Genomic DNA, 144,179 nt, shown 5'->3' with positions numbered 1-144,179 from the left:
ATAGCGTGTTCATTCTTAAGGCGATTTAAGGTAAAAAGTTTGAATATCTCAACAGCTGCAATCGCCTAAGGATGAAAATATTGGAGCTGTTAATGAAAAGAAAAATATTCATCTATATTTCTTAGGTAAACGGTTATAATGCAAGTGATATCTAGTTAGATTGCTTCTTGGTTTACAATGCGAGGAAATTTTACCCTTTTAGTGTCGCCTTTCTTTAGTGTTGACAGTGCGCTCGAATTATTTACATTTTTTCAATATGTTATTCTTTTTTCTCCCTAGCTAGTCTTGTAGGCGAATAAAGTAAATACTAAACCTAATTTTAATTAAGCTATGTTCAGCGTAAAATTTACTTTGGTTCTAAGAAGTCGGCCTATTAATTACAGTAACAGGAAAAACACACCTCTACTGCTTTAAACGGTAAATAAAAAGCCATATTTATTAACTCTAATATATTATGAATGCGTAGTATATGAATTGTATTCGCAGTTTGATCGCTAGTTTAGTGTTAATGATTAATGCTTAAATAGAATGTTTTCGTGTGTGTTTTAAAAAAATTACTTTTTCCAAATAATTTTAATTAGCTAGATTTGCAACAAAGTTTTAAGAAAAAAAAATCATTTTTATTTGATTAGTGTGTTCTATGACAATTTTTAATATAAAAATTAAATCATATTAGTTAAATTAATAATTCTGGCGTGATTTAACGCTCTCTGCGAAGTTCTTTCTTTCGCTAGTTAATTGGCAAGTTCGTAACTAATTGTATATATGCTTATAAAGGAAGGAAAAAAGGTAATTCAGTGATCTGCTATTATTAGTCAAATACTGTAAATTCTTTTTTTCTTTGTAATGAAATTCATTATTTTTTCTAAAACTGATTAATGGTTATTAACAAGATAACAATTTTAGTTGAGATGTCATCCTATTTATTAAAATTTTTAACAGTATATGATAACGTACTGTGTAACGCTAGAAAATGCATTTACTAATGATTATAAATTGTAAGATCGTAAATTGAACAGATTTTATATTATATTCCTTTTTATAAACAATAAAATAGAAAGGTAAAGAGATTATTAAAGTACAATAAATTTAAATTTTATTTTCTAAATTTTTATTAGTTCAATAACAAATTAGAATACAATGGCGTTATTCAAGTTTTAAGTCAAATGACGAGATAAATATATATATATATAAAAATATATAAATAGATAAATATATATGAAAAAAATAAAGAACATATTTTTTTTTTTTTTGTCTTCAGTCATTTGACTGGTTTGATGCAGCTCTCCAAGATTCCCTATCTAGTGCTAGTCGTTTCATTTCAGTATACCCTCTACATCCTACATCCCCAACAATTTGTTTTACATACTCCAAATGTGGCCTGCCTACACAATTTTTCCCTTCTACCTGTCCTTCCAATATTAAAGCGACTATTCCAGGATGCCTTAGTATGTGGCCTATAAGTCTGTCTCTTCTTTTAACTATATTTTTCCAAATGCTACTTTCTTCATCTATTTGCCGCAATACCTCTTCATTTGTCACTTTATCCACCCATCTGATTTTTAACATTCTCCTATAGCACCACATTTCAAAAGCTTCTAATCTTTTCTTCTCAGATACTCCGATTGTCCAAGTTTCACTTCCATATAAAGCGACACTCCAAACATACACTTTCAAAAATCTTTTCCTGACATTTAAATTAATTTTTGATGTAAACAAATTATATTTCTTACTGAAGGCTCGTTTAGCTTGTGCTATTCGGCATTTTATATCGCTCCTGCTTCGTCCATCTTTAGTAATTTTACTTCCCAAATAACAAAATTCTTCTACCTCCATAATCTTTTCTCCTCCTATTTTCACATTCAGCGGTCCATCTTTGTTATTTCTACTACATTTCTACTACAAAGAACATATATATATGTTCTTTATTTTTTTCATTGTAAAATGGGAAGGTCAAGAACCTTATTAAAAGAAATCACTCACGAAATTTAAACTTAAAACAAGTTGGTTCTTTTGTATTTCCCGTGACACTATTGAGTGATTAAATAGAATTTGTTCTTTAAATAACCAGTTTTTTAAACTTGTAGACCCAGGTTTTTACTTGAACTACACTCACTCAAATAATTAAAAAATCATAGAAAAACACTCAATCCAGATCGACTGGTTTTTAAATTAAATGTAAGATACATCTGTACTAATATACACATGAGCAGTTGTGCATTTTAACTTCGGCAGATAGGGAATTCATTAATTGGATGTACTTTTTTTTTTTTTTAATAATTTCAGGCTGGAAATTAATTACAATCGGTCAAAATTTTCACTTAAAGGAGTTTCTATAAAAACCTTTTTTCCTGTAATATTATTTTACGAAGGTTGATTTGTCAGAGATTTTTAATTTTAAATCCCGATCTTTGGTACCCCTACAGAGCTATAAAAACATTAACAATAATATTCATGCCAGAAAATATTTAAAAGTTATTTTTTATACTAATACTCTAAAGCTTTTTCTTGGAGGTACAGTTCACTTTCGGATAGTTGAACTACACCAAAAATATTGCGGTCGCAATATTTTCGCTCGAAGGAAATGAAAGTACTACGAATACTGGGATTGCATTGCTTTTTTATTCTAAACAATAACAAACTGTAGTTGAGTCTACTATTTAAGATATGATTTTAAATTGGTCTTTAATTAACAGTGCGTAGCACGGCGTAAATATTTGTAATAACATATCCTTTGTAATGTACTGTAAAATTATATAGTTCGTGTTTTTGGCTTGCTAAATCAGTAGGAAATATCTTGAAAGAGGATTTCAGGTGTAAGTTCTTTGTAAAACGTATTGCACTATCATATATTAAAAAAAATACGTAAATTCTGTTCTGTTTTCACCTTTGAAAGATTGGATGCAAATTCTGAAAATAAGAACCTAGCGTATTACTTTCGGGAGAAGCTTACTGATTTTTAATTTAGGAGCTTAGAATTGTTTCATATGAAGGAAAGATATCAAACCATCACTAAGTAAGGCAGAAAATTCGCTTACTCTAGATATTTGTTAAGAGAAGTTTTATTTTCTTTGCCGAGAGGATATTTTCAAACAATTTGTTATACAGATTTTAATTGATTTATTTATTTTCAAAATAAGTTAATTCAATTAGAGAAAATTATAGAGCTAGCGAGTTTAAATCTAGTGCGTTGCTGTAAAATAATGTTAATATTATTTTTATGTTATTGTTTAATCTTTTTTTTTTTCGGTTGCGTAGCTTTTCAGCGAAAATTTGTAACTAGTCGCCAACATTAGCTGAATAAATTATTAAAGGCTGTAAGACAAAAGATCGACTTTAGTGAGGCTCTATTTGATAATATTGATTTTATTGTTTTGGCTGAGAGCACACCTTCGTTCCTATTTACTGTAGATTCGTAAATTACTTATTTCCTGGTACGTGATTTTCATTTCTGCAGGGCTCACTTACAACCTCATAAAGTTGTTTTTGTCTTTGTAAGCCACTGCCTAGAATATTTTTGTGTAATTCATGGATATTTCGTTTTCTGCTTTATTCAAAATTTTATATTTTCTTTGGTAGATCGGTATTGCCGGTTTGTTTAGAATTTTGTTTTTCTACAATGATCTTTCTGGTCGTTTGACCACAAAAATAATATTATATCTTCGATAAAAGTAAAGGATTCATACTTTAGTACTTTACTACATACTTAGTACATCCAGTACTAAGTATCCAGTAATTGATCTTATCTTATGAAATTGAAAATCGTACATTACATTCCAATATTGGGTTTTTACGTTTTACATATATATATATATATATATATATATATTGATCGTACGGTTATTATTTGTCAATATTATTTGGAATTTTAAATCCAAAGCAAAATTTGAAGTTTTTAGAAACAAAAGTTTATGGCATATACACTCACTAAAATTTAAAAAAATCGATATCATATTTTGTTTTACATATTCTAATTATAAAAATTAGTGAATTTAAATTTACTGCCTGAAGAGACTCGTTTATTTATTTCAATTTAACATGATCTTTAAAAAGATATAGGTGGTGTACTTTAATTTAATGCAGATATAATTAGAATATGATTCTTTTTATTTTGAATTATATATATTTTTTTTTATTTGATAATTTATTCGCCACATAAGCTTTGAAACTAGTACGTGAGAGAATGGAAAATGAAATTTGGTATCCTCTGAAAGACGTCATGTCTGACCGGGATTCGAATTCGGAACTCCCGAATGATATTCGTTTTTAAATTTCATTTTATATTTCAGTTGAGTCGGTTGTCTTTGTTTTTTAAAAAAGATATGCAATCAGTTTAGTCTTCCTTGATGTTTCATAATCTTCCAGTAGAGTTTTCCATGACGATTCATCTTTCCCTGGCCTTCTACTTTCATTGTTCAAGTTTCGACACTATGGTTCTCAGCAACCACAGTTTAGTGTTCCATCCTATAGCACGATCATAGACAGTTTTAAATAACTCCAATCTTTTGACTGGATCGGATGGATGATGGATACCATTGGAAGAGATGTAATGTTTGAATCAGAGGAACTATTGCGGATTATGCTGTATGGTGAAGAATATTGGTCTGCCGTTTCCGGATTTTCAAGTGAGGTAATGACGAAATTACGCACTATCGAGGAAAATCGTAGGCCAAGAAGGGGTCGTCGGAGGATGCGGAGGCGGACAGGCGGGCGGCTGAAAGCCTATGGAGTTCCCCGTACGTGTGGGGGTCACCTGGGTGCAATGAGGCCGTGGGCACTTCGCTCCCGCATCCGATAGTGACCCGTGAAGTAAGTATGCTATAGAGTTCAATTGCCTGTGAGGTGTTTGTTTATGTGATTGGATGTGAATGATTGATGTGATGTGATGTGTGGAGTGTGCGGCATGAGGTATGTATTCTGGAATGATGATTGGATGTCGTGGAGTGTGTGATGTGATTTTAGTTTGATGTGAGGAACCTCGTGGATCTGTGAGGTCGGTGTCTGTGGACTGTGGTGTCTGAATGTGTGTGAGGGCGTATTTCCCCCTTCCTGAAGTAATGCACACCAGCTGTGCCAGGATGGATGGGTAGCCAGGAGTGGAAGTTTAGTCGGTAGTGCGCAGGAACACATACGCATTTAATAACATCTTGCGGAACCTGTTAGCGAGCCCGATACTGCCTAGGCGCCCGTAAATGGGGTTCCTCCACCTCTTAAAAAAAAAATAACCTTTTACTGTGCTTTTATTTCCTTCTTCACAATGTTGGAATTTTTGTTTGATTCGATCACCGAAATATTCGATTTTTGCTGTTCTTTTCAGTCTTCTTGTTTGAATGAACCGCTTTTTGCATCTGGTAGTTTCATTCTGAGATCAAGAAATAGAAGTTGATGATTACTGCTATAATCAGCTCCAGGAAATTGTCCTGGTATTTTTCTCTGACAACTTCCATTTTCAATCAATTACACAATCATTTATCTGATTACTTTGAGTGTCTAAGGTAATATTAGGGGTATAAACTCTTCGTGGATGGTGTTTAAAACAGATTTCGTAACAACAAACTTACTTTCCTAACAGGATTGAATAAGTCTGTCTACACGTTCATTTCTTATGCCAAAACCAAAAGACGCATTATTTCTGTTGGTGAATTGTTCTTCTCAACCTTGGCATTAACGTATTCTTGGACTACGGATATTTTCTATTTGGCGAGAAGTCTCTACCTCGTCATAATTTGCTGCAGATGTTGGTCCATAGACTTGAAGTACGTTGAAGCTGCATGGTCTGCCACTATAAATTAACTCCATTTAAGATACTAAAAGTGTCCTGTCCTGTAATAGTATTAATTTCCTATTTTCAAATACTGTATCATTCTAGTCCTTGTGCACTAATATTGCACTACTCTCAGAAGCATCTGATTCTCCAGAAAAATACATTGTGAACCATTAGCTGATGTAAAATGCCCGTATCTCTCTACAGAGTGTCAGACAAACCTAATATTACAATGTTGAACCTACTCTGATATTTTATTTTTAAGACCTGCAATTGAGCCAAGAAGAATCCTTGAAGCAATCCTTTTGGCTGTCTTCAATATATTCATAGTCTCAGGCGAATCTGCCCCCTCCCCGGAGTTCCGACTAGCGGAGCAACCATTTGTCTTCGCTTGCGGACGCACCTTCTAGAGGTTAAAGGGTTTCTCGAGGAGCATGATCAGTAACTCATAAGAAAAGAAACCTATCTAAACTTATTTCTTTCTTAAATACGTTTACCTGAAACATGCAGCCTAGACCTAACATGCAATAATGCAATACATAATACTTAATGATTTTAATCTTCTTATTTTTTAAATATCTCCCTAAAGAGGCATTTTTCTTTGTCACCTGTTAAGAATTAGAATAAGAATTTAATCTTCTTAAGGTGAAGACAGTTAAAAAATTTAGTTTTCTTACCGACTACTAGGGCGTTCTGTCTATGCGGTGGCTTTGCTCAGTTGGCTTTCTCCAATCGTTATGGCAACATGTCACTTCAATTTATTCGTACTTAGCAATTCTTTAACATGTTCACTTATTACAATCGTGTTGTGTTTTATATTTAAATCAAATTCTATCTCGTCTATAAGTGTACATTTGTAATTTATCTAAACGCTTTCAACGGCTATCATCAGAAAATATAATGTATTCGTCAAGTTAATAAACACGGTTACAGTTTCCTTACAATTCAACACTTATTAACTACACCCAACACCATTAACAACTGCAATCATAGAATGATTCAAGGAAGGTTGTTAATCATCACCTAAGATTATTCCAACTCGGATTATTTTCCTGTATTAGCTGGAGTTTCTCAGAGTTCATTTTATATCCTATTCCCAACAGCATTTAAATAAAGATGACTTCAAACTTCTCCTAGTATATATGTTAACAAGAAATAAAATTTTGGTCTTTTAAAAATTACAGTTCAATCAAATTCCTTCAATAAAGGAAATGTACCGTCCTTCGGAAGATTTACCAACACATTTAAAGGATCTCAGCAATGGCTTCCTGCATGAAATGTAAAGATTATTTTAAATAATCCACAATAAACTACTTTACACTGCGACGTGTAGACTGTCTAGCTACAAAAACTGATTATATGAAATCAATATTAATCGATTTCTTAAATGAATGCATAACTTAATTCATACACAGACCATGGAAGATTTAAATTTATACATATTATACAGTTTGTTAGGACGAAAGTCGTCATTCATATATCTAAAAGTCAAGGTATATAAGTAGAAAATCAAACTAGCTCGGATTCTTCAAAGTTCGAAAATAAATTTGTATCATTCAAAACAAAACATCAATCAATATCTTCAAGGGGCATGACTAACACATCGGATTAAGGAAAAAATCAAGCATTATACATTGATTTAATACGTAACAACTTATTATTCTAACGGATTAGATTTATTTGCAATACTTTCACTTTCAAAACATACATAATTTGAGCTTTAAAGTATTATATTTTCTTAGCAAATATTGCTATAATCTTTAACGAAGACAGAAGAAGGAATTATTAGGCACATTAGTAATCTGTCATGTGGAAAATTACACAGTTTAGCTGTAGCATCATATATTATGTAATTTTTTAATCATCTAGTTTGTAAATATTCAATTTTGCAGTCGTCAGTTAGGCCATTTCATTTCATGCCAGAGCTTCTACGTTTCACCTCTTCGCTAGTTTTACTTTATATTTATTACAACGATTGTGGAGAATACAAATAATGAAATAAATTTACTAATAAACGGTCTCCGTTATTGAAGAATGTCTATTTGAACGGTGACTACAAATTTTATAGTTTAATTGCTCGAATACTTTGAAGGTAGAGTTTTCTTTTAGAAATGTCCTTTTTAATTAAAACAAGCATTCCATCTTCGGATATCAAGTTATGGGTTATGGGCTTAAATATGGCCTTTAATATATGACTATAAATATAAATATATATATTTATGAATTACTTCATTACTTTATGGGAATTTATATTGAATTTAGCCTTTCGTAAAACGTTTACATATTACTACTTTTATTTTAATTTCAGATCATTCCAAATTTTGCATCTGAACTGAAAACGTTTTTATTTTTATGGCAGAAAATATAAAATGTAAACAGTTCAATACATTTATTAAAAATCACAAATGTTCTCTTTATGTCCTTGGTAAAATTGAATAAAATTATAATATTCTTATTTTGATTGAAATTTTAAATAAATTAAATACTCACAATCAAGTTAATATCCAGCCTCATTGAATAACGGCATACCTGAAAAAATACGGGTAATGTAAGATTTCTGGCATATTAATCCGCATAAATCTATAATATACAGTTGCTTTTACAGAATTATTATTTAACTAATGGATTTATTTTAACGATAATGATTATTATTTATTATTTTTTAATTACAACCAGTTGGTTAACGATGTTTCAGTTATCTTTGTCAATAGATTTCTAATTGTCTCAGCCAAAATGTAAGTCTAAACACTATAAAAAATACAATTAAATTAAAAACGTAACAAAGATTTGATTAAACTCTTTTTTAGATTATGAGATCACCCGAAATTTTTCAGATGTTTTTGATTACTGCCTCTCTACCTGAGCAGGAGTCTGTCTGTGAAATATTGGTTTAATTTTTTTTATAGGGAAAGAAGAGAAAAGTCAAAAAAGAATTGCATTATTTAATAATAATTTAGTATATTCGTGAAGATTTGCAAGTGGTATTCCTTAACACTTAACAGAATTTAATTAAGTGTAAACAATTTTAAATAGGCCTAAACGTAACATGAAAAATTAACAATAAAAAAAAATTATAAATTATTAACAAAACAGGTCATACTATGTAACCGATTCATCTTAACAGATAAAAAAACCCTAAAAATAGTCCTTTATTGTAAACGGAAATTTCTTGTTTATTATACAAAACCTCATTGTCTCATGAATATTACATGTCTCAAGTTCTTCGGAATACGAAGTTTTCATCAAAATGCCGACCTCCAAGGTTGACTGGAAGCGTCTTTGGTTTTCAATGGGAACGTCTATGGGATCGAATTCCGGTCAGGTTAGGGATTTTTCACAAGATACAAAATTCATTACTTATAAAAAAATGGAAAAGGGTGGTAACTAACATGGCATTGGGCTGTAGCTACCAAAGATAATATTTCAACAATAACGACTTGCTAGTAGTGAACTCAAAAAAAATTGAAATTTTCTCCCTCCAATTTTAAAAGATAACTAAACATTTAAGCTCTGAAATTAACCTTTAAAAGTTTAAGTAAAGATCGACTGACCAGTACGTCATTTTTTGTATTAGACAACATCAGCGTCATTAGGTGGATAAAGGTCTCACTTCAATTTTTCGAGAATTAGTTCATAACAACTAATTCTAACTTTTTTTGATTAATTACACATCTACGTAATTAACGGAAAAAATATTAAGTGAAATAAATAAAAATATTTCTTATCATCCGACCAATATTTTGTATTTGTGTTAGGATTAAGCAAAACTCGCTTTTTTCATTACGATTATTAGTCAATTTCTCTCTTTCACTTTTGCTTTCTCCATCCAAAAGAAAAATATTTAAAGCTTATTTTATTCTCAAGAATTGCACTTAACTTTATTAAGTACGTAGAAAACAAGAAAAGTGTCCTTTACATACTTGTAAACCCCCAAGAAGCAAGATTTATTCCTTCTTTTATATATAAGGGTTCAAAGCTCTGGAAATTCGATTAAAAAATAAAAAAAGTTTGTTAAAATAGTTAGAAAATAAAGTTGGTACTTTATTTTTCTTCTGATTGAAGTTTTGTTCTTACAGACTGGCCTATGAAATTTCATGGCAAAACGGTAAAAGAATGTCTCTTCCAATACCGGCCTTAAAATCAATCATTGTTTATTATTTTATCTAGTTTATCACATCGACATTATGTCTTGTAAAATTAATGCAATATCTATTTAATCAGTATTTTATTCATAGTATTATAATTAAAATTTTTTTTTTTTTATAAATCCATTTAGTCCTTAAATAAATAGCAAACACATATTTTTATGAGATCTTCCTGTAAGTTCATTATAAAAATAATATCTCTAAACTAGTTAATGTTTGTTCTGCGTTTAATCAAACAACCGATAAAACAGGTTGATTTTTTAAAATGTCTCTTAACTATCCAAAGTTCCAGTAACAGTAATCATTAACGAAGTAATAACACAGATTGTGTTTTTGGGGATGACATCCAGTAAATCGTCTCAGTTTATATAATGCCACCTTTCTATTCTCTACTTTTTACAAGTGTTATAAGTATTCATTATTGCTGCATGATATTTCTTATTAATGCCTCTTTTTTTGTGTCAGATCAAATGGGCATTTTTAAATGCGAATTTTCTGGTTTTTTTTCTAGATGTTATCTATGTTCAAAAATGATTCCTTAATTAACTTATCTGCATAAGTACAGATAAGTGATTAACTAGGCTGAAGGGTTGTGATCATATTCCTTTTTACAGGTTTGTTTTTCCAGGTCTTTTAACTTTTAAATAATTTTACCCTTATAATTCATAATTCAGTTCTTATTAAACTCATAATTTATTCTTTTATATATTGTTAAAAACTTTTTTAATAAATTCAAATCGTTTATGGGCCTAAGTCAAATAAAAAATTTAGGTTTGATACTCGCCATGATAAGCTTTTTAAATTACACACACACAGACACGTACGCTCGCACGCACCACACAAAGATTATATATTTAATAATGTCGAATTGAAATATGAATTAATAAAAAAAAATAACAACTGACTATTTTCTTATAGTACTTAGGAAAGTTACGACATTCATAAAACTTGTGAATTTACTCAACCATTGACTTTGATTTTGTTTTACACTTTAATAATAAATACGAAGGAAATAATAATAAGACCTTTGTTTTCCAATTATTTGAAGTTAGGTAAACCTCTAAATGCTCCCAGAATCTTTTTCAAAAACTGCAAATCGGAAGAAACTAAAGATTATAAAATTAAAAAAGGTAATAAATAAACTGACTTACTAAAAATAATTATAAAAACTGGAAGGTTTCCAAGCAATTTAAAAATCCCATGAATTAAGATCCAGAAGTCGAAGGAAGAAAGAAAGAAAGGACTCATGAAATGATGAAGGAGTATTGGAAAAAGATAAAACACCAGAGTAAGGTGAAATTAAAGTTATAATGCGGTCCATGGTGAAAAAAATGTTAAGATTAAGAAAACCAGTTTCAAATCATAATTATTCATAGTTTAAATTTTCAATTAGTTTGTTAATTATATTGATATTATTTATAGTTTATAGTGAGTTATTTGTTATATTAGTTAGGTATTACTTAACTAACAATAAATATATACTGAATATATATATATACAAATATATACTGCGTATATTTACAATAAAATTACTTGTTAAATAGGATTAAAATTTATTTTTATGATTAAAATTATAGTGCAAAAAAGTTACTGACTTACGTTACGATCAATATGCGCAAAGCGAAAAAAACTATTCGACTGGTTGAAAGGAATTTATGAAGAGGGTCGTAACAAACAAGTGAGACAGAATGTGTGATTCAGAAATGGAAGAGGGCGGTAAGCTCTACTCCACCTGTGTTTATCTATACCCGAGCTGGCATGCAGGTATTAAAAATGGCTCATTTGAACATTGTTGTCGTATCTCAATCGGTGCTACAAAAAAAAAGAAGAGTTGAATCAATTACCGGTTTATTTAATTTTAGGATATTTGATAATTTTTTTTTTTTTTTTTTAAAGCAATCAATCACAAAAGTTACACTATCCCCTGAGAAACACAAGCATGATATCACACTTTCAATATATGAAAACAGCTATGAAAACCTGTAATAACATCATAACGAAAAGCTATAAAGAAGAGGACATAAAAATGAAAAAAATCTTCCAAAATGCCGTGTAATGCACGGACTAGACTGCTAATAGATAATGTTGTAGTTGTAAAGGGGAGCTATTAACGAGAAACTTTTGTAATCTTAAGTGACGTAAAGATTAACTTGTCAGAAAAATAAAATATTATGTCGTTAGTATGAAGTCATAAATAGAAAACAAAGTTTAAAAAATAAGTAAGTTACACGTAAGAATATTGTCAATTAAGAAGGAGGAAGTGATTAAGGCTTCCTGAAAAAAATTAAACGTAATAGAGAAAAAATAAAAACTATGATAAAAGTGTAACTTATTTCAAAAATTTGAAATCTTTCCAATTTCGGCCATGTTGTCATTTAAAACACGCAAATTTACATAGAATTGGTTTATCAGTTTAAATTAAACACAACACATACAAAGTTGACAATCAAACAAAATGAGATGCACTATTACGTGACAATAATCCAAGAGACTATTGTGACATCACTGGTAAATATGATATGTCGGTGGGTTAACGTAACGACAAAGGAAAATTTCTTCACGGAGATAGTCTTGCTCAGACAATTTCCATAGCAACACATTAGATTTAATCTGACGAAGATTGTCAGATTAAACTGACAATCTTAGATTCTCATTCATCCTGTCAAACTGACTTTCTCTGACGTTTGATAAAGCACGTGTAGTCAGAATTATTAACACTAGTGTTGAAAATGGGTGAGCACAAGCTTTCTTAGCGACTATTCGGAGAATAATTCCTAATTGTCTAGGAACCCACAAAAACTGACACGTTTGTTTGGTAATTAAGAAGAACAATGAATGACTCCAATTATAGAAAGCGAAGTATATTTGTTATAAAGTGCTTGAAGAGCATGAATCACAGTAGAAATGATGAAATTCATGTGTGATATAACATATGTAAGGACCATACATATAACATAAAATTCAACACTAACTATTCTGCACTGCCGAAACAGATTATCGACGTAAATTCTGTAATCTATAAAGTGAACTATAAAGTGTTCACTTTATTTGTCTACAAGTGTATTTTGTGTGAACTATAAGGAAACATAAAACAGAATCTTTCTGTTCAGATCCTTCAGGGTAAATCACATCTGGATTCACTCAGCAAAAAAATATTGTAAACCTCTGTTATAGCAGCAGGTGCTTAGCTTCTGGTTTATTACATACTTTGGTTAGTCAGCCAGAGATAATAGTCAATTGGATTTGTGAACATCCATTATGTGACTGACAAATGAGGATGATTCAAGATAAAACAGCAACTTTGGTAAATAATAATGTCATAAGAGGATTGTGCCTTAATACAGCACATATGCGCCACTGATCCCATCTTTGCCAGAGATAAGTCTCACTGCTCTTCACTAAAATATTTGGTCAAGAACAGACTTCACCGGTAGCAAATCGAAGAATATTGGTTTGAATGGGATCAAACGGAGGAAGTATCATTCGTCTGGCAGAGGAGTAAACACCAGAAATATAACAAAATCTAGAACTGGCAAAAGTTTTGTAGAATGAAAGCAAACTTCTCCGATCTGCTTTCCCAAAGCTGTTAACCATACGTAACATACAAATAAATGTTAAACATCGAACTTTCAATTAGCCCAGGTCATGCATTAATCAAATAACACCAAAAAAACTTCTCGTGTTCGATTCTCGATTTCTTGTGGATTTAAAAATAATTTTGATGTATTACATGATATAAATTAGAAAATCACACACTTATTTTTAATTTTAAACCGGAAATTTATCACCAGTATTCTTCGTTCTACTTTCCACTGAAACAACGGGATTTTGAAGAAAACGCTCGGTAGTCGCTAATGAATGTGACAAGATACAAAACGCAATATTATAATGTATTTCAAAACGATTCTTGTAACTATTGCAAACAAGATTACACCAACGATACTGCCATTTGGTACACCATTTTCCGGCATAAATAGTCTGGAAAATGCCGTCCCTATTTGAACATGAAATTTCTATTGTGAAGGAATTCCGAAATAAATTCCAGCAAGTTACTCTCTACATTCTGTGGTTTTAAGCAATCAATACAACTCTTTGCTAAGTCATTTCATACGTCATTTCTAAATGGATAAAATCAGCAACCACGCTTTCACACTATCAGCCATCATCATCATCGTTGATGTTCACCATCAACCATGAAACACTTGAAAGAGATATAGAGCATAGAGTCTGGAGTACAACTTCTTATTCGGCTTTAATACAAGAATTACAATGGAACAGTGGATTTTCATTCTATAATTTAGGAAACACGGTTTTAAAAAATGTCGCTGTAGAAATTTTATAAATAATTTAACGGAGAATATTGGGAAAGTTATGACATGAGTAATCAACTGTTACCATTTCCAGGAAGAATTTTTAGAGGCAGCTTCTCCTACTGATATGTAGTTCATTATGTAATTTTTATTTCTAAAATTCTTTACTACAGTGTAGCCCATTAAGTACACCGTTTCGTATGCTGCTAGTACCAAAACCTCAGTCAAATAAATTTTCAATATCTCCTGGAGAAGTCTACCTGACACTGTTTCTTAGCAGTTTTAAGATAAAAGGAACTACGGATGGATCATAGATAGATCTCATCTTCTTCTACACAACAAAAATAGACTAGTTCTGCAAAGAAGTTCGATTAATTTTTATAAGACAAACGTTTTAATTCCGACGGCTCACTGCTTACATAATATATTAATTATAAATAAATATATATATAATCTTCAGTACCTAAAGATGTTAATAATTATTTTTTTTTCTTAACAGCTAGTTGAGGCTGCAGGTAAATTCTCTCTACGTCAAAGAAATGTAAGCGTCCCTTCCTTCTTTGTGGAACGATGATTGAAAGAAAGAGCTTAGAAGTCGTCTTTAGCCTCTTCGAAACTTCAACCGGAAACCAGTTATAGATTTGTATATATGTAATCTCTAATAATTATATATAATATATAACTGCTTATACAATAAATAATAATTGATTTCTGGTCGAAGTTTTGAAGGTCAAAGCTTTAGACGGCCTATAAGCTCTTTCTTATAATCATCGTTCCACAAAGAATGAAGAGACGCTTATATTTCTCTGATGACATAGAGAAGATTTACCTGCAGTCTCAACCACTTGTTTAGTAAAAATATTAATTATTAACTTATTTTTTGTTTGATGTTTTCTTATTTGATTAGTAAAATTAGTATAAACAAGAAAACTAATTACGTATTTTTAATAATAAAAACCTGCTACAGTAATTTTTAAATACTTAGTATGTTTATTAAAAATCCTATTCAAAGAATTTTAATAAAAAATATGCATATTTTATAACATAAAAAAGATAGGACAAAAAAGTAGTTGAATTATACTCGCACATGCATGCGCACAGTATATTAGCTGTATATTAATTTTCATCTATTTTCTACTTTAAAATTATTCACTTTAATTATGTATCTTGTCTGTGCTAATTATCGTTATAAGTCAGCATAGGGAGAGGGGATTTTTAGTCATAGGTAGAAGGGTTGAAAAGTTTTGAAACAGAGACTGTATAACTTTTGTAGAACTAGTAATAAGGATAAATTTTAACTGTAAATGTTTCTTGCTTTCTACGCTTTTCATAATAGAAAGTTATAAAGTACAGAGTTAATTGTGTTCTTCTAAAAGCCTTAAAACGTTAATATCGAATTGTTTTGTTCTCGTTAAACTACCAAGAAATTCTACTTTGATTCGACAATTTGATCGGAAGACATTCCTGCAACTATAAGCGTATTTACTCAATTACATCATAAAAAAGTGTAACTCAAACAATGAGAAATGAATTTTTTAGAATGCGAATGTAGAAAAGTCCTGCCAGATTTTAAACCTAAACTAAAGGCAAGACGCTACTCTATTCCATCATGCAGTTTGACAGAAATTTTAACAGGCACAAGCTGATTTTGGTAATATATCTTCATTGTGAAAGCACGTTTTAAGGGTTTTTCTACGGATATATAAATACATATATTAATATTAAACATGCGCGTGCACACACACACACACACACACACACCAAACTTTTCCATAAAAGATTGTTCACGAAAAAAGTATTCTTAAAAACATGATTAGTGTTTGTAATTGTTTTGCTATCACACCTTAGTAAAGTTGTAAATGAATTCACGTTCTGTTTTGGAAGTAGTGGCAATCAAATGCAATGGCGGTAAGTTGAAGTGCGAGTACACCTACTATACCGATTGTTGCATCTGATGGCTGTGTTTTATACCACATTGTAACAACTAAGCTCTATTTTTTCCTTGTGAGCATGTACGTTAAAATACACTGTTAATATTGCAGTTCAAAAGGAAATGGAAAGACACAATTTTCTGGAAAAAATTTACAAAAAATGAAACCTAACTCATGATACAATTTGTAGAAAAACGACTTGCATTTTTCTTCTGTTTCATTGCCTTCTTTTGTGGTAATACAACATTTCCACGTTCCAAAGTTTTAATTTCCATGCTAAGATCATTGCTGAATTATAAATAATAATTATTTTTTTTTTAATTTACAATAATGTTTAGTTATTTAGTTTATATAAAATAAATAAAAATCCCGAGTTCTAAAATTGTTTTTGTTATATTGAATTACTTTTAAGTGTGATTTTTACCTATTATTATTAATTTTAAATTCCAAACTGATTTACTAGCCTACTAATATTATATGACCTTTATCGTGTAACATAGCTGTGTACAAACAGAAGTCATATTTTGCCTATATGCAATAAATTTTAACTTAAAAACATATTTGAATAATATATAATTAAACTTTCCTATTATTTCTATAAGCTTAAGTTTTAACTCGTTCTCTTCAATTGAAAACTATTTTTACTCCTGTGAATTTATTTCCTTATCCATAGAAAAAATATTATAAAAACATTATTGAGTGATTTGTTAAACAACAGTAAATATTTAAGAAAGTTTTAACAAAGTGAATCAAGATACTTGGCATTATATCCTAACATAATAAGTGTGGTAAAAACAAGTAACTTTTGTCTCTAATGGCAGTTATTATCATTAATAACTGCCATTAGAGCCAAAAGTTACTTGAAAAACTATTTTTAAGTTCTTTCTCAACATTTGTAATAAAAGTAAAAACGGTTCCCTTCATAAGGGAAGCGTTTCTTTTTTTATTTAGGATTGTTACCATTTTGTAGAAACTTTATAACCTTAAAAAAAATCTTCTCAAAACCGAAATTATTACTGTGATAAAATATCTGTGCAGTAAACAGATTGTATGCATTTCTAGTCGTTCATTTGACGCAAAATATATTTATGGTTTTGATAATTTATTTACGCAGGTTTTATATCACTGTTAATGATTAAATAATATTCTTTTTTCCAATTTCTACCTTGTTTTAAATTAATCATTATATCCAAAAAATGGTTAGGTTAGATTAAAGTCACCGTTAAGTGCGAATCATACTGCGGCTAATGAATGTTTTTTGGATTTTTTTCTAAAACAATACGAAATATTATACGCTTACGTTGGAGAAAATGTAATTTGAGTTATACAGTTTTGTATAACTTTGTCTGTTTTTCAATGGAAACTGATTTTTGAATTATTAAAAACTGAAAATTTAATCTCTTTATTCAGTAAACCGAATGATCTTAATTTAGTTCGAAGTATTCTTCTTGTAAATGATCATGTATAGCCATTTAATAAATAAAAAGATTGTACTTTCAAGCGAGTTAACCCATAAAGAAAAAAAAATAGAACTGATTTAAGAAGGGTAGAGATTAAAGAGAGTATACGTAAGAAAAAAGGATGTAGAAAAGAATGATTTCATGATTTTTGTAAGTAACTAGTGGATTAAAGTTTTAGTTACAGTAGAAACTGATTTTAAGGGTTTCAATCGCGTTATACTAGCTCAGCCACCTGTCATCCGCACACTGTACAACTCAACCGGCCAACAGCTCTCTGTTACCAGACATACACATACTAACACGTGGCCCGCATACTTGTACACACACAAAAACCCAAACGGGCACGCACGCACGCACACACACCTATTTTCACTTACACACCTATATTGATGATTCTACAGTTATGATAGAATAATCAATACGAGTTGAGCTTCATTGATAGTAGAAAACCTGTTCCACCCTATTTTAGGTTGAACCTGAGGTGTTTTAAAGAAGTATAAAATTTTTCAATATTTAACTTATCAAATACTAACGGAATAATAAAATGAAAAATGGAGACTGAGAATAATTCTGACGTATTGTTTGCTTTCTGTTTCTGATGGGATAAATTCCATATTATCAATAAGACAAAGCAACGAAAATATTTACCTAACGACTATACGATTACAAAATGAAAGGAAAAGGTCGCTTAAAAAATTCATCAAAGAAATGGTTTACGCTTCATTGATCAATGAATTTACAGGTAAATCACTCTTGATAACTGATAAATAAGCCAAATTTTTGAAGATAAAAAGTAAATATAAATTGTCGATTTCCAAGCTTTTTGTTCAAATTGTTATTTAAAATGGCTGCTAAGTACTTTTGTTGTACAATATTGAATGATTTTACATTTAATTCTAAAATTTGAATTTTAAAAATATAAACTACAAGAAATTGTTCTTTACCCGGTCAGAAAAGCAAGTTTCTTGAGTAATTTCTGAACAGGTGCTCCTATACATAATTTTATAGTTTTCAACATTCTTATTACGAAAGTTCACGAACTAGTATTTCATAGGATCAGAAAAGATTAAGAAGTGCGACTTTGATCAATAAATACGTGAGCATCAGGGTGGGTTTATTTTTTTTACAGCTATACGAAATCGACAGATCTATAGTCAGTCAGTTAGTATTCCCATCAAACAGCATTAATTCTAAGAGCTTGGTAACCTTTAAGAGTTTCCATAGTCTTATCTTATTCCATTCATCTCATCTTATTAAAGTACATATGTAGTTTACCTAAGTTTATTATAATAATATAAAAGTTGTAAATAGTATTTATGCTATAATTTTTAATTGTGATACTATTATAACTTTATTTTATAGCTTCAATAAGAAATACAATCACTCACACAATGTTAACTTTAACTCATATTCAATGAGCGAATAGGAAAATCTACAGAAAACGGCTGGGTAGGAAAGGACCAGGGATAAGGAAACTGATGGTTGATGGTAAAGGGATGAAATCTCTCCTTAAGGACCGCGAGACGAGACATTTATAACGAAGTTATTCGAGTAAACTATATATGTTGTTAGCTAGATCTTCACTGATGGATGAGTTCAAACACTTAGCTAGACTGTGAAGGCAAATTCGCATCGACTGTTATGATAATGCGGACTGTAATGCACATTGATTGGACCGTCAGAGGTTTTCACCCTTGGAAAACACTAGTAGGACTTTTCAGTTAAAATGCAGTGACGTAATGTTTGTATCGGTAAGTGTAGTCTGCGTTGCGAATATATACCGAAACACTAATAGAGAATTGTTCACGGCAGAGTCCGTCGTCTACAGTTTGAAATACTTTAAATGTATTATTATTATTAATATTATTATTATTATTATTATTATTATTATTATTATTATTATTATTATTATTATTATTATTATTATTATTATTATTATTATTATTATTATTATTATTATTATTATTATTATTATTATTATTATTATTATTATTATTATTATTATTATTATTATTATTATTATTATTATTATTATTATTATTATTATTATTATTATTATTATTATTATTATTATTATTATTATTATTATTATTATTATTATTATTATTATTATTATTATTATTATTATTATTATTATTATTATTATTATTATTATTATTATTATTATTATTATTATTATTATTATTATTATTATTATTATTATTATTATTATTATTATTATTATTATTATTATTATTATTATTATTATTATTATTATTATTATTATTATTATTATTATTATTATTATTATTATTATTATTATTATTATTATTATTATTATTATTATTATTATTATTATTATTATTATTATTATTATTATTATTATTATTATTATTATTATTATTATTATTATTATTATTATTATTATTATTATTATTATTATTATTATTATTATTATTATTATTATTATTATTATTATTATTATTATTATTATTATTATTATTATTATTATTATTATTATTATTATTATTATTATTATTATTATTATTATTATTATTATTATTATTATTATTATTATTATTATTATTATTATTATTATTATTATTATTATTATTATTATTATTATTATTTTTTTTTTTTTTTTTTTTTTTTTTTGAGGTTTTTAGGGGCATCGACTACTTTGGTCATTAGCCCCATCCCACTTAAAAAAAAAATAAAAAAAAAGGGTTCAATATTTCACATTTTCATGTGTCAAGAAAATGATCAAAATTTTACATTTCCTTATAATTTCTGATCCAGTTATATTATTTTCTAGGCTTTCCTTTCGGCCAACCTTTTTTACACCGCTTTTCCATTCTGCGAACGGCCTCAACTTCCGACGACAGAGTGTCTGAGGCTTCGGACATGGCATCGTCTTCTCTTTCTGACGCCAATGACGTTCGCCGGCTTACATCTGGTGATGAAAGCTTCAATGGTGCTGTGAGCATCGTTGCAATTGAGTCTAAACTTGCAACCGATGCACTTTCGGCGGCTGATGAACTGGATTCAATATCTAAGGCTGTGCTTGGGCCGGCTGATACAGATGCTCTCGCCACAGTTGTTCTCTGAGCTTTTGGGGCCTCTGTAGGTACGGTTTTAATATCGTCTGTGTCTGGTGCTTTTTCGATAGTTACTTGCACCTCCATTTTGGTTGACGCAGATTTTTCCTGTACTCTTGTCACAGTATCCTTAGCTATATGACTCGTCGTCGGGGTGATCTTTAGATCTTTGTCGAATAAATCAAGATTTTTCTTCATTACGTCTATTGCTGGAGTTATAATCGAGGATTTTGCCGGTTTTTTAAAGTGCGCTGGTACGGGTCTTCTGTCGGCGACGTCAGTCCGGGATTGAGCCTTCTCATGTTTACTTTGTTGTATCTGATGAGTCGACTCGATCTTGGAATCAATGATTCTTTCTATTATTGTCGCGAGACTTGGCGCCATCGTATTAAGCAACTGCTCCACGTTGATTTTAGGTGTGGGGGGAGCAGCAGCTGCTTCTGCGTATGAAGTCGATGGTCTAGGTGTACGTAGGTTTACAATCTTCTTCGCTTCAGGGTAGCTGACTTTTTGAAGCGTTTTAACCTCCTGAATGGCTGTTTCTGATTTGTATACTGGGCAGTTCCTGGATCGACAGTTATGGTGCCCTTTACAATTAATGCAGACTGGAGGGTCTTTACATGGATCACCCTCATGTGTCTTCATTCCGCATATACAAATTTCCTGCGCTTCACACCTAGCGGCAGTGTGTCCGAAACGTTGACATCTAAAACATCTCATCGGCTGCGGAATAAATGCCCGTACATCAAGCCGATGGATGCCAGCTCGTACCTTTTCAGGAAGACTTGGCCTATTGAATGTCAAAACATGAGAGGCCGAAGGAAGAATCTCACCATTTCGTCTCATAGAAAGTCTGCGACAATGTGTCACTCCCTGACTAGACATTTCCTGCACTATTTCTTCTTCAGTACAGTTAAGAAGATCACGGCAAACAACAACTCCTCTAGATGAATTAAGTGTACTATGCGGTTGGACCGAAACCGCAAATTCACCGATCTTCTTCAACGCCAAAACTTTCTGGCTTTGCATGTCGTTGATGGTTTCGACATGCAATCCATTAAAAGTTTTACGAATATCCTTGACAGGACCACCAGCACAATTTGTAATCTCTCTAGCAATTAAGAATGGACTTACCTTTTGGAAGTTACCATTCTCTTTTGTAATGATCAAAAATCTTGGTTTGGGAAAATTATTTCCAAACAAAGCTTTTCTTAAATCTTTACTGATTTTATCAGCATCTTTTCTTAACTTATCACTCTCCTTGCTTTTTTTCCTCTTCGCTTGTGGCGAATCGGCGGTTTCTAAACGAGGGTGTTTACGTGCACCCTCTGCCACGTTAGTTTGTTCAGAAAAATTCATGAACAGTGGATCCCTTCTGTAGCAAGGCTAGCCGCCGGGGTACACCCCCACTCCAGGGCTACTAACCTTGGAGGTCCTATCCGGTACTCCGGTGGAACCGGCATATGTCCTGGCAGAGAGCGGATGCGCAGTCTCTGCACTGACTCCAGGCCCCTACACACCGAAGCTTTCAGGGCTCCCATGCTCCGAACATGGGCACCTTAACTACATGCTTGCCATCGCAGGGGGCATGTGGACAACGGAAGGGTCTCCGTTACACCTGCAATAACATCGACCCTGGCCGCCACATCGCCAGCTCTAAGAATGGTATGAATCCATTTCCAAAATCATATGTTACTCCATTTCCTGCAGGTAGCCAAAAATCCATTCCGTTTAGTGACCTGAAGTTGGAACCAGGTCAAACTTAACAATGCATAACCGAGGAATTTACTCGGAACCCCGTTAGCCAGCTATATGTGATGTACAAAGGTACAGCTGTTGCCGCCCTGGACGTGGAACATAGATGTTGTGTTCCGGACGTGGGGATTATCTACCTCAGGGCATTATTATTATTATTATTATTATTATTATTATTATTATTATTATTATTATTATTATTATTATTATTATTATTATTATTATTATTATTATTATTATTATTATTATTATTATTATTATTATTATTATTATTATTATTATTATTATTATTATTATTATTATTATTATTATTATTATTATTATTATTATTATTATTATTATTATTATTATTATTATTATTATTATTATTATTATTATTATTATTATTATTATTATTATTATTATTATTATTATTATTATTATTATTATTATTATTATTATTATTATTATTATTATTATTATTATTATTATTATTATTATTATTATTATTATTATTATTATTATTATTATTATTATTATTATTATTATTATTATTATTATTATTATTATTATTATTATTATTATTATTATTATTATTATTATTATTATTATTATTATTATTATTATTATTATTATTATTATTATTATTATTATTATTATTATTATTATTATTATTATTATTATTATTATTATTATTATTATTATTATTATTATTATTATTATTATTATTATTATTATTATTATTATTATTATTATTATTATTATTATTATTATTATTATTATTATTATTATTATTATTATTATTATTATTATTATTATTATTATTATTATTATTATTATTATTATTATTATTATTATTATTATTATTATTATTATTATTATTATTATTATTATTATTATTATTATTATTATTATTATTATTATTATTATTATTATTATTATTATTATTATTATTATTATTATTATTATTATTATTATTATTATTATTATTATTATTATTATTATTATTATTATTATTATTATTATTATTATTATTATTATTATTATTATTATTATTATTATTATTATTATTATTATTATTATTATTATTATTATTATTATTATTATTATTATTATTATTATTATTATTATTATTATTATTATTATTATTATTATTATTATTATTATTATTATTATTATTATTATTATTATTATTATTATTATTATTATTATTATTATTATTATTATTATTATTATTATTATTATTATTATTATTATTATTATTATTATTATTATTATTATTATTATTATTATTATTATTATTATTATTATTATTATTATTATTATTATTATTATTATTATTATTATTATTATTATTATTATTATTATTATTATTATTATTATTATTATTATTATTATTATTATTATTATTATTATTATTATTATTTTTTTTTTTTTTTTTTTTTTTTTTTTTTTGAGGTTTTTAGGGGCATCGACTACTTTGGTCATTAGCCCCGTCCCACTTCAAAAAAAAAAAATAAAAAAAAAGGTTCAAAATTTCACAAAATGATCAAAATTTTGCTTTTCCTTATAATTTCTGATCCAAATATACTACTTTCTAGGCTTTCCTTTCGGCCAACCTTTTTTACACCGCTTTTCCATTCTGCGAACGGCCTCAACTTCCGACGACAGAGTGTCTGAGGCTTCGGACATGGCATCGTCTTCTCTTTCTGACGCCAATGACGTTCGCCGGCTTACATCTGGTGATGAAAGCTTCAATGGTGCTGTGAGCATCGTTGCAATTGAGTCTAAACTTGCAATCGATGCACTTTCGGCGGCTGATGAACTCGATTCGATATCTAAGGCTGTGCTTGGGCCGGCTGATACAGATGCTCTCGCCACAGTTGTTCTCTGAGCTTTTGGGGCCTCTGTAGGTACGGTTTTAATATCGTCTGTGTCTGGTGCTTTTTCGATAGTTACTTGCACCTCCATTTTGGTTGACCCAGATTTTTCCTGTACTCTTGTCACAGTATCCTTAGCTATATGACTCGTCGTCGGGGTGATCTTTAGATCTTTGCTGGATAAATCAAGATTTTTCTTCATTACGTCTATTGCTGGAGTTATAATCGAGGATTTTGCCGGTTTTTTAAACTGCGCTGGTACGGGTCTTCTGTCGGCGACGTCAGTCCGGGATTGAGCCTTCTCATGTTTACTTTGTTGTATCTGTTGAGTAGACTCGATCTTGGAATCAATGATTCTTTCTATTATTGTCGCGAGACTTGGCGCCATCGTATTAAGCAACTGCTCCACGTTGATTTTAGGTGTGGGGGGAGCAGCAGCTGCTTCTGCGTATGAAGTCGATGGTCTAGGTGTACGTAGGTTAACAATCTTCTTCGCTTCAGGGTAGCTGACTTTTTGAAGCGTTTTAACCTCCTGAATGGCCGTTTCTGATTTGTATACTGGGCAGTTCCTGGATCGACAGTTATGGTGCCCTTTACAATTAATGCAGACTGGAGGGTCTTTACATGGATCACCCTCATGTATCTTCGATCCGCATATACAAATTTCCTGCGCTTCACATCTAGCGGCAGTGTGTCCGAAACGTTGACATCTAAAACATCTCATCGGCTGCGGAATAAATGCCCGTACATCAAGCCGATGGATGCCAGCTCGTACCTTTTCAGGAAGACTTGGCCTATTGAATGTCAATACATGAGAGGCCGAAGGAAGAATCTCACCATTTCGTCTCATAGAAAGTCTGCGACAATGTGTCACTCCCTGACTAGACATTTCCTGCACTATTTCTTCTTCAGTACAGTTAAGAAGATCACGGCAAACAACAACTCCTCTAGATGAATTAAGGGTACTATGCGGTTGGACAGTAACCGCAAATTCGCCGATCCTCTTCAGCGCCTGGACTTTCTGACTTTGCATGTCGTTTATAGTTTCGACATGTAATCCGTTAAACGTCTTACGGATATCCTTGACAGGACCACCAGCACAATTTGTAATCTCTCTAGCAATTAAGAATGGACTTACCTTTTGGAAGTTACCATTCTCTTTTGTAATGACCAAAAATCTTGGTTTGGGAACATTATTACCAAACAAAGCTTTTCTCAAATCTTTACTGATTTTATCAGCATCTTTTCTTAACTTATCACTCTCCTTGCTTTTTTTCCGCTTCGCTTGTGGCGAATCGGCGGTTTCTAAACGAGGGTGTTTACGTGCACCCTCTGCCACGTTAGATTGTTCAGGAAAATTCATGAACATTGATCCCTTCTGTAGCAAGGCTAGCCGCCGGGGTACACCCCCACTCCAGGGCTACTAACCTTGGAGGTCCGATCCGGTACTCCGGTGGAACCGGCATATGTCCTGGCAGAGAGCGGATGCGCAGTCTCTGCACTGACTCCAGGCTCCTACTCACCGAAGCTTTCAGAGCTCCCATGCACCGACATACATGGGCACCATTGCTACATGCTTGCCATCGCAGGGGGCATGTGGACAACGGAAGGGTCTCCGTTACACCTGCAATAACATTGACCCTGGCCGCCACATCGCCAGCTCTAAGAATGGTATGAATCCATTTCCAAAATCATATATTACTCCATTTCCTGCAGGTAGCCAAAAATCCAGTCCGTTTAGTGACCTGAAGTTGGAACCAGGTCAAACTCAACAATGCATAACCGAGGAATTTACTCGGAACCCCGTTAGCCAGCTATATGTGATGTACAAAGGTACAGCTGTTGCCGCCCTGGACGTGGAACATAGATGTTGTGTTCCGGACGTGGGGATTATCTACCTCAGGGCATTATTATTATTATTATTATTATTATTATTATTATTATTATTATTATTATTATTATTATTATTATTATTATTATTATTATTATTATTATTATTATTATTATTATTATTATTATTATTATTATTATTATTATTATTATTATTATTATTATTATTATTATTATTATTATTATTATTATTATTATTATTATTATTATTGTCATTGTCCTCGGAGAAGGAGCCGTAGTCCACAGTCTGGAACCGAGGGAGACCCTCGAAATCCGAGACCTAGACTGTGTCACAGAGAAGGAGGACGTGGAAGCAGCACTGAGAAGAGAGCTCGGAGATATAGGAGACTGCCGAGTTAGTGTTACCAGTGCTAATTACAGGGGGCAGAAAGCAGCATTAATACAAATTGGAGAGAAGGCTGCTTCCAGACTACTCAGCCAATCAAAGATAAGGATTGGCTGGTTGTACTGCCAAATCAGATCCAGGGCACAGGTCCCACGGTGTTTCAGGTGCCATGGGTATGGGCATCTGGCTCATGTATGCAAGGGGCCTGACAGAAGCCGGCTCTGCCATAAGTGCGGGTTAGGGGAGCACAAGGCTAAGGAGTGTTCGGCCCCCCTTCGGTGCATGCTCTGCCAAGAAAAGGGGGTGAACGCTTCGCAGCTGGCTCACGTACCTGGAACAAGGGAGTGTCAGGTCTTCCGGGCAGCCCTGGAGCAGGCGAAGAGAAGGCTCCGTTAAAATGCTGAACATAATACAGGCCAACCTTAACAGGAGCCGGCTAGCTGATGACTTGCTGCTGCAGCTAGCCAGAGACAGGGAGGCCGATTTGGTGCTGATCAGCGAGCAGTACCGGGACCGTGACGACTCCCAATGGTTCCGAGACTCGCTCGGGACTGCCGCGATATGGATTCCGTATCGCAGCAGAGCCCAAGTTCGGAGGCACGGCGCAGGCGAGGGTTTCGTTTGGATCTGCTGCGGTGAGGTGACGATTTTTAGCTGTTACCTCACCCCAAATGATTCGATAGCGGACTTTCGCCGGAAAGTTGACGCGCTGGAGGATGTCATCCTCGCTGCCGCTGGTGAGATGGTGGTAGCTGGGGACTTCAACTCCAGGGCGGTAGACTGGGGTATGGCGCATACCAACTCCAGAGGGAAATACATTCTGGACATGGCGGCACGTACTGGACTCGTGATTCTCAATATAGGGAACACGACGACGTTCCGCCGCCCAGGATATTTGGAAACCATTCCTGATATTTCCCTCGCCTCCGAAGAGTTGGTCACGCTCGTCCAGGACTGGAGAGTCCTCGAGGATTATACCGGTAGCGACCACCAATACATCTCATTTAGAGTCCTAGATGGTACACGAGAGCGCCCGGGGCCCCCACGGCAGGCGAAAAGATACAACATCAACAAAATTGACGAGAATAAATTCTCCTCAAAGATCTCGTCAGGGGTGGTAGCCCCTGAAAACTTCGCCAACGGGGGGGACGCTGGCGCTGAAGCCGTAGTTGCTGCGACTATGCGGCTGATCGCTTCTGCATGCGACGCCTCCATGCCCCACGGGGGGCCGAGGCACCAGAAGCGACCCGTGTACTGGTGGACACCGGAGATTGCGGGGTTGCGCCGGGAGTGTCTTCGACTAAGACGAGTGGCGCAACGTGCGAGGAATCGCATAGACGCGAACGCCAGGTCAGCCGAGTACAAGACGGCAAAGAAGCGGCTCCGTCGAGCCATCAACGTGAGCAAGGCACGCTGCTGGAGAGAACTGACGGAGACCGTGGATGCAGACCCTTGGGGGCTAGGTTACAAGATAGTAACTCGGCGATTGGGGGTCTCGCGGTCACCAGCTCCACTAGACGAAGCTAAAGCGGAACACGTCGTTAAGACGTTGTTCCCGGCGCACTCGGTCCGTGCCGAACGGGACTTCAGCGACGTGGGCGACTTTTCGCTCTTCTCGATGGAGGAATTAGAAGGAGTCCTACGGTCGCTGAAATGTAAAAAAGCCCCTGGTCCCGACGGTATACCGGCCGAGGTGCTCAAACTAGTGGGGCGCTGCAGGCCCCGTCTTCTACTAGACATGTATAATGCAGGTCTGAAGGCTGGGTCTTTTAGCGCCAGGTGGAAGACCGCGCGTCTTGTGCTAATTCCCAAAGGAAAAGAAAACCCAGAGTCGCCGTCCTCCTACCGCCCATTGTGTATGCTTGACACAGCTGGGAAGGTATTGGAGAAGCTGTTAAAGAAAAGACTGGTTACGGCGATGAATCAGGCAGGTGGCCTGTCACCTAACCAGTACGGTTTCCGGCAGGGTCGATCGACCCTAGACGCAATTCAGGAGGTTGTTGAGGCAGTGCGGCGAGCAGAGGACCACAATCATTTTTCGCGACGTGTGGTCCTTCTCGTTACGTTGGACGTAAAAAACGCGTTCAACTCCGCACGATGGAGCGATATGATTCGGGCCCTGGAGCATTCGTTCCATGTGCCTCAATACCTTCTGAGAATGGTAGACGCATACCTGAGGAACCGCGGTCTCATTTACGAGACCGCAGCAGGCTGGCGTAGGACTACGATCACGTCAGGGGCGGCGCAGGGGTCGATTCTCGGCCCCGACCTTTGGAACGCCGTCTACGATGGCTTGCTGAGGCTGGAGATGCCTGAAGAATCTGCCTTGGTTGGGTACGCTGACGACGTTGCGCTACTTGTCGCGGACCGCGACGTGGAGCGCGCCCAACTGAGGCTCAGTCGGGCCATGCACAGAGTCGGTGCCTGGCTGGACGATCATGGATTGTCTCTAGCTCTCAGCAAGACGGAGATCGTAGTTCTCACGAAGAAACGTATCGACACCCTTCTTTCCCTGCGGGTCGGGGTAGAGGTTGTCGAGACCAAGCCGGCCGCAAAGTACCTCGGTATGATGATTGACCGGAAACTCAGCTTTGCTGAGCAGCTTCGTACAGCCGCCGACAAAGCTGCGAGAGCCGTAACTGCTCTCAGCCGGCTTATGGCGAATGTCGGCGGACCGAAGGCCAGCAGACGGCGATTGCTGATGTCCACGGTACATTCCATCCTGCTATACGGGTCGGAAGTGTGGGCCCAGGCATTAAGAGTGGCGAGAAACCGGAAGCGGCTCGCGCAGGTGCAACGCACCGCTGCCTTGCGAGTCGCTTCCGCGTATCGGACGGTCTCCGAGCCTGCAATACTTGTGGTCGCCGGCGTCATACCGATTGCTACTTTAGCAAGGGAGCGCCAGGCGATCTACGGGAGGCGGCGGGCAGGCGGAGACCGGGTGACCATTGCCAACGAGGAACGCACTCGCACATTCCTCGCATGGCAAGAGACCTGGGACCACGAGACCAGAGGACGATGGACCGCAAGGCTTATTCCTCTGGTCAGACCGTGGACGGAGCGACGGCATGGAGAAGTGGAGTACTACGTGACCCAATTTTTAACGGGGCACGGGTACTTCCGTGCTTACCTCCATGTCATAGGGAAAGCGCCGTCCCCCGACTGCCTGTATTGTCCCGGTGTACGGGACGACGCCGAGCACACCTTTTTCAAATGTGCTCGGTGGGCGGCAGATCGAGGGACATTAGAGGCGGATCACGGAGCACTGAGTCCCCACAACGTGGTTGCGATGATGCTCCGTGACCTGGACAGCTGGGAAAGCGTAGCCCGATTCGTCGGCAACATACTCAGGGCCAAAAAGGTTGACCTGGACAGTCCTGAAAATTAGGTAGCACCAAACAGGCTAGTATAGGAGGACTCGACCGGAAGTAATGTGATAAACGGTTCCGGGTCGAGCCCTGGTAGAAAGGGGGGTGGTTTTAGTCGGTAGTCCGCTGATGGTGATTGGATAATACCATCAGCGGGAGCCCGACACTCCGTGCGTAAATGCATTTCCACCTCCCTCCTCAAAAAAAAAAAAAAAAAAAAAAAAAAAAAAATTATTATTATTATTATTATTATTATTATTATTATTATTATTATTATTATTATTATTATTATTATTATTATTATTATTATTATTATTATTATTATTATCATTCTCTTGGGCAAGCCCAGTAAAAAGCATCCTGGCCGGCCCATAGGCAAGGCGCAGGAGCTATAACTATTGTTCTGACGTGCATTGTATATGGTAGCATGAACTATTGAAAAAAAAACTATGGGTAAAATGTAATAATGAAAGATAAAATACCAGACATAACAACTTATGAACTGCCAGATGTTAACGGCCATTGTCCCCCGTCTGCAGTTCCATCTGATGACGATCAGGTGGCCCCTCAAGAACAGGCGTTATCTTATTGCTCGAGCTTGTGATGTACCGACGGACCAAGCGGCATGTATCCAGCAACACAGCCTTCTGCATTGGTCGGAACAGATTTGCTGGTGCTCCAACGGATCTTAATGAACCATGCAGAGAACGTGGAATCTCTCCCATCGCGCCCAAAACCACCGGGACCACTGTTACGCTCTCCTGGTCCCAAATCTCCCTGACTTGTTCTGCAAGATCCCTATACTTCACTAGTTTTTCCGTGTACTTCTTCACTATGTTGGTGGACAATGGGATTGTGACATCAATCAGGAAGGTGATTTTTTCCTGCTTCTTGGTCAGAACGATGTCTGGCCTATTATGCTCCACTGTCCTGTCCGTCAGAACAGTACGATCGTAGTACAGTTTATACTGATCGTCCTCTAATACAGACTGAGGAGCATACTTAAAATACGGGACTGAAACGGAGAGAAGACCCAGGTCCAAAGCCAGTCTCTGATGAAGTATCTTCGCCACGTTGTTATGTCGGACTGTATATTCCCTTGGAGCTAAAAACTGACACCCGCTAACGACATGTTCGATGGACTCGTTAGTCGATCCACAGAGACGGCACAGGTCAATGGTTACAGCAGGATCCTTGACGACATGCTTTCTGTAGCTGAGTGTGCTGATGACCCTGTCCTGTATAGCAAATACAAGGCCCTCCGTCTCAGCAAACAACTCGGCATACTTCAGCCAGGCCACAGACGCATCTCGATCAACCGCTTCATCCATAAGCGCCGCATAGTACCTCCCATGCAACTCCCTCGAACGCCACCTATCCATCACACTGATCTCGGAGAAGGTATCCTCAAGGGGCTGAAATTTCTCATCACCGAGGCGCAATGGGGTTAGATTACTGTCACTTTTTACTATAACCCCGTGGAGCAAGCTGGATTGGCTCCTCTCTAGGAAGTATTTCCGGAGATTCAGCAGTTGTTTTGCATGAACCTCCCGCAAATCCACAACGCCTCTTCCTCCTCTATTCCTGGACAGGTGAAACCGCTCGACAGAGCTGAGCGGGTGATGGGAGCGGTGTCGCGTGAACGATACACGAATCATTCTATTAAGCCCTTCAAGGTCTGTCCGCGTCCAATTTATCACGCCAAAGCTATAGGAAATCAACGGAACGGCAAATATGTTAATGGCCTTTACCTTATTAGAACCACTCAACTGGGAACTCATGACGGCTCTTACTCTACTCTTGAAGCCAGATGTAAGGTCCTCTTTCGCTCGACTATGACTAATTCCAATATCCTGCAGGAAACCAAGGTACTTATATGTCTCACCACGCCGCATTGCATTCATGAGTGCAGGAGCATCCATCTGCGGCACTTCACACGCCTCAATCTGCGACCATTTCCCTCTCTTCATAGCATTGACCCTACACTTGTCAAGACCAAAACTCATGCATATGTCGACACTGAACCTCTCGACTAATTTGACAAGTTGCCGGATCCCTTTTTCAGTGTCAGAAATAAGCTTAATATCATCCATATACATGAGGTGGCTAAAACTGTACTGCCCAAGAGCAAAACCCTTCTTGGACTTCTGTAAGATGGCAGACAGAGGGTTCAACGCTAAGCAAAACCATAGAGCGCTCAAGGAATCGCCCTGAAAAATGCCTCGGTTGATCTGTGTTACTCCGACCTTAACGGGGTTCTTATCTGGAATAGTCAACAAAAGATTTGTGCACCACTTACCCATAACGACACTTAGGCACTCAACGACAACGGGATCGACTTTGTAGAGACGTAAGACCTCTATCAACCAGGAGTGCGGAACTGAGTCAAAGGCCTTTCTGTAGTCTATATAACCAGTATACAGGCTGCCCCGACTCTTCTTTGCCGTTAAAGAGATAACGCTATCAATCACTAGCTGCTCTTTGCAGCCCCTACTACCCTGACGACACCCTTTTTGCTCCTCAGCTAAGATCTGATGCCTCTCAAGATGCTTATTGATTTTGGCAGTGAGAACAGAAGTAAAAAGCTTATATATTGTGGGGAGACAGGTAATAGGTCTGTACTTGGACGGATCTTCCTTCGCAGTAGAAGATTTCGGGATCAGATAGGTCATCCCCTGGGTGAAAAAGGTCGGCATTAGACTTGCATCTCGCAAGATGGCAGAGTAAAATTCTGCAAGACGCCTGTGAACAGAAGAAAAGCGCTTGTACCAAAAGTTATGCACTCCATCAATCCCAGGCGCCCTCCAATTATGGGTTTTCCTAATTGCCTCCTGTACATCTTCTAGAGTGATTAAATTATCTACCATTGTCTGAACTCTATCAACTCGTTTTCGCTCCTCACGAATCCACCTTTCCCCACTGTTATGCTGTGAGGAACACGACCAAAGAGGGCCCCAATAACCCAAGACCTCCTCACTAGTAGGGGACGCGTTCGCCTGAGGTTGTTGCTGAGGTGAAACCCGCAACCGCTTATACAGCTCCTTTTGATTGGTACGGAACAAGTGAGCTTGTTCCCGGCGCATGTTACTCTGCCGATACCGCCTCAACCGACATGACAGTACCATCAATCGTTGCTTTAACAAATCCAGGACTTCATGGCCGGTGGTGTTTTCCGGGTTCTCATATGTTCGGATTATCGACTCCGCCGCCGATCGGATCCTTCCACTGGGGTCAGCAGATGTTAAGAAACTGGACAAACGACCAATCTCTTTTCTCAGCTTATCGACTTTCCTACACAGTCTCTCCTCCCAAGGTGGACGCTGGGGACTCTTACGCATTGCAGAAGCGACGATTCGCTGGCCATTCGCTTTGACTGCCGTAATCGCACCGATGTACACTAACTCATGGAGCTCAGTTATGGAGGGTACTAATTTTACTTTTTCTTCAAGAATCTCATTAATAAGGCTCACTATGTCCCTCGTTCCGCCATTAACCCTCAGCCTTGGTATACGCTGTCTGGCCGACGGATCCATACCACCATACAGCATCTCGTTCTCAGCAAATTGATCGGAGAGGGGATTGTCGGCTCTTATCGTTTCTTCTACAGTACTTTCATCTGAAGATGGGCTAGACAACAACCCTAACTCCCTAGAAACATCAGCTCGGATTAACGCCACCACATCCGCAGGAACCCTATTAGACTTAAAAAGGGATCTGCGCTGATCAAGGATGTTTTGGACAGACTTACATCGTAGCTCAGGGAACTTCTCAACCATCGCTTGGTGCAGCGGAACACTATACGGTTTCATGTCCGATTCCATTTTTGTTATAGTTAGGTAGGTACGGTAAAGGAAGGCATTATGTTCATCTGTCCATTTAAACCGCTTCCTACCCCGGGGTTCTACAGCACTGGGTGACTTAACTTCAGCCACAACAGAAGCCACAGAAGACGTTCCAGGCCTTGTGGTACCATTAGGTGAGGCGCCGCCACTCGCTCCAGCACTCCTCACCTCAGACTGAACATCACGACGGCTCCGAAGGGTGTCAGCCCGCAACACCCTACCGCCCCGGCATTTATTCACATCGTTGTACTCCATTAATTTTCAAAACAAATGGGTAACAGGATAAGCTCCTGCGGGCAAGGCTCCGACACCTCTAGAAACGGCCGTCCCTAACATGGGAAACAAACGCCGACCAAACGCCGCCCAATCTGGAACAGACGCGTTGGATTTAAAGTACCTGTTATGGTCCGCGGGTGGGCCTTTGAAGAACACCACCTACCCTGTATATCTACAAGGCCTTCCTCTATCCGCCACCTTGAGGACGCGCCCAGTAGGGGGACAGGATCCCCCCCTGGGTTATTATTATTATTATTATTATTATTATTAATAATAATTATTATTATTATTATTATTATTATTATTATTATTATTATTATTATTATTATTATTATTATTATTATTATTATTATTATTTTTTTTTTTTTTTTTTTTTTTTTTTTTTTTTTTTTTCTGAATTTTTACGGGCATCGACTGCTAAGGTCATTAGCCCTCGTCACATTCTTTAAAAGAAATTATTATCTCCATCAGGATCGTCATATGTAAGGGTGTAAAGGGCCCTTACATTTTATTTAAAAACACAAACTTCACAATAAACATTAAAACATGAAGGACAAGGACAATCACAAACACTTACGGGGTGTAAAGGGCCCCAATATTAAAATTTGAGATAGGTTCTCAAAAGACCATGAACTTAAAATTATAATTAATCTTCTCAATACCATATCTTTCCTCTTTCTTCTATATGTATATATATATATAACTACCACTTAGAGTATCTTTTTCCACAGCTTTAAACTTCCATTTTACAGACTTTTAAGAAGTCCACTGGCGTGTAAAAATGCAACTATATTTTCTTCATTTCCATTATCCAGATCAGCACTAATATTATTTGTAAAACAGAACCTCTTTCTGAGGTCCTCATATATGGTACACTCTTCTATTAGATGCTTGACTGTCAGTGTTTTATTGCAAACACCGCACATTGGTCTCACTTCGCCGGTTAACAAATATAAATTTGTTAATCGCGTGTGACCGATTCTAAGTCTGGTCACCGCTACTTGTTCACGGCGAGTCAATTTAAAGTCGCTTTTCCATTTATAAGGAGAAGTTTTAACTGAGTTTAATTTTGTATTTAAACTCCTCCATTCAGCGTTCCACTTGTTTCTTACTATATTTGTTAGACGGTTTTTAATATCTGCCACTCTTACAGGAAATGCATCCAAATCATCGCAGACTGTTGCCTTTCTGGCAGCTTCGTCTGCGATTTCATTACCTGTAATACCAGCATGCCCCGGAGTCCATACAAATACGCATCGCTGTCCTCGTTGTTTTAGAACGTATAAAATGGACAGGATGTTTGCAATTAGGACATCCTTAATGTTCTTGTTCCGAATTGCGACAAGTGCACTTAATGAGTCGGAACATATTAGCACTCTCTCTTCGCAATAGTGTTCAGTGTAGCGAAGAGCTTGCTGTATTGCAGTGAGCTCTGCCGTGTAGACACTGGCCACATCTGGCAGTCTCCAAAAGTGGGCTTCTTCATTTACATATATCGAGCATCCAACACCATGTTCAGTTTTAGAACCATCAGTATAAATTCTAATATGTTTTTCGTAACTACTGACGGTTGCTAAAAAATCTTGCTGGATGATCACTGCTGGTTTCTTTTTTATTTCTCCTTGAGAGAGATCCAAACTTGTATTTACCGCTGGCAAGAGCCATGGCGGTATTTCTCTAGTAGAAATTGCTAGTGTCTCTGGTATAGCAATTTCATATTTCCTTCTTAATTCGTGGTACCTAATTCCGGCTGGTCTGGAATAGGTAGCACGACGTTCGTATAATGCAGCCATGGGATGATTCATAAACAATTTATTATTTATATGGGCAGGGAAAGCCCATATATTTGCTGCATATCTTAACAAGAGGATCTCTCTTCTATAATGTAGTGGCATTATTCCGGCTTCAGACATCAGACTAGCCGCCGGACTCGTGCGGAAAGCACCTGTTGCGTATCTTATTCCGCTATTATGAACTACGTCTAACTTTCTTAAGTGCGACTTTCTAGCGGATGAATATACGATACATCCGTAGTCTAGTTTAGATTGAACCAATGCTTTATACAGTCTCAATAATGTCTCTTTTCCTGAGCCCCAATTTAGGTTCGATAAACATTTTATAATGTTTAGGGCTCTTTTGCATCTATCACTCAAGTCCTGTATATGTAATCCCCATGTGAGGGATTTATCCAATACTAGTCCTAAATACCTTACGCTGTCTTTATATTGTATTGGATTATCATCAATTGTCAGAGCAGGACTTTGATGAGGAATTCTCTTCCTACAAAAGTGTACACAGCACGTTTTTTCTGGTGAGAATTGGAATCCTGTATTCCTTGCAACTTCATTTAGAGCATTGATCGCTCGTTGCAATTTGTACCTCACTATAGCAGTCTTGTTGCTGGCATACGATTGCCAGATCATCAACATAGACGCTTTTGCTGATTTCTACTGGAATGGCTAATATCAATTTATTAATGGCAATGGTAAACAAGGTACCGCTCAACGGCGAACCTTGCGGTATGCCATTTTCCAAGATTCTTTCACATGAATATTCGTTGTTGACGCGTACTTGGAAGGTACGATCATTCATGTAGTTGCTGAGTAGTATAGGCAAATTGCCACGAATGCCCCATTCATGTAACTGGAGCATTATACCATGACGCCAGGTCATATCGAAAGCCTTCTGAAGATCAAAGAAGACTCCGACACAATGTTTCCTTGTAATAAAGCTGTTATATATAATGTCCTCTAAGCTGATCATTTGATCAGTGGTAGAATGGTATTGTCGAAAACCTGCTTGATACGGTGATATCAGGTTTTCTTTTTCCAAAACCCAGACGAGTCGATTATTAATCATTTTTTCCAAAATTTTCCCCATAGCACACGTCAAAGAAATAGGACGGTAGCTATTGGGGTCTCTTAAATTTTTATTTTTCTTCGGTACTGGAACAACATGAGCTTTTTTCCACTGCTGCGGGTACGTTCCATCCCGCCATATTTTATTATAAAGTTCTAATAATCTACACTTTGCAGTGGTATTCAGCTGCCTGATCATATTATAGTGGATTTCATCCGGACCAGCAGCTGTGTTACCTGATTTTTCCAACGCCTTCGCGAATTCTTCCATTTTAAATGGTACATTATATGAGTAATTATACTCAGTTCCAAAATTTAGTAGACCTTCGTGTTCTTCTTTTTTGGTTCGAAAACCTTCCTCGTAATTGGCCGTTTTGCTGGCCTTTTCGAAATGATTGGATAACAGCTCTGCAATTTCATATGGAGTGTCTTTTATTTCATCTTCATCTTCATCTTGAAGGCTAGTTATGGGAGTAAAATCATTACGCCCACAAATCGCCTTCACTTTCCTCCAAACATCTGATGCAGTAGTAGTTTTGTCAATGGATGACACGTATTGCTGCCAGGATCGTTTTTTCGAATCTATCATAACACGTTTTGCATACGCCCTGTATTTCTTAAAGGCAACAAGATTTTCTATACTAGGACGCTTCTTAAAGGCATTATACGCCCTTTTCTTTCTTTTTATAGCTTCACTTATTTCATCGTTCCACCATGGAACGGGTTTCTTTGTAAGTTTCCCAGATGTTTTGGGAATATATCTCGATGCCGACTCGATTATTGCATTTGTTATGGCGTCGACATCGTCTCCGATAACTCCGGTTGTTTCTGGGAGCATCGTTCTAGCTGTGAAGCTCGTCCAGTCTGCCTTTTCAAATAACCATCTTTTAGGGATGGGATATATTGTTCTAGTAACATCAGTTACAATTTGCACCGGGAAATGATCGCTTCCATGCAGATCGTCTATAACATGGAAGCTGTACCTCGGTGCTATCGATCCGCTTATAAGTGCAAGATCTATACAGGACGTCGATCCATCTCTGGCATTGAAAAAGGTTCCTGATCCGTCATTTAAAATAATAAGTTCAGAATTCATCAGGAACCCTTCCAGTTCTCTTCCACGGGGATCTACTCGATCCGATCCCCAGAGAGAATTATGAGCGTTAAAATCACCCACCAGTAAAACAGGTGGGGGAAGCTCGGAAATTAATCTTTCTATGTCATCCTTATTCCAATCGTAATTCGGTAAGTATATGCTGCACACAGTGATCTTAAGCGGTCGCTTCATTCTAACGGCGACCGCTTGTAGGTTGGTGTTTAGAACAACCGCTTCGGTGGTAGCTCTAGTCGATGTTAATATAGCTACTCCACCTCTAACTCTTACATTTGGCGGTTGATCTCGCCGAAATATATCAAATCCTTTTAATTTAAAATTTTCATTTCGGCGGAAATGCGTTTCTTGCAGACATATACAAATCGGGTCTACGTCATGTACCAAGCGTTGGAGCTCATGGATGTTTGAAAAACATCCATTGATGTTCCATTGTACAATCGACTCGCTAATTTTTAATTTTTAATTAAATTATTGCCTGGGTTTTCCTTTCGGCCATCCTTTTTTCCTTTTCTTCTCCATCCTGCGAACAGCATCGTGTTCGCGGAGAAGGTCGTCGCCTGTAAGGCTTCCGGTCTCCGTATCGGAGACCACCGAAGCCGCCGACGACGACGGGCATGGATCGGCGCCGGTTTCAGGCGCCGATTGAGAGGCGACAACCTGCCCGCTCCCCAACACGGGGGTCGCACCGGTCACCGCCTGTGGGAGGGGGGACACTCGCCCCCCCTGTGTGATTTTTTGTGGCCTCTGAGGCTTAGAGGCCACTTCAGTTACAGGAGGCTTGGGAGCCTCCATAACAGACTCTGTAGGTATCGCCTTTTTCTTTTCATCGAGGATCTCGCTGAGACGGACTACACATTCAGGTTTGTTGTCCGTTTTCTTTTCTGGAGGAGCAACTTTCACTTTTATCGACTTATCTTCAGCAGGCTGTATCACTATCTTTGGCTTAACAAGTTCTTTATTGCCAAGAGGTTTCATCTTGTTTTCGATGATCCTCTCAATCATGTTAGCCAAAGTGGGAGCAAGTTTATTTATAATTTGTACCTCATCTACAGCAATCGGAGCAGGAGCAGGAACAGTAGCCGCAGCCTGAGCATAAGATGTTGCTGCTCTGGGCTTACGGGCGTTAACTATTTTCTTTGCATCGAAGTAGCTGACTTTTTGCAGGGTTTTTACTTCCTGCACAGCTACCTCATCTTTGTAGACAGGACAATTCCTTGATCTACAAGAATGCGCTCCTTTGCAGTTTATACATGTAGGAGGCTCTTTACATGGCTCTCCCTCATGCACCTCTTCACCGCACACGCATATTTGCGGTCTTTTGCATCTAACAGCGGTGTGGCCAAAGCGTTGGCACTTGAAGCACCTCATCGGCTGTGGGACAAATGCCCGCACATCCAAACGGTGAATCCCCGCTCTTATCTTTTCTGGCAAAGTAGGCCGGTTGAAAGTAAGGACATGAGAAGCCGAGGGTAAGACCTCACCGTTCCTTCTCATGTTCAACCGACGGCACTCTATTACTCCTTGTGCTGCCAGCTCCTCTACAATCTCTTGCTCCGAACAGTTTAAAAGATCCCGACAGACCACAACACCCCTTGAGGTGTTGAGCGTGCCGTGGGGATCAACGCGTACCGCTAGCTCTCCAATTTTCTTCAGCCCTAAAATCTTCTGAGACTGTATATCATTAACAGTCTCTACATGAAGTCCCGTAAAAGTTTTCCGTATTTCCTTTACAGGGCCTCCAGCACATTTGTTTATTTCTCGAGCGATGAGAAAAGGACTCACCCTCGAGAAATTTCCATCCTCCTTTGTAATGACCAAATATTTAGGTTTCGGTACATTACTACTTTTAAAAAAAGCCTTTTGTAAGCTTTTTCTAGCCTCAATTTCTATCTTCTTACTCTCCGTACTCTTTCGGCGTTTCGCTTCAGGCGAAACAGCCGGCTCTAAACGAGGGTGTTTACGTGCACCCTCTGCCACGTTGGTTTGTTCAGGAAAATTCATGAACAAGTAATCCCTTCTGTAGTAAGGCTAGCCGCCGGGGTACACCTCCACTCCAGGGCTACCAACCCTGGAGGTCCGTTCCGGTACTCCGGTGGAACCGGCATATGTCCTGGCAGAGAGCGGATGCGCAGTCTCTGCACTGACTCCAGGCCCCTACACACCGAAGCTTTCAGGGCTCCCATGCTCCGAACATGGGCACCTTAACTACATGCTTGCCATCGCAGGGGGCATGTGGACGACGAAAGGTCTCCGTTACACCTGCAAATAACTTTGACCGTGGCCGCCACATCGCCAGCTCTAACGGCGGTATTAATCCATTTCCGTAATCGTTAATAATGTCATATCTGCAGGTGGCCGTAAAGTCCAGTCCTGTAATTCGGCCTATAGATGTAAATCGACCGAAAAAAGTATATCCGAGAAACAACACTCGGAACCCCGTTAGCCAGCTATATGTAATGTACTTGAGTACAGCTGTTACCGCCCTGGACGTGGAACGTAGATGTTGTGTTCCGGACGTGGGGAATATCTACCTCAGGGCATTATTATTATTATTATTATTATTATTATTATTATTATTATTATTATTATTATTATTATTATTATTATTATTATTATTATTATTATTATTATTATTATTATTATTATTATTATTATTATTATTATTATTATTATTATTATTATTATTATTATTATTATTATTATTATTATTATTATTATTATTATTATTATTATTATTATTATTATTATTATTATTATTATTATTATTATTATTATTATTATTATTATTATTATTATTATTATTATTATTATTATTATTATTATTATTATTATTATTATTATTATTATTATTATTATTATTATTATTATTATTATTATTATTATTATTATTATTATTATTATTATTATTATTATTATTATTATTATTATTATTATTATTATTATTATTATTATTATTATTATTATTATTATTATTATTATTATTATTATTATTATTATTATTATTATTATTATTATTATTATTATTATTATTATTATTATTATTATTATTATTATTATTATTATTATTATTATTATTATTATTATTATTATTATTATTATTATTATTATTATTATTATTATTATTATTATTATTATTATTATTATTATTATTATTATTATTATTATTATTATTATTATTATTATTATTATTATTATTATTATTATTATTATTATTATTATTATTATTATTATTATTATTATTATTATTATTATTATTATTATTATTATTATTATTATTATTATTATTATTATTATTATTATTATTATTATTATTATTATTATTATTATTATTATTATTATTATTATTATTATTATTATTATTATTATTATTATTATTATTATTATTATTATTATTATTATTATTATTATTATTATTATTATTATTATTATTATTATTATTATTATTATTATTATTATTATTATTATTATTATTATTATTATTATTATTATTATTATTATTATTATTATTATTATTATTATTATTATTATTATTATTATTATTATTATTATTATTATTATTATTATTATTATTATTATTATTATTATTATTATTATTATTATTATTATTATTATTATTATTATTATTATTATTATTATTATTATTATTATTATTATTATTATTATTATTATTATTATTATTATTATTATTATTATTATTATTATTATTATTATTATTATTATTATTATTATTATTATTATTATTATTATTATTATTATTATTATTATTATTATTATTATTATTATTATTATTATTATTATTATTATTATTATTATTATTATATATTCTATTTACTTTATTACGCAAAATTGCTTGTATTGTTACTCGATCACTATAACGTGATCACATGTTTTCTTCGATTACTATTACAAAAAAAAAAAAAAATTCTGCTCAACCTTTTAACACATTCTGTTTTACACGTTACATTATAGCAACAAATTAGTTATTCATATTGGCCCACAATAATTCTATTTGCTTTTGATCAGAGTGGTAGGCTGGAAGAAAACTATGTCCAGCTTCAGCTAATAATATATTATTTGAATTTCTTTAGTACTTAATTTTAAGGATCTTACCTGATTGTATTAATCCGAATGATTCGATTTTAATATAGACTCATTAAAAGGAATAATTTTGCATGCAACCAGTTTTAATAACAAATTTTTATGTTCTATTTTAACTTTACCAGTGCAATTAACTGACACTCTTGCTGCGGTTGTTCCTTTTAATATTTTTTTGCAAGTTTTCAAAAAACTCCTCGCTTGAGCTTCTCTGGTCATGTAATCTAATAAATTAGATAGCACTTGAAGTGTTTGGTTGTGAATTACTTTTCTAGATAATTCCTTACTCATTTGGGATTAGTAAAATTTACTAATAAGTCGAAATTTCTACACTTATAATACTGAAACCAAAGCCGATATGACACATTTACACAGAAAAAATAAAGGTTTGAATACAGACGAAAATTTAAACTCAGATTAAAATTATGTAAAATTTTCATTCTAATACTTTAGATGTTCTTTGAGTTTCTTGAAATTAATATTATTAGTTATTAAACTCCTCCTCTATGAATCATGAGACCTTGTCGTTGGTGAGGGGGCTTCAGTGCTCAGGGATACAGAGTAGCTGGACTGAAGGTGCAACCATATCGGAGAGGTATCTGTTGAGAGCCAGAATAAGGAATGATTCCTGAAAGAGGGCAGCAGCTCTTTCAGTAGTTGTTAGGGGCTTGAGTCACAATGACTTAAACGGCCATATCAACATCACTCAGTCCTCTGAGTATTGCGCAGCTGAAAGCAATGGAAAACTACAGCTGTTTTTTTTTCCAAGAAAATGTGGCTCTCTGCATTTTCACATAGTAATAATGGAGGCGCCTTCCTTGGTAAAATATTCCGGAGGTAAAATAGTCCCCCGTTCGGATCTCCGGGTGGGGACTACTAAGGAAGGGGTCACCAGAAAAGTAAAAAATAACATTCTACGAGTTGGAGCGTGGAATGTTAGAAGCTTAAAAAGGTTGGTAGGGTAGAAAATTTAAAAAGGGAAATGGATAGGGTAAAGGTGGATATAGTAGGAATTAGTGAGGTTCGGTGGGAAGAGGAAGGCGACTTTTAGACAGGGGAATTTAGAGTAATTAACTCAGCGTCAAATAATGGGCAGGCAGGAGTAGGTTTCGTGATTAACAAGAAGATAGGGAGGAGAGTGGAGTATTTCAAGACGCATAGCGATAGAGTCATTGTAATAAGGATAAAATCAAAACCTAAACCGACAACGATTGTTAACGTCTATATGCCTACAAGCGCCCATGATGATGATGAGGTAGAGTGTGTATACGAAGTGATTGATGAAGCAATTAAACACGTAAAAGGAGATGAAAATTTAATAATAGTTGGAGATTGGAATGCAAGCATTGGAAAAGGCAAGGAAGGAAATATAGTGGGTGAATACGGGCTGGGCAAAAGGAATGAAAGAGAAGACCGACTTATAGAGTTTTGCATGAAGTATAATTTAGTAATTGCCAACACCCAATTTAAAAATCATAATAGAAGAATATACACTTGGAAAAACCCAGGCGATACTGCAAGGTATCAGATAGATTATATAATGGTTAAGCAAAGATTTAGAAATCAACTCGTTGACTGCAAAACTTACCCTGGAGTAGACATTGATAGCGACCATAATTTGGTGATAATGAAATGTAGATTGGGGTTTAAAAACCTGAAGAAAAGATGTCAGATGAATCGGTAGAATTTAGAGAAGCTTGAGGAAGCGGAGGTAAAGAAGATTTTTGAGGAGGACATTGCAAGAGGTCTGAGTAAAAAAGATAAGGTAGAAAATGTAGAAGAAGAATGGAAGAATGTTAAAAAGGAAATTCTTAAATCAGCAGAAGCAAACTTAGGCGGAATAAAGAGAACTGGTAGAAAACCTTGGGTTCCAGACGATTTATTGCAGCTGATGGATGAACGTAGAAAATATAAGAATGCTAGTGATGAAGAAAGTAAAAGGAACTATCGGCAATTAAGAAATGCTATAAACAGGAAGTGCAAACTGGCGAAAGAAGAGTGGATTAAAGAAAAGTGTTCAGAAGTGGAAAGAGAAATGAACATTGGTAAAATAAACGGAGCATACAGGAAAATTTTGGGGTACATAAATTAAAATCTAATAATGTGTTAAACAAAGATGGTACACCATATATAATACGAAAGGTAAAGTCAATAGATGGGTGGAATATATTGAAGAGTTATACGGAGGAAATGAATTAGAAAATGGTGTTATAGAGGAAGAAGAGGAAGTTGAGGAGGATGAAATAGGAGAAACAATACTGAGATCTGAATTTAAGAGAGCATTAAAAGATTTAAATGGCAGAAAGGCTCCTGGAATAGATGGAATACCTGTAGAATTACTGCGCAGTGCAGGTGAGGAAGCGATTGATAGATTATATAAACTGGTGTGTAATATTTATGAAAAAGGGGAATTTCCGTCAGACTTCAAAAAAAGTGTTATAGTAATGATACCAAAGAAAGCAGGGGCAGATAAATGTGAAGAATACAGAACAATTAGTTTAACTAGTCATGCATCAAAAATCTTAACTAGAATTCTATACAGAAGAATTGAGAGGAGAGTGGAGGAAGTGTTAGGAGAAGACCAATTTGGTTTCAGGAAAAGTATAGGGACAAGGGAAGCAATTTTAGGCCTCAGCTTAATAGTAGAAGGAAGATTAAAGAAAAACAAACCAACAAACTTGGCTTTTATAGACCTAGAAAAGGCATTCGATAACATAGACTGGAATAAAATGTTCAGCATTTTACAAAAATTAGGGTTCAAATACAGAGATAGAAGAACAATTGCTAACATGTACAGGAACCAAACAGCAACAGTAAAAATTGAAGAACATAAGAAAGAAGCCGTAATAAGAAAGGGAGTCCGACAAGGGTGTTTCCTGTCTCCGTTACTTTTTAATCTTTACATGGAACTAGCAGTTAATGATGTTAAAGATCAATTTAGATTTGGAGTAACAGTACAAGGTGAAAAGATAAAGATGCTACGTTTTGCTGATGATATAATAATTCTAGCCGAGAGTAAAAAGGATTTAGAAGAAACAATGAACGGCATAGATGAAATCCTACGCAAGAACTATCGCATGAAAATAAACAAGAACAAAACAAAAGTACTGAAATGTAGTAGAAATAACAAAGATGGACCACTGAATGTGAAAATAGGAGGAGAAAAGATTATGGAGGTAGAAGAATTTTGTTATTTGGGAAGTAGAATTACTAAAGATGGATGAAGCAGGAGCAATATAAAATGCCGAATAGCACAAGCTAAACGAGCCTTCAGTAAGAAATATAATTTGTTTACATCAAAAATGAATTTAAATGTCAGGAAAAGATTTTTGAAAGTGTATGTTTGGAGTGTCACTTTATATGGAAGTGAAACTTGGACAATCGGAGTATCTGAGAAGAAAAGGTTAGAAGCTTTTGAAATGTGGTGCTATAGGAGAATGTTAAAAATCAGATGGGTGGATAAAGTGACAAATGAAGAGGTATTGCGGCAAATAGATGAAGAAAGAAGCATTTAGAAAAATGTAGTTAAAAGAAGAGACAGACTTATAGGCCACATACTAAGGCATCCTGGAATAGTCGCTTTAATATTGGAAGGACAGGTAGAAGGGAAAAATTGTGTAGGCAGGCCACGTTTGGAATATGTAAAACAAATTGTTAGGGATGTAGGATGTAAAGGTTATACTGAAATGAAATGACTAGCACTAGATAGGGAATCTTGGAGAGCTGCATCAAACCAGTCAAATGACTGAAGACAAAAAAAAAAAAGAAAAGTTATTAAACTATCTGATTAAGAACTCTACTCTAATTAAGAAATAAGAAAGAGCTCTAATTAAGAAAAGATCACTCTTTTTAATTTATGTCGAATCCAAAGAATACTAGTAAGTAATAGGCAATAATGTGGTATTAAATTTTAATCACGAGTTTACTAGTACTTCTCTGTATTAAACTACAGATTATTTTAAGTTCCCCCAAAAAATAATTTTTTAGTAATAAATAAACAGGGCATTGTAATAAATGCCCTGACTGTATGGAACAGTATAGTAAAAATATATTAAATGATTGATAAACATGAAATTGTAATAACTGTACTTGTTTCATCCTATAAGAAATTTAAAGTCTTTATTGATTTCATGTTGTTTGTGTTGTCTTATACAGAGATTTTCTGATGTATCTTATGCAATGATGTGAGTGCACACTGAAGTTTACTGAACTAATCTGGCTACATTTTCCAATCCTTGTCCCTGTAGGGGAAGACAAGCGCCTTGTGACGATCCCGGTCGTCACACCACTCCCTCCATTACTAGCCCTGACGGGCTTTACCAGAGGTCATCTTTTAGACCCTTTAAACTTGATAACATGCACAACCTACTACCGCTAGCGTACAGCCTCTTCCAACCACAACCACCTACCATAACTTACAACCCTCAACTATCAAATTAACCGATTCGCTGAAGCGCGATCCACGTGCCTTTCTCTAAAACCAAAGGTTTCACACAAAACCTCTTCCTACATCTATTTTCAATTAGATTATGCACTCAGATCATTACTTGATTGAGTCTTTAAATACCAGACATAATATCTCATATCAACAAAACAAGTGTTGAACGCAACAACGACAATTTTGTTCTACAATTCAATTTACTCAAAGTCCTCTTAAGTTACTTAAGAATAAAGAAACAGATTCACAAATTTAATAAGCCTTTAATGAAAAAATACCCTGTCTCTTTCTGCTCTGGTCCATTTTCGGGAGCGAGGTCACTGCCTTCACCCTCTCAAATCACAGTGTTCTTCACATCTATCTCATTCTAACAGCGAATATCACAGCTACCTGGGGCTCGATGCTAAAATTCCTATCGTGGCGAAGTAAGCACCCAGGCGGGCCCCTAGCCACTCAGGTTGCTATTCTATCTATACATCTATAACAGCATCAGACCCCCTTCAGCCATCCTCTGCATGGCTAAGAATCTAAGGAAGCTAACAACTATGTTCCATTCCCTTTTGGTTTTAACTTGCACATCAGAAAACCAGAATTGATTCTTAAAAGCTTTCTAGCTACTTTGATACGTTCAACTTCGAACCTAGGGCAGAGTTATAAAACGTGACGCGCATAATCAATAGCCCTACAATCCAGATACAAGCCTGACTTAATCACACCAAATCTGGCCAACCTATCTTGAAAAACACCATGTCCAGAAAGAAACTCTAATATGTCGATTAGGGGATACTTCTGCGTGGAAAAGTACCACGCATGCAACTGTCATCTAGTGATTCAGTCCACCTGACCTGCCATAAATCGAAACCTTGGTCGTCTATTTCTTTTATGTGCCCAGAGGTAAGTTGGTCTATCTTCTTAGCATCATAACGTATTTGGCGCTCAGTCGCAAGAAATTTCATACCAAGTTCTCTCATTTTTTCCAGAGCTTGTTTGTTTCACGCAATGAACTTTAAGATCTCAAAAGGTAGACTAGCATGTTGGCAGTCTCTTCTTCTAAAGCTTATACCTCTGTCACTCTGAGAATATGAGGCATTTATGAAATTAAAAGCGAAAAAGTGTTCCTTTAGAGCATACCCTGTTTGACGTGAATCAGTCTTGCTTCTAGCTCATTTAGTTCAGTATTCAGTCAGTTTGATCCTTAATCTCCACATGCTTTGCTCACATACTTTTAAGATCATCGGACTGAATTTTTGAATAATCGTAGGCATAAAACTATCCAAAAAATGGAAGAAGCTATCAGTGCTTCTTCTAATTCTCCCAAATAATTGACCTGTTTTCTTTCTCTTTTCTTCATTCATTCTGACGATTTTGTTTGTAAATTCAAGATTTATACCAAAACAACTATCACTTTAGCTCAATTGGTACCTCTATCAACACTAATGTATGCTAAGAGGAATTCCTTCAACACTTGTGTGGACAGATCAAGGGGAAACCATGGTAACAATTTGAATAGAGGAGTTTCACAATATATTAAATTATTTGTAAAATAAAAACAATAGCTGGTAAAAGTCTATATTAATATTTCAAAATAATAAATACATTAAATAATAATAATGTAACTACATGAAGAAAGTTAAAAAAAGAATTAGAAGACATTAATGAACATTCTTTGAGTATGCAGTATTTATATTATTTGTACAAATTAAACGAAGATGAAAAAAATTTTTTAATTATATTTCACCAAATTATTTAAAATCTTATTGACTGCGTAATACTGTTTCTGTAGCTGAAAATATTTTAATTTTATTTTAAATAAATACAACGGAACAGTACCGTGAAAAAATTTTCTCTCTTACACAAAATTATTAAAGTAATCCATACAAAATTTATTTTATCAGATTTGATGGAGGTGGGTATTGTTATTTTTTTAGAATTGGGTGTTCAGTAAAGATTTTTTTATGTTGATATGTTATGTGACTAGACAATGTACATCTAGTCTCCCGAATTGATATTAAATACAGCCATTGAATTTAATTTATTCTATATTTAATTGTTGAATATATTATTGTATGTTAGCTCTTTGTTTTCGCTGGCCTACGTGGCGCGAATGATAGCGTTTCGGCCTTTAATCCGGAGGTCCCGAGTTTTAATCCCGATCAGGCTTGGCATTTTCACATGTGAAAAAAATTGTCATTTCGTTATATTCTCTGAAGCAATACCAAACAGTCGTCTCGGAGGCTTAAAAAAAATAAGCTTTTTGTTGTACCTAAAAAGGATTGCAAATTTTGTCCGATGAATTGATTATGTTAATATTACACATATCATAAATGTAATATGTTAAAATTACTAATATTAATATTAGGCCTACATACTAGTGTCTGTCAAAAGGTGTGTTTTTGATTTTTCCCCCTTGTTTTATGTTACTTTTTGTCAGAAAATGTAGATAAGTAGCTATTATGAGAGTTAGATTTAAATAATTTTTTTAACAATCTATCCGACACCCTTGTTTTTCTTACACTTTTAAGTGGTAATATTAATAAACAAATTCATGCGCATTTCTGCGCAAGAAAGCTGACTTTTCGTTATTTTATTTTATTTAATAATTTTTGTATAATTTTTTTTTGGCAAGAAATATACAAAGCATAAATTAAATGAGAAAACTAAAAAAGATATACTTTTTTTAAGCAATATTAAATAAAATGTTTTTTTCTGTTTATAAGAAAATTAAATCATAACCGTAATTTGATGAAATAATTAAAAATAACGAGTAGACCCTACAATCAAGCAGATTTAAACTCAATCGCCGCTGTGACTCACTACGAAAAGCGCGTATGAAAAGTAAACAAAACAAAGTCAATGTAATCTCACATTGAGGTTACTTTGTTGAATCTTAAATTGAGCGTAAGTGAAGAACGACTCAACCAACCTCCATCATATGTTTACATGCACAACTTCAGATACACTGCTGCAGCATATCTAAATTTCAATGAAATTGATCTATTAGTTGTGGAGATTTTCAAGCCACAAATTTCATACGTAGGCTTATATGTATACGGAGATTACATTTTAAGTGAATGGCACGTATTTTCATACTTTTTATCCCTCAAAACATAAAGAAGATTCAATTTCGAAGTCGGTAAAAACAGTATTCATTTATAATGTTTTTCTAATGTAATGTGCAGATATTTGTGATAGTTCAATTAAATCATGTAACTAGAAATCGTAAAATCTTGATTATTATTCAATAATCTTAAGAATGTTATTAAAGAAAAAAATAACTGGATTTAATAAAAAAATCAAAATAAATTTAATAAATAGAAACATAATTATTTTATTTAATTTATTACTTTACACAGTAAAAAAATTCCTACAATCGTTTATAAAAAAAAAAAAGAAAAAAGAAATTAGTTCAAGTAAGTGGTATCTTACTGGAAAAAATAATCTGTTTTAAAGATAATTTTACGTTATCGCATTTATAAAAGCGCAAACTGATTCAAATGCTTCTTTAGCATGAATATTTACGAACTTCCTTCAGAAAATTGATTTATTTCGTATCCTCTTATTTGATAGAATTACAAATTCAGTTTGTAACTTCGCAACGGAAGTTGAATGTGAATCTACTAATGTCATCACCGTATATAAAAATATTTCTCTCGTTTATACCAGTTAAATAAATTAAAAAATCTTCATGCATTTATTTTATCATTTTATTTTACGAACGGTAAAGTTTACAAAATAAAGATGCCGTTGTTTCTCTAAAATTGTTGAAAATTAAGATATACAAAACAGTAAAGCACTCTAAAAATAAATTCTATTGACAATCGATTCATAATAATTAATATTCCTTATTTGGAAGGAAATTATTTTACTAAGTAGAAATAAGAAAAAATAATCCTCGATTGGCTTCTACGTTCTCTGTTATCCAATACTTCATAAAATATCAGGAAATTGAAGCCTGGGGAACCAGATTCACCGCAACTCTCTCCACTTGCTCAATTACTTTGCTTAATATTTTATACCCATGAATAAAGTACGAGGGATTTTACGAAATAAATAAGAGCTAGCAAACATAACTTGAATTCAAAATAAACGAAGTGAAATAAATAGAAATATTTTATTTACTTTTCATTTTATTTATTTTTTCTCTTTTCCTTATTTTCTGTTTAGACTTAAATAAGCCTAAATAGCTTAAGAGTAGAAATCATATCATTTTTTACAAGTATTTCAGTTACTTCTAACAGTTAGATTTACAATTTTTCATGTTATTAATTTACTGATAATACGTAAAAATAAAGTTTCTCCCACACTAAATTGTTACCTCCAGAAAGGGAAAACTTGTTAATTAAAACTAGGGATTTTACTTTACAAATGTTTCATACAGCTTCTCTAATAGGTTATATCTATCCAAGTGCATTATTTACGTGATACACTTTTGTCCTCTTTATTAAAACATAGCTATTAATATAATTCGGAAGAATTTAATAGAACATTAAAAGAAGATTTGTAGAAAAAATTTAATAGAAGCCGTACTGCCAATATAAAATGTACTCCTTAGTTTAGGATTGAAATTTATTGAAAATTCAAAAGGAATTCATTGCAAAAAATGCGAATATATTTTGAGAAATGCGCGTAAATAAGGAGTTGCAGAAGGTATTGCGAAGTTAAAATAAGGAAATATTCTGTATAAACACTGAATCAGGAATTCATATTGCTACCATTAGACTATGACAACTCAGACTCTCATGTGAGTTACACTCGGCTCCAGATGTTTGCTATTGTTTAAAAAATATTCTTTTCTTTTTTCTGAAACAGCAGTTTTTATTAATACGTATACGTGCAAGTGCATAAGAAGTTCATTGGAATTTATATGTTTTTTATTGTTACGAAACCAACTTTCTTTCATTATTAATTCCAAACCAAGGAATTGTAATGAAATTTAGTTCAGTGCATGCACAAGCGCGCGCGCGCGTGTGTAGACATTAAACTTTAAAGCTGCTATTAAACACAACCATACACTATGGGTAAAAAAGATATTCCGTCTCTTTCCCACTATTACTAACCTTGTCTTATTTTTCTTTTGTCTGCAGCATTAGAAAATAAAATTACTGCCTAAGATCGGTTATTTTTTAGCTTTATCTAGTTCGTAACAATTGCTGGACAGAATTAAGCAAATTTTTCAGCTTTTGAAGTAATTTATTTATGTACATAATAAATATTTAACTTGTATATTTATTTTTTATTAGTTGTAATTAGAATATAAATGGTATGCCGTTAAGAAAAACTTTTAATCGGTATGAATAATATGTATTGTTTTAAAACTTACCACCCAGGCTTTTCTATGAAAATCTACAGCTGTAATTGTATACAATCATTTTATTTTTAATTAAGTATTTAATAATTATGTGTCATCATGGATGTTGATTTGAGATAACAGTGAAAAAATCTACATTACGTGGTAACAGACGCGCGCGTGCTCATACATACATATATATATATATATATATATATATATATATATAAGCTCAAACACACGCACACACACATAATCATGGCAAATCTAGATATTCTTACGTGAAATGTATGATTGTTATTTCTTTTATTGTTGAGTGATGTTTTCTTGTAGTATAAGACTTACCAGTGTATTAACTGCAATTACTAGTTAAATTAAATCTGTTAGAGAGATTTTTTTGTTGAAAAAACATATAAACATATGCTTAGTTTTTATTTTACTGGTATTTTTCTTTCTGAAATCAAACTGACAATAAGATATCAGAATAGGTGGCTTAAAAAATTAATGTAAAGATTAAGTAGGTTGTTTTAATTTATTTTTTGTACTTCAAGAGTACTACACAGTCAGCCAAACTGTAAGACACTTGTAAGCTATATGTTTTTTTGTAGTTATGAAACCAACTTTCTTACATTATTAATTCCAAACCAAGAAATTGTAATGAAATTTAGTTCAGTGCAGTGTGTGTGTGTGTGTGTATGTGTATGTACACATTAAGCTTTCTTTTTATAATTTGGACATATTTCCTAATGGGCAGTGCAAGACTTAAACTTGGGCTGTGTTAGGCTCTACAGTAGGCTCTACAGTTTGTTTTATCTACTAGATTATCCTTAAGAAGACAATCTGTTGAGCATCAAATCACAGGGTTCTCTGTGTCCAAAGCAATATCTAGCAAAGGTAAATTTAGATGCTTAAGTGACGGGCCCCCATTTTTTTGGAATACATGGCCAGAGTTTTCATTTAATGGCACCATAAAAAAATCTTTTATCCAAGTGATCTCCCAGAAGATTTCTTTATACTCCAACTTTAAAGATTTTATGTAGTGTTAAGATGTTATGAATTGTTAAGATATGAAGTGATATTCACTTCAACGCTTTAACAATACCATGTGTTGTCATTAAACACTCAGCACTAAGTGAATTTGTCATCCTCTGTAGTTTCTTCCTGATACAAGGATATTCCAGTTGGTTTACCTTATTCACTATTTTTATAGAGCCAATCAATTGTGAATTGTATGACTTTTTAGTCGCGCAATGCCTCAAAACACAAGTAGTCTTTGTGAAATTCATAATTCTTAACTGTTATTGTGATAGATTGCAAACGGGGGCTTACGTAGGAAACTTTTGTTGATTATTCATACATTGTTTTCATAGACATACGTGATTGTCCTCTGTTCTGGCGTTTACACTGACATCCTGTTTTCATTAATTCCTATATCATGGATGCTCTAGAAAAATGCTGCTTACAAAACCCTCGTTCAACATTTTGTTAAAGCAGCATGAAAGAAGAATATGTAAATCAATAGAAGTGTATATATATTGGTGATTTTCAGCATAAAGAATTCTTGATTTTGTTGCATAACAAATTAATTTAGTTTATAAGTTAAGAAATAAACATAAATGGAAGTGAGATGAATCATTTTGAATTACCAGTACACACTACAATTTATTGGGTATGTAATCTAATACTTATTTTAGATTAAAAGTCACAGAAAGTCTGTTTCTAATTTATGATATAAAAATTATGGCGTAGAGGTGATGTATACTATTTGAAAAACAATTTGTAGTTTTTTACATTGCGCAGAAGTAGGATTTTCTTTCTTTTTAAATACAGGCCTTCATTTATTTAAGATACAATATTTCATTTAGACAGACAGTGTACAGGTCTACAATAGATTCCCCTTATGCAGTGATGAGTTAGTATACTACTGAATATTTTTGGAAGTTACACACTGAATTTAATGTTTCTTGTAATAGCTTTATTCTTAAGTAAAGTTAAAACTTTCCCAAGGAAAAATTAAATGTATAACAATTATTACTGGTTGGTTAATTGCGTTAAATAAAAACAAGTTTTAATTATTTTTTAGGATGTAATGCCACAAAACTTATCTTGTAGACAATTTTAAAATGTTTTAACAAAAAATCAACCCCAAAAAAATTTTTTTGATTAAAATATTGCTGTAGTATACATTCATGAAATTTTTATATTACTGTTAAATTATGTTGAAGTGTTAGTATTATAAATTATATCAGAACATTGTCTAAAACATTTTTCTTATATTTTTTTTATTATTTTTTTTATTTTCAAGCTCCTTTTTTTATTGTCAAAAAAATTAACACTGCTGTCATAAAATCAGATTAATATCGATAATAAAATATCAACTAAACAAAACAGGTTTAAGAACCTTTACTGATGGATTATATAAGATTCATCAATATGGTTCATGTAAGATTAATTTGAATGCACTTAATTTGAAATAATCTAACCCAATTCTGTTTGATACATTACACTCATAGAATGAAACCGACGTAAATATAATGGACATCAATTTTCAGAAAGCACTACAGGAAATATTAATTGTAACATTTAGATTCTTGGCCACTGGAGACAGCTAAACAATCATTTCCATTATTTTAGGAGTTTTCCCGTGAGGATCTATTGTGATAATTAGGTAGTTTTGAGTTCCATAACAATTCTTTCACGCTGTAGAATTTAATTAACATTTTATGCTTTAATTATCCAGTATCTACTAACCATCAAACAATACAAATTTCCACACTGACACAACTGTTTGAACTGAACTCCCTTTGTCACTGGCAAAATCAACAACAAGCAATGAATGATACTTTCAACGGCACATTTGAGTGCAGCAGAATTTGCCCTGCCACTCAAAATAATTACATCTCCATTATCCGCCGCAAAACTTTCAAACTTGGCTCACATGGCACCTGCAGGCATTAGAATCCACCTGAAAATAAACAGTTTAACTTTATATCAGGTAGGGCTAGCTAAAAAGTAATATCATGATTCCCCTCTATGTGCAAAGATGTTTTTACCTTAAATAATTCTTTTTTTTAGATAATTTTGTTATAAATGCATGGGTGTGTACACACGAACACACACACATTTTGGTGGTGGGGGGTCAAAGGGTGTGGTCTGTTGCTATTCTTCATCTCTTTGAGTTACATACTAATTTTTGAAACTCAGGATAAATACTGCATTATTTGCACATTTAATTATCTATTTTATATATATTTTAATCATTGTCGACCTATAAAGCTTATTCGTGGATGTATCTTATTTGTGAGATACTAATTGAATTCTAAATTATTTAAGCTAATAAGTTTATTTCAATCGACTCATTTCATTTCTTCTCCTGGAATAATCAAAAACTTCCAACCAAAATAAAGTAATTAGCATAAATAAAGCTAACTTTCAACCTACATTAATAATAAACGAGGCTGCTTACCCTGCTGAGTTCAAGGAGTGTATATATTGAGATGTTTCGTTAAAGAAAGGAAGTACATTAACTTTTTGCTTTACAAAATTTATCCCAGTCATTCTGGTGGGAGTAACAAATATAAAGCCAGCTGAGGTAAAAAAGACAACATAGAGTTGCTTTATCTGAGAGTAATGATGCTCATTATAGAGTGAGTATCTGACGTGGGTAGAGTGAAGAAAGGCTTCATTTTGATGGGCCTGGCATTGTAACCGTATACTGGATCAGTGAAGAAGACAATTGGAATATATTTAGTTACCACGTAATAACTGTGATGTATTTATTAGTTATGTTTTCTTTTTATTCCCAAGTTTAATATATTTTTTATTATATATTTGATTCTTTCTATAATATTTTTAATAAGTGTATTTTATGTATTTTGCCTAAGTCTGTTGTAGTGAAGTATTCTTAAAAAGTTTATATATATTATATAAATTATAAAAGTTATTAAGCGTCCATAGTTTGGAACTTTGAAATGTAAAGACAGTTTTTTGTTGAATATCTCAACTGTTTATTTTTATTTTTTCTTTGAAACTTCCTTTTTATAACATGATGAAGTATGAAAATAACAGTAATAAACTTACTGAAAATTTTTTTACAAATAATAATAACAAAAAATTTGGCTATAGAATGATGTCTGATGGGCTTGAGGGGGGCATTGTACAAAGGATGTGACTCAACAGACTTAAATATATGTTGAAGTAAGCCTGTTTAAGCCTCTTATTATAAGATTCACGAGGAGACTAAAAGAGAATAGAAGAATTTAAAATCCCCACATAAATCACTGACTTGCATACGCCCCCTTATATTAAAACGGACTACCCCGTATCTTGAAGTAAGTTTATACCTCCACTGCTCTCATACATTCTCGATTTTATCTTTTGCTTTTATTTTTATCCTCTCTTCAAATAATTGTTCTACCTCATACCAAAGATTTCTAAAAAAAAACACCATCAAAATGTTAGCAGGGAAAATTTATTTCCTATTAAAAATTTTCTTCCTTAAACGGCACAATTTTAATGAGAGCTCTATTTTTTTACTTACAATTTTGTTTATTTTTTTATTTATCAAAAGTCTTGCTAAAATTAAACAATATCTGCTACAGAAAACATTTATACCATTAATGCCATAAAATACCTCTTGCAACACAAATATCTTAACCTATTTGATGGTTGAAACAGCTACAAATATTTTATTAATGGGCAAGCTGGGGGTTGTCCAACTTTCTACTATGTATAAAAATGTAGTGGTAATAATGATATATTTTCTTACATACACATTTTGTAGTTACTATGGAGGATACATGAAGTAATTGGTTAAGTATCTAATAACCACTGTTACTATTCATTAGTATGTATAGTATTACTTTCATCTCCTCTGATCTTTAGTAACAGAAAATCTTTTCTTACGGCATTCTCCATCTAACATGGGTATTTCTAACAGCTTACTTTATAAAATTCTTTTCAACATTATTTTCATTGATATACGACCTATAGTACACACTTTTTTTTTTTTTTTAATTATCTTTAAATATAAATTTAAGCATATCAGAAAATTGAAAAAATGTTCTTCTATTATGCCTCAAAACAAATCCAAACTAATGGCACTTAAGTTACAGACTAAGTATGCAGTTAACATACATCTCATAAAAATGAAAATCAGAATTTTGCATTATAAAGAATAAGTTTCATAAATAGTTTACTGAAGAATAAAAGTAATCACTTTGTATTTTCTTTATAATCTGACCCAATCCTACAGTTTTTGTCAAAAAACCTCATACAGATCCATAATTTTAATCAATGTACGATTGCCAAATCAATCATAATTTAGTAATTACTTATTAAAATAAATTTTTAGCAAAGGATACAAATTATAATTTTAATATTTTTTCCTAATTTTGTTCACATCATTTAATTTTCCTAAAATATTTAATGATTATTTTCTGTTTTTATTTTCTTTTATTGTGTAGAACTACGCATAATAAAAATAGATAATTACTCTCACTATATTTTTATATTGCCTAAAATATCTTAGTAAAATTATTTAAAAAAATGAAAGTAAGTTTACATAACTTGAGTATATCTAATTAACATATTAACTGCCGGATGTAAAGATAAGCAATTTTTTTCAAAAATAAACCCTTTATTTCATCTATTATTAAGTGTGGAAAGCTAGAATTATTTTCATAACAACAATAAAATATTGCTCAGGAATAAAATGGTTCGTTTACCTTTGGAAAAAAGAATGCAAAAAATGTAATTTTCTGAAGCTTGTAAGAAGACATATGAACAATTTTTATTATAATTTATTAAACTGAAAATAATACAGTACAAATAATCTATTTCAATTTTATATTTTTTAATAAAAAAGTTATTTAGTTTCTTTGCTGCGCACGAAATTCTTGAAAAGATTTTGAATGTAGGTGCACTTTCTCATCAAGAAACACCCTGAGATACTTTTGAACCTGAACATACTTTATACACTGGCCTGCCATCGAAACACGGACACGCCGACTCACTGCCAAACGGCCTTTGAGGAACATCATCGTGGCTTTTCCGGGCTAAACGTCATCTTGTGTCGATGAGCTCACAGCTCAAGCATCCTGCAAGCCCGAGTGGCTCGGAGTTCAACCTCCCTCCACGAGCTTCCTTCGACCAGCAAGAGCCCACAGTCAGCATAAGCCACGATGCCAACGTCACCCGCTGGGACACCTCAGCCACAGGAGAGAATCAGACTCCACCACCCACAATAATGGACCCAAAACACTACCAAGGGAACATCCCTTAGACAGAGTCTTGCGAACCTCATGGCTGCCCTCGCGGAGCAGCACATCCCGATGACTGAAGTAAAATTGCATAACTTGCACTTCACTTACAGTACATTCTCTTTTTTGGAGTTGGTAAATAGCAGAAAGGCACCGTAGATTATTGATTGCTCCGGAAATGTCCAGGAAAATCCTCAGGACCCACTGGTTTTTACCACACTCATCACACAGAATATGGCGTCCTCCGTACTCTTTCCGGGACGAAACCCGTACTGATTTTCCATCAATAATCTTTGCGAAGTTAACCTCTCATTTATACGCAGATAACAGAACTTTTAAAAGAACTTGCCAATAACCGGAAGTAACGTCAGAGGCTTATACGATGAACTAACAGCGGGATCCTTGTCGCCACCTTTAAACAAAATTTCACAATCCCCTTCTTCCAACACAAAGGGAAGTATCCTCCAAACAATAATTTATTAAATACACGTGTGAAAACTCTCACACTCACCGCAACCGAGTGAACAAGAAGCTCCGCCATTATTCCATCAAAGCCGGGACCTTACCCCTACCTAAACTACAGATAACATGACATACCTCAGTCTTGGTGATCTCCAAGGACACTGTACCCCCGCGGAACTGAACGACCTCTCGCCGCACCCGCAGATGGTATGCGGTCTCTCCAGCTTCTCTATCATCAGGCAGTAAAGCATCTAGTAATTTGTGAAAAATCTCAGAAGTATCCGAAATTACACCAAAACTGCTCGAGAGAGCAGATAGAAGAACGTCCTTTCGTTGTTTGTGTCCCAAGATCCTTTATACTACGCCCCAGGGATCCCTGTTCCCCTGCTCATGAACAAAGGAACGCTAGGAGTCCCTTTTCGCAGTCCGGACTTACATTCTATACACAAAAAATTGTATGGTTTTTTGCATATCTTACATCTTTGTCTAGTTTTTTCATATTCTCTGAAATAGCGTGTGCCATATTTGATCATAACGAACATCTTCTGGCAAACTGTTTTTTTTGACAGACGTCCCTTCGTTGCCATTGGTGGTGAAGGAAAATTATTTTTATTTTTTTCTTCATTCTCAGCAATGCTTAGTGACATTTCTTTTCTCTTTATCAGTGATAATACAAAAGAAGACCTAAAATCAATTTGGCTGATCAATTTACTGTTATTTACAAGTCTGCATGTTTTTTATGAATTTATTATAATAGAATCAACAGCATTTATAAACAATGGCAACCACTATTTTTTCCACGCATTCGAATTCTATAATTTCCAGTACCATTGTCATAGGAATCATCATCACCAATACGTTTAATTTCTTTTGCTATCATTAATGGCTGAGCAATCGCAGTGTCTTTTCGTTCTTTTTGGCTGTATCTGTTCCTATTTGATAATGGATATATGCCATTGTGATTACTGGCAACTGCCCCCACTGCATTACCATTCCATCTAGCACTGCGAAATTTGTTTTTTCAATAAGCAATTAGGAAGCCGATTTTCTCTGACAGTGCCAATCGCAAAACGTCCTTTTTCGTTCAGTAAATTAAACAGATCATATGCAGAAAAAATTTACCAAAAAATTCTACACTGATTAGGATTGGTAAAACATTTAACAAATCTAGTACTACTTGTGTCCGACGACCATATTCAGATGTTTCTTTGTATTTCTCTTTGTATGGAATAAACTGGTACAAACACCCATCTGAAACATAAAATATCCACTAATACCCAAGTTTAAATCTAAATATAATTGGTTTTCCCTTGATAAACATTATTTTTGAAATGAAATATGGAAACTACATATGGAATATGGAAGAAATATGGCACCATTTCTTCATCAATAGATAAATTATGAGAAAAACACCAAATTGTAAATTCTGTTTGTTGACAACGTAGGAACTGAACATTTTGTAAAATAGACGTCTGTAAAATGATTGGCAAAACAAAAATTTAACATTCAAACATAAAAATAGTACAATATAACATAGAATAATATGTTGTATGCCTAGCGTGTGATTCATCACTTCATAAGCCAAAGGTGTGTAATCGCACCATTATTTTTAACAACCAGTATTCATTATCGATTTTGAAAATAATTAATTTTCATGAACTTCTTCTTTTTCTTTTTCCTGTTTAGCCTCCGGTAACTACCGTTAAGATAATTCTTCAGAGGAATTAATGGCTGAGCAATCGCTTCATCACTTAACTCAATGTACAATAGGTTGATATAATTAAAAATGCTATTTCAACAATTACATGAATTCTATGAAATGCTGTTGTTAAAAATAGTGATAATCCGAAACCTCAATCTGCGATTGTGAATATTCTTGTTTTTGTAAATTTTTGAGATATAGAATTAATAAGATTGTAATAATTAATGATTTATTTGTCGATGAAAATTTGTTCGATAATACTCTGTGCCGGTCATGATTTTGTGATTTTTGAAGAGATTAAAATAGTTATGTTTAGTAGTGCGATTTAAGTTAGCTATTCCATCTGTAATTTTGCGGATGTATTTTAATTTTTACACTTACAAGAAAATATAGATAACATTTAAGATCTTGAATATGAAATAAATACGTTCTATTCTCGAACTGCACTGTAATCCCGGCTGAGATAGAAATATTTGGAAGATTCATAATTACAGTAGAATCTGAGAATACAATTTACGTTAATATCAAACATTCTTTTGAGAAAAGAAATATTTTGTTTTATGAAAAGTAAATAAGTGAGAAAGAAAAAACTTTTTTGTTGTTTTTGTTTTTCATTGAATCTTACCGTTAATGAAAAATATTCGACATTGCCGCTGTAAAACATCAGAAATAAAGGTATTACTGTTATGATGCAGAATTTTATATATAAATTTGTATTCATTTTTTTAAACAGGTATCCGTTAATGAGCTCAGAGAACTATGACACAAACAAGTTAAAATGAAGTTTCAATGACCTAACTAAATAAAAATTGAAATAACTAAATTAAATAAAAGAGTTATCTTAATACCACTTACCTAAATAAACTACAGTTTTTATACATCTTTCATACTTAACTACAGGAAAACAGAGTAAAAAAATTTCATTCTGCGCTCAGAATACCAATGGAAATAAAGCGTAACACAATATTTATCTTCAATTTCGGTGTAAGTTTAGAAAAATAACCTATACTACTTTTTAATAATCTTCAAAATTAGCTGATAAAAACACTGCAACGAACAGTTTATTGAATTTTCATGGAGGTAATTCTAAGTTAACCAAATACTGATGATATTAATTAAAACATGGTATAAAAAAAAAATAGGATAAGGAGAGCTGTAATACTTCCGAGTCGAGTAGAACCGAACACCTAACCTCGTTGAGTCTTGCATCGAATGCGACTAATATGATATATTAATAGGAAAATAATAATATTAATAACAATAAAAAATTTATAAGTTATAATAATAGAATTGTTACAGATAATAGGGTAAAAAAATTATTAGCTATTATTCTAGCCCAAAAGTTCAAGGCGTATTTTGTTTAATAAGTAGTAAATAACTACTATCTGATATTAAGTTGTTACTTATTATTACTCGTATATGGTCCTCATTTACTCTACATAGCGTAACACAATTTAATTCAACAGTTACACATTTAGGATGCACTTTTCAGCATTTAGTAGAACGTTATTATAGAAAATTGAAAATCGATATTCGCTTTACAACTACTAAAACAGTTTAAATGTTGAATAAAAATATTTTATGTGGTTGCGCGTGTGTTTACGAACACAATCAACACTTCTTTTTGGTTGTGTCTGACTATAATCGATTTATCTCCAACCGACAAAACTTATTTCTTTGAAACTTTATATAATGCACGATTCCAGTTTCTATGCATTCAAGAGGTTTGCTTTCAAAAAGAAATAATTCAATAAAAATTAACTGACAAGTATTATGTGAAACTCAGTCTAAAATATAATGGTAGAGGTTTGACAGAATAATATCTTTGAAAACAGGGTATCTCGTAGAACAAAACTGTTGCTGTTTATTTTGAATGACATATCGAAGTTTTTAAAAGTAGCTTTTAATTGAAACAGTAGCATTCAGTTCAAAAATAAAAGTAGTGTTATTTCAAACAATACCCTACAATCCTACGTACTTGAAACGATGGTGAGTGTTAGATAAACGGTCGATATTCACTCTGCTAACTGAAAAAAAATTGAACAAAACAAGAATCTTTACAAAAAAAAATTGCTTATATTAAGTTACGCAAAAAAGAATAAAAATATACTACAGCTAATATTTTAAGATCATGAGCCGATTAAAAAACAGAATAGTATGGTAATACGGTAAGTACGAGTATAAATAACAAATACAGCTCAAAGGTTACCGTCAGTGTTTCGTAATTTCAGTGTCGTCTACTGTTAATATTTTTGTTATTGAAAACGAGCCGAATGTTGATCTAAAACAAAATCCTTTGCTACTGCAATGGAATTGCGAAATTCAATTGCATTTTTACTGACTTCTGCGGACGACATTATTTAATTTGTTTTCGACGTACAAGATTAACAAAGGGTGTTTACAATATTTATTTGAAGAATACGCAAAAAAAAATAAAACATTACAGAAAACTAGAATGTAGTTTAAATGAATAAACAGCAGTATATTTTATTTCTGTATTATTATATTACACTGTTTTCTACGAAATTGTGACAATTAGGTTGAAAATATATTTAAAAAAAAAAATTAATAAAAAATGTGATGTAGAATAATTAGCAATTATTTCTGCAAAATCAAATTAGCTTATGCTTATTACCCTCGATTTTAACATTACTTTTGTGATAAGGAAAAGAGGCACAGTTTTTTTAAATTTTCTATTTTTAAAAAAATGTCAATTTTAATTGTTAACAAAAAAAAAAGGGCAGAGGAAAAATATGAAGTTTTTATATATGTTTTAAATATAGTTTTTAAATATGAGTACTGTTTATCAAAAAATCTTTTAAGAACTGGCAATTTCAATTCAATCAAAGTGTTCTAAATTAACAATATATTTAAAAATAAATATTTCAACTTTATTTATAAAAGACATGAATTTTGCACACATTATCAAAATAAATAAAACTTTATTTATTTAGATTTTGTTAAGAATTTGCCTAAATTAGTGAAAATACGTTGAAAAAAATAAAAATATTAACTGAGCAAAAATATGACTATGTATAAATATGACTAAGCAATAATAGTTATATTAATGTGCACTGTATATCAGATTCAATCATTATATAAGATTTAAATTAAAATATTAAAATAAACTATATCTCTCTTAATAATACACTTTGGAATAACAAAGTAATACTGCACTGAAAGTGGAAGGCCTGCCATGTGGATTGGAAGCCTATCTTCAGAAAAAATTGTAGGAATTGTCTACCTCCAGGTTGTGGATAGGAAAGACTATTAGTGTGATGGTTAGCTAAGGAGTAAAGAGCACGCTGAATAGTCACTGACAGGTAGTTGCCCTATTCTAGATGCAATAGAGCACTGTCTAGGGGGAGATGGTTTGCTTAAGAATACCACAAACCTGATAATGATCCTGTTCTACAGACCAGTACTGCCTATAATTCCTGCCTGTAAATAAACCAATATACCTCTCATAGCTTTGAGATGCAGATAGCCCCATAATGTAGATGCTACTATAACAGGTGGGTATCTGAAGATGCAAGAGAAAGAAATAGTTGTTGGAAAGAAGCTCCAGCCCTTACTGATATTGATATAGCTAGAGCAACGCATTTAAAGGTTATATATTTTAGGTTTTAAGAACTGCACGGTTTAGAGCAATGGAAGATCACAATTATCTATTCCAAGAAAATTTCTTACCTCATTCTTTTTCATTAAATAAAAATTCTCCCTCTTTTTTGAAATGCTTCCTTTTTTTTAAATACTATGGTTTCCTATTTGTCAAAATATTTATATAGCTCCTCAATCAGGTCTCAAAGTGGGACCATTCAAAAGTAGTAATGAGGAAGTACAACAATCATGAAATTTTTCTACTTGGAGTGTGGAATATTAGAAGAGCAAGTAAAAATGCTAGGGTAGATCATAAACAATAAATAGATATATTAAAGGTAGATATAGTAGGAATTAGTAAGATGAAACAAAAAGATTAACAAGATATTTTTTAGGGAATTACAAAATAATGAAATAACTAAGAATAAGAACAAAGAATAATAATGAGTAAAAAAAAAGGCTATGATTATATAATTACAAGGAACACATCAAAAGAATTATTATAGTTAGGGTTGATTCAAAGTCCAAGCCTTTTAAAATAGTGCAGATTTATAACCAACTTCTTCAGTATAAGTAAAATAAATAGAAGAAAACATAAAGACACTGAAGAAATAGATAACTAATTAAACATTTAAAAGGAGAATATAATTTAATATTAATGGGAAACTGAAATGTCATAGCTGGGCAGAAGAAGAAGGAAAATTAGGTTTCAGCATTATGCGATAAGTATAAACTGCTGATTTCAACCACACTAAATATCATAAAAAAGAGGACATATCAGTGACACAAGAAGTTAGAGGATGTTACAGAAAAATTATGCTTTGGGCAAGTATAATGTTAGGACTAAATTAAATACTGAAAAACTGGGAGTAGACAATATCTGATCTTGACCATAATTTAGTTATGATGAAGTGTAGGATGAAATTTTTTAAATTACAAAAAAAAAAGAACAAACAGAAGAGATTAAGACAAACTAAAAGAAAGTGGTACAAATTTAAAATTTGAACAAATAATAGATTTTGGGTACAGTAAAAAATTTACTTGAAAATGAATGGATAAAGACAAAAATAGAAAATAATTAAAGCAAGGGAAGAAGTATTAGAAAAGTTACAGTTAATAAAAAATCATTTGCAATAGATGCATGTTCAAATAGGCTAATGAATGTAGAAAGCACAAAAATGTAAAAATGATTTAGGTAGAAAGAATTTGTGAATTAAAATCTTTGTTTTAGAAAGAAGAGTCAAATTGTGGCAGTACAAGCTAGGAATGTACAGTGGAAAAACTAAGTGATAAATTGTAAGAAAAGAAAAAAAGAAATTGATGATAATTTCAGAGCAGGCACTGTACTAAGATCTGAATTTGAAGTAATTTTGAAAATTTAAACAAGAATAACACTATAAATTGATTATATTATTATTATTTGGTATGAGATAAATAGACTGAACATATTTTATATATTTGTGTGCAAAATTTGAGACTTGAGAAATATGAATATCCTAAGATTTTAAAAGAGTGTAGTTGCTACTGCAAAAAAGAAAGCAATAGTAAATAAAAGTGAGCTATTGCACCATCAATTTTTTCACGAGAGACCATTGTGGTTCTTTAATTAATTTTAAAAGGCATTCATAAAACGAATTAAGCCAGTTAGATGGATTTGAAGATCTGAAGAAGCATTTATGATGCAGAACAGAGTGAAATTTTAAGAAAGTTTGGACTTAAATATAGGCAGAGAAGTGTTATTTATATTATCAGTTAATTCAGCAGTTTATATATGTTTATTCAGCTCAGTAGTGAACGTATGGGAAGTCACTTTACTTCCCTATTTTGTCTGCTCGCTTTGGTTGTTGTTACTGTCTAACCAGAGGGCTCCTCCCCCTGGAACCCTGCAGTGTTTATTACCCTTACGTTTGTGAGAATAATACTGATAAGTAACAATTAAAGTATTCAGGCTTTATAGAAACCTGAAAAGAAACTAAATTACAAAAGACAGAATAGTAGTAACAGTGTTAACTAAAGTACACACATCTTTGATGATGAAAAATTCATAACTTATTTCTGTTCTCATGGTGATAGAAATATAATAATGAAGTAAAAGGATTAATAGTTTTTTTTCTTTAATGAATATCTTTACTTTAATGAATATATTTACAAAGCAAATTTCAATTGGTTGGTACTAGCGTGATGCGAGTTTCTGAATAACTGAGATCTGATTGACGTAGATAGTACCTGATTCAAGCAACTGTTAGGCTTCAACCTACTAAGACATTCACCATTTGAATCGTGAAAACGAGACGAATGATTGCAGATCCACCTAATAGTATATATTATATTTGGGTGGTGCACCTTGTTGCACCACTCAAATGACCAAAACCAAAAACTTGCCCTGTATGATATCGTCATACTTAACTACTACAGTTAAGTATGCAATCAAAAAGCTCTCAGATCTATGTTTTTTTTTCTTTAATGAATATCTTTACTTCACAACTTCACTCACAAGGGATCTAGGGCCTCGGTCTGTGGCTTAAAATCTCTCCTGGGATAACACGAATGTATCCTGCAAATTTGAAAGCAAATTTCGATTGGTTGGTACTAGCATGATGCGAGTTTCTGAATAACTGAGATCTGATTGACGTAGATAGTACCTGATTCAAGCAACAGTTAGGCTTCAACCTACTAAGACATTCACCATTTGAATCTTGAAAACGAGACGAATGATTGCAGATCCACCTAATAGTATATATTATATTTGGGTGGTGCACCTTGTTGCACCACTCAAATGACCAAAACCAAAAACTTGCCCTGTATGATATTGTCATACTTAACTACTACAAAAAAATCAAAAAGCTCTCAGATCTATGAGTTCTCAACTCTGATGACAAACTCAGATGTTTTACTATAATATAGATAGATATACATTTAATTGTAATTTGCAAAAATTTAACACAATTATTTCCAATATCATAGGAAGGATAATCATTAGAATGTAGACTAAAAAAGAAATGGATCTTTGTTCGATTGTGACAACTGACAAGAAATTGCATCCACAGTGGATATTTACTTTTATTTTTACCTTCCTGCCTATATTGTTATTCACCATAAATAATGAATTTTTAAGGGAAACCCTTATAATAGGGTTACATGTAAAAGTTTTAAAGTTATTAATGTTTCATGAAATTCATCTAAAAATAAACACCAATTTAACACTGAAAAATTTCAAAAGAATTGAAAAAGGAAAAAAATATGAAAAAAAAATTTTTTTAATTAACATTTCTAGACTGGACAGACCAATTTGGATAAATTTGGAACAACGATTTCTTTATATGGGGCATTGATGCCATTTAATTTAGGTCCCAATTAGTCAAGGAGGAAGATAGACATGACTTCTGGTTCCCATATCTCAAAATTTTAGAAGGAAGGTGAAAATTCTTTCACATAATTTAATACTCCTTAGGTAGCTAAGATACTTGCTGATGGTATTTGGCCCATGTAAAGGGGCGAAGGAGAAGTCTTTCTTCTTAGTGTGGACTAGTCACATTTTTTGTACTAATTAAATGATTCTATTGTAGTTATTTACTTTGGTTATGTATTAACAAACACTCTTGACAAATTATTCAAATTACAACTGACTATTTATTTAAATCAGTTCCCTGGTAAGAAATATTCTTTTGTCTTTTTTCTTAAGTTCATTTTTAATAATAATAATATTAATTAAATATTGTAACTTTTGATAATTAATTTTTCTCGGTCGTGAATGGAATATTAGAAAATAGTTTTGTAGTTATTGTTAACAGGAAAACTGTAACGTAAACATATATTTGTGCCTATAAATAATAATAACATTTCCTAGAGATGTGAGGACTTACGAAAACAAATTTTTCTGTCATAGATGCAACTGTGTCTACATTTAAGTTATTACGTTTTTCCTTTTTTAATTTTAAGATGTACGCTTGTTTTACTTACTATTTTAACATACATAAATTTACTTATTTCTTTTATAAAGTATTTAATATTGATAAAAAATCGAATGAATATAAAAAGTTTTTTTATTGAAGTGATGTAACCTCAGGGACCACCGTCAGGAATTGCTTCAGAGGATGAGATGAATGACAATTTTTGTAGCGTGTGAAAATGACATGCCTGACCGGGATTCGAACCTGGGACCTCCGGATGAAAGGCCGAGGCACCACCACTTGTGCCACGGAAACCAGCGACATGATGTACTTCTTTTTTTCTGTTTAGCCTCCGGAACCACTGTCAGGATTACTTCAGAGGATGAATAAGGATGATATGTATGAGTGTAAATGAAGTCTTGTACAGTCTCTTGTACAGTCTTGTACAGAGTGAAATGTGTCTTGTACAGTCTCAGGCCGACTATTTCTGAGATGTGTAATTAACTGAAACCCAGCCACCAAAGAACACCGGTATCCACGATATAGTATTCAATCCATATAAAAGTAACTGCCTTTACTAGGATTTGAACTTTAGAACTCTTGACTACGAAATCAGCTGATTTGCGAAGGCGTGTTCACCACTAGATCAACCCGGTGGGTGACGTGATGTACTTAGAATATTTTAAGTGTACAGAACTTTTAATTGGTAGAAGGTTTTAGAATAATGCAAATTTTTAAGTGAAAATATATTTACTTCCTTCATAATAATAAAACTGAAACATAAAATCGTCTATCATATTATGTACTAATTTTCTTGTAGAGCAGGAAGTTTTTATCCACGGTTTTAATTTAAAATACAGATGTTGTATATTAATATTTTAGTATAATACAATCAAACTCTAGTATTCTGTTGAATCTTTTCCTCCTGCAGAAAGTCGAAAGCACACCATTATATTCAATCCACTTGTCCAGAAGAGTAATAAAAAAAAAAAAATTGCTACAGAATTATTTTTACAGAACATGTACCTTAGCTTTTAAGATAATATATTTTGTTAATCACACGTAATATAACCGTTAAAGATAAAATAATTATGTATATTTTCATTTTTTAGAAGGATTTTTACTTTTAAAATAAAACTAAGTTCGTGTACTATAAGTATTTTAATTACAGGAGGATTTAAGAAAAAGTATTATATAATGTTTGTAGGAAATCCTAAATTCAGACAGCATTTTGAAAAAAACAACAAAAAAAAGAAGATAATAATTGCCAGAATATATTTGGATTCAGTTCTAGGAATAAAATTTCTACGATACGGAAAGTGAATATCGATTTGCCGAAGAAAAAATGTTTCACGAATTGAAATTTAATATTGATTATGTAAAACTACTAGTGTATTTGTGAGAAGGAATTCTATAAGTAAGGAAATATAACAGTAAGCTTTATTATCAGCGTTACGAACCCAATCGATTTATGATAAATCTGTGCAACAGAGTAGCATACATTCGTTTTGACAAATTTAAAGTTTTCAAATTCGAAGTCGGTTGTTTAATAACGCAAATCAGTAAAATAAATTATTAAAAAAATTATTTTCTGTTATTTATTTTATAATTAATTTTTTTTAATATAAAAATTATTATTATTCTTTCGTGTTATGTTTAATAGAAAAAAATCTTGATTTCATATTTTTTAAAGTTGCTTAGTGAAAAGACCTAAAAAATTCGATGGTTTACTGATTTTTATCAAATTAATATTACTTTCATTACATTATCGTTCATTAAATTATAAAATATAATTAAACCAACTTTGAATTTGCAACTGGAGTGAAACATGAAATATTTTGGTTGAACAAGTTTTTTACATTCTTGTACGAAGTAAAAAAAGTATTGCTGTCGCTTAAAATTTCGGTTTAAAGATTTCAACGGAAATATCCATTTTGACCATCCCTTAATCCATTTTGATTAGTTTCGGCGTGACGTCTGTACGTACGTATGTATTTCGCAAAAATCAGAAACGATTAGCAATAGGGTATTGAAATTTTGTATTTAGGACTGTTGTAACATCTAATTGTGCATCTTCCATTTTGGTTGCAATCGAATTGACCAAAAGTGTCCAAAAAAGCCCAAAATCCAAAAAATTTGATTTTGGACTTTTTTAACTGCAGTAATAAGCCCTCATTGAGAGATTTTCCACGACACATCCTAAGTGGTACGTATTTTAATTTGTTCCAGAGTTATAGCCAAATAAAATTTTAATTAATGAAATATTTGGATCTTACAAAGGGAAGGCACATCGGTTCTAATCCGACTTAATCTCCTTTTTTTAACTTTTTTTTAAATTAGATATGTTGATTTATTAATTGTAAAGAAATTTTTTACAGTAAATAATAATTCAATAATAACAATAAAAAAAAATATGAAAAAAATATTATAAGTTTTTAATGAAATAAAATTTTAAGTACTTTTCATTTAAAAAAATGGGTGAATGTAATTTAATAGGCGTACAAGGAAATCATGTGGTGTTCACATCAGACTTTTTAATCATAATGAAAGTTAAAAAAAAAAAAAAAATAGCCTACATTAACATGTTCTTTGTGCAACACAAACTTGTTCTATCTCTTTAACTTGCGTTAGCCAGCTTTTTCTTAAAAACAAAAAAAAAATTCTTAATCATTTCAGAGTTGTTGTATTTGTATTTTTGAATGAGAATACGCTATGAAAGTGACCTATATCAGTTTCTGGAACAGACAAATGGCACAAAAGGTCGTCCCTGCAAAGAATTTTGTCGATATTCACAACAGACCTGTACATACTACAATCACTAAACGTGACCTGTATACCTCTCCACGTTGTGGAAAGCAGCCGAGAAATGAACGAATTTAATCGCTTGCTTTTTCTCTAAATTCAGAAACAACCGCCTTTTATCGTGTGACAGTTCTATAATGGATTAAATTAGTTAATATTTAAAAATAATATTCATATATCCAATCTCTCTTTTTTCTGCTTGAGAATTAATTTATCACGTAGACTCATAGCTTGCGGGTGGGAATAAGAAAATGGGATTTTTTTAGCGTTTAAAAAAGTTGCGTATAAGAATAGCGTTCGAGATTCGAACCCGGGACTATATGAAATGATGAGACGTTATCACTCCGCCACGGAGATCAGTTATAATAAACGAAATAGTTTTACTCATAATACTATTTTGTGAGAATAACGTTCATGTTTATTTATTATTAACTACTACCCAGTGGCGGCTCGTATCTAAAATTAGTGGGGGTGCTGCTCCATAAAATATTTTTCTGGGCCTTTTCAAGTCCACGGTTAAAGTTTTCTGTAAAATAAAAGAACCGAGAAAAATTAATCAAATAGAATAGCTGGAAGCAGAATAATAATCTAATTTTACACTTTAGCAAATTCAAGAATATGGTACACGGTTTTTAAGCACAATGTGTTTAAAAATCGCTTTAAATAATAAAATGTTAATACAGATAATACTTTTTATAATAAAATGTCCGCTTAAAAACGCTGCAGTCCATCGGTACTTAATTTAAATTACTGTGTAATTTCTACTCACTAGTAACTTTTATTACAGTTATTTAGTAACTTTTAGAACTTCTTAGCTAAGGTTAAATATGTTGTTAGTTCGAGTAGTTTCAGTACAAGGATTGTAACGCCTTTAATATAATCTACACCTTTAATTACCTTAAGCTAATGGGCCATATCGTAATTAAAAACTTACTGTATACAATTTACAGTAAAATTTAATAATTTACTTAATTATAATTTAACAAATCTTCGGTAAAATTATTTATTAATTATTTATTTTTTATTTAATAATGTTTTGTCTGGTTGAAGTACAATTTGGTGAATATTTTTTTTTTATTTAACCGTTTCTATAGCCTAATAAAATTTTATTGTTTTGGTATTATTTAATATGAGAAACCTATTCTGATAATTTTGCTTATAATTCCTCTTGCTAATACATGCTACACTATGACTTATCTAAAGTTATAATTAATTTCTTTACAGTTAATTAGTTTACATTTTCTGTCTTCTATCGTAAGTCCCAGAAATTTTAATATTTTGCTTCAATGTTCAGCATATTAAGTGTCTTTCTCTGCATATCATTTCTTTTGTAAACTGGAGGTCGTTTCAATCTTAAAACACATTCTGTAACTAATCTCCTAAACCCTTTTAATCCAGTTGGCTTTTAGGTATTTCTACATCTATTATAAAGGCTCTAATTTGTAATTTTTACATACAATTTTGTTTATTTCAGAATACCGTATCGGTTTATATTTTAATTAATGTTTTTGGTTAAGCGAGGGAGTTTTAGATTTGAGAATATCAAGTTGATCACCTTCAGGTTTTTTGGTTTTTTTAATAACAGGTTTATCGATGAACACGTTTGTGTATTCGTTTAAAATGTCCTAAAACCCAATAAGAATTTTTATTTTAAACAAATATATATATATATATATATATATATATATATATATATTAAATTGTTGCAGTTTCTATATACAACTGAAAATATATAACCATATTAGTTAGTGTTAATGTAACTAATTTCTGTTAGATTTGAATCCCACGCTGATAAGTAATTATATAAAATTTAATGAAAAGTTCTACAAACCTTTTTTATTTTATAATCTGTATTCCAAAAGTTTTAAATCTTACCATTGATTGATTAAATCCATCCTTCACGTTCAAACCAGTTAATGAATTTAGTTTAAATTGTCTTCTGAAGTGAACTTTTAATTAAGCATTTCCCACTAAGTAGAGGCAATGCGAATTATTCCATTATTTCTCAACAGAAGAGATGGATTTTGCTTTATACTATCTGTTCCAATCTTTCTTTTGATTGTGTATGACATATGTCTATTGAGTATGGCGGCATTGGTTAAGAGTTTCTTTATCTGTTTATTAACATCATTAGATTCTGTAGAGTTGAAGATATACAGCATTTATTGGTATGCCGATATGCGACAGGATATTTAACTAAGTGAAGAACCAAAAGGAAATTTCATTCTTCATTTTTAGTAAGCTTATTGTGGGATACTTATTACTTAAAGAACGTCTATGCCAGTCAAATCGAACTTCTCAAGTCGTCCACAACCTTTATGGTTATGGAACCCTATCATGCAGAAAATTAAAAAATAAAAATTGTTAAAAATATTTAAAAATATTATGTGCATACGTATAATTTATAAAACCTTAAGTAAACTCGAACACACGACTAAATTTACCATTTGGGAATATTTAATAATTGTTAAAATAATTAATACTATAATTTCAATCCACAGCGATATTTATTTATCACTAATTCTTGTGGAATGCTTTTTTACAAAGATGCTATAGTCCTTAAAATCTTTACTCGAGTGCATTCTCTGAGAGTGTCATAAAGACAAGTTTCCTGTACAAAAAGTCGAAACCTTCTTTTAAGCAAAGAAATAACTCATTTTATAGTATTTTGAAATGAATATGCATTAATTTTTGTGCTTTGTTTAAGGCTAATTTTTTTTAATTTGTATTTTATAGGCGTAAAACGTCCGCCATATTTAATAGATGGCGGAACATCTTGTTAATATTTTATATAAGTTTCAACAAGACTTTCATTAAGTTTACCCTACAAGTTTTGTCAAAATCAAATAAAATTCTCTCGCATTAAAATCAAAAACTGAGGTAATGGCGAGGTTTGTTTTTTAACATTTTTATGAAATGCAAAAATGTGGAAAATGTTTTCTGTAAAACGTTTGGAATGTTCTTTCACATAATAGCATTAACGTATTTTTATACACGCGTGAGGAAACAAAGGTTATTTATTTCATCAAAAAAATTTATTCAAAGTTAGTTTCTCTATAAATTTAATTACTGAAGTTAATATTTAGAAAAATTTTACAGTTAATGTGAGGAATTTTTTTGTTATTTTTTGAGTAATATAGAATTTCTTTGGGGATTAAATTGCGTTATAAGTATGCAACTCAGTTTTAAAATTCTAAAAAATCTGATGTGAACACCAAAACTTCCTTGTACGACTATTAAATTTAAAAAAAAAATGAAAAGTACATAAAATTTTATTTCGTTAATAACTTATTGAATTCTAATTTATCGTAATTTTTTTTTACAATCAGAGGTTGATAATTATTAATAAATCAAAGATGAACCTTATTTATACAATTAACATTATTACAATTGATATACATTAACTGTAAATAATTAACTTTTAACATTATTTTGCGTATGTGTTAATGATCATTTAAATAGGACGATGTAGTACATCGAACGAGTATTGCAATAGAACTTTACTCGACAGGAATCTATTCAGAACTGAATAATTATTCTGTACACTTGGTACAGAATGCGGCTGCATTGCATTCCATCATACGGTAGATTTCAAAATATTAAGTGATATGAATGAAGCATACGTGGCTTATGGAATGCAGTGCGTCAAGATTTTATTGTAATATAAATCCACCATTCCCAAATAAAACACTGTGGGGTTCATTATCAGTCACAGGTGTGTTTTCCTAAAAATATTTCAATATACCTGTACAATAGAATAATAAAAATTACAATTAATATACAATATAATACACCCAAATTAGTATTATCACCCAAATCGATATTTCATCTGTGACCATATTATTTTTCCTGACCATCGACAAATTGTTTGTCTATTTTTTTTATTCTAACGTCTTAACGTCTATTGATAATTCAGAATGTTGCACTTCGTCCATATTCAATTCATTTACATCAATAAATTTAGGATACCTATAATTTTCAATCATATACTCTAGTGGGCTATCCTTATACAATATTTGACTGTTATTTGAATTTATTAAATATATTCCTTGCACCACTTTAGTTACACTTTCTTTTTCATTTACAATCGTTAACCTTTCTTTCCAAAAATAATACGATTCTAAATTATAATTTTCAATTAATATTAAATAGTCAGATGTTTCACGAATTCAATAACATACACACATATGTAATAATGCCTATTAAATTAAAAAAACACATTTTTAAAAGTACATAAAATTTTGTTTCACTAATAACTTCTGATTTTTTTCATATATATTTTTTTTAATGTTATTATTGAAGAATTACTTATTCAAATTTTTTTTTACTATCACGGGTTAATAATTATTAATAAATCAATATATTTAATTTTAAAAAACATCTTAAAAAGAATAAATTAAAAAAAAAAACAGTTAAAAAAAGGAGATGAAGTCAGAATAGAACCGATGTGCCTTCCCCTTGTAAGATATTTCATTAATTAAAATACTTTATTTGGCTATAACACTGGAACCAATGAAAATATGTACCACTTAGGATAATTCGTGGAAAAGCTCTCAATGAGGGCTTATTACTGTTGTTAAGAAAGGTTCAAAATCCAAATTTTTTTGATTTTGGGCTTTTTTGGACACTTTTGATCAAGTCGATTGCAATTAAAATGGGAGCTGCACAACTAGATGTTACAACAGTTCTAAATCCAAAATTTCAACATTCTACAGCAAATCGTTTTTGAGTTATGCTAGATACGTACGTACATATATATATATATATATATATATATATATATATATATATACGCACGTACAGACGTCACGCCGAAACTAATCAATATGAATTAAGGGATGGTCAAAATGGATATTTCCGTTGAAATCTGAAAACTTAAATATTTCGTGATCACAGTACTTCCTTTACTTCGTACAAGGAAGTAAAATTATAATTCACTTAACATCACACATTTTTTAAATTATTTAAATACTATGGATAGACGTCCATAGAAATGTCATATAACTTTTTACCTCACATTTGAAGCAGTTTGATAAAACTATTTTCTCCAATTTATACATCTGTAGCTTTATAAATGAATTCCCCAAGTCCTACAACGATCAATTACGATAAAATGTTATTTGCGCGTCGTTTTAAAGATAATCAAGACGGGTGAAATGAGTAACTCATCTGCAACAAGGATGAGCCTACTTGTTATAAAAATGGTACGCAAAAAAGGAAAGATAATCTATTTCAAAAAGGGAATTAATGCAATTCGCACTCTACAGTTTGAAAATACAATAGGATTTCGTAACTTAAGTCCGTTTCTCGTTCTGACAAATGAGTTCAATTGAAACAAATATAAATATGTATTGTACATAAATTAAAACATTCAAATTGACATGCACTGAAATAATGCACTCATAAACAACCTTTACAAATGCGTTTGTTAAATAATAATGAAAGTATTTCATTACACCGACAATAATATAAAAAGCAATAAAAAGGTGTTTTTTTTATTCCTTTCATTTAGCTTTAATAGGTATTCAAATTTATTAAGAACACTTCATGGTGATTCTGATTAATCTATAATTGTTATTTCTTCTATCTTTTCGTGGAATTTAAGTTATTTTTTTTTTAAGTATGTATTCTTAATTTAATTTTCTGAAGATACGTACTTTTAGAGATAGATAATGCACATTCTACACTAATTATATTACATTCAATGTTTTATTGACAATGGATAATGAGAGTTTCACAACGCTCATATCAAAATAATTATGGAATTTAATCAACGACATTGTACGAGTTACTATCCAATTACAACATTTCTTCTTTCGCTCTGGTTGATGGGTTACTGTAGCGAAGTACGATAAATATGGGTTGCTGAGTTTGCCCGTAGAAAATACTGCTGTTTTGTTGCTATGGCAACGATTCACTCACTTGCACCCTCCTTCCAACCAGTACTCCTTTCATTTCCCCAGCATCTATCCATTCACCGTTTCTGAAAATTTGTTCTCTACGCGCTTCGGAATGTTCGTCCAATGCTTGTATGAAACACCAACTGCTTCTTCCGTCATTGTTATCCGTTATTAGTTAGCTAACTCTTGCAACACATGCCTACTTCCTTCTCATATTAAAATGCTATGAAGGATTTTAGTAATGCATGAAGGAGAGTTTCTTAATTCTTGAGATAAATTTAACAAAAAAAAGTAGCATAATTTTCAGAGGTATTTGAAAATTATGCTTATTTTCGGTTCAAAAGAATAAATAGTATTTTTCATTTCAAATAAGAGTTCAAAATATGTCTTTGTTTTTTTATTGTATCGTTTAGTATAAAATATCATTTTTATAGTTATTATTCAATATTACATATTCAGAACGAAATTTCGTTTAACGACATTGTAAACATGACGTTATTATGTATTACCCGCAATAACAAAAACCTCAGGGACAATGCAGTAGTTTATGGAATTTAGCATAATTGGGTCTTTAAATCGTAAATGTTGCAAATGTTGAGGTGTACGTTGATTCATTTGCAACAGAAAAGCATTCTAGAAAATAATGTGATGAATATCTTCGGTGCTGGTGAATTGTTACAAGCACTCCATTATAAAGTACATAATGAAGCAATTACCACACAGCACCTTTGAATTTTGCAGCCCATTCATAAAATAAATAAATAAAATATTTCAGCTACAAAAAAGCTCACGCCTCGGTTTCGTCAGGAATTGGGACTAAATCAGGCGTTCAAAGGAGAGGCATTGAGGTATCGACTATCTAAAAACTATTTTATACGTCGTCAAAATATTCGTAGGTGGATGGTTGCTGAAATTGCAATGAGGAATGAAGTCCTTTACCTTGATGTATCACTTATTAAATATACGTGGAATTCCAGGATATTCATCGCCGTTTGTTGCTGTTCCAGTTATGATAAGGATTGTTGGAAGGGATTTTTGCTACTTAGGTAGAAGACAAATGGGAGCAGGAAGAGTGTCTTTTTGAGTGTATAGGTTATTCGATGGAAGAGGTTTTGGTTGAAGTAGTTTCACAATAATGTGCTTTCCTGGATGAGGAAGAAAGAGCAGATTCTTATGAATATTTCATCAATAGGTGCTGTGATCTTGTCACCTGGTTATATAACTACAGTTGAATATAAGATGCAAACCTAGATAGCCATTGCCTTGATGGTATCCAAAACTTTTGACTCAAGAGGTTTCAAGCACCCATCAGCATAACTTGATGCCACTAGTTTTTCTCACTAAAGCTCAAAAATGATCGATCTGCTTCCGAAGGAGGAATGTATAATACACCTTACCGAATATCAACCATTCGCCTACCTCTGTATCATCAAAATTTTATGGTGTAGAAGGCAATAATCTCAGCAACCCTGTTATTTTTATGTTTTAATACAGAGTAAGCTATTTTTCCCTCTTCAACATACTGGTATAAAATAAAACATTATGTAATATTATCTTAGGTAATTGTGCTGCACTTGAATCAGTCGACCAAACAAATTGTGTCTAAAGATTTTTCAGTGGAGATATTTTCTAAGGGCACAGTCTAAACACTAATTTGCTAGTTTGTGAAACTACCCTGATTAGTACTGGCTACTGTTCATCAACCAAAGGTTGATTCAGAGCAGTATAGGTTGCCCCATTTAATGTAGATGGATATCAAGTTTTTTACAGCTAAAAATATGGAATTGAGGAATCTCTTTTACTTATAAAAGCATTTTCTAACTGATATCAGTATGCCTATTGACCTCAGTATAGACACTCATACAGGAAATTTTCAAGCAGAGGTTTTGAATCAGAAAGTGTAAAGGCATTCGATTCCATGAATCATGGAGACAAGTACATTTAGGCCTTCTTCATCTGTGATAAAGACCTAAAAGAGTCCGTAGTTGGGTCTCTGATATCTACTTGAGGAAGTTGATGGAAAATTTTAACTCCAGCTGAATGACAATAGCTCATTTAAGATACAGATATTTATGCTATCAGTGTTTTGATATACATTTAGTGTGATTGAGTGGCCTGAACCTTAACTTAAGTATATTTTAAGATGCAGTTAAGCATCAGCTCATTAACCTTGTCAATAGTTAAATGATTGAAGCCACGACCTCCATAAAGCAGACTGTAGCTTCACAGACATCATAAGGCTAAAAAATGGTTGATCTGAAACTGAACAAGACTGCACTTCATTTACAATCATACATATAATTTTCTGAAGTAATACCTTATGGTGGTTATGAAGGCTAAACAGAAAAAGAAAGAAGATATAATTTGGCTATCAAGAAATAAATTCAAAATCTCATAGTTGTTTTCTTGGTTAGAGTATGCCCCCTCTAATTAGTTTTAGTTAAAACTCAGTCAATTTACACCACTAGATCTCTATGAGGCCAATATGGTGATTTGGAAACGGATGATTTGGTGATTTTTTCAGTTCATGTTGGGAACATGTTACAGGAAACACTCATTTTCTTTTGCAGATCGATAACATTCTCTCTAGATTGGTTCCTCTTGCAGAAACTACTGCACCGTTATTGTGAACATCTCTTTCGGCTTAAATACGTACACAAAGAATCTTCAGTTCTTAGATTGGTCGGACAGATATTTTCAGGGAGATTGAACACTTTATATTTTCAGTCCAAGACCAGACCATGGTAACTAGAAAACAGCTAAAATTTATGGTCAACAGAAATGGAGGATGATTTGTGTTGTCAATCCCACCATACCTCTAATACTCGTCAACAGATAACAGGTGCTTTAGCGACAAACCTAATTGAAGCTAACTGAGTGGTAAGGATTGTTCATCAGGCATTTACAGACCACACATAAAAACAATTAAAAAAACATACCCGGGCAACACATATCTAAACAAAGGTATTCCAAACACCCATAATTTGGAACAATATGAAAATTACAAACTATCTACAGAGACAAAGCTGAGATAGTTTGGAGACTAGAACAAGTAACTGTATTGTTATTGATTGATTCCATAACTAAGCTTACATGGAAGTTGCTGACAAAAGATTGAAACAGTAAATTAAAAAGTCTGTATTTGTAAAGAACCGATTCATTGCAACCTTAATTTTTGCATTATTTAACGCACATGCTAATCTTTCTGAATAACCTACGATATTTCTACCAGCGGGATGTAAAAAAAATCAAAGATAATAAAATATTAGTCAGATTAAGGGATGAATTATTAATTTGAAGAATGAAAAATTACCATTGTTATGCTCAAATAAAAGTGGTAATCTGATTTATTTATACGAAGAATAAGATAATTTTGAGAAGTTTATAATTTACAAATTAAATGAAAAATTTCATTTCCTTATATTATTCAGTATTGAAAAGCTAATATTGAATAAAAGAAAGTATCCATTTCATCGAAATCAATTAGTTTTTGATAAATTATCAAGTTTCATTTTAAAAATTAAAGAAGCACTAATTTAATTAACGAAAGAAATATTCTTTTACATATTCATTAGGGTATATATAATGTTAATTAGGTTTTCAGGTTATTTTAATAACATTTCCAAAAAAAAAAGAATATCTGGGTTGCATTTATCTTCTAATATTTGACTTTGTCTTGGGGATCAGAAGTCTGTTCGAGACCAATGATCTTATTAAAATTGAGTTACAATTTATTTTCTGATATAATAATTATTCTTAGACAGATTCTTCTTGTAAAATTTTGATGATCCACTTCATTCATTTTGTTGTGATGCAAATAAATACTCCATTGCAATCCGGCTTCTTAGTCATGTCATAGTAGTGTGTTTGGTCTAAAATGTACAAAGAAAGTATTTAGACATTAATATTTTGGTGCTTCAGTCTTCGAACTGTCATACAAAAAATTCTGTTACTGGTGGTAGGGAGATGATAATTTCGTTCTCGATTTGGAAATAATCGGCAAACCAATTTTATTCTGATTATTTAACTGTAACTTCGTAAGTTTTGAATAACACAGAACGTTTTTTGAGTCTATGAATTACAATATCTGCCAACAGTTTGAATACTAATGTGTTTGTCTTTTTTTATTTGATTGAAAATTTTCATGGAACCATTTCCATTCGATTTGTTTAACCGCCATGTATCAACGCTATTACTCAATGATTGCTCAGTCTACCGGGAGTTTCCGGAGATTCTTCACAGAATTCAGTCTTTATAAACCTTTCCTCAAAGCTGTACCCAACCGTACCCAGATTCATCTCAAAATTTCAATATTCTACTTAGTAAATCCCGCTTTGTCATCAAATACCTCAAATGTGATCAGTTTGTTTTTACATCGGTTACATTTTTTATTCAATACACTGATCTAGTTTAAATGCTACAGTAACTAAATAAACAATTAATTATATTAGTTCAGATTATTCTTGATAAAATGGGAGAACAATGACAATCAGGAAAGGATTCGAAAACATTTATCTAAGATAAAATATATTTAAATCTAGTATTAGAAGTGCAAGAAAATTAAATCAAAAGTTAAGTTAATAAAGATTTTATATCCCACTCCGAATTTATTTCGCCAGGTAGAAATTGATGTGTAGTACATGTAAATATGTACAGGTTTGACTATAAGTTGGCGTACAAATAAAAAACTAAATTACTCGTATACAAATGTATTTAAGTACTTTAAATAAATTTCAGGAAAAGATTGTCAGGAAAAGATTTTTGAAAGTGTATGTTTGGAGTGTCGCTTTATACGGAAGTGAAACTTGGACAATCGGAGTATCTGAGAAGAAAAGATTAGAAGCTTTTGAAATGCGGTGCTATAGGAGAATGTTAAAAATCAGATGGGTGGATAAAGTGACAAATGAAGAGGTATTGCGGCAAATAGATGAAGAAAGAAGCATTTGGAAAAATATAGTTAAAAGAAGAGACAGACTTATAGGCCACATACTAAGGCATCCTGGAATAGTCGCTTTAATATTGGAGGGACAGGTAGAAGGGAAAAATTGTGTAGGTAGCCTGCCTACGTTTGGAATATGTAAAACAAATTGTTAGGGATGTAGGATGTAGAGGGTATACTGAAATGAAACGACTAGCACTAGATAGGGAATCTTGGAGAGCTGCATCAAACCAGTCAAATGACTGAAGACAAAAAAAAAAAATAAATAAATTTCACATTATTACTCTTCCTTAATCTTATTCTTTAATTTCTTAAATACATTAGAGATATTTATGAAGCAAAATGTCATCCTGGGCTTATATCAATTCTCGGAATTTATCTCGTTTCTATTTTTTGAAAGCGAGGGCAAATCCTTAGTTGTCGGGAGTGATGTGTTAAGAGTATTATACATTAAATTAGTACTTAGCTAAAAATAATATATTAGAAATTATATATGATAGCCAGGATGAAATTAATATGTCAGTCTTTTGGTGAATTTGATATTGAATGATTCTTATTACTTTAAGAAATTAAAATTAAAATGAGTAGCGTAACTATACTACATGAAAGAATAAGGGGAACACAGAGACAAACCGACAGCGTTATTATTTTTTTTCGTAGTCTGCGTTTTCCAAACTAATTTTACTAATAAAGGAACACATAAAGGTAAACATATAAACTCAGACGCATAAAATTAAATTTAACATTATTAAATTAACTAAAAGATTAAATAAAATGTTTCAAAAAGAAATGAATGATGTATTTAAGATGAGAAAATTTCATTAGGCAAATCCTGAGAAAAATCTGCAACTATATCTAATTCCCTTTCCGAGTAATTCTATGTTCTGTACGTAAATACGTAGTTAATTTTATGTCACACAGTATATGCGTATTATTAATGAAAGGGAATTTTTAACTTCAGGGAAGGGATTTAGAATTCTATTTTGTGAGGAGAGTCTTGGTTTCCTTGGTATTTCTCCCATTCGTTCACCCTAAAGCATAAGACTGAATGTCTATGCCACAAACAGCTACTGAGCCTCGAAACAGTTTTTTTTCCTACTCTCCCCGACCGGATATCCAATTAAGTATACTCAGTCGGGGAGAGTGTCCTTTTACTCTCAAAGGAGGCATCCCCCACCCGCCGGCTATACGTCCGGCACGGCAGGTTGGCCTCCCCGGTCTCGGATCTTTTGTTTTACATTGCCTGCCTCTAATCCCCCGCTTTAGAGCCAAGGTCCGGCTATGCCGTCCCCCAGCGCCTCAGCAGGGAACCGGGACTCGGTCTTTACGCCTTTGGCCTCTAATCGACAGCGCCGACCCCACAAAGAGCCTAGGCTCCCGCAGGGACGACCCCGCCGACCGGGACTTGGTCTTTTATTTTAACCCAAACTCAAACTCCCCTGGAGTTCACCCCCTTCTCAGGTACCCTCACACCAAGACGTACAGGCCCTCCATGGAGTGACTGTCCGCCCTACCCTACTGTTTATACTCCCATTCTTCTGTCTTCATCCTCTTTGGCCCGCAGGACCTCCCCGGCGAACCTGCGGAACCATTCCCAGTTCTCATTGTTGTACCCCAACCAGTTTATGAGATTTTCTGGTGTAAGACCATTAATTACTATTTGACCTCTGTTAACGGCCCATCTTGGACATATGAACAACCTGTTCATATGTCAACGATGTTCGGCATCGTCGTTCTCTGGACAATAGATGCACTGCGGGGTGGCTCTCTTCCCGATCCTATACAGATACTGACCGAAAGAGCCGTGCCCCGACAGTAATTGTGTCATGTAAAAATTGACATCTCCGAGTCTACTGTTATTCCAGGTTTTAATATTAGGGATTAGGCGTCTGGTCCATTCTCCCACTCTGGACCCTGCCCACTCTTCTTGCCATTCTTGTTCTATAATCCCTTCCATCTCTTCTTTCGACATACCGCTGTGTCTGAGGGTTCTGGCTTTTATCTGAAGGTCTATGGGTAGGACCCCGGTCAGTACGCACAGCGCGTAATACGATACCGTACAGTAACTAGCAGCTACACGCAGCAATGTCAGTCTATGGACACTTCTCAACTTCTTTTTATTTCGCTGTATGTTCATTGCCGCCTCCCATATGGGAGCCGCATACAGTACCGCCGAAGTGATAGCCGCGGTTATCAATCTTCGAATAACCATTTTAGGTGTGCTGTGGTTTTGAAATAATCCTCTTAATCCCTTTACAGCAGGAGTAACTCTCCCACAAATCATATCAATATGCTTGCTGAACCTTAAACTTTTGTCCAGAAGTACCCCCAAGTATTTTGTTTCTTTTTCTTCATCAATTCTCTGTCCTCTGATATTTAGATTCACACTTCTTAATGGTCTTCTACCCGAGAGGACCAGGCAACAGGATTGTTGTCGAAACAGTTTAGCGACCAGTGTCCTAACTAGCTCCTAGAGCTAACCTAAAAGCGTGGTACCATACACCACTCGCTTGCGTGTCCTACCACCCACTTTTCATATATCACTAAAATGAATATGCGCACCCTGTCAACAACTAAAACATGTATGACTATCAATAATTAAATTTATCTCGTCAAAGACAGCAATTCGCTGCCACGCCTAGGCCGCTGAATGCCAGCAAGTACCTGTCCACCATTAAAGCGCTTGGAGCCTTAATCTGGCTGGTAGCCAGCCATATCTCTCGGGTTAGCTTCCTACAGCAGCGCGGTAGCAGTCTTTTCCGTTAGACAAACTACTGATTTCGGTTGAACAAAGCAACCGCATCAAGGAACTCCCAGACGGTCCCACAAAGCGGTTCTCGCCACGTTGACTGATGAGGAGAGTCTTGGAAGAAAATTATTATACTGTAGTTATGAGCTGGTACTATGTGATAATAGAAGCAACTAGCGAAAGAATGACAAAATAAAAAGTTGCGCATATAGTTTTCAAAAAATAGGATAAAATTCACGCTGAATTTTCATTGTTTGAAAAAAAAGCCGATTATAAGGGAAAATAATTTATACTCCAAATGACCCAAAGTTTTTTTCGTAAAAACATTTTGAAAACCAATTTTTTCTACTCTTATTTTTTTTAATTTAAAAATTATTATTTTCTAAACCATTTTTGAATAATTAACTAAAAATATCTAATGACAGTTTGTTTTTAGATATTTTTATTATCTGTTTTTACCGATTTATCTATGTTAATTAAATATTAATTTCATACGGATGAGTATTGTTAAAATTAATTACCATTAAACATTTATTAAAGCATTTTTTTCAATTTTTTATTATAGTTCTACTTGTGTATGATTCTTTGGCGAGAAAACATAGCTTACTATAAGTATACAAACAGGTATTTTGAACAGATATTTTGTGCATTAGCCAACTTAATCTAAATATATCAAGTATAATTTTAAGTATATATTGAAAATATCCAATTATAATAAGGAGAGAAGCTATCTCTTTTGTAGTTTCTTCACATTAAGTAGCAGTAAAAATTCTAATAGTCAAGTTCTTTCGTATGCCGATACAATTTTACTAATATTTTTCCAGTTTTATTACTGTTCAGCAAAAATATTAATCTGCTTAAATTAGCAATTAAAGAAATGTTAACAATTAAAAATCAACATGTTTTGTTGGAGAACACTTTCTTTAATTCTACACGGCAATATTTTAATTCAATACATACTATTACAAATTTTTGTAATCGTGTACAATAACCTGAAATCAGAATGTGACGGCATTATTTCATATTAATTACCTTATCTAGTAAAATATGCGATGATTTATTTTATGTGCGGTGTACAATTTTTTACCGGTTGAGGTAGTTACGTAACGCTGGTTTACATTCATTTACATAATGTTAAAAAAATTTATCAGCTTCCAGTAAAGTCGTATTTTAAATATACCTGCTAGGTTAGTAACTGTTAAATATACATAAGGTAAATTAAAAACCAAAACAACTCCTTTTTTATTTGTTTCGAATTAAAAGACAAATAACAACGAGATACCGCAGATAAAGTTATTAATCAAAAATAAAATTTGATATGAATAAATAAAGTTTATTTATAATGAAATAAATCTGTTAACTTAATAAATATCCATGAAAAACACAGAATACAGAGCACTGATTAAATTAAAATTTCCATAAAAAAAAAATCTATACAATAATTCACTCTCATTAACTGATCCACAGAAAAAAGTACACATAGAGGTACTCATCGATTTTAGTAGTCTATAAAACCTGATGTAAATTGTTTTTGTATTATAATTTCTTTGATAATTTAAAAGAAATTACAAAAATAGCCGTACACAAATTAAGTTTCTTGCTCGGTATGAAAATAAACTAATTTTTATTCTTTTTATTCTTTGAAAAGAACACACGTTCAGCTGTTACTGTACCCGACGAGTAGTCTTACTTTGCTGTGACTTGGCTGGTATTGAACCATCAGAAATATCAAAAGAACTTTAATTGGTCTAATTGGTCAATCATGTCTGTTTAGAGGATAATGAGGAAGGAGAATGGTATAAATTTGCCAACATCCTCACTTATTATAACTTTTTCTACTTCCTCAACGCGAGGAATCCTGTACAACCCGGTGTTAGTTTTATCCAGGCTCTCTCTAATAATGTACAAAAGGAGAATGAGTGCTCATCAAGCAAAAAAAAAAATGACCAAATTGGTGCAAGCTTTTTCCGACTAGGTCAAATGAGGACCCACTCACTTCTGCTATTACAGCGTTAAGTTTAGGCAAGAAGAAGGATATTTTGGTGGAAAGGCTGACAGTGGTTCACAGAAAACCACTTCGGTTGGTACACCACCGAATAAAATTCCGCTGCACCGGCTACGCAACATACTTCTAAGATCCCAATAAAAGAACTACAAAAAAAGTCGTCACCTGATACAATATTTCTGGCCTCCCATGACTCCAAATCGTATAGAGTCCCTCATGTCGAGGGACTTTCTGTATTTCCGACGGGCTACAGGAAAGAACACTTTCTGTTCAGTAATCTTCAATATAGCCTGTTCCTCCTTTTGCCGTGACCTGGCTGGTATTAACCTATTCGAAATATCAGAAGAACTGTAACCGTAGTCAGTCATGTCTGTTCATAGGATAACGAGGAAGGAGAGTGGTGGCAAGGGCACCATTCTTGAGATCTTGACGTACGTGAACCCTTACAATTTATTCACTTTTCAGCTTCAGTGCATGCGCTATCATCACGTTCTGTACAGCTGCAACGTGCACAAAGTTGTTCCTTTTTGCTACCAATTTTAGCTTGACCAAAACCCTGAAACTTGAAGCAGCGTTTGTAGTTTGATATGCATGGTCGCACACAAACAGAGAGGTAGGCAAATTTTATTTGAAGACGGAGTAGAAAAAGTTATAAGTGAGGATACGGTGGCAGATGAAGAGCTCGAAGGATCAAAGCACTTCCTTTAAGTCTTAAGCACTAAAAAGAAAAACCGAAAAATATTTGATAAATAATCTTCAAGGATTGTTTTATATATAACGGGAAAAACTTATTTACGTGTAAAAGTATTATTCATTGGAATGTTTGCAGTCTCTATTCTCGACGTAAGGATATTGAAATCCTACTAAAGGAAGAAAGTCCTTTAATACTGTGTCTGCAGGAAACTCGCCTCCGTGTCTACGATGAAGTGTCTTTACGTCTGCGAGAGATGCGACCATCCAGCTGAGGGTAAAGGAAGAGAAGGTGTGGGTGGCTCTTTTTTTTAAAGGAAATCATATTGGCCACGCGGATTCCGCTGGATACAAACATCCTGCAGTCTCAGTAATGATATTAGCCCAATTTAGAATGAATATCTGCTACTTACATTTTCCCCCAAATTCCGATATTAGTGAGGATGATCTGTGAAGTAAGACGACATTTTATTTTACAGATTTCTTTACCTGCCTAATAATTGGTGATTTCAGCGCCCATCTCTATTCGTATGGCTCACCATCATGTTCTTCCCAAGGCAGTATAGTAGACCGACTGAAGCAGAACTTAGACCTCTGCTGATTAAACGATGTATCGTACACGTTTATGTCGTCTTCATCAAGTACACTCTCATGTATCAATCTGTCCTTGTGTTCAGCATCTTTACTTCCACATTTTATCTGGCACGTTTCCAAAAACTTCTTTGGAAGCGATCACAGACCAGTTGTCATGTCAGTCGGTAATAGTGATCCAGTCAGCCACGCAGATAGGGTTGGGAAAGCGGGTTGGAATGGATACAAAGATTCCTTTGGCCAATATGACAAGAGTGACAGCGCGATCCACCAACTAGTCCAGTTTACGCACCTGAAACTCAGTAGAGCAAATGAATTTTCCCTCTAACATCTGGAAAGCCAGAGCGACTTGCTGTTCCTTGGTAGGACGAAGACTACAGGAGTGGTCTAAGGGAACGTCGCAGGCTTTATGTAATTTTAGTCGAAGGTCTACGGCAGAATTATTCTGCACTTTCCGGAATACGAGAACAGCATGCCGTCGAGTGTTTCGGTTTGCTAAGCGGAGATCATGGCTGAATTACGTGGATACAATTTATGGATAACTCCATCATCTGTTGTATGGAGAAAGAGGTTCGAGCCTGTGTGGATCAAAACAATCACCTCAGCTTATTGGACTAGAAAACAATGGCATCCTCGTGACCACGCCAACTGATGTGGCGAACACGTTTATGTCAGTTTCCCTTACATCGTCTTATTTTCCTGAGTTTATGAGTTACAGTTTGCATTTACACCTGCAAAACACACACACACACACACACACACACACACACCCACACCCATCAACACACACACACACACACATATATATAAAGCCTAATTGTTTTTATATATAACAATTTTTTACTGGAGACTCGCAAAATGAATTAAAGCTACCTTTTTTTTATGAGCTAACGTGTGCCATGAATAATTCCGTTACTACTTCACCTGGAAATGATATCAGGCTCAGTATGGTATCTCACTTCCCGGATACTGCATTACATCTTTTGTCTATTTATAATAAAGTATTTTTTGACCTGGTTTTTCCAGATTCTTGGCCAGAAGCATCGTATTCAAACCTGGTAAAGATAAATCACACCCCTCAATTTATCATCCTACCTTTTTGATCTGTACCCTGTGCAAAGTGATGGAACGAATAGTAAACCGTAGTCTAGTGTGGTACCTTGAGACGAAACCGTAATTGCCCTCGAAAAATGCGGTTTCCGCCAAGGTAGATCGTCTATCGTTCATCTATTTGCCCTGGAATCTGTTATTTAAGACGCCTTTCTACTTTGTCAACGCCTGGTACTGTATTTTTCGATTTGCAATAGGCGAACGACACGGCTTGGAGGAGAGGAATCCTGAATACATTGCATGAATGAGGTATAAAAGGAAATCTCCTTGCATTTATCTGGGATTTCCTCAATAGTTCGTATTTCGAGTTCAAGTTGAAACGACGGTATCCGAAAGTTTCACACTAGAAAAGGAATACCACAGGGAAGTATCCTAAGTGTTACCTTGTTTGCCATAGCCATAAATAGTATAACAAACCCCGTGCGAAACCCCGTTATTTGTTCATTTTCTGTAGATGGTTTTGCAATTTACGTTGCTTGTAGGACTTTATCTACTGCCGAGAGGCTGCTCCGATTAACAATAACCCATTTGGCAACGCGGTGTAAAACGACTGGATTCATCTTTTCCCGATTGAGGGAATATGTTAATCCTCAATTGTTTTTATATGATGACCAGTTGAACCATACTCTAAGTTTAGATTTTTAGGGTTGTGTTTTAGCCAACGACTGACGTGGGTTACCCATTTAAACCAGCTGAAGGTAAAATTTCTAAAAATGCTTGACATGCTGAGAGTTTTATCTAATACTCGTTGGGGCTTATCTGTGCATGTTGGTGCTTCTACCGACCTCTATTCCGTTCCCGATTGGACTACGGCTGCGTGGTTATTCGAGGAAGCTCGATGTAATCCATCGTTCATTTACCCATCTTGCTACAGGCGCGTTTCGTTCAAGCCCCGTGGTAAGTCTACTAGTGGACAGCGGTGAGCTATCCACTAGTAGAGATATCCACTAGTAGAGGGGTATGCTCGTATACGAAACCAAATGATCTGTTCCTATGTAGTCTACATTAAAGCGCAACCAAAATATCCAATCTTTGACGTAATGTTCTCCAAGCAATATGTTAATGGATGTTAGGAACGACCAAGATCTACTGCCCCTAGCGGCAGATCACAAAAACAATCACCAACAAGTTGGTTTTCAATGTTATCAATATTTAAAAATAATAAAAAAGGGTATATATTAAGTTATCCACCTAGGTTAAGCAATTTAAACACCAAAATAACATCGCTTTTGAAACTAAGGGACATTATAATTCTATATTATATTCTTGAAAAATTGAACAAAATTAAATATGATCAGACTGTATGTGCTGTCTTTGTAGTTTTATATGACGCTAGAGCATAACAAAATGCCGACGTCCTTTTCTTTACTGATCGAGAAAAAATTCAGATACCATTCAGTTAATCTTTACAAATGTAATGGAGGCGTGACTTAGGCATATTTAAATAAAATTTAGCGTTGATGGTTATATGTTTTATTGTTATCGTGCTCTATCTACATAAAGTGACATTAAAAAGAATGATGCCACTGGACAAAAAGAAGCTGTTGTTTTATTTTTATAATTAATTGCATATTTTAAATTTTATAAAATTATATAGAAAAATAAATTATTATAACAAACATTAAAAATATTAGATACTCTTAAAAATTTATGAAAGTTGATGATACATTTTTTATTGTTATTAAAACGATAATTTTTTGATTAAAAAAACTGATTAAAAGTTCTCAATAGATTTATTACACGATAAAGAGAAAAGTTTAACATTGTTATAAAATCAAAGCAGATTTTCTGAAGAATAATTAATTAAATAGTTTTTCTTCTCTTCAAACGGGATATGAAATGTGTTCCAAAGCAATTGACTTCAGTTTTATAATATTGAGAATAATGCAATAATTTATGGTATAGTATCAAACGATAATCATTATTATTTATAAACGTAAACCTATATGTTACGATGTCAATGGTTTATATTTAGTCCGTTAAATAGGAATAAAATGAAAAATAGTAGCCTTATTACATTTTACCGTTACTAATGGAAGATTAATTTGGAGGGAACTACTCAAACAAGGTACTAGATACAACTGTGATTCGCGTCGTACTTCTTTGATTTTGAAGGAAGAAATTATTAAAAATTTGTTAAAATAAACAGGCCTATATATAGGTATCCAAAACGTTATAAATAAACCCTTTATATTAATAAACTGTGCAAATGACCAAATGGTTCGATAATAATGGATGGTTTAATTTATTCTACTAACATGCTAATTTACTGAAACTTTCGGAATTATGCTTTATTTTGAACGAGTTATTTTATTATAAAAAAAATGTTAACAGTAGTTATTTCAAAAAACCAGTAATTATACTCTTAAGATCCTGTTGAGAGCGGCCAAAAATTGTGTGAAGTACAAAAATTCTGTAAAAGTAAAACGAAAGACGACCGACAGAATACACGGAATAAATACTGAAAGCGAAGAAAACTACAACTAAAGACAGTTTTGGATTAAAATTAGCTCAAAAATATTAAAATTAACCGGTCGGTGCGAGGCAGGAGGATCAGGTAAAGAAGAATTTTCATCGATGAAATCCTAAATTGAGTCATAACGTATGATTTGCGATTTACACAAGCTTAATTGTTAATGAAAATAAATTAACCAAAGTGGTCAAAAAATAATAACAGTTTTCTAGTAATTATTAACAACGTAAGCGGATAATTATTTATGATCGATAGTTTAATTATGTTTGCCACTCGGTTTAAGAATAATTATGTACTTATGTTGTGTAATATAAATTAAATAATTTTTATCATCCTTTTAAACTGATATATATTTTTCAAAATTTCTTAAGTTTTGTCAACCCACACATACGTTTCTTTGAGCTGAAGGTACTGAAATCTACTACATGAAAGTAGTTAAAAATAACTTTTTTAATTTAAGTTTGTAAAATAATCTAAATTCAAAAGTTAAGATTCACCAAAATCAGCATCGCAGATAACCTTTCTTGATTTTACAAGTAAAACTGGAGATACGTCTTTGTGAGATATTGATCGCCTCTATCTTTTTTTGGCACTGTTTTTTTTTGTGTGTGTATCCCCTATCTTTTTATCGGGGGTAAATGGATATACTTTTAGGAAAAATTTTAATGAAAAAACTTTGGATAATACACACTAAATTAGCTTAAAGGAATGACATGTTAAATGCAAGAACAAGTATACGAAAATAATTAATCGAGGTTATACGAGTATACTTGTATTTTATGAGGAGGCAGCCAATGATGGGTAATATTTCAGCTAAAAGGACACCGATACCTTTGGCTAAAATATAAAATTTTTTAAAATTAACATTAATATTACACTAATATTAATATTGTAATTATAAGTGTAATACTACGCTTTTATGAACGTAATATTTTATACTTTAGTTAAAATATTACGTTTCTGGTGTACATTGATGTACAGCAAGCCCCACGCTCAAACTCACTTTCTGGTTAGCTCTTGAGTACTAGTTCGGTCCTGAATTTTAAATTCTGCAATTAGGATTCAAGTTACAATAATCTACTGTAAAATAAAAGTCGCATTCAAATTTACAAAATTATAATTGTTTTTAAATTGATACAGTAACACAACATCAATCTGAACATCAGCTAAAGGTGTCAAATTTCCTTATTAGATGGTCTTTTACTACATAAACCCTGAAATTTGAACGCCAGATTTTTTTGCTTGACATTCTTTCTATACGGAGACTACTGAAATTTTCATGATCTGTCGATTGAATGCCCGAACGTTTTATTTTCTTGTGACCAGTTGACAATAACAGAAACTTCATTCTTTGCAGCTGCCACTTCACTTGTGAATAATATATTTTGTAAACTACTGAAAAATTAGTTTAGACAGAAAAAATCGAGTTTTATGGTTTTCATTTTAAAATAAAAACACACATGCGTGCACACAAAAATTCTGAAGTAAATTAATAGGATCATTAAAAAATAGTATAGTGTAATATAAAGAAAGTATTCTTGACAAATTTATCTTCCTCCTAATTTATTTATGTATTTTTGAAATATGATGTAAAATATATATATATATATAACTCCACGAAATTGAACTATTCCATTAATCGATAAGCAATTGTTCTGTACGACGAAACAACTCAATAAATGTTAGTTTGAAATTTATTAAATATACTTCTTAACTTCATTATTAAAACAAAAAAGTAATTAAACGTAGATTTATTAATTATTGATCGATTAGACGTAATAAATTTATTAGTTAAGTTAAAATAAATAGGTCAAACATATAATACAAGCGACTTATTTAATCAGAAATATAAATTACGTTTTAGTGTTTAAAGTGGCCCAAGAAATAGAGTCGCGCCGGACCGCTGCATATTCCTCAGAGGTCGTTTCTCTTCCTTTAAGTCCTTGTCATAAAATGGGTCACTATAATAAACTTTAGTTTTGACTACTACTACGGTTGCAATCTACATAACTGTATCGCTAACTATTACTGACATCGGTTTCACAAGCTCTGTTTAATATGTATTATTGAAAATATAAAATGTAGTATATATTGAAATTAATGTACATTGTGAACGCTATTCATTATTGTTTTTCAAAAACGGCTTTTGGCCTTAAAATTTAACAAATATTATTTTGTAGTTTAAATTACTTACGTCAGTACTGAAAATTAAGCCCGATTTTCTCTTCGATAAAATTTTGCCGATCATTATAAAAAAACTGTTCTGCGTTCATTCTGATAAAAATAGTACTGACAGTTATCTATAAGATCGCTCGACTAATTCATTTCATAATTATAAAAAAATTAGAAAGTAGATTTTTAAAAATTTGTACTACTTAAAGTCTTACTTTTAATATAAGTTGATAGCGATTTATAAATAAATAAAATTTACACAATTTTTAGCTCAATTTATCCCAAACAAAGACAAGTAATCGCTTTACGTAACTGTATAATAAATTACTTTTGTTTTTATTTTCTTATAAATATTTCGGAAGTCTCCAGATATCCCACGCAGCTTTCTGGATTCGGGCCCGTAGGCAGGCGATTCCCTTATTCTTGATGTGTGAGTGAGGTGTAGTCATGTACAGACTCAGGCCGATTATACCTGAGACGTGTGGTTAATTGAAACCCAACCACCAAAAAGATATGACGGTATATTGACCGTCATATCTCAGACGAATGATACAGAGATACGTACAAGAAAGATTTGTGGTATATCAAATAGGCAGTACTGACTGAGATTGAATTCAGTGTCAAGTGGGGTGCCTCGGGCTCAGTCTTAGGACCCATTTTATGGAATCTTATGTTCGATGAGATTTTACGCTTAGAATACCCAGAAGAAGTGCAAGCAATAGTTTTCGCCGATGACTTTTCGCCGGTGGTCACCGCAAAGAAGGAGGAAGACGTAGCAAGAGTATCAAATGAAGCACTAAATATGGTGAATAAATGGATGAGAACTACAGGACCGGCTCTCGCACGATAAAACGGTGGCGATCTGTATGACAGGGAGACGAATTATAAGGCATATTCCGATTGTGACTGAGGAAGGTCCGGTCTAGTTCGACAGAAATACAAAATATCTGGAAGTGTGGCTACACCACAGAAGGACCTTTACTTTTCATGTACAGGAGGTTTGTACTAAAGCCCTCAGTAAAGTCGTCATCTGTACGTGCTTGCGCGGGTGGGTGGCGGTGGTGAAGCTGTGGGACTCCTCCCACAGCCCCGGGAGTTGTGCTTTGGCACCCCCGGGGTTGTGCTATACTTAATTGCAAACCCGGCCTCGGGTGGAGAGGAACGGTGAAGTAGGAGTTTAAAAAAAAAGAAAACCACCAAAGAGCACCGGTTCCACGATTTAGTATTCAAATCCGAATAAAAGCAATTACCTTTGATGAGCTATTAACAGCATACATAGCAAAGTGATTGGCCGGTTCATTTTCTTTGAGAAAGCCACAAAAGCTTGCATATAAACTTTTTCACATTTCACAGTCATACGAAAATAACCCAGGAGGGCACTTTCACTAGCAGAAAGACGATTCATAACGCGCAAAACCTGTATCCGTTAATACCCTGATGACCCATACAAGTGGATTTGTCAAGCCAGGCCAACTTAGCTTTGTGCTTAGATACAGAAAATAATCTTTGACAGTGTTAAATTCGTTTTTGTTACTGTAAGAAATATTCCTTCACATATCTCATGTTACAGATAAATCATACATATATAACTTGTTGAAGAATAAATAAATAAATAAATTACTGAGCAAGATACGTCTTGCATACTGAAATCGACTTTAAAAACTAGGGAAGAGGCTTCAAATCGTATTTACGTTTCCTTTATATTTTCGTTTCATTAAACAATAAAGTTATTCATTCCTTCCCAATGTTCTATCAATGCGGTCAAAAAGTCGAATGATCCCCGCAGCTGCTAAAGTGACACAAATACGCAAACTCAAGTTTGAAAAGTAGATTATAGGTGACAAGGCATATCTGCCTAGTTGATTTATTTATTTATTCTTTTGTTAGTTCTATATAAATTATTTTTTGAAACGTGAAAATTGTAAAGGAATACTACTTACATTAATAGACAAAAGATTTAGCACGATTAAAAATTATTTACTATTTTCTGAGCACTAACACTAGTTGAAAGCGAAATGTGCAAAACAGCATACGTTATTTTACCTAATCAAATTTTAGAACAAATGTAAAATGTAATAAACACAGAATATGATTAAGCAATATGTTAATATTAGATTAGTTTTATTAAAAACTAAACTAAATTTAAAAAAAAAATATATATGACACATATTACTCGTATAATATAATATATAAATCGCACTGGACGAAAAGGTAATACCTTAGAAAGGAATTCTATGGGTATAAACAAAGAAAAAAATTATGTGAACGTAAATCCTCAAACACATAGATCTTTTAGTTATGATTAGTGACCCTCCATTCAATTTTAATGTGGTACTGTAGGTTACTAAAAGTTATGGGACATAAGTAACGGGATAAATAGTGGTTTTACATGATAATTCACCAGAAAAAATGCTTAAAATAGTCCCAAAACTATCTTTTCAATTGTTTCAAGAAAACTATTGTAAAGGACAATAATTGGGGATGAAAAACACACCTGTTTTCAGGTATAGCATAAATTTACTTTAATTGCCAATAAACTAATATTGTGTAGCTTCCTTTCCTTAAAAATTTCATAAAAAAATTTAATGAATGTTTTCAATGTTTATATATATAAACAAAGAGTATATATTACACATAAATAATAATAATAATGCCTCGGGCAAATTCAACCTCACATCCATGCAATAACATCTACGCAAATGTCGGGGCAACGACATGGTACTTCGGTACCTTCACTTACGTCGGCCAACGGGGCTATGGTTATGATCAGGAGCACCACTGTAGAGTACGAATCCTGATCTCTCCGATTCCGATCGTTCCCGATCTGTCCGAGCTGGTTGTGGTTGTGCTTATCGATTTCATTGTTTACATCGTTGGCGGGAGGCATGACCGTGATCTGTTTTGCCGACGCTGGGGAGAGTGTGGGTGGGGAATGCCCATCCCTCTTTCCGGATGTGGAGCCGGTTTGAGGGTGGGCTGCTGTAAGTTTGTTCTACTGAAGTCTTGCGCTACCGCGTGAGTCAGTCACTTCGGCCCTTGGCAGGGATTGTTCCATAGGTAAGAGTGTCGGGAGCCCTTACCTTTATGTGCGAACTCTGAGATGTTGGTATGTGGATCAGGCAGTTCCTGACTCCTCGGCCCGGGTTAAATTTGTGGGAGGCTGCTGACTGGGGGAACCCAGGCAGGATCAATGATCCAGGATACGCCCAACCATCTCTCGCACCTTGTGACGTATTGACGGGCGAAACTTTAGATAATGGATAATTCAACAGCCAAAACTTCCGTGGCATGTTTTGACGTTTAGCAAGCTGAAAAAGATAAAGGTTGGGTTTCATAGACTAGGCGTCCCTCCGTTCATCCGAACACCATTCCAATGCTTCCGATGTCAGAAGTTTGAGCATACAGCGGCACGTTGCTCAAAGAAACATATATGTGTTTGTAGTGAACCACTGCATCCCGCCGATTTGTGTGACCTGTCACAGGAATCATTCGGCAAGATCGAGAAACTGCCCGATGTATGAAGAAGAGGTAGTAATCCAGGAATCAAGGCAATTCAGAAAGTGAGAATAAAATAAAGTGTTTCTTCAAAGCAAAGAAAATCGTGAAAATAGATCGCCGATGGTAATGTCGTATGTACAGGCTGCGTCAACTCCTACAACTTCATTCAAGGCGAAGAATGTGATCGCAGAGCAGGCACTGGCATTAGCTAGTATGGTTAAACGTATTGTGAACAACAAACTTAGAAATCGTCCAACAAGAGAAAACAGTACAAAATGTGAGTAGAAAATAGCAGCTGTCAGACAAAAGAGTTCATCAGTTCTAAGGCGAGGGACGATGAGAGCAGTACAGACAAGAATCCTGAACTCAAAGTTGAGATTACAAAATTCCCACGCAGGGAACTGAGAAGATAGAGGTGAAAATATTAGAAAAAGAAGGCTTTGAAAAAATATAAATGAAATACCCAAAAGCACGGAATCATTTAAATGAGAAGGCGAGGATTTCACCGCCCCACAAGTAGCCGCCTCACAAGCAATAGCGGGGAGTGCATTGAATCTTGACTCGGTCGCACTACTGACCGCAGCAAATGAGCCGGTAGCATGGGATCTCCGTGATTTACTGCACAGGATCGGATGATTCCATATCCGAAGCCTCAGATACATTGGAATTTGATATCGAGGCCTTTAGGAAGATGGAGAAAAGAAGCAATAAAGGATGGCCTAAGGGAGAACCTTGGCTATAGTGCATGAGAAAACCGTTTTTATGTGTTTTAATGAATTTTAATAAAGGGATGAACATTTTAATTTTTGTGTAACATGAACATGCTTCAATATCTTTAACAGAAGTGGTGTGTAAGTTGTTTAAGTGGCAAGTGACCTTTACACTCTTATCATCATGGGTATGGCAAGAGCCTTGACTAGTCTTTTGACTACGTCACAAGTGTTTTTTATCGGGATGGGAAAGAAATATTTTTTTTATTTTGATGTGGAAAAGGAGCTAATGACCAAAGTAGTCGATGAAAAAATAATAATAAAAAAAGAAAAATAATAATAAAGAAAAAAAAAAAAGAATGCCTCAGTCAATCCCAACCCCACGTTCATGCAATAACATCTACGCACACGTCTAGGAGGGCAACGACATGGTACTTCTGTACTTTTGCTTACGTCGGTCAAAGGGGCAATGGTTCTGAACAGGAGCTCCCTTGGAAGTACGGAATTGGCGGTCCCAAGCTGGTTGCAATTGTGCTTCTCGGTTACGTTGTTTGGAGCGGTGGCGGAAGGCACAACTGTGATCTGTTTTTGCCGACGATGAGCAGAATGAGGACGTGGAGTTCTCATCCATTTTCTTAGTTACGGAGCCTGGTTGAGGGTGGACTGCTGTGAGCTTGCTCTGTTAAAATCTTGCGCCGTCCAGAGTGAGCCAGTCCCTTTGGCCCTTGCAGGGATTGAAAGAAGGATCGAACCAAGTTTCGAACGAAGAGTGGCGGACCGATTCCAAAATATCTTGTAATCGAAGGAAGGCGATTTTTCGAAAATCAGCCCTTTCGTGATAGCTCGAGACATCACGGTAGCAGCTGGAGAACCGGTTAAAGAATCAAGAAAGACTGCGTTAGGATTACTTGCAGAGATCGTCGCGATCTACAGTCGTCTCAGTTACTCAAGGCAAAGAAGATGGGCTCATCGATATTGAAGTTATCCTAGGTGGTAGTTAAAATATTTCCAAAGGTGTTGTGTGAAGGGATCTAAATTGCACAGAAGAAGAAATTATTGAAGAGCTTCATCCACAAGGAGTTGCATATCGAAGATTGAACACAAGACTCAATGGAGAAGAGGTATTCTCCGTGTTGCATGTTCTGACGTTCAACTAACCCAAGTATTCGGAGAAGATAAAAGCTGGATTTGGATTGATTACATGTTTATCCATTCATCTCAACTATGTTGCGATGTTTTGGGTGCCAGGAATTTTTGCACAAAGCAGCGCAATGTACGACATAAGAAATTTGTGTGTGTGGTAAGCCGCACCCTGATGACCCATGCAGGACCCACTTGTACTCAAAAATTGTCACGGACACCACTGCACATGATCGCAAAACTGTTCAGTCTTTAAAAAAGAATAAGCTATCCAGGAAGTGAAGATTGTACAATACGGTCAACTACTACGTCAGCTAATACGATGCAAAGAAAATTGCGACTAGTAGATCGAAAATTATCGACTAGCGATCCGATAATGCCGGCAGCAGGAAATCCTCATTGATTTACTGCGGAATCCATTTCCGAGGTCTCAGACAACCTGGAGTTCGACATCAAGGCCAACAGGAAAATGGAGAAAAGAAAGAAAAAGGGTGCCCTAAGGGTAAACCTAGGCGATAAAATTTAAAGAAAAGCTGTTTTATATATGTTTAAAACTAATTTTGTGCTTAATATAAATTATGTTAATTGTTTTTTAATGGTTATTTTGACAACATTTCAATAGAAGTGGTCAAGTGTTTTAAGTGTTTCTAAGTGGCATCGGCCCTTTACACCCTCGTCATCTTGTGTTTCTTTAGGGTTTTAATATCCCTCGACGTGTGTTTTTTTTGGATGATCTGTCATAACAAGCCAAGAATATTTTTAATGTATTTTTTTAGAATATGTCGCTGGTGATTTTATAAGGAGGAAATGAAATTTTTCTTTTTTCATTTTTTTTTTTAGGAAAGGGGTTAATGACCACAGCAGTGGATACTCCTAAAACTTAAAAAAAATAAATTACGACCGACAAATTTAACATCAACTGATTGTATGCATAAACAATATACCTTGTGATCATTTGAAAAATTACCACATTTGTTATTCAACAGCTATCAGTCCCATTGTATTTCAGTTTGCAGGCATGTATACCATTCTCGGGGAACCTTTTTAAAATTATTTTCAAAGGGGTGGAACCCATCCTCTCCGCAATATCTACCCCAACTCAAAAATCTTAAATGGCAATGATAATATTTAATTATATTAATTTATAACCCGGAAAAAAGAATGAATTTTGGTCAAAAGAAAATTAAAATTCGTCTACTTCTTCGCTCAGTAGGAGTGAAAAACCATTCGGGGTAGTACTGTTTTAAATTTCAGTCCAATAAAAATATCTATAAAATGACATGATATTAGTTCTTAAACCATTTGAAATAATCATAATGTGTGGATTAAAACTGTTAAGATTATTTTTTAAATTACCAACTCAAAATTTGCCTTTAAATGTTTTCTAAATTTACAAGGGTTGAAAACTTATTTTTTTAAATGAGACGTTGCTTACGACACCTCATTGGAAGGCTCTTTGAATGACAAGTAGTTTAGTACAAATAAAATAAAAATTGGTTCACGGTGTTAAAGTTATGATTAAAAATGAGGTTTTTTTAGGTTAAGTTGGCATACAGGGTTACTGTTACTAGCTGGATACCATACCTATCAAAGATCAGGTTAAATTCTGTTCTACCTGGATGTACTATCCATCTCATACATTTAATACCGACTGCTGCAATATAGCTAAAAGTTTAATTACATAATTCCCACTCAACTCCAACTTCTGACTTATGTCTTCATCTACATTTTCACTCCCACCCCAACTCCTGGACCTTCCCATCATTTTCTTCATGGTATCTGCAGCATTTGTAGTTCATGATTAACAAAGAATTACATTAAATGAATTCATTTAGTATTTTTTTCAAAGTATAATAAGTTCAATTTTTCATTTTACTTAACTAGAAGTATCCGATACTATATAGGAGCTTAATTTTATTTTTCCACCTGTGAAAATGAAAAAGACCAGCACCAGGATTTTGTATTTCTCAATGATTTTATATCTATTGTAATAAACAGATTAAAATTTAAAAAATTTAAATTTTTAAATATACACTCTGCCATAAATATTTTATGGCAGAGTGGTCTCAGCCTTTTATCCAGAGGTCCAGAGTTCGAATCTGGTCAGACATGCCATTTTTCAAACGCTACAAAATTCCAATTCCATTTCCATATTCGCACATACAAGCTCTCTTAGGCTTCTATGGTAAATAAATTCAAGCTAAAACAAAAAAGAAAACAAATAACACGAAGTTTTATTATGTATGTGTTTGTGTGCTTGTGTTTATATTTGTATATATGCATGTTTGCTTCTATTTGGTTTTATACCTCTGGAGTATGAATTAACCTGTGTGCATGAGGCTGATTATATTCTGTATCAGAGCTATTGATTTTGTTAATTTATTTTATAAACTCTGATGGATAAAGAGGTATTAAACAAGTCTACTTCAAATTGGATTGGACTCCAATGATAATTTTGCTCATAATTTTTTAGCTTAGCAAACTATTTAGCTTAGCAAATTATTTTTCAGAAATAATAAAATTGAAAAACATTTTGACAATTGAAAGATTTTCTGACAAAAATTCAAAATAAATATTTCAAATCTTTTACCATTTCAGCTTGAAAGTTTTTATTCATTAGTCTTATCTAATTTGGGAATAATCAGGATGTGAGAGTTTTAACCCATTATGAAAGAAATATGTGTAATAGGTGTAACATTATACATTTAAAACAGGATTTCTAATTAAATTTTACCAACTTAACCCAGTTGATCTAAAGTAAAATTGTTACCCTTAAAGGAAGTAAGCAATTTATGACTGTTCCAGAAGTAATGGTAAATATAACAGAAAATTAAACAACTTTTATTTTGTGCAAATAGCACACTATTTTAAATTGAGGTTGTTTAACTAGGAGTTAAATTGTTCTGTTCTCTTTTTTCCGTTCTTTTTTCTGGTTCATCAATATTTTTACATCAGCAATTTATCTTTTATAACATTTTTTATCAAAAGGTTTACAGTTTGTCATTAGATTTAGTTACTGATTACCGTTTTAGAGCTTCAACCACATGCCGTGAATATTATCTCACGGCAGAATAATTTATCACTTCATCTATTCACAATTATCGCTGTTTTTTTCATGAATCCTTCCTTTCACTCTCTTTCTTACACTTTTTATCTTGGAGGATACTAAGTTAGATTAAGACAGTAAACTATACTTTTTTTTTTTTTTGTCTTCAGTCATTTGACTGGTTTGATGCAGCTCTCCAAGATTCCCTATCTAGTGCTAGTCGTTTCATTTCAGTATACCCTCTACATCCTACATCCCCAACAATTTGTTTTACATACTCCAAACGTGGCCTGCCTACACAATTTTTCCCTTCTACCTGTCCTTCCAATATTAAAGAGACTATTCCAGGATGCCTTAGTATGTGGCCTATAAGTCTGTTTCTTCTTTTAACTATATTTTTCCAAATGCTACTTTCTTCATCTATGTGCCGCAATACCTCTTCATTTGTCACTTTATCCACCCATCTGATTTTTAACATTCTCCTATAGCACCACATTTCAAAAGCTTCTAATCTTTTCTTCTCAGATACTCCGATCGTCCAAGTTTCACTTCCATATAAAGCGACACTCCAAACATACACTTTCAAAAATCTTTTCCTGACATTTAAATTCATTTTTGATGTAAACAAATTATATTTCTTACTGAAGGCTCGTTTAGCTTGTGCTATTCGGCATTTTATATCGCTCCTGCTTCGTCCATCTTTAGTAATTTTACTTCCCAAATAACAAAATTCTTCTACCTCCATAATCTTTTCTCCTCCTATTTTCACATTCAGTGGTCCATCTTTGTTATTTCTACTACATTTCATTACTTTTGTTTTGTTCTTGTTTATTTTCATGCGATAGTTTTTGCGTAGGACTTCATCTATTCCGTTCATTGTTTCTTCTAAATCCTTTTTACTCTCGGCTAGAATTACTATATCATCAGCAAATCGTAGCATCTTTATCTTTTCACCTTGTACTGTTACTCCGAATCTAAATTGTTCTTTAACATCATTAACTGCTAGTTCCATGTAAAGATTAAAAAGTAACGGAGATAGGGAACATCCTTGTCGGACTCCCTTTCTTATTAGGGCTTCTTTCTTATGTTCTTCAATTGTTATTGTTGCTGTTTGGTTCCTGTACATGTTAGCAATTGTTCTTCTATCTCTGTATTTGAACCCTAATTTTTTTAAAATGCTGAACATTTTATTCCAGTCTACGTTATCGAAAGCCTTTTCTAGGTCTATAAACGCCAAGTATGTTGGTTTGTTTTTCTTTAATCTTCCTTCTACTATTAATCTGAGGCCTAAAATTGCTTCCCTTGTCCCTATACTTTTCCTGAAACCAAATTGGTCTTCTCCTAACACTTCTTCCACTCTCCTCTCAATTCTTCTGTATAAAATTCTAGTTAAGATTTTTGATGCATGACTAGTTAAACTAACTGTTCTGTATTCTTCACATTTATCTGCCCCTGCTTTCTTTGGTATCATAACTATAACACTTTTTTTGAAGTCTGATGGAAATTCCCCATTTTCATAAATATTACACACCAGTTTGTATAATCTATCAATCGCTTCCTCACCTGCACTGCGCAGTAATTCTACAGGTATTCCGTCTATTCCAGGAGCCTTTCTGCCATTTAAATCTTTTAATGCTCTCTTAAATTCAGATCTCAGTATTGTTTCTCCCATTTCATCCTCCTCAACTTCCTCTTCTTCCTCTATAACACCATTTTCTAATTCATTTCCTCCGTATAACTCTTCAATATATTCCACCCATCTATCGACTTTACCTTTTGTATTATATATTGGTGTACCATCTTTGTTTAACACATTATTAGATTTTAATTTATGTACCCCAAAATTTTCCTTAACTTTCCTGTATGCTCCGTCTATTTTACCAATGTTCATTTCTCTTTCCACTTCTGAACACTTTTCTTTAATCCACTCTTCTTTCACCAGTTTGCACTTCCTGTTTATAGCATTTCTTAATTGCCGATAGTTCCTTTTACTTTCTTCATCACTAGCATTCTTATATTTTCTACGTTCATCCATCAGCTGCAATATATCGTCTGAAACCCAAGGTTTTCTACCGGTTCTCTTTATTCCGCCTAAGTTTGCTTCTGCTGATTTAAGAATTTCCTTTTTAACATTCTCCCATTCTTCTTCTACATTTTCTACCTTATCTTTTTTACTCAGACCTCTTGCGATGTCCTCCTCAAAAATCTTCTTTACCTCCTCTTCCTCAAGCTTCTCTAAATTCCACCGATTCATCTGACACCTTTTCTTCAGGTTTTTAAACCCCAATCTACATTTCATTATCACCAAATTATGGTCGCTATCAATGTCTGCTCCAGGGTAAGTTTTGCAGTCAACGAGTTGATTTCTAAATCTTTGCTTAACCATGATATAATCTATCTGATACCTTCCAGTATCGCCTGGCTTTTTCCAAGTGTATATTCTTCTATTATGATTTTTAAATCGGGTGTTGGCAATTACTAAATTATACTTCGTGCAAAATTCTATAAGTCGGTCCCCTCTTTCATTCCTTTTGCCCAGCCCGTATTCACCCACTATATTTCCTTCCTTGCCTTTTCCAATGCTTGCATTCCAATCTCCAACTATTATTAAATTTTCATCTCCTTTTACGTGTTTAATTGCTTCATCAATCTCTTCGTATACACACTCTACCTCATCATCATCATGGGCGCTTGTAGGCATATAAACGTTAACAATCGTTGTCGGTTTAGGTTTTGATTTTATCCTTATTACAATGATTCTATCGCTATGCGTTTTGAAATACTCCACTCTCCTCCCTATCTTCTTGTTCATCACGAAACCTACTCCTGCCTGCCCATTATTTGACGCTGAGTTAATTACTCTAAAATCACCTGACCAAAAGTCGCCTTCCTCTTCCCACCGAACCTCACTAATTCCTACTATATCCACATTCACCCTATCCATTTCCCTTTTTAAATTTTCTAGCCTACCAACCTTTTTTAAGCTTCTAACATTCCACGCTCCGACTCGTAGAATGTTATTTTTTAATTTTCTGAACTATACTTTATTCAATACAAAATGCTCAGCCAATTTCTTTTTTGAGGCAAAAAATTTTATTTTATTCCTTAGGTACTACAGAGATAATTGGCTTCTTTAGAGGAGTTAATGATATGCTGAACTAATACAATAACCTTTTTCAACCTATTCACACTTCTATGAATTTTATTTTGCAGGAGATTAACGGGAATAAAATTATTACTATTTTTTAATCAAAGTTTTGTTTTCCATACTGATGTTTTTTCTAGATGGGGCTTTTACATACAGGATATTAAAGTTATCATGTTTTATATAATTTCCTAATGTTTTATGATTCTGCTGACAGAATGAATGATGAGTGCCCACACGATAAATGCTGTGTATCATCATAAAGCAACAGAAATGGTAATGCAGTACAGGTCAGTTATATGCCATAAAATTTATTGACAGGAAATACATTTAATAGCACTGCATAATAAACCAATATTATATATTTGCATAGAACATGATACCGCATTTGATCTCACATACACAACTGAAAATAAACGGGCAGAGGAAAAGAGATATCCTGACTAATGAGAAGGAGGGAAACATCTAGTGGAATTTTTCATTCGCATGAATGTATGTATGAATGAATACAGCCTACATGTAGGTATATTCATTAGACATATTCTACGCTAAAAAAATGATGAAAAATAAGTAAAATCTAAATAGATGAAAAATAAATCTTTACTTTTACTAATATTTAACGTAATATTTTACTTTTCATTATACTTTTGAAAATATAATGACATTATAAGAAAATATTAAACCAGTGCTTACCTCAAATTTAATTGGACTCCGTGATAATTTTTTTAGCTTATAAAAAAATTTTCAGAAATAAAATTGAAAAACTTTTGTGATAAAAATTCATAAACGTAACCCCCACGGTGTCGCGAAATTAGCGTATAACTTTACATGTAAACAATAATGAAATCATTTATTATAAACATTTGTAAGTAAAGAAAATAAATTAATGAGATGGATGCGTTTGTTTCTGAATAACTCAGAACCATCTGACTTCTCGCCTATTTTATGGCATACTTTAGCAAACACTCTATTCTGTAAATGTCGACTAATAATAAAATTAACCATTTTACAGCTTTACAAAGAATCTGAAATTTTCCGGCATATTTTTTGTGGCAAGAGCACGTTTGTGAAGGTCTGCCCTTGTATAATACGATCTTTTAATTTCTTCAGAAATCCACTGCTCTTTCCTGTTGTCGCATTTGCATCATCCCAACATACTGCAATAAATTTTTCCCGATCTATGTTATAGTTTTAGTAGCTTTATAAAAAATAACAAGATACGGTCCTGTTGCACGACCAGGTATTGATTTGCAAAACAACATTTTCTTTGACTGATCTGCCCCTATCGCATTCAAAACATAAGAACTGAGTAAAATGTTTAGCATACTTGTTGATTCATCAAATTTAATACTAAAAAATTCACTTGAACTCATTTGCTGAATTTTCTTATCGCGAAGATCGGCGGCCATGTCATCGTTTCGCCTTTAAACTGTAAACTGTGACTGTAAAAGTTTACTGTTACAATAACGTAACAGTTAACTTTAACAGTATTTTTTTGAATTTTTTTCTTCCACGCCTATTAAAACTGACCATATCAGTTGGAGCAGACAAAATGAGATTTTCTGCGATTGTATGTAGTTAGGACATCTTAGCTACTCTTATTGCTACGAGATAAGGTGTTCAAATGTACTTTTATCAGTACGGCTTGACTTACAAGTAGAAGCTTGTTGTTGATTTCTCAAGCTATGTAATTTTATTTCGAAAAATTCCAAGGGTTTGCTTTTTATAATCCGGTTGTTTAGTTTCCAGGTGTCGAATTAATTTTGATGGGTTTATGGTTTCGTCGGAGAAGACTTGAAAGGAAAATATCTTGTCTTTTTACTAATCGATTCACTGGATGTAGATGGCTCATTTTCTTTTCTCATAAATTTATACATTTTGCATAAGAATTTAATTGAAAAAAAGTTACACCGATTGACCGCACACATTAAAAACCGGAACCTCAATTATTTCCAATGAAACCACGCTTTTAAAAACTTAACGACACCAGACGCACGCTTCACAATCGAAACTAAACTGATATTTTACAATCCCTTACGCCTGTTTTATACTGCCGAGAGCACGTGTTCAAGCGTATCATATCATGTTCGAAAATGACGCTTTCACAGCAAACATTATGCAAGCAGACAAAATTACAAGGAGCACGGTACACATCAAGCTGGATCCTGTAAATTGTTCTTGTTTGTACACTTTATACGCACTCTTCGCTATCAATGCAGTTAAGTAATTTTAATATGGTTGGGGTCATGAAATATTCATAACATATTTTTTTCACGTTTTGCGGGTCGTGGAGATAAAAAGGTTGAGAATCAAGCACTAGAGTATACTACGTAAGGGAAAGTGTGCTAATCAGGTGAAATTTTGCATGTGGAGGTCTTTGCAGGTCTTGACGTTCATGACCACTACCACTATCTATCAATAAACACCATTTTAGCGTTGAAAAATTCCAGAAGTTTATTGTTGGGCTGTGCTTTGCTTGATATCTTCAGATTGCATGGACTGATATGGATAAAATTTTACACGATATTTTCTGTTTATAGGGGCATTATAGTATTTAATTTTGGACATAATTGCACTAGGAGGGCAGTGAGATATGTACGTTGTGGGTACTGTATCTCAATAGTTTATATTTTTATATTTTTTGACATAATTTAATAAATCATAATTTGCTAATATTCATATTTTGTTTGATTTTAAATCTCTATAAAGTTGTGGGAGCAACAAAAATTTTTTTTTTTGTCATTTCTGGACTCAAAAATACGTTTTGTACTAAATGATTCACTTGCCACTTTGGTTATGTAATTTCGCAATTTCATTCAGGAGAAGGGGAAAATAGATTAATTTTTTTGCTTTTTTGTGTTTTGACTGACAGTTAATGTTTTGATTGATTTCTTAAACTGACTATAACTATATTATTTTATAATATAAACATTTTTTATTAACTTTTATATTACCAATTGAATTGTGAAGTTTTAATTTTAAGTTATAGAATTTCATAGCCATAATTTTTTGGTTATGATTTAAATTAATTTTATTAATCATGGCCTGCTAGTATTGATGTGTAATAGTTTCCACTTACCAACAATCTTTAATAGTATGTTTGAACTCTTTCGGATTAGTAATCCATCCTCAAGAACATTGATGTGTTATAATAATCTACTCTATATACCATTAATTACATAATTGAGACCTTCATACTGATATGACGGATAACGTTGTCATTATTTTACCTTTGACGATCAATTGTTATATTTATAATTTTTGTTTTTAATTTTTTTTAAAATTCAAGTTAGTATAATTATAATGATATGTGAGTAAATTATTATAAATTATAACATACTGTTAAAATTGTTAAGTGGAAATTATAAAAATTAATTTAATTTTGGTTACAATCCGGTCTAGGAAATCGGAAGATGCAGTCGCTGTGGTCCCGTGCCTCAAAATTTTACCCAAAGAATTCAATGTCTCTAAGGAGGTTTATGAACTTTTGGTTCGTTCGGTGTTGTATCACATCACACCCTAAATTAAAAGGATGAGGACGAAAAATTTTCTTACTTTTTTTATTTATGGTAAAAATTCGTTACTTATTGGCTAAAATAGATTTTCTTCATTATTTTTTTAATCGATTAAAGAGATATCTCGATAACGGTTTTCTGAAAGTTTGCAAAGAGAATTGGTTGTCAAAAATATAACTATTGCAAAATATTTGAATCCAAAACAAGGAAATGGAAAATACATATGCAAAGCTAATTGTGTACTTTAATTGTTTGTCATACATATAATTTTTTTTAATGCTTTTATTTATAGTCGCATCAACAATTATAGTCTTTAGCAACTACAGTAACACTGTCATGTAGTATGATATAAAACAACAAAAATCATAAAGAACAAAAATAAAGATGCAAGTTAAGATGTAAATTGTAACATTGTAACTTTTTTGAGTCAAACAACATACAGAGTGGGTAATTCAAATACAGGATTAATTGTGTGTAATTGTATTATGTATATACATAATACACAAATGTGTACCTCAATGAATGTTTGTAAACACAAGGTTGAAACATTCTACAGTTAATAAGATATGTGAATTGTAACTGAAAAATTTTTGAATATACAAGGAAGAATACGTATTTATGTATGTAAAACCTTGAGATTTAAATAAAATTGTTTGCATGTTGATATTTATCGCAATGATATAAACTGAATTTTTTTTAATGGATCGCTTAAAAACTAGAAATACAAGTACTCCTACCTAAACATAATAATATAAACAAAAACAGCTTTTATTCTTCCAGAAAAAAGGTTTTATGAAACACATTTTTTATGACGGTTTATTTTGATAAAAATTGGTTTAAATATTAATCACTCATATTACAATATTTCAATTTTTTTTAATGGAGATACTGGGAGCTAGATCTTACAGAAGGAAAGAAAGTTTATTTGTTTTTAGAATTTTGCATCGTCAAATTCTAAAATATTTAGTTGGAAAATCGTAGAATTTCAATTTAATCCAATTTTTGTTATTGAAGGGATAAAAGGCTAAAGAACCTTTTAAGATAATTCCGTTTTTTCTTATTATAAGATTTATTTAATTCCGTTATAATTTATTAATTTTTGTGAAAATAAAACATTTTGAAAAACAACACTACAATATTTCCAATTTTAGTTGATTCAAAGGAGTTAAGGGCACGAATACAGTCGGAGGCGGAAATATTAAAAATTAAAATATTTAATATTTCAAGACCACCTTTTCCTATACGATTTAAATTTTTCTAAAAGTGTAACATTTCGAAAAAGAGGTAAAATTTCGACTATAGCAATAATTCAATTTTTGTTAATTTAGGGACTTAGAAAAACAGCCGGTGTGAGCTATGGGGATTTGATACTCTTATTCTGCTGCATGTTTGTATTTTTTTGAAGGAATAATTCTATGTAATTTTTAAAATTAAGAGTTCCACAAATTAAAATTTTTCTCAAGAGTAAATTAGGCAGAACTTGGGGGATTACAGGAGTTTCAAATTTGTTCAAATTTCTTGATGGAGCGACCCAATACAATTTAGATTTCGGTGTTTGGTTTATCTGTGATAAATTTACATATATGATTGCATAACCTATGAGAGTCAGGAAGGGATAAACTTCAAAACAGTCAAGGAATATTTCTTATCAAGTAATGTCAAATATCACTGCACGAAAACAAAACTAAATCCATGTTTAGATATTTTTAGTTAAAAACAAAATTGTATTCTAAAAACCTGCGTATAAAAATCATAAGATTGTTAGTAATAAATCGATTGTCTCCTGTGTTGGAAGATGTTCATTAAATACTCCCTTTTTCTGAAATAGTGTACATTATTTTTTAAAAAGCTTTCCTCATTCATGAAGTATTTCAATAAAATGAAACATTTTACATTTTAGATTAAAGAATTTTTTAAGATTTAATTTTTAAATGCACATTGTGTAAAACCTCTTATACCAAAGGGCTTTGTGTAAAACCTTTTCAAGTCACTTAAGATATTACGTTCGTCATTTACAGTAATAAAAATCTCTTTATCTTATGGAAAAACGTTAAATACGGTTAAAGGGATTCTCTGAAATGATAAAGATGTACTTTTGAAAATTACATAAGGAAAAAACTTTTGAAGAGAAAATGCAGAGAGGAGTTAATGTTCATCAGAGCCATTCATAGCTATAATATGCCTAAAGCAATTCTTTTGTTAGTTCTTTCATTAATTTCAATTCAGAATGATTTGATAAATGCGTTTTACAAAAAACATCCAACAGGACATTTTACAAGTAAAATCAGTAATTCAATGAACAGCAATATTTAACTTTATGATTTGTTTTCACTATCAATTATGAAATGAAATTACCAAGTTTTTATAGGTTGGGAAGACGTATTTTTAAGATTATATGCATTATAATGAATGTAACATACATCATACAGTACATGCATTATATATGTGCACACAAAACTTAAGGGTTGGCATGATGTTCTAAATGCAAAAATTGACTAACATAAAACCTAGGGCTTGCTAGAGCAAGTATATATTTATTCTAACCCTCAGAAAAAAAGGCGTCAATGAATGAGTTAACCTAAAATAAAAGATGTGAATAGCTAATTTCAGTTGTACATAAATAAACTGATGCAAGAAATTGAAGGAATTTCTTCAGTTATCAAGCATTACCCAAAACAAAAAAAAATTTACTCAATGACAAAAAAACCGGATTACTTGTGATTACTCATTATTACCTATTTTACTAAACTAATCTATTGAATGAATAACACACTGTTACAATGAATTATTAAAGATGATTAATTCATCTATTTTTTTGGAGAATGTTTTGTTACATTCAGTAATATTTTTATTTTCGTAGAGAAGGAATTGTTTTCTAAAAATTGAAAGAATACAAGTCGAAGTTCATATTCGTGGAAGACCGCAGCGCTATTGCTTTGTTTGGTTGTACACAGAGATGGAGGTATAACAGAAGTACACTCTGGGCTTAGTCCTACTGAACAAAGTGACATGCTTGTCAATCCGTACTAAACAAGAAATATTGTCCGTTTCAAATAGGTTACTATATTTTTTGGAACCTTCAATTTCTTTCTGATTACGATAATAACACAATTAAAAATATTAAATTACATTACTATATTAATTTTTTTTTCTTTAGCGTTTGAATTTGACAGCCACTAGGTCTCTGCTTCGTATTCCATTTTTCTAATGTCAATTACAGTAGATCAGTTTAGGTATAGCATTCTAATTTAGGTATAGCACGTTCGCTTTCGCAGGAGGCATCAATAAATTCATTCTTTTCTTTGTCTATGAACTTATTAACGTTAAACGCGAGGGGACGCGGTTGACTACATAGCATTTTTCCACATTCACTTGACGTTTTGACAGGACTACTTTTAACCCATAATTCTACGACTCACGCGTCTCTGTTCGTCATTAATATCTTACTTAAACCAGAATAATTGATTAATACTTTATGTTCTTGAATACATAAAGTACATCTTAAATATATTAAAGTACATTGACTAAGAAAACAATTGCTCTTATCACAAAATAACAAGGGAAAAAATAAAATTCATTATTTATATATAATAGCCGTAATTAAGCAGCAGAAAATCTGATGTTTTATTATTATACAATGAAATTAAAATATTAGTTAATTCATTAACATGAAATTAACATAAATAAAGCCTAAAGTATCACTGGAACGTGACTGTACACAACAGTAGTTCGTAAGCTTGACGAATATGCGCCTCGCCTTCTCGACTAGTATTTTGCATTTAATTTTTTTAAATTATTGTTTTTCTACATTATCATTAGATCAAATATATTGAAGTACAGATACATTAGACAAACACAGATAGCATGATAGTGAAAATTTTCAGTAGGCTATAAATTTATTTATTCCCTTTACTTCAGCAAATTTCCTATCAAACTATGCATCATTTGGTATTATTAATTCTAATAATTATATTTACTTTCAATTCTGAATATAATCAACAAGATTTTTATTAAAAAAAGATTTAGTAAGATATACAGTGAACAGAATTGTTTTAATTTCTAAGGATGTGTTTATATACAATTTTTTTAAAGGCAGTACGAAAATTAGAATAAAATTTGTATTAAATAAATTATATATTCTGTGTTTAATCCAGCTCCCTTTATTATGATATATCTTTATTAAGTTTTATTTATAGTATTTATAATTATAAATTCATGTAACTTTAATATAAACATTCTGATTCAGCTAATTTTCTCGGCTGCAGTTTTATTTGAAAAATATTTAATAAATACTCTTACTCAAGAATTACTATTTACTGTATTTTTTTATAATTATCTTGTATGAGTCATTAAAAATAGGCCATGTTTTCTGTATGTTATGTTTCTTTGTGTCTTTATTACTAATTACCATATTTTTCAGATATCGTTTTACTGCTGAGATCCTTGAAAACACTCCATTTAGTTAATTTATTTTATATCAGTTCTGAATTCCAGTTCAATGAAAGCTAAACGCATAATTAATTACCGAAATACTAATTACCATTCACTAAATCCTTATTGAGATCGTAGCTGTATGAAATAACTAAATTCATCAAGCTGAAAAGAGTGACAAAAAATTAATTAAATTTTTCCTTGTTAATGTAGGTTTATAATATCTATGTTATGTAACAGTATATAATAGTCTATGTAATATTCTGGCTACATGAAGACGAAAACGAAAATACTGGGCGCGACCTTCAGTACAAGAACGCAAGTGTTACCGTAATTTGATGGTTGACCTGAAAAATACGATATTGACTTTTTAGCAATAGAAATTCGCTGTGTTGGTAGTTTTAAAAACTTTTTTAAGAATCGCTACTTCTGATAATGAATTGTTAATGAAAATGATTCGATTGAAAATAATGAAATATAAAAAAAAACATATGTATAAATAATTAGTGCAACGGGAATTTATTTTCATATTTCTCATCTGATTAATTTCTTGCTAATTTTCATCCGTTCAAACAAGTTTACTGAGAATGGCGTTGAAATACTTATCTTTGATGAAAAATAGCATATTACATGAGAGCTATTTTTTTTTTCAAGGTCCGATCGGTCACGAAATTAAAACCACAGTAAAAATGAAAAAAAATTTATTTGTAACAAGTACTTAGATAGTTACGCTATTTCTCTACATAGTCGCCACTCCGATTTAGACATTTAGCGTGGCGCCACTCCGATTTAGCGTGGTACCACCAACTTTCCAATATCCTCGTCTTAGAATGGAGCCGCCTGTGTTTTCAGCCATGTTTCTACGCTGGTCTGCAGCTCGATGTCTGCGCCAAAATGCCCTAGCCAGCGTTTTATGTGAGCAAAGAGGTGAAAATCGGATGGAGCCAAGTCCGGGCTGTATGGTGATCAAACACTTCCCAACGAAAACGCTGCAGGAGGTTCTTTGTTGCAGCTGCAGAGTGCGGCCGAGTATTATCATGGAGAAGGACAATGCCTGATGACAACATTCCTCTCCGCTTATTCTGAATTGTCCTTCGTAGAGGTTGAAGAATCACGCAGTATGAGGCTGCAGTGATAGTCGTGCCACGTTCCATGAATTCCACCAAGAGAACTCCATTCCGATCTCAGAACACAGTAGGCATACACTTTCTGTTGGAGAAGGTTCGCTTAAACTTCTTTGGTTTACTGGGAGAATGAGAATGCATCCACTGTTCGGATTGTTCTTTTGTTTCTTAAGTTTTGAAATGGACCCATGTCTCGTCTCCTGTGAAAAAATCTTTTCCTTCATTGTGGTAGCGCTGGAGAAACGTTAGGGAGGCGTCCATTCTCATTGTTTTGTGATGGTCGGACAGCGTCTTCGGAACCCATCTCGCACACAGTTTGCGGTATTGAAGTCTCAATCACAATGGTGTAGAGAGCAGACCTTGAAATTTCAGGAAACAAATCACTCAATACAGAAATTGTGAACCGACGATTTTCTCGAATTGCCTCATCCACTCGCTCAACGAGATCATCGGTTGACACTCGCTTCCTTCCCTGACCGCCTGCATCATGAACATCTGTACGTCCTCCTTTAAAGTTCCTGCAGCATTGTCGCACTTTGCTGTCACTCATTGAAGTTTCACAGTACACATTACTTATTCGTCGATGAATTTCAGCTGCATTACATCCCTCAGCCTGAAGAAATCGAATTACCGCACGCATTTTACACTTGGAGGGAGATGATATTGCTGTAGACATGTTTACGCGCTAGCTGCGTGTTCAGAACTAAACGAAGTGACGCGATGTGATTGAAGGCCATACTAAAGACGCTGCGGAACACATATACCTAAAGGTTCATCCGATTTTTGCCAAAATTTTTATTGTGCGGCCGATCGGACCTTGAAAAAAATAACACTCGTATATCCAAACCACTTTCATTTTAAATCTTCTGTACCAGGTCCATTCCTAAGTTTTTTTAGCTTCTCTTTGAAACTAAACCGTTATCAGACATTGCATCTTTTCAACTTTACCGTTATTTGTTCCCAGTTCTTTGCTGATTTCACTCGATGCGTTTTTTGATTTTTATTCTTGAATTTATATTCCGAACAAATAAAGATTTTCTCTAAACAATCCTATTTAATTTTACCAAGTCATCATCGTTCCATTAGATTCAGTACTTTTAATATTCACAGATTCTAACAAAATTTACTAAAAAATATGTCTGTGTAAACAATACGGGTAAATTTTTTCACGAAAACGACGGCATTTAATGACAACTAGAGGATGAATGAATGCGACGAGCGATGATAACGTGAAGATAAATGTTTTGAGATATCCTCTAAAATTGCTATTAGATAATGTTTGCAACATCTTTGATCTTTATAAACAACTTGTGGATACAACAAAATCTTTGCCGTCTTTGAAGACAAATATGCTAACATTTTATAATAACATGAGTTGATTTTAGTTATTATAGCATCCACTGTTAATCGTAGCATAACACTTAGTAACAAGTTACGCTACGAGGGTCGTTCTATAATTAAAGAGAAAAACGACAACGACAGCAAAATTATTAATAGAATAAATTGTACCGAGTGATGTTCAAGGTGGCATCCCTGAAAGTATCAACTATTCGAAAAGAATTTTCATTATTGTAACCTATGTTTTCAAAATGTTGGCTCAGCTTTAGGTATCTACCGCGGGAGAACAGCTTGCTATGATAAGATTGAGACAGTCAACTCAAAATCACAGAATTCCGAATTCACATTTATACGCAACTTAAAAAACGGTATTTAGCGGAATCATTTTGAGCTAAAATCCATACGTCAGACTATGAAATTGAATAACTTTAGCTCGCTAGAAAAAATTCAAAACCTACGCGTCAACCAGTAAAATGTTGCTAACGGTGTTTTGGGAGTATAAAGACCCATTTATTGCTATTTGGAAGAATAACTCCGATTATCAGTAAGTACTATTGTGACTATTGCTAGAAAATAAAGTTAAAACCTGCAATAAAAAGGAAATGTCCTCATTCTCTTTCAAAAGGTGATTCTTGTGTATGATAACGGCCGCTCCTATAAATCTTTCCGTTCAAAAGATTACGTTGAACAGTAGGATTAGTTACATTGTCATTAACTAATTTTTCTGCAGTTACTTGCCTCTAATTTTTTAACGTCTCTCGCACATAATGTAAAGCACTTAAGTCATTCAGTTTTAAGACTGCCACCTACCATCCCGAACTGAATCTGACTGAAGATCTGGTCATTAATGAAATCTCATGATGGAATACAACTTCTGTGAGAGAAATTTTGAAAGCGTGACACCTTTAAAATTGAAAATTGATATGTGAACTAGTTAAAATGATGGGATATTTATCACCAAAAAATAAGTAGTGAAGACAGTTTTCTTGATAATACGATAATAAATGATTGGCAATGAAGATATTCTATGGACAGTGAGCGAATTAATCAAGACTTGCTATGAATTAACAATAGACTATTTACATTCGCTAACAAAGTAGGATACAATTATCAATATTGTATCGGTGTCAAAGTCGCTTTGATGATAAAAATAATACAGCAAGTCTTCATTGTTAATTTCTAAAATGCTACGTAAGTAAAACAGTACCCTTGAAAAATTCCATACATTATTTCTATATAAATCCAAATAAGTTTTAAAAGCACTTATTCGCGCTTTGCTATTACATCCTTATTCCATACCAGGCTTCAGAAATTTTGGTAAAAAGTAGAATTCTTAATTTTTCATCTTTTCTTTTTTGAAATTGTTATCTTCTACAAATACTGTGTCTAAATGATATACATCCCCCCTCCTGTACTTATTATTACCAAAAAATGTTACATAAAGAACAAGGAGCATTAGATAAATTGTCTGCGGTCAAGAGGTATGAAGGATTGACCAGTTCCTTTCTTCTTAAAAAGCGTAGAAAAAATTTTAATATTTACGATGATTTAAAAGATGACGCATAAGATACAAATACTTAATTTTATTATTAATTTTAAATACTACATAGAGCTTAAACGATTACAATCGATACTTATCTGTTTTTCCTTTTGTAAAGCTGAACTGTATATTACTGTAAAGGAATGGAGAATTTCATAAATTAATGCAAATTATTTTTTCATTAATCATAATTTTATGATTTAATGAGTTTAATGAGATTTATGAGTTCAATCATAATTGGGTTCTTCCAAAAGTAATTTTCTGAGTTTTTTAACATTTATTTCAATAAAACTTAAAAATTCTCTACTGTGAATATATATATTTTTTTTTTTTGAGGCACGAACCACACACAAACCCACTCTGCCGCAGTGAGAATTTTTAAATAAAATATATGTTGCCAAGGTATTGAATTAACAATATAAGATTTATTAAATTTTTTTATTTAATTTAAAACTAAATTTCACTAGGCAACAACATTAAAAAAATTTTGCATAAATTAAAAATTAAAAAAAAGAAATATCATGTGACAGCCTGTGACAGCCACAGACAGAAAGTCACTGAGCGACTGACTGACAGACACTGACATACTGACTGACATTCTGACAGACTGACTAACTAACAGACTGACAGACTGAATGACTGACATACTGAATGACTGATAGACTAACACACTGAATGACTGCTACTGACATACTGACTGACTGACCGACACACACACACTGACCGACTGACTGACACTGACTGACCGACACTTACTGACAAACGTTGACTGACAGACACTGACTGACACACAGACAGACACACAGACAGACACAGACACAGACACAGACAGACACAGAAAGAGACAGACACAGAAAGAGACAGACAGAAAGAGACAGACAGACAGAGACAGACAGACAGTGACAGACACAAATAGACAAGGACAGACACACAGAGACACAAAGCCAGAGACAGAGAAAGACAGACTGGCACAGAAAGACCGACTGACACAGACAGAGAAAGACAGACAGACACAGAAAGAAGCAGACAGAGACAGACCGACTGGCAGACAGACAGAGACAGAACAGACAGAGGCAGACAGAGAGAGAGATGGACAGACAGACAGAGACAGACAAATAGAGACAGACAGACAGTGACAGACAGTAAGAGACAGACAAGAACAGGCAAACAGAGACAAAGACAGAGAAAGACAGAAGGCACAGACAGCCAGAGACAGACAAAGACACAGATAGACAGAGGGAGCCTGAATGAGTGACAGACCCTGACAGACTGACCGACAGTCTTGACAAGCTGACTGACACTGATAGACTGACTGAGACTAACAGACTGACTGATTGAGGCCGAGACAGACAGACTGACCGACAGGCTAACGCTGACTGTAAAAGACTGACAGACTGATATACTGAATCACTAATAGACTGACATACTGAATGACTGACTGATAGACATTCTGAATGACTGACTGACAGACATACTGAATGACTGACTGAAAGACATGACTGACTGACAGACATACTGAATGACTGACTGAAAGACATAACTGACTGATTGGCAGACGCTGACAGACTGATTAACAGACCTGACAGGCTGACTGACAGACACTAATGGACTGACTGACTAAGACCGAGACATACTGACTGAAAGTAAGACTGACATAACTGACAAAGACTGACCGACAGACAGACAGATTGACATTCAGACAGACAGACACACTGACTGACATACATACATACAGGATGACTGACTGACATTCAGACAGACAGACTGTCTGACAGACATTCTGACAGACTGATAGATTGACACACTGAATGACTGCTACTGACATACTGAATGACTGACAGACTGACATACTGACTGACTGACAGACGCTGACTGACCGACACAGGCACTGACTGACTGACTGACATTGACTGACCGACACTTATTGACTGACACTTACTGACAGATGTTGACTGACAGACACTGACTGACACAGACACACAGACAGACACAGACACAGACAGACACAGAAAGAGACAGACAGACAGAGACAGAAAGACATGAAGAGACAGAAAGACATAAACTGACAGAGACAGACAGACACTGACAGACAGACAGACAGTGACAAAAGACAGAGACAGACAGTGACAGACAGTGACAGACAGACAGAGGCAGACAGTGACAGACCCACAGAGACAAAGACAGAAGGCACAGACAGCCAGAGACAGAAAGACACAGATAGACAGAGACAGCCTGCATGACTGACAGATACTGAGATACTGAGAGACTGACTGACAGATTTGACAGGCTGACTGACAAACACTAATAGACTGACTCACTGAGACATAGACTGACAGACTGACTCACTGAGACAGAGACTGACAGACTGACTGACTGACTGACTTAAACTAACAGACTGACTGACGCTGACACACAGGCTGACACTGACTGAGTAAAAGACTGACAGACTGATGTGCTGATGACTAACAGATTGACATACTGAATGATTGACAGACTGACATACTGAATGTCTGACAGACCGACATACTGACTGACTGACAGACGCTGACTGACAGACAATTACTGACAAACATTGATTGACAGTCACTGACTGACACACAGACAGACACAGAAAGACAAAGACTCAGACACCAAAAGAGACAGAGACAGACAGACAGACAGACAGACAGACAGACAGAGACAGACAGAGACAGACAGACAGAGACAGACAGACAGACAGTGACAGACAGACAGACAGAGACAGACAGAGACAGACAGAGACAGACAGAGACATACAGTGACAGAAAGACACAGACAGCCATAGACAGACAGACACAGACAGACAGACACTGACAGACTGACTGACTGAGACAGACACTGACAGACTGACTGACTGAGACAGAGACTGGCAGACTGACTATTGAGAACGAGACTGACATACTGACTGACATACTGACTGACAGACTGACTGACTGACATACCGACAGTCAGACAGACTGTCAGACAGACTGAGTGACAGACAGACCGACTGACATCAGACAGACGGACTGAATGACTGACTGACAGACGCTGACTGACCGACAGACACTGACTAATTGACAGACAGACACTGAGCGACCGACTGATAGACACTGACAGACAGACTGACTGACTGACATTGACAGAATGACTGACTGAATGACTGTGACTGACATACTGACTGACTGACTGACCGTCACTTATTGACCGACAATTACGGACAGACATTGACTGACAGACACTGATTGACACACATATAAAGAAAGACACAGACACAGACAGTCACAGAAAGAGACAGAGACTGAGACAGAAAGACAGAAACAGACTGAGAGAGAAAGACAGAAACAGACAGAGACATACAGACAGTGACAGAAAGACAGAGACAGACAGTGAAAGACAGACAGAGAGACACAGACAAAGACAGACAAGGACAGTCAAACAGAGACAAAGACAGAAGGCACAGACAGCCAGAGACAGACAAATACACAAAGACACAGATAGACAGAGACAGCCTGAATGACTGACAGACACTGAGAGACTGACTGACAGATTTGACAGGCTTACTGACAGACACTAATAGATTGACTGACAGACAGAGACTGACAGACTGACTGATTGAGACCAAGACAGACAGACCGACAGACACTGACTGACTGACAGACACTGACTACAGACATACTCTGACTGACTGACAGACCTGACAGGCTGACTGAAAGACACTGATAGACTGACTGCCAGTCACAGAAAGAGAAAGAGAGACCGACAGAGAAAGACAAACGGACAGAGACAGAAAGATAGACACAGACAAACTGACAGGGACAGATAGACAGGGACAGACAGACAGTGACAGACAGACAGAGACAGACAAAGATAGAAAGACACAGATAGACAGAGACAGCCTGAATGACTGACAGACACTGACAGACTGACTGAAAGATTTGACACTGATATACTGACTGACTGAGACAGAGACTGACAGACGGACTGATCAAGACTGAGACTTACAGGCTGACCGATATACTGACTGCTAGACTGACTGAGATACTGACTGACAGACAGACAGAAATACCGACTGACAGAAACACTGATATAAAGACCGACATATCGACTGACAGAAAGACTGACTGACAGATAGACATCCTGACGGACATTCTGACAGACGGATAGACTGATATACTGAATGACTGACAGACCGACATACTGACGGACTGACCGACAGACGCTGACTGACAGACAATAACTGATTTGATTGATAGACACTGACTGACACACAGACAGACACAGAAAGACAAAGACACAGACACACACAGACGCTGAAAGAGACAGAGACAGACAGACAGAGACATACAGTGACAGACAGACAGTGACAGGCAGACAGAGACAGACACACAGAGACAGACAGACAGACAGAGACAGACAGTGACAGAAAGACACAGACAGCCAGAGACAGACAGATACTGACAGGCTGACTGACAGACACTGATAGACTGACTGACTGAGACAGAGACTGGAAGACTGACTAATTGCGATCGACACTGGCAGACTGACTAATTGAGATCGAGACTGACATACTGATTGACAGACAGACAGACATACTGTCAGACTGACAGACTTACATACTGACTGACGACGTAGTGACTGACTGACAGACACTGACTAATTGACAGACAGACACTGAGCGACCGACTGACAGACACTGACAGACAGACTGACTGACTGACTGACATTGACAGACTGACATTGACAGACTGAAAGACTGACATACTTAATGACTGCGACTGACATACTGAATGACTGTCAGACTGACTTACTTACTGACTGACAGACGCTTACTTACTGACTGACAGATGCTGACTCACCGACAGACACTGACTTACTGGCACTGACTGACCGACACTTATTGACCGACAACTACTGACAGACATTGACTGACAGACACTGATTGACACACAGACAGACACAGATAAACAAAGACACAGACACAGACAGACACAGAAAGAGATAGACAGACAGTGGCAGAAAGACAGAGACAGACAGTGACAGACAGTGACAGACAGTGACAGACAGTGACAGACAGTGACAGACAGTGACAGACAGTGACAGACACAGACAGACACAGACAGACAGTGACAGACAGGCAGAGACAGACACAGACAGACAAGTAATGACACACAGAGACAAAGACAGAAAGACACAGACAGACAGACTGACATTCAGACAAACAGACAGACAGACTTACTGACATTCAGACAGACAGACAGACTGACTGACTGACATTCAGACAAACAGACAGACTGACTGACTGACATTCAGACAAACAGACAGACAGACTGACTGACATTCAGACAGACAGACTGACATTCAGACAGACTGACTGACATTCAGACAGACAGACAGACAGACTGACTGACATTCAGACAGACAGACTGACTGACTGACATTCAGACAGACAGACAGACTGACTGACATTCAGACAGACAGACTGACTGACTGACATTCAGACAGACAGACTGACTGACATTCAGACAGACAGACTGACATTCAGGCGGACAGACTGAATGGCTGACATGACTGACTGACAGACATACTGAATAACTGACTGAAAGACATAACTGACTGATTATCAGGCTCTGACAGACTGACTAACAGACCTGACAGGCTGACTGACAGACACTGATAGACTGACTGACTGAGACAGAGGCTGACAGACTGACTGACTAAGACCGAGACATACTGACTGAAAGAAAGACTGACATATTAACTGACAAAGACTGACTGGCAGACAGACAGACAGAAAGACAGTCAGACAGACAGACAGACAGACAGACAGACAGACTGACATTCAGAGAGACAGAGAGACTGACTGACATTCAGACAGACAGAATGACTGACTGACATTCAGACAGACAGACTGACATTCTGACAGACTGATAGAGTGGCATACTGAATGACTGAGAGTGACGTACTGAATGACTGACAGACATTGATTGACAAACACTGACTGACACACAGAAAGACACAGATAGACAAAGACATAGACACAGAAAGAGAGAGACAGACAGACAGACAGAGATAGAGAGTGACAGACAGACAGTGACAGACACACAGATACAGACAGACAATGACAGTTAATGACAGTTAATGACAGAGAATGACAGAGAGAGACAGACAGTGACAGAAAGACACAGACAGCCACAGACAGAAAGTCACTGAGCGACTGACTGACAGACACTGACATACTGACTGACATTCTGACTGACATTCTGACTGACATTCTGACAGACTGACTAACTAACAGACTGAATGACTGACATACTGAATGACTGATAGACTAACACACTGAATGACTGCTACTGACATACTGACTGACTGACAGACGCTGACTGACCGACACATACACACTGACCGACTGACTGACACTGACTGACCGACACTTACTGACAAACGTTGACTGACAGACACTGACTGACACACAGACAGACACAGAAAGAGACAGACATAGAAAGAGACAGACAGACAGAGACAGAAAGACATGAAGAGACAGAAAGACAGACAGACAGAGACAGACAGACAGAGACAGACAGACAGTGACAGACACAAATAGACAAGGACAGACACACAGAGACACAAAGCCAGAGACAGAGACAGATAGAGAAAGACAGACTGGCACAGAAAGACCGACTGACACAGACAGAGAAAGACAGACAGACACAGAAAGAAGTAAACAGAGACAGACCGACTGGCAGACAGACAGAGACAGAACAGACAGACAGACAGAGAGAGAGCTGGACAGACAGACAGAGACAGACAGACAGAGACAGGCCTTTGACAGACAGACAGACAGTGACAGACAGACAATGACAGACAGTGACAGACAGTAAGAGACAGACAGTGACAGACAGTAAGAGACAGACAAGAACAGGCAAACAGAGACAAAGACAGAGAAAGACAGAAGGCACAGACAGCCAGAGACAGACAAAGACACAGATAGACAGAGGGAGCCTGAATGAGTGACAGACCCTGACAGACTGACCGACAGTCTTGACAAGCTGACTGATACTGATAGACTGACTGAGACTAACAGACTGACTGATTGAGGCCGAGACAGACAGACTGACCGACAGGCTAACGCTGACTGTAAAAGACTGACAGACTGATATACTGATGACTGACAGACTGACATACTGAATCACTAACAGACTGACATACCGAATGACAGACTGACAGACATACTGAATGACTGACTGACAGACATACTGAATGACTGACTGAAAGACATAACTGACTGATTGCCAGACTGATAGACTGACTAACAGAACTGATAGGCTGATAGGCTGACTGACAGACACTGATGGACTGACTGACTGAGACAGAGGCTGACAGACTGACTGACTAAGACCGAGACATACTGACTGAAAGAAAGACTGACATATTAACTGACAAAGACTGACTGACAGACAGACAGACTGACTGACATTCAGACACAACAGACAGACAGACTGACATTCAGACAGACTGAATGACTGACAGACATTGATTGACAGACAATGATTGACACACAGAAAGACACAGATAGACACAGAAAGACACAGATAGACACAGAATGACACAGATAGACACAGATAGACACAGAATGACACAGATAGACACAGAAAGACACAGATAGACACAGAATGACACAGATAGACACAGAAAGACACAGATAGACACAGAAAGAGACAGAGAGTGACAGACACACAGAGACAGACAGAGACAGACAGTGACAGACAGTGGCAGACAGTGACAGACAGAGACAGAGAGTGACAGAAAGACACAGACTGCCACAGACAGAAAGACACTAAGTGACTGACTGACAGACACTAATTGACAGACAGGCTGACGCTGACTGTAAAAGACTGACAGACTGATATAATGATGACTGACACACTGACATACTGAATGACTGACCGACTGACAGACGCTGACTGACTGACACTTACTGACAGACACTGACTGTCACACAGACAGACACACAGACAGACACAGACACAGACAGACACAGAAAGAGACAGACAGACAGAGACAGAAAAACATGATGAGACAGGAAGACATAAACAGACAGAGACAGACAGACAGACAGACATTGACAGTCAGACAGACAGAAATTGACAGACAGACAGACAGTGACAGACAAGAAGGCACAGACAGTCTTGACAAGCTGACTGACACTGATAGACTGACTGAGACTAACAGACTGACTGATTGAGACCGAGACAGACAGATTGACTGACATACTGACTGACACTGACTGACTGACTGACACTGACTGACTGACTGAGACTTGACCGACTGACACTGACTGACTGACAGACACTGACTGACTGACAGACACTGACTGACAGACAGGCTGACGCTGACTGTAAAAGACTGACAGACTGACATACTGAATCACTGACTGACAGACATACTGAATGACTGACTGACAGACATACTGAATGACTGACTGAAAGACATAACTGACTGATTGGCAGACTCTGACAGACTGACTAACAGACCTGACAGGCTGACTGACAGACACTGATGGACTGACTGACTAAGACCTAGACATACTGACTGAAAGTAAGACTGACATAACTGACAAAGACTGACTGACAGACAGACAGATAGACTGACATTCAGACAGACAGATAGACTGACATTCAGACAGACAGATAGACTGACATTCATACAGACAGACATACTGACTGACATACAGACATACAGGATGACTGACTGACATTCAGACAGACAGACTGCCTGACAAACATTCTGACAGACTGATAGACTGACACACTGAATGACTGCTACTGACGTACTGAATGACTGACAGACTGACATACTGACTGACTGACATACTGACTGACTGACAGACGCTGACTGACCAACACAGGCACTGACTGACTGACTGACATTGACTGACCGACACTTATTGACCGACACTTACTGACAGATGTTGACTGACAGACACTGACTGAGACATAGACACACAGACAGACACAGACACAGACAGACACAGAAAGAGACAGACAGACAGAGACAGAAAGACATGAAGAGACAGAAAGACATGAAGAGACAGAAAGACATAAACTGACAGAGACAGACAGACACTGACAGACAGACAGACAGTGACAGAAGACAGAGACAGACAGTGACAGACAGTGACAGACAGACAGAGACAGATAGTGACAGACCCACAGAGACAAAGACAGAAGGCACAGACAGCCAGAGACAGAAAGACACAGATAGACAGAGACAGCCTGCATGACTGACAGATACTGAGATACTGGAAGACTGACTGACAGATTTGACAGGCTGACTGACAGACACTAATAGACTGACTCACTGAGACAGAGACTGACAGACTGACTGACTGACACACAGGCTGACGCTGACTGAGTAAAAGACTGACATACTGATGTGCTGATGACTTAACAGATTGACATACTGAATGATTGACAGACTGACATACTGAATGTCTGACAGACCGACATACTGACTGACTGACAGACGCTGACTGACAGACAATTACTGACAAACATTGATTGACAGTCACTGACTGACACACAGACAGACACAGAAAGACAAAGACTCAGACACCAAAAGAGACAGAGACAGAGACAGACAGACAGACAGACAGACAGACAGACAGAGATAGACAGACAGACAGAGACAGACAGAGACAGACAGACAGACAGTGACAGACAGACAGACAGACAGTGACAGACAGACAGACAGTGACAGACAGACAGACAGTGACAGACAGACAGACACAGACAGACAGACAGACACAGACAGACAGACAGACAGACAGACAGACAGACAGACAGAAAGACAGACAGAGACATACAGTGACAGAAAGATACAGACAGCCATAGACAGACAGACACTGACAGACTGACTGACTGAGAACGAGACTGACATACTGACTGACAGACTGACTGACAAACCGACAGTCAGACAGACTGTCAGACAGACTGTCAGACAGACTGAGTGACAGACAGACCGACTGACATCAGACAGACGGACTGAATGACTGACTGACCGACAGACGCTGACTGACCGACAGACGCTGACTGACCGACAGACACTGACTAATTGACAGATAGACACTGAGCGACCGACTGATAGACACTGACAGACAGACTGACTGACTGACATTGACAGACTGACTGACTGAAAGACTGACAGACTGACTGACTGACTGAAAGACTGACAGACTGAATGACTGTGACTGACATACTGACTGACTGACAGACGCTGACTGACACACATATAAAGAAAGGCACAGACAGAGACATACAGACAGAGACAGACAGACAGTGACAGACAGACAGTGGCAGAAAGACAGAGACAGACAGTGAAAGACAGACAGAGAGACACAGACAAAGACAGACAAGGACAGTCAAACAGAGACAAAGACAGAAGGCACAGACAGCCAGAGACAGACAAATACAGAAAGACACAGATAGACAGAGACAGCCTGAATGACTGACAGACACTGAGAGACTGACTGACAGATTTGACAGGCTGACTGACAGACACTAATAGATTGACTGACTGAGACAGAGAATGACAGACTGACTGATTGAGACCAAGACAGACAGACCGACAGACACTGACTGACTGACAGACACTGACTACAGACATACTCTGACTGACTGACAGACCTGACAGGCTGACTGAAAGACACTGATAGACTGACTGCCAGTCACAGAAAGAGAAAGAGAGACCAACAGAGAAAGACAAATGGACAGAGACAGACAGATAGACAGAGACAGACTGACAGGGACAGATAGACAATGACAGACAGTGACAGACAGACAGAGACAGACAAAGACAGACAGAGACAGACAAAGACAGACAAAGACAGACAAAGATAGAAAGACACAGATAGACAGAGACAGCCTGAATGACTGACAGACACTGACAGACTGACTGAAAGATTTGACACTGATATACTGACTGACTGAGACAGAGACTGACAGACGGACTGATCAAGACTGAGACTTACAGGCTGACCGATATACTGACTGCCAGACTGACTGAGATACTGACTGAGATAATGACTGACAGACAGACAGAAATACCGACTGACAGAAACACTGATATAAAGACCGACATATCGACTGACAGAAAGACTGACTGACAGATAGACATCCTGACGGACATTCTGACAGACTGATAGACTGATATACTAAATGACTGACAGACCGACATACTGACGGACTGACCAACAGACGCTGACTGACAGACAATAACTGACAGACACTGATTGATAGACACTGACTGACACACAGACTGACACAGAAAGACAAAGACACAGACACAGACACACACAGACGCTGAAAGAGACAGTGACAGGCAGACAGAGACAGACACACAGAGACAGACAGACAGACAGTGACAGAAAGACACAGACAGCCAGAGACAGACAGACACTGACAGACAGACACTGACAGACTGACTGACAGACTTGAGAGGCAGACTGACTGACAGACTTGAGAGGCAGACTGACTGACAGACTTGAGAGGCTGACTGACAGACTGACTGACAGACTTGAGAGGCTGACTGACAGACACTGACAGACTGACTGACAGACTTGACAGGCTGACTGACAGACACTGATAGACTGACTGACTGAGACAGAGACTGGCAGACTGACTAATTGAGATCGACACTGGCAGACTGACTAATTGAGATCGAGACTGACATACTGACTGACAGACTTGACAGGCTGACTGACAGACACTGATAGACTGACTGACTGAGACAGAGACTGGCAGACTGACTAATTGAGATCGACACTGGCAGACTGACTAATTGAGATCGAGACTGACATACTGACTGACAGACAGACAGACATACTGTCAGACTGACAGACTTACATACTGACTGACGACGTAGTGACTGACTGACAGACGCTGACTGACAGACAGACACTGAGCGACCGACTGACAGACACTGAGCGACCGACTGACAGACACTGACAGTCAGACTGACTTACTGACATTGACAGACTGAAAGACTGACATACTTAATGATTGCGACTGACATACTGAATGACTGTCAGACTGACTTACTGACTGACTGACAGACACTGACAGACGCTGACTCACCGACAGACACTGACTTACTGGCACTGACTGACCGTCACTTATTGACCGACAACTACTGACTGACATTGAACTCTCAAAAAGAGCTAACCGGTCGGCCGACCTGCCTTGCCGGTATATAGCCGGTAGGTGGGGAGGCCTATTTGAGTTTAAAGAAACTCCCCTGGGCGGCGTAATACCAACAAGTCGGTCCGGCCCAGGGGAGCTGAGAGAAAAAGAAAAAAAAAAGGTTTTAGTACTGGTATAATAAATGCTTCTGATGGGAAGACTTGTTCGGAGAATAAACCGTTGAAAATATTCAAAAGTTGTTGTAGTGCCGAATTAGGAAGGTGTGAAAGCATGGAAAGGCGAATGTTGTCCGGTCTAGGGGAAGTGTCCCGTGAGTTTTTAAGTGCATGTAACAATTCTTTAAATACGAATGGAGTGTTTAATTCACCAACCGAATCACCAATGTTTAACGATAATACTTCTATTTGTATCTTGTGACGTTGAAAATCGTTATTATATGATGAGGTGAGAGACACCGAGCGGAAAGATTTTTCTAGACTATTTGCCACTTCCGAGGGTGATAAAAGGAGTTATCCTTCATCAATAAGACCGAGAATAGATTGTTTCGGTGATCCGAAAATTGTACGAATTTTCTTCCATACAGTAGACGTGGGAGTAGTGCGTGAGATAGTGCTCACGTATTTCATCCATGAATTCCTCTTAGCGTCCAAGAATACTCGACGGCACACCGCTCTAGCCCTGCGGTATAAATTTAGATGTTCTGTTGTAGGCCTACGATTAAATTTTCGTAGTGCCTGCCGTCGATTCCTAATAGCATATTTGCAATCATCGTTCTACCATGGAACGAAAGAACGTCTAGGATTACCCGATGTTTGTGGGATATACTTGTTGGCATTCTCAAGTATCATGGATGTAAAAGAAGAATATTGGTCGAGGATGTTCGCTCCATCGTCATACTGAGATTGGAATGCTTCATGGTATCCGTTCCAATCTGCCTTTTCAACAATCCATCTCCGTGGCCTTCTTTTAATCTCGCAGTCTACACCGAAACCAATAATAATTGGTCTATGTTCACCGCCGTGAAAGACATCACAAACAAACCAATTAAAATGAGGGAGCACATTCGGTGAGCATATGGAGAGATCAAGGTTAGATACAGTACCAGTTGATAAGGACATGAATGTGTGTGATCCATTATTCAGTAGGGAAAGGTCAAAGTCTTGTCTCAATCTGTTTATCATATTTCCTCGAGTGGAGCAGAAGGTTGAGCCCCAGGAAATATGATGGGCATTGAAGTCTCCTACTATTAACGATGGAGATGGTATTTGTGTGAGGAGATTTGAGACATCTAAAGCACTGAACTCAGTGTTCGTGAGAGATACAGATTGCAGATATGCAATTTGAAGGGAAAAGAGACCTTTACTGCAATAGCAGGAATGACAGTGGTTAGTTGAATTCTTGTAGCTGACACCCCATTCTTCATGAAAATCGCTACTCCACCACTCTCCCTACTGTCTACTAGGCAGTCGTATCTCTCACAGAAGTATCCTCTGAGTGTAATTGGGTCATGTTGTAGAAGGTGAGTTTCTTGGAAACACATGATTGGTGGATCATGTGCGTGCGCTAGTACTCTAATATCTTCAATGCGGGACCGAATACCTCTAACATTCCACTGAATAATGTTCATAAGTGTAAAAAAATAAATAAAAAAATTAAATTTCGGAAATTATATAAAAATTAGTTGTACATGATTCGGTTTTTCATTTTTGTATTTTTTATTTTAAAGAACTCCGATGCCCTAGGGTCGGGTGGTTCTTCAACCATATCCTCCAGTAAATGAGGTGATTGTGGAGGAGATTTATTTGAATGGGATGCTGCATTTAACATCCCAGAGGTGGTGGTTATGTGGGTTCCCTTTACGGGGAGCTTATTAGGTGGCTTACTGCCAGCTGTGATAGTCGCTACTCGTGCCAGTACGACTTTGGGAACAGGAACTTTTGAAGGAATCACACTGTTGGACTCACTAACTGCGACGAAAGACGTTTTCTTCATCTTTGTCAGCTCTGAGATCAGAAAGCATCTGAACAAGTTTTTTAAGCTCATTGCAGGATCCGCACTGCTGATTATTAACATTTGTAGGAATTTGTTTAGATGTAGCGGTGGCAAAAGATACATCTGGTTTAACCAGGTTCCGTGAATTATTTAACTTTTGTATTCTCTTCGTGCGGCCGGGAAAGATAGCTTTTGCTCCGTACAGATTTTGAGAATTGCCTTTTCTTCTTTAAAGATTGGGCAATCTCGGGAGCGGGCTGTATGTGGACCACTGCAGTTTGCGCATTTTTCACTTTCTTCGCAGTTAGTGTCATTGTGACCTTCTTTAGCACATCGAGCACAGATCTCAGTTTTTGTACAAGATGTTGTAGTGTGACCAAAACCTTGCCATCTGAAACATCGCCGTGGGTTGGGTATGAATGGTCGTACCCGAACCGAGAGGTAACCCACTTTAATCTTTTCTGGTGGAACAGGGAGATTAAATGTTAATATAAGAGACGGTGTCGGTTCTTCTGTTCCGTTCTGCCGTTTCATAATACGTTTCACTTCAACAACATCTTGGTGGCAAAGCTCGTCAACTATTTCATTGATATGTATATCTAAAAGGTCTCGACAAAAAATTACACCCCGGCTCGTATTTAAAGTTTTGTGGCTTTCAGCACTTATATTTATACCAGCCATATTACGGAGACGTTAAGATTGATCGACTCTGTTCGTCGTTGAATGTTTCAACCAGAATCGATCCGTCGCGTAATTTCCTGATGTTCTTCGGGGAGCCACTTGCACCTGTTACAGTTTTGTTTATTAGGAAAGGTGAAACCTTTTGGAGGGAGCCACCTTCCTGACTATTTCGGAGAACAACGAATCAATATTTTTAGTGTTCAAGTCTAAAGATTTGTAGTTCTCTTCCATAGGACTTTTATCCTCGTCAGACAAAGCTGATCGAGGTCTCTTCACAAGACTTAATTTGGTGGTTTTTTCAGATGGGCCACCAACCATCTTGGAATTTAATATAGGAACAGAAATTTTGGTCCCACGAGTACCGGCGAAAAATGGACCACTCCAGCAGAGCGCACGCGTACTGGAGCTAGAGCTAAGTACAACTGGGTTCACCCTGGTGCCCAGAGGACATCGTTCGAGACTCACTACGTATGGCACGATTTGTTCCCACCTTGGGATACGGTTGCGTTTCATAAGATGTCGCAACACCACCGAGTGTTAATGTAAGAAATATCAGTGTAGGATGTTGTTGTGTAATTGTGTAAGTGTGTATGTTGTAATTTATGTAGTGTTCTTGGTGTAGTATATGTGTATAATGTAAAGTGTTCTGCAGCTCACTGTATAGTGGGAAGAATAGCTGCAGAGGCTAGGCCCGTGGGGATGCCAACCCCCAAAGTCTTAAAGAATAAGACTCCCCATCGGGAGTATGACCGTCGGTATTACAGTGTTGGATTGGCACTTTATTTCATTTATTTATTGGAACGCCAGATGGCGTTGAATTTGGTCAAAGTTTTTGTCGGACGATCATACCTATCAATATAAATGTTTTTACCCTCCCGAAAAAAATATTGTTTTTTTTTTTTTTACTAAAAAGTGCCCTATATCCTTCGCAATACTTTTGAGAATATGTGTACGAAGTTTCATGATGATCGGTTGAGTAGTTTCTGCGTGAAAGCGTAACAAACAAACAAACTCACACTCACATTTATAATATTAGTAAGGACTTTTCGAATTGAAATCTATCTAAAAACCTTTTCAGTTATGCCGGGAAACATGAGTAAAAATTTGATGCGATTGAGTAGTTTTTTGTTTATCGCGAACAAACAAAAACCCTCTCCCTCTTTATACAGTAGTATATATATATATATATATGCTGGTATTTATTTTTCTTTTCGTACACATCCTATTCCATTAGATTATATTAAAAAAATAATCTGATTTATTTAAATATTTTTGGTGTCATTAAACAATACGAATACGTGTTATAAATCAAACTTTTAATAACTTCAAATAAATTGAAATTATTGATAAATAAATAATATAAATTGAAGAAAATGAAGTAACAAAGTGATTTCCATTTTTATTTTAGAGCTTTGTTAGCGTGGTTTGGGATGGCACTTTTTGAAAATTTAATTCACGAGGAAGAACTTGAGTATTATCTCAAAATGAAAATAATATTTCAAAAACCATGTGTCTAAATATAGAAACAGAAATCTGTTTGAGGGTCTGATGTCAAAATTATCCATACGTAATGTTGTTTCAGTTACTGTTTTTGAATCCTTTTGATCAGAAAATGATGAAAACATTTCGTGTAAAGATACTCTTCATAAATTTGTCTATAACAATTTATATATAGCTCACGAGATGATCGATTGGATTCATAACACAGCCATCATTAACATGTTAATTTGCTTAACATAAATATTCTCTAATTCTTAAAAGAAAAATTGTACATTATTTTGTTAGTGCAAATTTTTCCTTATTTAGTAAACTTTTTACGGTATTTGGTCAACAAGTCACTAAAGCCACTAATTATTTATTTTATAAGTTTTGGACACAAACAATTTTTGAGAAATATTTTCATCCTATAATTATGAAATAATGAAAACGGTAAAAAATGTATACGTAAATCGATTTTACCGAATCACTTAAATGCTGAGAAAGAGAACGTATTTTATAAATTTTTACGTTTAAATTAATGTGAATTATGCAAATATGAATAATTGATTAAACTATCTACGAGTTAAATTCAAAATAAATGAATTAGGATGAACGATAACAGAGCCAAATATTGGTTGTTGTGGGGGGAATTGCAGATCAAATAAACTTTTTTCGTTGTATCGCATAATTGCATCGGGTTTAATCATTTAAATTACCCATTCCATTACAAAATGTACATTGGAAATAAATTTAATTTTCCTGATACATCGGGTTACTAGTGTAGCCGATCTCACTCCATACTGGAGTCGTGTTTACTTGTATTAGATCCACAAAAATTGATCGAACAAAACATTTCTACGGTTGATGAATTTGCGTTGTCTGCGATATCATTTACATTCCATTAAAGTTGTACCGCACTAGAATTCTCTTTTAAAATTTAAACGTTCCTTTACATAAGTTGAAATTTCAACAAGTTTCAAGAGAAAACAATCGCTAGCCTTAGGTATGAACAGAACCACTGCCACCTATAATATAATTAGTGAGTGATTTCACTAAATGATTTTTACTCAACCGTTTGAGTTTATATTAATTACTAAGATTAACTGGATATCTTCGACGTTTAAAAAAATGATGATGGACGTTCATCAAAACAATACAACACAAATATCCAATTTTTTTTACTGATTCTGTTAACTTATTTTAACATAGTTAAATCAGTTTTGGAATCAGAATAGATAAAGTTAATAATATCCCAGAAATAAATCTAATTTTGGGCCATCAAAAGATGACTTTTCAGGAAGTTTCTCGCATTAGTATGAACAATATTTTGCTAATTAATATATTTATTTTACACAAATTAAACAAAAAATTACACAGTTCAAAGCAATTAATAAAAGTACAGAACATTTATGTACACATTTAAATTGTGCGGCTAATCCACGAGTCAGTCATATGGACAAGTGAAACAAGCATTTTATGAATACGAAATTAATTTTTTTCTCAACACACTTTCACTGAACAGATTAAAGCAAAGCTGAAATAGTCCAAGAGAAATTATCATTATATTAGGATCTATCATTTTATCTATCGAGAAATGAATTTCGAGTATTTTACTTCGTTTATATTCTTACATTCTAGAACTTTCTCAAAAATGGTTTGTGTTCAAAACTTATAAAAATAAAAATTAATGACTTTAGTGACTTGTCGACCAAATGCTGTAAAAAGTTTACTAGATAAGGAAAAATTTGCACTGACAAAATAATGTACAATTTTTTTTTTAAGAATTCGAGAATATTCAAGTTAAGCAAATTAACATATTAATGATGACTCTGTTATGAACCCAATCAATCATCTCATGAGCTACATATAAATTGTTAAAGACAAATTTATGACGAGTATCTTTACCCGAAATGCTTTCATCATTTTCTGATCAAAAAGATTCAAAAACAGTAACTGAAATATTATATACGGATAATATTAACAACAGGCTCTCAAACAGATTTCTATTTCTATATTTAGCCACTTGGTTTTCGAAATATTTTCATTTTGAGATAATAGAAAGTTCTTCCTCGTGAATTCCTATCTAATGGAAGAGAAATGCCCCAGAACAGTACATAAAAACCTTAATATGCTGCATGAATATATAAGGACACATTTAAAAAAAATGGTCCTAGCAATACTAAAAACTCTATTATCAGAACCGGATTTAGACATAAGGCCGGCCCAGAGCGGCAGATTTAGGTAACATTTTACACGTATTTACTACTGACAAGATAAAATATGGAAAACATATCCTTTTCAAAGTAGTCTAAAGCACGATAATTGAGGCAGATCAGTTGTAGCTCAACGTTGTTTGCCAACAAGCGCGTGAAGTTAGTGTACGGTTGGCTATACGTACAACTATCACAGAGGGCGGCAGCAAGCGATATACTGTGCGGGCAACGTGACGCCTACACACAAGGTAATACTGTCTCGCGTGCGTGTGTAAATGCGCTTGCGCGGGCTACTACTTCGAGCCTCATCGCTTGCATTCGATAAGCCGAGTGTCTCGGCCAACTAAAATGTAAACTGCCGGGTGTCGCGAGCGCTGAAGTTTGTTGAAGCTGACAGTGAAGTGTCCGGTGTCTTGTTGTGCCTTTACGATTTTTCTACTATTCTACTGTTTCACTGAAAGTTTTTCTTATGTGTAAAACGTTAAAAATATTTATTTTATTTTTAATGTAATTTGCTTTAGTTAAAATTATATTTCTGGTGTATTCTAGTAAATTTTGTTTTGTAAGTACTCAGTTCATTTAGTACAAAATTAAAAGGTATAAAGTTAAAGTTTTGGTTTAAAGTTAAGTTTAGCTATGTTATTTTAACCAAAAAAACGAATGGACGCGTAAGTCTTAGCGAAAATGAAATATACCGAAAAGTAGAGGAAAATTAAAGTGAATGAAATGTAAACAAAGACTAAAATTAGATAATTAAAAAAAAAATTAATTCTAGTTTAGGGGAAGTTCTTCCCAATCTGATCTGAGACCTTCACAAAGTCCAAGGGTCGATGTAGAAACGTATGGAGCCGAAACAACTTTTGTTGATACTGTTAAGCCTCTGCCGAACAAGAGGTCCGAGTTAATGATCAACCTAGTCTCGTATCACTGTCAACCAAGCCAAGTGGAAGACTAAATAAAGTTGCTTCTGACGCTGAAGAAAACGAAGACATCCTTTTAAAACTTGTTTCTCCTGCTACTAGTATTACCGGTAACTTGAAGCCAAGTAATGATGCAGTATTATGGAGAATTGAAGATACTAAGAGAAACTATTCTGTTAAAAATGGCTTCAATCAAAATAAACGTGATGACTGAACAATTCAAAAGGGTATACACTAATAAAGACAGATTGAACAAAGCATTGTTTGACAGGAAATTTGCTAATGGATATCATCTAGTGAATGGAAATTATTTAGTTTATTATCCCAGCCAGGGGTCTTTGCTTTGTAGCCCCTGGAAACTGGGGCCACAAAATAACAAAATGCTGTATTACCACTACTACTTCAAAGAAGGATTACATTAAGGAGTGACTTTTTTTTCTTTTTTTTTGTTTAACCACCGGGACCAACGGTAGGTATTGCTTCAGAGGATGAGATGAATGATTTGTAGCGTGGATGGAAATGCCATGCGTGATCGGGATTCGAACCCGGGATCTCCGAATGAAAGGTCAAGACGCTACTATGACATAATGAAAACCTTGCCGGCCTCGCGCCACTGAGGCCGGCAAGAAGTGACTTACATCAAAATGAATTGGTTATCCAGAAGACACTCTGATAAAAGAACTTCTTATTGAAAGTTAAAAATAAATTTTAAATTCAAGTTATTGACGAATTGGCCAAGGAGAAAACAATGATCGTTCTTCGTTTACCACCATATCACTGCTAATTAATCCTATTGAGATCGTAAGGAGTCAGATTGAATGGTTTGTGGTTAAATATAACAACACATTTAAAATTAATAACGTACGAGCATTAACAATAATACTAATAGGGCACTTGCTATAGTGAGTGTTTTAAATGGAAAAATTACTGCGATCATGTGAAAAAAGTAGAAAATGAAATGTGGCAAGCAGTCAACACAAGATGATATAGAACCTTAAATATAATTCACCTGAACGACGAAGAGTCTGAAAGTATTACAATCTATTACGATGGTAATACAGATTAATGAATGCTTAGGCATTATGTCATTACAATAAAAATTTGCGGGCAGTAAATATTTAGGATAAATTACTGTAATATTTTTACTGTAAATTTATTTCATAAATGTATAAAAGTGCGTTTAATGTATTTATTCTAATGAAATATAAATACGCAAATAATATCCAGTATCTTATATTAATACAGGCTCCGGAAGGTTTTTTTTGGGAAATAAATTAATAAACTCTAAATGAAAAAAAAATCAGGTAGATCTAAACTCAGTGAAACCTTATGTCATTATTAATTTAAGTTTGTACAAATTATCTGGGAATATTTCAGATATGTTATCACATAAAATAAATGTTAAAATTATGTCGACAACTTAGGCGCTGGTGATGAACTGCCGATAACTGAATAGAATGTTTTTATTGTGAATGGCAGTTATAAACTCCCGTAAGAAAGTGACAGTGTATGCTATTCCATAGTCTCAACTAAACGTGTCATTGAGTATAAAGAAATCGATGATGACAGGCCGGTCCATAGCCGTAAGTTATTTAACCAAGATATTTCCCGCAGTTCATTAAAGGAGGATGTAGGATGATTAAATAACGTGATAAAGTTAATAACTTAGCATAGAAGACAAAGATATGAAGAATAGATTCCAAATACCTAATGGAAGATAAAAAAATACATAATTATAGATAATTCTTTCTTTTATGTATATACAGAACTGTTAACTGTGTGTAAATAAGAGAACTGTAAATATAGAATAGGTGTCTGTAACTTTTATATTACTGTAGTATTGTATCTGATATTGGTGTACGGAATGTTATAAAATTAAAAATGTATAACATAAATAAAAATTTCATATACACGTGTATGTATAATATATATGCCATGTCTGACCGGGATTCGAACCCGGGATCTCCGGATGAAAGGCTACGACGCTACCACTCGCGCCACGGAGTACGGCATATATATATGCAAAGTGTTTTAGACAAATTTTCATTAAAAATTTTACATTTTTATGGACAAAAAACTAATAATTCTTTTTAACAAAAGTAGTCACTGAAAAATGCAAATTTAAAAAACCGGAACAATTTCATTTAACGATAATAAATTACTCAAAAAAGTGTTAAAATATGAGAATATTTTAGCGAAAAATTGTTAACAATTTTACTAGTGGTAAAGTTTCATTGTAATTAACCCTACCATACTAAAGGGCATATGTATGTGGGTTGTGTGTGTTTGTCCCCCTTAGCTTAGCACCGAAATGTACCGATCACTCGCGGAAAATTCCGATTCACTAGTACATGTCTCATGGTGGTCAGGTCTATACTTGTTATATTATTATATATCGCATACATATCGATATATATATATATATATGCGAAAAATATATTAATAATACATATTTTTACTTCTTTGCACGAAGTAAAGGAAATATTGTGATCGCGAAAAATTTTGGGTTTCAGATTTCAACGGAAATATCCATTTTAACCATCGCTAGATCCATTTTGACTAGTTTCGGCGTGACGTCTGTACGTACGTATGTATCTCGCATAACTCAAAAAAAGATTAGCCGTAGAATGTTGAAAGTTTGGATTTAGGACTGTTGTAACATCTAGTTGTGGTCTATCACTTTCGATTGCAATCGATTGGACCAAAATTGTCCAAAAGAGCCCAAAATCCAAAACAATTTTGATTTTGGACTTTTTATTTTTGCAGTAGTAAGCCCTCATTTAGAGCTTTTCAAAGATATAAGTGATACATATTTTCGTTGGTTGCAGAGTTATAGCCGAATGAAATTTTAATTAATGAAATATTTGTATCTTACAGTGGGAGGACACAACGAGGCATGAATCACAATTCATCTCCTTTTTTTAGCTTTATTTTTTTAAAATTTAAATATATTGATTTATTAATAATTATTAACCTCTGTAAAAAAGTTTTACAATAAATAATAATTCAATAATAACAATAAAAATACATATCAGAAGTTATTAATGAAAGAAAATTTTATGTACTTTTCATTTTGAAAAAATGTGAATATGTAATTTAATAGGCGTACAAGTAAGTCAAGTGGTGTTCACATCAGATTTGGTGAACATCTGCTTATTCGACTTTGTTGATGGTTACACCATAATAATTTTAAAAAAACATAATATTAGATAGATATAAGACAAATTTATTTAAAGAGTAATAAAGGGACTTTTACTCTATCCTAATATTAAAGATAAGATTGTCGAATTAATAATTATAAATATTTGAAGTTAATACCTAATATTTTAGTAATTGTTTAACTGTCCACTTTATTAAAGAATTGGAGGAAGGTATCTCAGTTTCAAATGAAATAAGTTTAAATGAAGTGCAGCAAAGAACGTGTATATGTAATTTAATAGGCGTACAAGGAAATCATTTGGTTACATATCAGACTTTTTTGTTTATGTAACTGTTTTTCTTCATGAAATAATGAACTATAACCATAAGGGGGGCACCGGAATGTACCGATCACTAACGGAAAATCCTGATTCGTTAGTATCAATTTCTAGAGTTAAATCTCCAATTTAACTTTTGTTATATCAATTTTCATTCATCATTAAAAAAAAAGTTTTTACACAAGAGATAATCAATTTTGGACACCTAATAATCCCATTCCGAGACGCCGCCCGCCAGGGCAACCCGCCCAGAGGGCGTGCCTACGGCATGCCTCCGCAGCTAGTTTTCTACTAAAATGGTAGCTAGAAAAAACTGTTTCTGATTTGTAGGCTTCCCCGGTATATTTCAGAAAAATGTTGAAATAGGAATTAAAGTCAAGATAAAAGTCGATTTTTGACGGAATGAGTCAACCTCTGGGTTTCATTAAAAACGAATTAATCGTCAAGGAGAGGTGTCTTAGTAGAATGACAGATACTCGGACTTTTATTAACAATCTATTGATGTGAATCAAATAAATTAAATTGCCATTGTCTCCTTGCTTACAAATCTTTTATTCCGATAATTCAGAATCAAATATTAAAGTCGTCCTTTTAAGTAGTTTTACATACGAGAAAATTGGTAAAATAATATTGGTGAATTTTTTTTAATGCAACTATTATTTTACTGTATTATTACGAATTAATTTTCAAGCATTTTTTTAATGAAATTTGTTTTTTTAATTTATGTAGCTATACAGATTAGTCATGTTGACGGTGATTGCTGTCGTACTCAGTATATGACAATCGTAAAAGTTTTAAGAAAAAAGGACACTGCAGTATTTGGCAGAATGAAGATCAGTTTGTACTGTGGATGTAAGGACATGTAACTATGAAACAGTCCTTCATTTTTCCAAATTCATACATATTATCATGAAAAAGAAACAAAAAAAAGAAAAACAAATAATTACACGAGGTTGAAAGTGCAGTTATTAATTTTAAAAAATTACACCGACAAAAAGTGTGAAATGCTGTTGGCAACCCGGGTGGGTGGCAAAGGGAGACCATGATTCATTCACTGGAAATGAATTTAGTTCGCTAGGAAATATTCAGTCGGCTCGCCGAGCGGTATGAGAGGAGCGTCTCGTATCGAAGCACTCGCACTGATTCGACAAACTTCAACTTAAACTTCCAGTTCCACTTTAAAACTTAAATTGCCCAGTTAAATGGTGGAAATCTTATTAGATTGAGTAGTAAGAAGAAGTACAAACGGTAGGAGGGACTAAGAGCAGAACTTATTCAAGATGCGTAAATAAGCAGCAGCTATAGAGAGAGAGAGAGAGAGAGAGATAACGAGTAGAAGAATATTTCATTCTCTTTGCGTTCATTTAATCTCATCCCATCCCGTGAAATTTATACTTTTTTTTAAAATGAAATATAATGCATTATTAACAATGTCTGAAGGGGAAAAATGAATACTGTAATGGGATAAATGATAACTACAATGGAAATTATATCAACTTATTGCGCATCTGGTAAAATGCTTTAGAAACTGTTCAATAGATTACGTAAACGTAAAATAGATAAAATAACACTGCTTTGACTTTTTTTAAAAATAATTTCACCTATTATTATCATTTATTTATAACTGAAATAAAGTTTTATATACATTTCTTTTTTATTCTTTTAAAAATTACATTTTTAGCTATTATTTTTAGCTAGGAAGAGTAATTTTTTTTCTAAAATAAAAATTTAATCAATTGAAAAAATCTAATTTCCTTAAAATATGAAATACAAATAAAGAAAAATCTGTTGTGAACACACATTGTACGACTATTAAATTACATATATACATTTAAAAAAATGAGAAGTACATAAAATTTTATTTCATTAATAACTTTTTGAATTCTAATTTATTATTACTAACTTTTTTTAAAAGTTTAATAATAATTAATAAATCAAACATAAACATTACACAATTAACATTATTACAATTTGTGTACATTAACTGTAAATAATTAACTTTTAACATCACTTTGCGTATATGTTGATGACGAATTAAATAGGACGATATAGTGCATCGAACGAGTACTGAAATAGAACTTTACTCAACGAGAGAAGAAGAACAAGGCAAGAATAAAAGATTAAGAGAGACTGACGAGTATAAAGGAGAGAAAATTAAAAAAAATACAAGAAGTACAGAAATTAAGATCAGAAGAATTATATAAAACCAAAGAGCGATTAAATGATTGGGAACAAAAAATAAATAAACGAAATGATGATCAACTCCGACTTAGGGAGAATATTGTCCGACAATAAAAGAGAAGTAATGACCTAAAATATAAGAATTTTTTGCAATTTATCAAATATCGGGCATGTATGCCTCAGTGTCTATGTTTTTCTTGTGACCGTCTGTTTTTCAATCACTCTGTAGTTAACCTTAATGTAGATAAAATTAAACAGAAATTCTAGAACAACGGAATAAAAAAATAGTTAAACTGGAAAATCCAAAAATAATACGATTCGAAATTATAATTTTCAATTTATGTTAAATAATCAGGTGTTTCACCAAATCTATTACGTATACACATATGTAATAATGCCTATTAAAAATATATACTTTTAAAAATGTGTATATGTAAATTTTATTTCACTAATAGCTTCTGATATATATATATATATATATATATGTATTTTTATTGTTATTGAATAATTATTAATTGTAAAATTTTGTTTACAATCACGGGTTAATAATTATTAATAAATCTATGTTTAAATTAAAAAAAAGTTAAAAAAAGAAAAGGAGATGAATTCAGATTCGAACCGATGTGCCTTACCTTTATAAGAGCCAAATATTTCTTTATTAAAATTTTATTTGGCTATAACTCTGAAATCAAAGAAAGTAAGTACCACTTATGATACATTGTTGAAAAGCTCTCAATGACAGTTTATTACTGCAGTTAATAAAAAGTCCAAAATCCAAATCTTTTTGGATTTTGTGCTCTTTTGGACACTTTTGGTTCAGTCGATTGCAATCAAAAGGGGAGGTGCATAACTGGATGTTACAACAGTCCTAAATCCAAAATTTCAACTTGGTACAGCTAATCGTTTTTAATTTATGCGAAATACATACGAACGTACATACATACACAAATACGTACGTACAGACGTCACGCCGAAACTTGTCAAAATAGATACAGAGATGGTCAAAATGGATATTTTCGTTGAAATCTGAAAACCGAGATTTTTTGCGATTACAATACTTCCTTTGATTTGTACAAGGAAGTAAAAAACAGCGTTTATTCTTACAGTTAAATTGACGTAATTATTCGTTATATCGAATAACTAAATTATGATTGGAATAATAAAGGCGTAATCATCAGAATTACATTAAAGAAGATACAGTAGTTTAAAAGGACAATTTTTTCTTGAATAGTTTGGAAAATCAGTTTATAGCCGGCAATTATGTTAAAACTAGAGCATGCTCACTACTTACTAAATACTGATACATGTTGCTGTTAAATAATTGTTTTAAAATTACCCATTAACTGTTGGGATAGTATAAAAGATATCCATTTACATTTGGTAAAGCATCGTTTGTAAATTAAAGTATGATATCTTAAACGGTTTTCTCAACTGTAAAATCGTAATTCCTTAACAATTTAATTTCGTGGAATTATAAAAATGAAGTGTCGTCTACTTCCATTAAACGAATACGTGGAGATCTGGTCATAATACAACATAAATCATTTTTGAATAATCTGCTCACATAAATAATAAATTTAAAATTACTTTACGTAATTAAACAATAAAATTATGAACACATACTCTGGATGGTAAACTACAGTAAAAATATATAATAAACGACAGTGTCACAACATGTTTTGGAAAAAAAGGTAAAGGTCGATAACAGAATACATGCAAAAAAATGTTATTTCAACGAATATTTTTTATTCTAATTTTTTTTTATAGGAACTTTTCTCGAAGACAGTTAGTGGTTATCTAAAATAAACTGGACATAATTAAAAAAAAAAAAGTTATATAAAACAAGGATGATTATTTTTTAATCAGAATGTAAGCCTAAACCAAAACTGATAATTCCTAAACTGATTTTTTAATCGAAATATAAGTCAAAATATAAGCCTAAACGCATATAGAGTAATTTAAATCCTTTTCGTAGTAATTGAAAACATCAAATACTGCATTATGAAAAAGTTTAAGAATTAAATTAGGAGTTTAAGACTTTCCTGTCTTAAATCCTAACTGTTTTCCAAACTGTTTTTGTGAACTAAGATAATTAATAGAACCCCACCGGCTTGGTCTAGTGGTGAACGCGTCTTCCTAAACCAGCTGATTTGGAAGTCGAGAGTTCGAGCCTTCAAGTCCTAGTAAAGTCAGTTATTTTTACACGGATTTGAATACTAGATTGTGGATACCGGTGTTCTTTATTGGTTGGGTTTCATTTAACCACACATCTCAGGAACGATCGAACTGAGACTGTACAAGACAATACATTTCATTTACACTCACACATATCATCCTCATTCATCCTCTGACGTATTATCTGAAAGGTAATTACCGGAAGCTAAGCAGAAAAA

Source organism: Lycorma delicatula, chromosome 1, assembly GCF_047948215.1.
Source record: "Lycorma delicatula isolate Av1 chromosome 1, ASM4794821v1, whole genome shotgun sequence".
NCBI classification, from domain to species: Eukaryota; Metazoa; Arthropoda; class Insecta; order Hemiptera; family Fulgoridae; genus Lycorma; species Lycorma delicatula.
The sequence above is the reverse complement of the archived record's forward strand: the minus strand, read 5'-3'. Positions refer to the sequence as shown.